At 43.4% G+C, this 114,418-nt stretch overlaps 2 protein-coding genes and 1 long non-coding RNA gene across 5 annotated transcripts; 2 read left to right on the top strand and 1 right to left on the bottom strand.

Moving 5' to 3' along the window:
• Positions 1-11,767: 11,767 nt before the first annotated feature.
• Positions 11,768-43,543, bottom strand: LOC112256696 (intraflagellar transport protein 43 homolog A). Of its 3 annotated transcripts, none has more exons than XM_024430125.2 (9): positions 43,429-43,543; positions 43,025-43,129; positions 29,193-29,263; positions 25,082-25,120; positions 24,194-24,240; positions 13,752-13,824; positions 12,692-12,767; positions 12,443-12,585; positions 11,768-12,047 (listed from the first exon to the last, which is right to left on the bottom strand). In XM_024430125.2, the coding sequence occupies exons 1-8, from the start codon at positions 43,471-43,473 to the stop codon at positions 12,487-12,489; spliced, it is 555 nt and encodes a 184-aa protein (XP_024285893.1). In that variant the 5' UTR covers positions 43,474-43,543; the 3' UTR covers positions 11,768-12,047; positions 12,443-12,486. The 3 variants fall into 3 exon arrangements, 2 of the variants coding, with proteins under 2 accessions (XP_024285893.1, XP_024285891.1); XM_024430123.2 differs by having other exon boundaries at positions 12,443-12,505; XR_002954459.2 differs by having other exon boundaries at positions 11,963-12,047; positions 12,443-12,767.
• On the top strand, positions 43,055-45,567 carry LOC112256697. The gene is made up of 4 exons (XR_002954460.2): positions 43,055-43,345; positions 43,492-43,566; positions 44,357-44,519; positions 45,021-45,567. It is a non-coding gene; the product is annotated as an uncharacterized LOC112256697 (long non-coding RNA).
• A 14,769-nt stretch (positions 45,568-60,336) lies between these two features.
• Positions 60,337-74,302, top strand: LOC112256698 (transforming growth factor beta-3 proprotein). Its single transcript, XM_024430126.2, has 7 exons — positions 60,337-61,148; positions 69,740-69,903; positions 71,173-71,302; positions 71,450-71,557; positions 72,304-72,475; positions 72,937-73,090; positions 73,209-74,302. Exons 1-7 carry the CDS (start codon positions 60,803-60,805, stop codon positions 73,365-73,367), a joined length of 1,233 nt encoding a protein of 410 aa, XP_024285894.1. The 5' UTR covers positions 60,337-60,802; the 3' UTR covers positions 73,368-74,302.
• Positions 74,303-114,418: the final 40,116 nt, after the last annotated feature.

The following is a 114,418-nucleotide window of genomic DNA, read 5'->3' as shown; positions in this document are numbered from 1 at the left end:
AAGCTAATGACCACTTGGCACATAGACAGCTATCCATCCCAATCTCAGGTCACACTAATCCAATTCATGCGACCTGCTTGGCATCAGAGAGACTCATCTGTCTTTACTGTTCATTAACAGACCTCCTCTTGGACTAAACGCATTCACATTCCTCCTCTGGATTTCCTGAAAGGGAACACTAGCATATAACCCCCGATCTAATCTGAAGAGTCAATAGAAGGGATGGATACACAGCATCAGAGATTCTATATAAAGCTAAAAAACCCATTCAGTTCACCAAAGGGATATGTTTTTGGGTAAAACTGAAACTCGTTTCTGGACTGTTACAGTACATGTTCCTTCAGACCAGTATAGGAAGATCTTCACTCAAACAAATCTAATCCCTCCGTGTGATGAGCAGCAGGAGCAGCAGCGGAGGGGTATGTCAGAGAGTCTGGAAGTGATAAGTACATCAGTTGAGGCTGTCGTGAGTAAAAGTGTGTGAAGCGATGTAATCATGGCAGTCACAGGGCTGAGGACCTAATCCTGGCCTAGCATCACAGCTATTGACCATGCTATGATAGGACGCTGTGGGTAAACAGACCTGTCTTGATAATCTCACACACATACAGACACACACGCGCACACACACGCACGCACGCACAAGCTAGTTCCATCATACATTACATCAATCCCTGAATCCAGAGCCGGATGACAGGGAATTCATGCTTTTGACAGGTAATCATGCTCACTTTCTCTCTATATCTCTCTCCAACTGTTTCTCTAGTCCTAGACACTGTCGCACATCCAACTGTCTCTTTGAATATGCTCCATTCAAATTGCATGAAAAAGCTCTTCTGTAGATTTCCCCCATATCCTATTCAAAAATATATCAGAGTACTTGTATTCACGTCAAATCCAATGCGTTTATTCCACACCATCTCAATGTTGTCACAAGCTGAGTGGCTACATGGGATCCCCCTCTCTTCTCTCCTCTCTCTCAGGCTGTGACAGGGACTTTATGTCTGGGGGTGGAATGATAATAATGTTTCTAATCTTGTTACATTGCACACAGAATTGTGTTCCATGTTAATGAACTGGCCCCCTCCCGGCCCTGCCGATCTGCTTACTTTCAATTTGTGTACTGTCATCTCCCCGCGACGCTGCTGAAATTGATGCACCCTCTTCCTTTTAATTAAATCAAACCCAGTCGGGGGCCGGGCAGGTGGGGGGCCTGCGCCCGTACATACGTCAAAAAGACCTGGCTGACTTCACGCCAAACCTGAGTGCTGGTAAAACTCTGGTTTGGGTTTGGTAATCCATTAGCTAGTGTGTACTTCACTGTTCTCTCTAAGTGTATGTTGCATGGCAGTGTCTTTGAGGCAGACAGGACATCCAGCACACTGTAGTTTACCATAGAGGTGTAACCCACTGATTCCATGAAAATGTATTCAAAACATAGACAGTTGACATCCCGTGCCCATGCTAACATGTAAAGATTTAACACAAAAATGACCTTTTTTGGTCTTTCCCAATCAGCCAAAATAAGTAATACGATGTCGGTAGGGTAATGAAAATCTAGACTTTAATCTTGAATTATGTAGGCTGCATCACAATACAATATAATAGTCATGGAATAATTAATGGCAGCTGAAACAATCCAGTTTCCCAATCTCAATTCACACATTTTGGAGTTCTATGGACACGGCTCCTAATCTACAAAATCTCTGCTAGAAAAATAGTCTCTCCAACCTGCCTTGTAGCTTGCACAGGTACAGTGGAATATTGGAGCCAGCCAGAGCATAAAAAGGCAAGCGTAAAATTCCCACAAATTATAGGGAGGATAATTGGATTCCGAGCTTTGTCCTGTATGGTGGGCTGTGGGCGGTGACACTCCTGAAGCTGTGACATTATCAATGTAACATAACCTGAAGGCTGCGGTGCTGTGGCGCAGGGCTGCCCGGTATGGCCCGTCCTCCAGGTTCCACATCACTGCCTGCTTGGCTATTCATCCTGTGGACCCTGCAAATGAAATTATGGGAGGAAGAGCAAAGGACATTCTTTGGGAATTAATCCTATTTATGCCTAAACCCACTTCAAAATGTTATAGTGAGGTACTCTTAAGATGTAAGGCGCATTTACAATTAGACAAGGCACTGGGAGGATGGGTCACACAGTATGGCTGTTTCTTGGTAAGTAGGGCAGATGTGAGAGATATAGCAGTGTCTGGAAATAATCAAACAGATGGCTAAACACTGAACAAATAAAGACATTCAACATACTGATTTCACACTCAAACAATCTGAAAGAAAAGATTCTCACCAGGTGTCCACTAGACCAGGGTTTCCTGTCCTGGGGTCCCCCATTGGTGCAGGTTTTGGTTTTTGCCCTGCACTACACAGCTGATTCAGATAATCAAAGGGGAGTTTAGGAAACCCTGCTGTCGGTAACCTTCATTCTGGACTGTATCTGCACCTGTTTGAACCTTTAGAAATGTATGTTTTGTCTTCTCCAAATCTAGGCTGACACCAAATTAAATTAAACATGTTTTTTCAAAGGATAGTCATCTCAAATATTTTGTCACTGTCATTTCCCACACACACACCTCAGTTCTGTCAGAGCAAAATATTGCCCTCTACAATTATAAAAATTTTGTTTTTGTATCTAGGCCTACCTTAAACTCCAATAATCTTCTTCCTTGATCAGAAAAGGTGTGAGAATTGTTGTCGGTATTTATGGAGGATTTTTAATTCAATGGATTAAATTCATTAGGTCTAGTCTGGAGTAGAGGCACTTTGATGTGAAGACATGCCAAAGTAATCAAAATGCCCCGCAACACATCAACAAGCACTGGCTCGACAACGTGCTACGTTTTAGCGTCTGAAATAGAACAGTTTTGAATTAAATAATGTAAGAAAAAATATATACATAGATTTTATTTGTTTGGCCTAGGCATTTGATTTGTTTAGCCCATAGGCCTATAATTGTATTTTTATATCAAGTTTTCAAGTATACATTTATTCAAACTTCTGTCATTCTAAGAATAACATTGTTGTTTTGGTGAAAATAAAAGAATCATTCTAAAAAAAGTTCCTCAGTCTCGATGGGCCTGTAGTTTGCAACCGTTTTTATAACGCATCAGTTTTACAGCGCATAGCAGTGGCCGTACACATTCCACCTGGCTGTCACTACGAAACAGCGCGTGCTGTATATAGGCAACATCAATGCATGGACTTTCTTGCATTCAAATGAAACACTGTCAAAAGCAGTAGAGCCTAAACGGTCACAATTGTTCCATTTGTTCAAATTATATACCTAATTGTATTTAGGCCAGCTGTGGAAATCTGACAAAATATTACATTTTGAATAAAGGCTACCGAACATAAGTAAATGTCTACTGTTTTGCCATTATTTTTGAATACATTTGGCCATGCAAAATATACAATTACAATAATATGACTATTACATTAGGGCCTAATAATTTAAATATGAATGAAGCATAAGAGCAATGTTAGGCTTATTGAGACTGCTGCAATTTTGAAATAAAGTTGCAGGATTACCTGTCATTTAACAAAGAAAACCCAAATCTAACCTGTAATTATGTGATCAGAATGTATTAAATCCTAATCAGCCAATTTACGTCAAAACACAATATACTGTTACAACAAAACGATTAAACTCAAGCCACAAATAGGCTACGGATTTTGACATGCCACTGCGTTATATGAAGTGAACCACACTGGAGTGATTCGACCCTCTCGGTATTGCAGAGAAACACTGCCCCCTGCTGATCAATACAAATACAATGACGATTCAAAAATGTCTTTAAAAAAATCGGAAAATTGCGCATTATTTTATTCAAACATAATTGCACACATTATTATATTTCCATACACAGCAGCTTTGAAGAAATTCAGTTCGAAAACACATAAATAGAGCCTATATACCCAGTATGATTTGCACTATAAATCTCATTGTTGTTTGGAACAATGATATGACTACAACATACATTTCTGCCTGTCCAAAAGAGTAAAACATTATTTGATGGAGCTTATATACTGACAAATTACTATTACCTGTCCCACAAACATGGAGGTGTATATTGTAAAATATAAGATGAGGTATAAGCCTATTGTCAGCAGTGAGAGGTTTAATATCAGGTATCCTTGTGTTTAGTTAATTTTATTCCAAAACATTTATATATTCTATATATTTAAATAAAAATTATGTTAGACTACAAAAGAGGACAACAACATAAACACAGATATACTATACACATGTTCCAGGGAGGGCAGTGGCCATAATGGTTCTATAGCCTAATTACCTGATAGGTACTTTACCCTTCTCATCAGGAGCAGCACAGACCCCAGCCAGAGCGAAGAGGCCACACCACAGTGCCTGTCTCTTCTCCCTGGTTTACATGCTATCTCCCCCACCCACCGCAAACACACACACAAGATGCACAGGAAAGAGGATACCGACACATACACACATGCAGATGTACACATGCACTTGTACAAACAAACAATAAAACACACACACACACACACACCAGAGGAGGCTGGTGGGAGGAGCTATAGGAGGACAGGCTCATTGCAAAGGCTGGAATGGAATCAATGGAATGGTATCAAACATATGGAAACCACACATTTAACTCCATTTATTCCATCCAGCCATTACAATGAACCTGTCCTCCTATAGCTCCTCCCACCAGCCTCCTCTGACACACACACACAGTCAGACCCACAACTACTGCTTCACCCTGCCATTATCCCCTCCTCTATCCCAAACACACCGTTTTAATTTCAAAGCTCTGATTAGCTGATGATTGCATGACAGCCGCCGAACAGGTTCCCTTTTCGCCTGGCTCCCAGACTGCAACTCAATCATGCCCAATTAGTGGGTCCCCAAACACTCTCTCTTATTAGAGGACTCATAATCGACTCATTGTGTCCTGATTTGGCAAATAAATCACTCTGGGGGCTTCTCTCTCTCTCTCTCCCGCTCTCATTCCCCCACCTCTCCCACTATGTCTTTCACTGTGCCCCCTCTTTACCTTGTCCAGGGGTACAGTGAACGTTTTCAAGCAAGCTTTTCAGTGGAGCTGACAGTTTGAGCTCCTCTGCTGGAATCCTTTTTTATTCCCCCAGAAGAATAAATAATCATTTAGCAGCGAAGGCAAGGCAGCCAGCATGCGGGTGTCCTTGTCCTACAAGGTTAAGAATCCATTCCGTCTGAGCAAGAAAGGAGTGAATTAAAATAAATGACGGCCAGATATTTATTGCGAGTTTGTAGATGAAACGAAGTCACTCCAGCGGACCAGCGGGGGCTGCCAATGGCTCTGCCTCACTGCATGACCTGCTTGCTCTTTTTGCGTGGGACAAGGGAATAACACTCAATGTCACATTACGCCTTTCCTGCTTTTATATATTTCTGTTTATTTATAAATATATATATATATATATATAAATGCATGTGTTACTGCGGACGTTAGGGGGTAGACATCAAACGAGATAGTAAGGCAAATTAAATGATCTAGTGCTGGATGCTAAACATATTTGTCATTTGATCGAAAGAGAAGATCGGGAGAGATGTAAGCTTGGTAGAAAGACAGCACTGGCGGCTGGCATAGACAACGAGATATAGAGCGAAGGGGACGGATGGGATAAAAGAGGACAACGTTTCCTTGGTATTGCCATGGAATGTGGAGACACCAAACTCAAAGCCACTGCTTTCGTCCAGTATCTGTAATTGATATGAATAGGATAAATGTTAATGTTCAGGAACAAGGAGACAGGTTGGTTGGGAGGGGGTGTGGCCCCTTGACACTGTCCCTTCATATCACATTCCAGAGACTCCCAGCAGACATCTGTATACAGCATGTTAGCCCCAGATCTCAGCACAAAGGTATAACAGACTAATTAATGAAGTGGACCGAGACGAAGTAGCTTCGTCATAGTAAAAATACCTCCTGTGCCGAGGATTAAAATAAGGTTTTCAGTGTTTCCACACAGTGATCATGTGCCATGTCCATAGATAGTTGTGTTCTGCACGTCGCTGAGCTTCACATGCTCTGTGGGGTGTACTGGGTTGAGCTCCAAGGGCTTGAGGAGCAGGCAGGAGGCCTATGAAGTGACAGACTTAGAGGGAACCCGTCGGACTCTGATGTAGTGGACTCAGAACCCCATCTTACAGAGTGGAGTCAGCTGTCTCCTACTGTGATTCTGAGCCTGGCTATTGGGCTCAAACGGCTTCTGCCAGTAGGGAGGATTTGAGCATGCTTAATGGGCTCTCAGAGGGGTGTGTGAAGTAACCTCTGTAATGTACGTACCTGCTCAGAGACAGACAGTACAGTAGTCCCCAACAGGGTGTAGCTGGGGGGCTGTGCATGTTCAGATGTCCCTCGCATACCGTAACATGATGATTGTGTGAGCGGCCTTTATGGTCACAAGCCTCATGCTCTCTACTGTGTCCATATCACACAGCAGAACACAATCTTTACTTTAACCACTTGACCCTTTGGCATGTGTCTCTCCCTTAACTCTGAAACAACTAATTTCCCCTTAACTCTCTCTCACACTTTACCTAGTAGTATATGTGGACTGAGGCTGTGTATTTGTGTGTGGTGGTCATTAGTCTCTGCCTTTAAGGTAAAAGGAACCGTCCTGGCCAGCTGGCGTGGTCTGGGGTGCAGCGTGGGGTGGTCTGCCACTGTGAGACTCCCACGGCAGAACCACTGAGGCTTGGTGCCCCCCGCCCACCGACGGACTGCTGTGACCACCATAGGCGCTCAGCAGATGGAGCCTCCTGCTCTCCTCTCTCTCCTCTCTTCCACAGGAAGGCAAGGAAATTTGGGCTAGGACTGGCCTAACTAACCTCCGTCACAGATGCCAGAAGAAGCCTGGGCCTCCAGTGGAGCCCTGCTGGGGAGATGCTGGGCTGCAGCAGGTGTGATCTCAGCCCCTCTCTCTCCCCCCTGTCAGCACCTCAGTGGTGGAGCCCACACTCTGCACTCTCTTCCTGCCCTCGCTCTTCCTCACTTAGACACCGTCTGTGCTGAGGTAACAGGACCACATCCTCCCCCTCACTAACCAAAGACATGTCCACTACAGTACATTTCACATCTCTTTAGATCCAGATATTCTGACAAACCAGGCTTTATCATTCACTAACACGATGAACGGGGTCGAACTGGGATCAGAAATTGGGCTCTGGCATTTCTAACACCCTGGCAAATTTCTTCCCCGAGGCCCCCACAACGGTCAAATGTTTTTGCAAAAAAAATCATTTTATCATTATCACTTCTGCCAAAAAACAACAACAAGTTAAACAGGTCCACTTGGCAAAAAAATGGACCACCCTTTTGGCATTTGCCAGATATGTCAGATGGCCAGTCCGCCCCAACGATGAAAGATGAGAGGTTACTGACAGGCTGTGGACTGAATTGGATTTAACACATGAAGCATGAGGTATGGCAAATGATATGAAGTACCAAGATCAAAGTACAATAACCAAAGTAGATGTTTTTGCCCCTTTGAGGGCAAACTGTCTGCCTGTTGACTCAAGTGTTTTCCACTGCTGGTGATGATAAGCTCTCGTTCTGACCTCGCCACCGCCATGGGGCCCAGCCCACACTACCACTCTCCCTTCCATCAGCCCCTTCTTTATCGCCAGCAGCTACAAGACAAACAGGTTCTGCTCCAGGTCACACACTGCTGCAGCCAGTGTTCTCTGTGATGGAGAGGGTTTACATGGGGGTGCCGTCGCACCACGCGGCTGAGTCCCCCACCTTGACCTGTCCCTGTCTACAAGGCCTCGGTGAACGCTGTCCCCTGCCCCCCCCCGTCCCCCAGCCTCTCTGACCGCCACTGAGTTATTATCATAATTTCCCAGAGAGGAATTGCGGGGCCTCCACAATGAGAGTGTCGCCCGTGTTTTACAGAATGTTTTGTGTTTTATTGCCTTTAAGTCACTCGTAGGCCAGTATAGAGGCCCCACAATGATAAGAAAACCACTCATGTGAAAAATGAAGGGCCTCATGTCCTGGACTGAGAGGAGAAGAGAGGAAATAATCAAATCCATGGCAAATGTGGACCCTGAATGTAATTCATGTTCACACCTCCCCTCCAACCCACACCAATTCCCCAAAATTGTAGAAGAACAAGGAAATAAGCTTAATTAATTCAGCCAATCTCTGCGTTACAAAAAGAGCAGCGGCTTTATTCTCGTTTGGTATGTACTTGAAATAAAAAACTCCTATAAAACACCACCCGCCCCTCTCATTCCCCCTCCCGACTCCCAAGCCCTTGACAACCTGACACCTGTAAAATGCCCAGGGGCATTCCAAGCTGCCACCGTCCCAGTCATTTCATGTCCAAGCCCACCTGGGGTAAACAAAAAAGGACCAAGAGCGATAGAATATTAACAAAAGAGGGGGAAAAAAATCACTGTCGAAACTGAAAACACCAAACTCACACAACTTTGGACTCTTAAATATAAAGCCTTTGTCTCTAATGTGGTCAGGAGAGCCCCTCCCCCACAGGCCCCTGTGGCTCCGCAGGATAAAGGTGCAGCATATCTCATGGAAAATAAAACATCTGTTTAATCTATTACTTTCAAACACAAATCCCCTTTTGATCAAAGAATGATATTGATCTGCCTGCCTCTGTCTATGGCAGGGATTTCTCTTTCAAACTTGAAATATCATCCAGTCTTTGTGACAAGTTAATACAGGGGCTAAACAGCTCTCTTTTTTCAAGTCATTTTCAAAGTGCACTGAAACAATTTGAATATGGTTGCATTTGCATTTATTTCAACCATATAAAATACAAATTCAGCTTGCCCATGTAAACAGAACGTATTTAGTGTGGTGGACATTTGCCCTAGAGTTAAAACACTGCTAATGTTTCATCCTACATAGAGAAGCCTCCAAAGCTTAATAATGAACAAACTCAGGGTCTGATGATTTATTTACTGCATCTCTGGAATAATGAAACCAACATCAGAGAAGCTGGACATCCAGGCTTGGTTCATGGCACCTGACTCAGCTTGTAAAGCCCTGATCAGGCCAGTGACTGACTGAAGACCTGTGACAGGCCAGGCGCCTGGCCCCTGGTGGAACGAGCAGGTCAGGTCTTAATATCCCGTGAGCTTTGGCGTGTCTGTCCTCACCCGTCACTCTGTGTGTGACGGGCCCTGGCTGAAGGCCCCGGCTATCTTCACATCTCCCCATTTTCTTAACACTTTAATTACACATCAACATATTGCTTTTGGGCCATATGGAAGGCAGATATTGAGACCAGATAAGATGTATAAACTTCTGTCAACACCACAGCATATTAGGGGGAGTTGGAAGCATAGTACCTCTATTCCTTCTTCCAATTAGCGCCCTGTATCAAAATACATTAAGACAAGCCCATCAACCCCGAGCAGGAAAATACAGTTTTTAGAAGCAGTGGCCCAGTTGTATTAAAATTGTATTACTTCCCCTGTTTGTTTCTTTGCCACAAAATGAAAAGTCATTTCCACAAAGGGATTCAATAAAAACTCAGATAAAGGACCCAGTAAACTCGATGGCCTGAGAACTGGTCCTAGTCCGCTGGCTCAGATTGGACTCTCAAGGTTCTACAGTTGGACTACAAATATGAGAAAACATCCATAAAAAAAGAACCAATAATAATTCATATGAGAATAAATAAATGCCGGATGAGAACTTAACTTTTACGTAACTGATGTATATTTACATTTTATATGGGACCCTGACAAAGAGTTCAAACGAACAGTTATTTATTCCAATCAGCTGAATAAGGATATCATATTCCACATTAAATACGGTGTATTTTCTTTCTGCACTAATGAGGTCAGAAGATCCCACTACAAAATCATTCACCATTCCCAAGGATGACCTCAACCCAAATGAGACCTAATCCTCCTAAAATAGCTTCCTACGTTTTATCAGAGGCACACAAAGAAGTCTCTGCTCACCTCTGCGTGACACGGTGTTCTTCTGGAGCTAAATACATCTACACTGCGAGGAGCTCTAGGAGCAAGGGCCGTCTCTCTTCGTAGAAATAACGTATGTGTTACAGTTGGTTTGACGTGATTCAATTCAGTGCGCCCAGCTACCGAGAGGTCATTCTAAGCCTTGCTGCATCAGGATATAAGAGAGAGGAAGAGAGATGGAGAGAAAGAGAGAGGGAGGGGGAGCACGAGAGCGAGAAAGAGGAGAGTATGAGGGACAGAGAGAGGTCACTTTGAGGAGCTGGATGCAGGCACATGCCAAACAGCGTCTCCTCTCCCTCTCTAATCCCCACTATGATCCACTGGTGTTCCAGCCAATCGTCTGAGACAGGCCACAACCCGTGATCACTGGGCCCTAATCTGGGTCCTCCGCCCGTAAGCCGTCCACCTCAAACGCCAGCGGCCCGGCGCCAGCAGAGGACTGGCAGGCGCAGCCGTCTCCAGAGAGACAGCTAGAGGTTGTCTCTACATGGCTGGGCACTTCGCAGCTCCGCGGGGGTGGGAGGAAGGGGCAACGCGGCAGCTGCTCGGGGCATATGGGCAGAATTCATTAAGGCTGGCTAAATAAGCCAATTGTGGAGAGACTGTAAGTGTGTGTAAGTGATGGAGAGAGAGAGAGAGAGTGAGGGAAAAAGAGAGATGGAAGAGGGAGAAAGGCTGACCACTCGTTACAGTAATTCTGAACATCCCCTCCATCTGTAATACCCATGAAGACTGATTTGAGGCCTACGAAATGACTGGCTGAATGGTTATCTATGTGTGACTGGAGATAATTGAGCTGTGAGCTGCGTAGATTGTGTCCTCCAGGCCGTTGGCGTATCCCCAACTGTCACGAGACCTCTCTCTGCTTCAGGGAAAAATAAACCTAATCACAGTCTGTAAATGTTAAACCTGTTTTCCCAATAGTCTCAGTGTAGCTTCGGAGGCCTGCGTCTTTATTCACACACATGATCCAAAGACTAATCTAAGTGGAGACAAGGCATAAACACACACTGATACATACTAAACATTTGTGTGCAAACTATGACAGTGAGAGGATCTTAGGTATGAATGATTCCATCCTTACATATAAAAAAGTAAAGAGCAGAGGACATACTCCACCGAGGGCTTCTTCGCTACTAATAATCTGTATTATGTTGAATTGGACTCATGTTCAGGCCCATAGGCATATATAGTATTACAGCCTCTCCTAAGGCCCTGTGGTTTGGGTTTGATGCATGTTTGTTATGTAAGTTTGGAGAGAGCATGCATCTGGACACCTCCAGCCATCTCCAAATGAGAAAGATGTCTTCCTTATATAATGTATGCTAATCCCCCATTTGTCAATAGGAAGTGTGTTCAATGCATTTGAGATAATAGTGAAGAGGGGGCAGCTCTTGTCGAAGAGCTGGAAGATAAAGTCAATGGCACAGTCAATAACAATAAAGTTGTGGGCTTTAATGAAGAATGTTAATTTGACCACAATCAAGTGGATTTCAGCTTAGGTGATTGTCAACCTTGGACTTGTATCTGACTGAGGTTGTAGGGGGGTAGATAATGCAGGCGGGAGATGAGGGCATTTTGATCTGTATCAGACCATTTAGGCATTCAGCATTTTTAAACAAAAGTGATTTGTCTTCTAGCAGTCTTGGTAGATTCAAACAGATAGCATTGCAGTGAAATACCGCACAAGTGTCGTTAAACTTCTGTGTCTTAGAGAAGATAATTAATTTGCAACCTACTATAGAAATTACAGTAATTAATTTCACAATAAATATACCTACAAATGTGGCGTGTTTAAATTTATTAGAAAAAATAAATACATTGTGCACTGAATTTGGAATATGAACAACAAGCTACATATACTTGATGGTCCCTATGTTTGGACAGAGCATTGACATGCACCCACCCAGGTCCCAGAGGAGGCATCCTGGTCCACCCGATCGCATCCTGGGGAGGCTCGTCATCATAACACATCATAACTCCTCCTTCTCTCCTTGATCCCATTCCGTCAGCAGCTCTGAGGACACCTCCGTAAACAGACGATCCCAGTCCCAACCCACATCCTCCTGATAGATAGAGAGAGAGAGGAAAAGAGAGAGAGGAAAAGAGAGAGGAAAAGAGAGAGGAAAAGAGAGAGGAAAAGAGAGAGAGGAAAAGAGAGAGGAAAAGAGAGAGAGGAAAAGAGAGAGAGGAAAAGAGAGAAACAGAGAGGAAAAGCAGATGAAGAAAAAGAGGGAGAAAGAAGAAAGCGAGGAAAATAATAGAGGAGGAGAAGCAGAGCAAGACAGAGCGAACATCCCAGGGAAGGTGGGAGAAAGATAGTAGAGCGTGTTAATGCACACATCATAAATCTTGATTACCTAGGAGACTGGAAGGCAACCTCCCCTGGTGCTTCAGAAACAGCTGGACACCCCCCTCACATGGAACACAGCAGCTATATTTACAAAAAAAACTCACTCACCTCCCGCACCTCCTGCTCTGGAGCCAAAACCTTGGTGAGGAGCTTCAAGTCAATCTCCCCATCCTAGGGAGAGGCCTTATGAGAACACACTGAGCGTGCAGAAACATACTCCTCAGAGAGAGGGGATTGATATTGGATGCATCCTAAAAGGACCTCTTTAAAAGTCAGGCTGGGTAATCTATTACAAAGAAAAATAAATGAGCAGTTGAAACCTGGCTGTGTGTGTGGGGCCCATATGAGCTGTCTTACCAGGGTCTGGAAGGCAGAGTACTTCATGAGGTCATTGTCCAGATCTCTGTATGTCATTACCCGGTTCACCTGGATGCTGAGGAGAAGAACAAACACTAAGTAAACAAAAATTGTATAGTAGACGTGCTATACTAAATGTTGGCATGCTTTTCCTCATTAGAGGCTGTCTATTCAAATATAGCCACTATCTGCATCAGTAAGATATCACCAGACCAATCGACAAACTGTATCATAGTACAGTACAACTTGCAAGTATCACTCTGTGAGACAGATAGCTTCTCAGAAGTTTAGGGTAGTGCTTACAGGGCATGGAGAGTTCATAAAGGACAGAGAGATCAGGAGATAGGCGCCAAGTGGTAACCGCCTCAATTTGAAACCCAGCTGCTTATCTGTAGTTGGAATTAAGAGGAGGGCTCTGAAAGTGGCGAGGGCCTAGCAGTGCATGCCAGTCCTACTTACTGCACATTACACGCTACATTGCCCCCTCAATAAGTTCAATGTGGATATTATCTCGTACAGAGAGCGGGACCCAGCCTAATAACCCCCGCCGCTGTCATAGCCGCGCTACATAGTGGACACATGTCGGCGCATCTCTCACTGCCCTGTAAATCAAAGGGCCCCACTTGTAAGGGCCCCTCTAACAGCCGTGCATAAATCACACCTTAACTGTTATTTCTGCATAACGGCCCAATATGCCAAGACACCTTCATTACCATGATGAGAGGAGGCAAGGTAACAGTCAAGACACCATCTAAGACCAGTGTATTATTATCTTTAACTCTCATTGATGTTCAAATGTAGGCCAGGTACTGTACATGGCTCTGAGGGTGGGCTGGGTCTGTAACCATCCAGAGGTATCTGAACTCAGCTGTCAGGTCCTATCAGGTCACTTCAGAGACGTGAACAGTTAAGCAGCAAGTGAGGGTGAGGAGGCATGTCTGTATTCACAAGACTGACCAAATGGATATACTTCAACTCTGAAAACAGAGTGATGGGATGCCATCTAGGAGTTTGAGTAACTGGAGTCAACTAAAGGGGAGGCTGGTGTTGTTTACAGTACCTTGGAGGAGCAGCAACTTGCATGGTAAGGTCTTCCTCTTGTACTTCATCAAGGTCTGGAATAACTGGTATATCTAAAACACAATATACATACAGAACATATCAATATCTCATCAATGTCACCCTCTCCCTTATTTAGTCATTCAATCTGTACATCTAAAGTGTTAACTGAGAAACAATAGTGGTCAATCACATAAACTGGACATGGATTACAGAAACACTAATTTCAAAGATACAGTCTGCTTTGTGTTTAGTATGACAGTTTGTGTGTACGTGTGAGTGTCTCAGAGTAATTTGGCACCTGATTCATACCCTCCCTCTCTCTCCCTACATCCTCCGTAGAGCTGCCCTGTCACAATAGCCAGGCGGCCATGAATATTCAGGAGGCCAGGCAGCAGGTCTTCCTGCTGCGAGAGGGGCGCTGGCCAGGGGCTCCCCGGAAAGCACCCCCCGCTACCCCAGCATTTGGGCCCTGTCAGCGCCGCCCACCCCCAGGACCCGCGGTGGCCGGCAGGCCGACCTCCGTGACCACTCTGCCACTCGGACCGGGGCGGCATCCAGCCATGTGCAAGAGTATTTGCTGGCGGGCCCATCTGTGTGGGGTCGGAAGTCACGGTGCGGCCTGGCAGGGGCTGCGGTGCCAGGAGCCGCCAGCCCGCTGCTCAAACAGTGGGAACTCGCTTTAATTGGCAAAACGCAACAGGACAGAGGATGGCTCCGCTCCCAAGAAGGACAGGGCAAACTTTCACAGCACATTTCAGATGGACTTTTGTTAGAGTGGGCGAAGGTGTGTGTGTGTGTGTGTGTGTGTGAGGGGGGGCAGACAGACAGACAGACTGTGAGGAAATAGGATGAATATTGAAATGTTGAAGACACTTAAATGGACCTGTATAATTCATATGAAATTAATACATGCATTATACTATGTTAGAAACAAACATTACAAAATAATAAATATTACATCATATTTGAGGGAAGGTGGTCTTCCCCTACTTCCACAACTGAAAACGATAAATTCATACTTGTGCAAACTTGGCCATCAGAGTTGCCTGTCAACATCAAAGTCACAGAAATCTATCTAATCCTTGTCGCCATGTAACAACTCTAAATGAGCAACAAAAAAAACAGACAACTCATGTGCACTCAGAGGAGAGGTCTGATTTTCTGTTGTTTTGTCTCTTTTTTCAATACTGGTTTTGGTTGAAGGCAATTGAAAAGTGCAGCTACATTTCCTTCTGACTTCCTACAGACAGACAGTGTGCTAGGTGTCAGTGGAGAGGCAGGGAGAGAGCAGGGGAGCGGGAGGGAGGGAGGGAGGGAGCAGGAATGTCAGTAATCTCTGAACACAGCGCTGCACCCTGAGGGGAAAGTCAATAGTGGAGCTAGATAGAGGCCAGGAGATGGGAGGCACGATCTGATGGGAGGAAATATCTGTAGATCTGTCACTATACCTTCAAAATACTTCAAAATACATACTTTCTCGGAGGATTAGTCTACCATTCTCATATAACAGTTAAGCAAAAATTTCAGCAATGACAAAAGAAAAAGTTAAGGAAGTTATATGTTCCTAGAATGAGCTAAATGAGCAAAACGATTCATGTTATGAAGGATTCTTCAGTTGAAGGAAACAGAAAATAACCCCAGCAAATCCCAGCAACTTTATACAGATAACAAACATCATCATCAGTTGATAACTAATTCCGTTCTCTTTTTTTAATTAAATAAAATTTAAAATGCCACACTCGTTTAGCCGCTGACAAGATTCATCTGTGTTTCTGATATCCAAATAAACGCAAGCGCGGGTATTTCATATTCATGAGGCCCCGGTGACACTTTGTCCTCTCATTTACAAAGCACAGTGTTCAGCAGAATCCATCCCCTCCGGACCCCCAATCAAATTTAATGGTCTTAGCGCAATGACATCAAAAAGCCGCACTGTCCAGCTCTTTGCAAATAGCTTCCTGGGTTGTTCCCCCCCCCACTCTCTCAGCCAATAATGCACTATTAACACTATTCTACGAGACTTCAACGTGAAACAGCAAGGGTTAGGTTCTCTATATGAAAACTCTCGAAACACTTTACTTGACACCCAGTGTCATAACACGTTATAATGTCATAACAGCTGACATAACCTGTCAAAATATGGTCACAGTCATGACCCATATACAGTACCGGTCAAACATTTGGACACACCTACTCATTCCAGGGCTTTTCTCTACTTTTACTATATTGTAGAATAATAGTGACGACAACAAAATGAATGAAATAACACATATGGAATCATCTAGTAAACAAACAAAAAAAGTGTTAAACAAACCAAAATATATTTTATATTTGAGATTATTCAAAATAGCCACCCTTTGCGTTGATGACAGCTTTGCACACTCTTGACATTCTCTCAACCAGCTTCATGAGGTAGGAACCTGGAATGCATTTCAATTAACACGTGTGCCTTGTCAAAAGTTAATTTGTCGAATTTGAGTTAATGAGTTTGAGCCAACCAGTTGTGTCGTGACAAGGTAGGGGTGGTATAAAGAAGATGGCCCTTCTTGGTAAAAGACCAAGTCCATATTATGGCAAGAACAGCTCAAATAAGCAAAGAGAAATGACAGTCCATCATTACTTTAAGACATGAAGGTCAGTCAAGCGCAGTTGCAAAGACCATCAAACTGGCTCTCATGAGGACCGCCACTGGAAATGAAGACCCAGAGTTACCTCTGCTGCAGAGGATAAGTTCATTAGAGTTAACTGCACAGAGTTCAAGTAACAGACACATCACAACATCAACTGTTAAGAGGAGATTGCGTGAATCAGGCCTTCATGGTCAAATTGCTGCAAAGAAACCACCAATAAAGGACGCCAATAAGAAGAAGACTTGCTTGCGCCAAGAGACACAAGCAATGGACATTAGACCGGTGGAAATCTGTCCTTTGGTCTGATGAGTCCAAATTTCAGAGTTTGGGTTCCAACCGCCATGTCTTTGTGAGACGCAGAGTAGGTGAACGGATGTTGGGATTTATGTAGAATACAAGGCACACTTAACCAGCATGGCTACCACAACATTCTGCAACAATACACCATCCCATCTGGTTTGCGCTTAGTGGGACTATTATTTGCTTTTCAACAGGACAAGGACCCAAAACACACCTCCAGGTTGTGTAAGGGCTATTTGATCAAGGAGAGTGATGGAGTGTTGCATCAGATGACCTGGCCTCCACAATCACCCAACATCAACCCAATTGAGATGGTTTGGGATGAGTGGGACTGCAAAGTGAAGGAAAAGCAGCCAACAACTGCACAGTATACAGTTGAAGTCGGAAGTTTACATACACCTTAGCCAAATATATTTAAACTCAGTTTTTCACAATTCCTGACATTTAATCATAGTAAGAATTCCATCTTAGGACAGTTAGGATCACCACTTTTTATTTTAAGAATGTGAAATGTCAGAATAATAGTAGTGAGAATAATTTATTTCAGCTTTAATTTCTTTCATCACATCCCCAGTGGGTCAGAAGTTTACATACACTGAATTAGTATTTGGTAGCATTGCTTTTAAATTGTTTAACTTGGGTCAAAGGTTTCGGGTCGACTTCCACAAGCTTCCCACAATAAGTTGGTTGAATTTTGTCCCATTTCTCCTGACAGAGCTGGTGCAACTTAGTCAGGTTTGTAGGCCTCTTTGCTCGCACACGCTTTCTCAGTTATGCCCACACATTTTCTATGGGATTGAGGTCAGGGCTTTGTGATGGCAACTCCAATACCTTGACTTTGTTGTCCTTAAGCCATTTTGCCACAACTTTGGAATTATGCTTGGGGTCATTGTCCATTCGGAAGACCCATTTGCGACCAAGCTTTAACTTTCTGACTGATGTCTTGAGATGTTGCTTCAATATATCCACATCATTTTCCTCCTCATGATGCCATGTGCACCAGTCCCTCTTGCAGCAAAGCACCCCCACAACATGATGCTGCCATCCCTGTGCTTCACGATTGGGATGGTGTTCTTCGGCTTGCAAGCCTCCCCCTTTTTCCTCCAAACATAACGATGGTCATTATAGCCAAACAGTTCTATTTTTGTTTCATCAGACCAGAGGATATTTCTCCAAAAAGTATGATCTTTGTCCCCATGTGCAGTTGCAAACCGTAGTCTGGCTTTTTTTATGGCGGTTTTGCAGCAGTGGCTTCTTCCTTGCTTAGAGGCCTTTCAGGTTACTATCGATATAGGACTTATTTAATGTGGATATAGATACTTTTGTACCTGATTCCTCCAGCATCTTCACAAGGTCCTTTGCTGTTGTTCTGTGATTGATTTGCACTTTTCGCACCAAAGTACGTTCATCTCTAGGAGACAGAACGCGTCTCCTTCCTGAGCGGTATGACAGCTGCCTGGTCCCATGGTGTTTATACTTGCGTACTATTGTTTGTACAGTTGAACATGGTATCTTCAGGCATTTGGAAATTGCTCCCAAGGATGAACCAGACTTGTGGAGGTCTACAATTTTCTTTTTGAGGTCTTGGCTGATTTCTTTTGATTTTTGTCAAGTAAAGAGGCACTAAGAGTTTTAAGGTAGCCCTTGAAATACATCCACAGGTACACCTCCAATTGACTCAAATTATGTCAATTAGTCTATCAGAAGCTTCTAAAGCCATGACATCATTTTCTGGAATTTTTCAAGCTGTTTAAAGGCACAGTCAATTTAGTATATTTAAACTTCTGACCCACTGGAATTCTGATACAGTGAATTATAATTGAAATAATCTGTCTGTAAACAATTGTAGGAAAAATTACTTGTGTGTCATTCACAAAGTAATTGTCCTAACTGACTTGCCAAAACAATAGTTTGTTAACAATACATTTGTGGAGTGGTTGAAAAACGAGTTTTAATGACATCCGACTTCAACTGTATGTGGGAACTCGTTCAAGACTGTTGGAAAAGCATTCCAGGTGAAGCTGGTTGAGAGAATGCCAAGAGTGTGCAAAGCTGTCATCAAGGCAAAGGGAGGCTACTTTGAAGAATCTAAAATATATTTTGCTATGTTTAACATTTTGTTGGTTACTACATGATTCCATATGTGTTATTTCATAGTTTTGTTGTCTTCACTATTATGCCACAAAGTAGAAAATAGTAAAAATAAAGACAAATCCTTGAATGAGTAGGTGTGTCCAAACATTTGACTAGTACTGTATTTATACCTGTTGTGACAATATTGCATTATTTTATGGCTGGTAATGACACCTACATAAGAGTGTCAAAAACCACATTTTCTAATTAGTTTTTCCCTGCCAAGAAGTTTCCTTCCTTTCCTTTGTTGTTGTTGTATTTCATTATTTGTCATGTTTTTTTCTTCATATTTCAAATAACTTTTATGACACTGTCAAGAAGCATTATGACCATCATAATCATATACGCCAGATAGGCCTATCACGTACATGCTCTTATATCAGTCATCAGTCAAAAAGAGGGTGTCTTGTCCTGCGGAGTGCAATAGAGATTGCGTCATCTGTGGATCTGTTGGGGTAGTATGTGAATTGGAGTGGGTCAAGGGTGTCTGGGATAGCAACCAGTCAAGCATTATCTCTCTATCTTGTCCCTCCCCCTTCTCTGTTTCCCTATCTCTGACCCTCTCCCTCCCACCCTCCCATCAAACATATATATAAATAAAATGTACCATGTTCGATTATCATTGTAATTGCGCACATATATATACCATACTGTTGGCTATGGTGTAAAGGAATGTTTTGCCTTGTGTGGTAGGTTTTGACACTCTTATATAGGTGTCATAACCAGCCATAAAATAACTACAGTGGTAACTTGTGTGGGTTTTGACACTCTTATATAGGTGTCATAACCAGCCATAAAATAACTAGTGGTAACTTGTGTGGTATGTTTTGTGGGTTTTGACACTCTTATACAGGTGTCATAACCAGCCATAAAATAACTACAGTGGTAACTTGTGTGGTAGGTTTTGTGGGTTTTGACACTCTTATACAGGTGTCATAACCAGCCATAAAATAACTAGTGGTAACTTGTGTGGTATGTTTTGACACTCTTATATAGGTGTCATAACCAGCCATAAAATAACTACAGTGGCAACTTGTGTGGGTTTTGACACTCTTATACAGGTGTCATAACCAGCCATAAAATAACTACAGTGGTAACTTGTGTGGGTTTTGACACTCTTATACAGGTGTCATAACCAGCCATAAAATAACTACAGTGGTAACTTGTGTGGTAGGTTTTGTGGGTTTTGACACTCTTATACAGGTGTCATAACCAGCCATAAAATAACTACAGTGGTAACTTGTGTGGTAGGTTTTGTGGGTTTTGACACTCTTATATAGGTGTCATAACCAGCCATAAAAATAACTACAGTGGCAACATGTGTGGTAGGTTTTGTAGGTTTTGACACTCTTATATAGGTGTCATAACCAGCCATAAAATAACTACAGTGGTATCTTGTGTGGGTTTTGACACTTATGTGTAATTGTCATAAATCCAGCCATAACATAAACAATATATGCCAAACAGGTCTAAATATGTGTCAAGACAGTGTTATGACCATATTATAATAGGTTGTGACAAATTGTCAGCCGTTATGACAAATTATGACATGGTTAAGATCGTGTCATAATGTGTAATGACGCTGGGTGTCAAGTAAAGTGTTACCCAAACTCTATTACTAAGTGAAAAAAAAGTAAAACATTTTAAAATGAGCTTCAAATTCAACCTATTACTGGACGTCAAGAGAGTATAAATAGGAGCTGCAAACAAGCTGCCGTTTTTCTTTCTGAAGGAAAGGGCAACGCCATCAGAAAGAGACGTCTGTTCCCAGCACTGCTGGCACACATTACCTGATACATATCCTCCATTCCCCATTGCAGCCTGGACATCTATCAAGGTTGCTTTGTCTGGCGGCGACTGGGCCAAGCCTCTCCTTATTACACGGTCACAGCGAGTTTCCTCGCTGAAGCATGTAAATATCAAAAGGGGATCATTTGCTGTGAATGTAGACATACTCCCAGCAGGCACGCCGCAGTCAGCGACTTTGGGGACACCTCCACACATCACCAGGCAGGGCTGCTATAATCTAAGCAGGGAGGCTATGGGATGATTACCTAGGCACGGACTACATTTGAAAAGCTTATGGGACAAAAATTCAGCAGATCACTGACAGAGAGAGAGAGAGAGAGACGGAGACAGAAAAGAAACAGATTGAGAACAGATTAGTGTGTTTGTAATGGCAGTTCTTTGCCATGAGACTGGCAGGGGACTGTAAGCCAGCCAAGGGGGAGAGGGGGAAAGGGCTAGCCCTCTCTCTCTCTGCTTCTAGCCAGTGGACATAAGGGATAGGGTAGGGGACACAATCAAGATCGGAGGGGCTATCTCACTAACCCTCAGCACTGCAATTTCCACTGCCCCAGCCGCCGGCACTGTATTAAGATGTGGCCCTCCACTGAGGAAGTTTCTTTCCAGCTGCATTTGCTGGGTAAGAACGGTACCACAGGGGTCTCCACACAACTGACCCTTTCAGCTAGGGTGTGTGTAAGCATGAGTGTGTGTGTGTGTGTGAATGTGATTATGACAGTGTGTGTGTGTGTTCTTGTGAGCAACTTAAAAGCATCGTCAAAAACATTTATTACCATTTGTTATAATCTTAAAAAAAAAAAGAAACAGAAGAACAATGAAAAATTAAAAAGGCTTTGTAAAAACAAAGTGGCCATAAAACTAAAAGAAGATGTCAAATGTTTACATTATTTTGTAAATCTAATTCCAGTAATGAAGTTCATAACATCTAAACCTACAACATCCTACAACAATGTGCAAATACACTTTATTAGGATTCTAAGCACATACAGTGCATTCGGAAAGTATTCAGACCCCTTGACTTTATCCACATTTTGTTACGTTACAGCCTTAATCTAAAATGGATTAAATTCACATTTTTCCTCATCTACACACAATCCCACATAATGTCAAAAACACGTTTTTAGAAATGTTTGCAAATGTATTACAAATAAAAACAAAAATACCTTATTTACAGAAGTATTCAGACCCTTTGCTATGAGACTGGAAATTGAGCTCAAGTGCATCCTGCTTTCATTGATCATCCTTGAGGTGTTTCTACAACTTGATTGGAGTCCAACTGTGGTAAATTCAATTGATTAGACATGATTTTGAAAAGGCACACACCAGTCTATATAAGGTCCCACAGTTGATAGTGCATGTCAGAGCAAAAACCAAGCCATGCGGTCGAAAGAATTGTCCGTAGAGCTCCGAGACAGGATTGTTTTGAGGCACAGAAGGGTAACAAAACATTTCTGCAGCATTGAAGGTCCCCAACAACACAGTGACCTCCATCATTCTTAAATGGAAGAAGTTTGGAACCCCCGTGACTCTTCCTAGAGCTGGCCGCCCGGCCAAACTGAGCAATCGGGGGAGAAAGGCCATGGTCAGGGAGGTGACCAAGAACACGACGGTCACTCTGACAGAGCTCCAGAGTTATTCTGTGGAGATGGGAGAACCTTCCAGAAGGACAACCATCTCTGCACCACTCCACCAATCAGGCCTTTATGGCAGAGTGGCCAGACGGATGCTACTCCTCAGTAAAAGTCATGTCAGCCCGCTTGGAGTTTGCCAAAAGGCACTTAAAGACTCTGACCATGAAAAACAAGATTCTCTGGTTTGATGAAACCAAGATCGAACTCTTTGGCCTGAATGCCAAGCATCACGTCTGGAGGAAACCTGGCACCATCCCTAAGGTGAAGCATGGAGGTGGCAGCATCATACTGTGGGGATGTTTTTCAGCGGCAGGGACTTGGAGACTAGTCAGGATTGAGGGAAAGATGAACGGAGCAAATTACAGAGAGATCCTTGATGAAGCCCTGCTCCAGAGCCCTGAAGACCTCAGACTGGTGCAAAGGTTCACCTTCCAACAGGACAACGACCCTAAACACACAGCCAAGACAATGCAGGAGTGGCTTGGGAACAAGTCTCTGAATGTCCTTGAGTGGCCCAGCCAGAGCCCAGACTTGAACCCTATTGAACATCTCTGGAGAGACCTGAAAATAGACGTGCAGCTATGCTCCCCATCCAACCTGAAAGAGCTTGAGAGGATTTGCAGAGAATGGGAGAAACTCCCCAAATACAGGTGTGCCAAGCGTGTAGCGTCATACCCAAGAAGACTCGAGGCTGTAATTGCTGCCAAAGTTGCTTCAACAAAGTACTGAGTAAAGGGTCTGAATACTTATGTAAATGTGATGTTTTTTAAAAATACATCTGCAAAAACTTCTACAAACCTGCTTTTGCTTCATCATTATGGGGTATTGTGTGTAGATTGATGAGGGAAAAAAATATATAATCAATTTTAGAATAAAAGGCTGTAATGTAACAAAATGAGGAAAAAGTCAAGGGGTTAGAATACTTTCCGAATGCACTGTAAATCCACAGAAGAGGGCTATAATGGTGGGTAGGTGTTTCATTAAGTATGAGAGTAGTAACTACAGCCGCAGAAACAGTGCTTCTGTTCCTCATCAATATATCAGTTTAATACGTCAAAGAAAACCTCCTTATACAATGCCATCCAGCACGGCCATTGGCATGTATATAATATAACTTCTTAAATAATCAGGGGCTCACCACTCCTATCTTTGCTAAGGCAATTTCACCCTTATTTCCCCTGGTGCTTTGCTCCGAAAAATGGAACAATTATCCCAGGCCGTGCTTTGTTGAAATGTCTACTCTGAAATTGTTTGTGATGCGGAGAACCAGGCCCTGAGGTGACCAAGTCAGAGGCTAGCATTGAGTGTTCCCCGCTGGTTCAACGCTCTGACGCACCTGCCCCAACATGTAGATGTGTGTGTGTGTGTGTGTGTGAGAGAGAGAGAAGACGTGTGTGTGTGTGTGTGTGTGTGTGTGTGTGTGTGTGTGTGTGTGTGTGTGTGTGTGTGTGTGTGTGTGTGAGAGAGAGAGAGAAGATGTGTGTGTGTGTGTGTGTGTGTGTGTGTGTGTGTGTGTAACGCTCAAAGGGAAGAGACACTTAAATCCTGCTTCAGCCACTGAATAGGATAATTCATTTAGTGAATACTGTATTTGAGGTCTGTTATGGACTGTGTATAATGTGATTTTATGAGGGGATAACCAGTGATCAGCTACAGTTCTCTAAACGTATCAAATTAACATATTCACCTGTCACTTTCATCTAAACGATTGTGTTCTCTGGTAAGTTTTGGGTGTCTCACAGTAGGTGGTCAGAAGCAGATGTGCTACAGAGGATTCCTCACTAGCACCGAGAACAAATATGTTGGGACTGTTAAAGAAAGCGATAAGACGAGAGGCAGCTTATCTGCTCTATTTTGGATGAATGTGCTGTGGAGGGACTGGAGGACTCAGCTCTGCCCGCCAGAAGAGATGCGGGACTGGGATACAAGGGTGCTCTCACCTCCTTCATCATCCGAGCCCTGGGGGGTTTGTGGTCGAAGGCGTCGGCTGCAGAAACAGGAAGTGGGAGAGTATGAATTATTGAAGGCTTTCAGTGGTGAGGTCATCACAGGGAGCCAGACTTAGACTGGGCTGTTGTGCTTTGATGATGGGCCGGTTTCTGTGGGCTGAGTGAGGCTCTAGATCAACCTGATAGGAGGCTTGCTCTGCCTCTGTCTGTCTACTGCAGACTGACTGGGACTGTTTCTACAATACAGCAGCAGACACCGCCTAAAGGCTCCACAGACACAGCAGCATCAGTGGGACTGCCTGGCTGATTGTCTCTGTGAGCAGCCCAGGGCTTCAGTGAACTCAACAGTATCCCTCTAAGAATGAATCAAAAACACAACGGAGGCAGCAAATAAATGGAACTGAGATGGGCTGGTGGTGAAAAGAACATAGATCAAAGGACTATTTTGTAGCGCTGCCTGTGTTTCTTTCAAAGCCTGTGTCTCAACACTGCTATTCAAGCATGGGCCTCCAGCCGTGATGAGTAAAACACACCATGTCCTCTAGTCTCCTTCCATCTCACTACTGTCTATTCAAGGCCTAATATGCAAGTTGGCAACATGGAAGAACTAAAATAACAGGCTAACTTGGCTCCCAACAACAATAAAAGTGATGACAACTCAGTCACGCTGGATTTGAATCATGTTAAGTGATTGTTCTTGGAAGGCGAGGATTAGTTGCAACCAAGTACAGCAATTTCCAAATCAGAGCAACGGGCACAAACATTTAAATTGGTCCAATTTCGATTCCTGTATTTTTTTTTTTACCAAATAGTTATTTAATTTAATCAACAACTGAGGGAAATATTTCAGAGTGAAAAGACGAGACTAAGTGAACTTACTCTTCCACGTCCTCCACCATGGCAGGCCTTCTTCCAGACCTACGGAACAGTGAACATAATTGATAGATTATACAACAAAGGAACACAGACAAAATGCTTTTGTGCCACATAAATAAAACGACTAAAATCTATTCAATTTTAACAGACAAACCAATGACCAATTAGCTTATTGATTCTATTGATATTTGAAAGCTTAATCTTAAAACCACTAATTGTTTCTGATGTAGGCTAGTTGCTCGATTAGATTTGAGCCTCCTAAGGCTTAGGTGAGGGATGGGCAACTGGCAGCCCCCCTTTTGTAGGCCCGTGGATCAATTTCCCAAAAATGAAAATAGAAACAGAGTCAGAGTCTTAGCCTAGGCAGATACAGGCTCCAAAGGCACAACTTTCCTCCTCAACTCGTTTTAGTGGCAACATGTCGGAAAAAAACGAGGAAAATAAGTGTACTGTCTTAATAATAAAACTATTTTCGGATTTTCAGACAATTATGCCTTTGCAGCCTGAATGGAGGATGCTTTATATGTTTGAGCCGGTCCATGGGGGACATGAGTGTATTACCAGGAATGCAAATCAAATTTCACTTAGGGCTACTAAAAGGCTAGAGCTCTGACTGCATGTATAAGTATGGATGTGGGTACCCAGCCCCGCGAGCCACTGCGTCCCCTCATGATGAATTCAGATTTTTGTGTGTCCCCAACCCCCATCAAAGTTGCCCATCCCTGTCCTAGGTTGTACTCTCTGTTTTTCCTCTTCTCTGTTGTTCCTCCCCTGCTGGACCACGGGGCTATTTTCAGACACCTCTCCATTTACACAGCCCAGCTTGACTGCATGCCACGCCCTACACACACTGACAGAATCCCTGTCTTTTCACACATTCTCACCTCAACACACTATTCTTGGCATAACACTGTTTCACACCAGGGTTAGGGGAGATAATATTACACAAAACAGGGATGCTGTCGAATAAAGGTATCCTCACCACAAGCAGCATTAGAAAGGCAAGACTCAAAATCAAGACTTAAAATCGTAACATTTTAGACCAAGGCAGTCTGTGAATTTTTGGCTATGAAGACAACTTTTTACAAAGTTACTTTTACATAAGAGTGTTTGTGGATAATGTTTTGGAGGAGATACACGGTACCGGCAGGTTCTACTGGTAGAGGAGTGCCCCCTACTGGTTTTGAAAACAGACACTGTCATTTTCTCTGGACTGAAAACAGCTTTTTAAGGCAAGAGAATGTTGCCCTACAAATATATTTCTTATTATTCCTTACCAGTGTGTATCAATAACCTAAATAAAAAAATTGAAATTACATTATATATGTTTATAAATTGTACTTCATGAATAATCCATTCACTAATCTCTGGAGGCTCCCCGCTCTACAATAGATCAGCATATTCTCTGGGGTTGAAGCCACCACAGGGCCATAGGAGTGTTGAGGGCTCCTCCGTCGAGAAGCAGGAGACCAGTGGTGTAGATGGCAGACACTGGCCAGGGTCCAGACAGAGACAAAGCGGACATGCCCCCCGAGCCAACCCCCTGGCCTTAGGGCCTCGTCTGGAGGGGAGCGGAAGCAGACTCAGCAGAGCCTCACACATGGTCCTCATCCACCCTCTAGTCCACACAACAACCAGCTACCCTAGGGACACTTCACTGCTGTGGGACCTAATCTCTGCTGTATTATGTATGTTTATTTAGCCTTCATTTATAAAGGCTATACATTTATTTATACTTATAGCCTTTATTTATACAGCCTTTATTGATCTTGTTGTTGAGACAAATAAAATAAAGAAATACTTCAGTCTGACCCCACCTTAACCCACCCTGTCTATCCTTTTTTTTCATATTTTCATGCTATTCAAAGCGATAACAATAGCAACAGAAGCATCGTGATCAGCTATGGAGTCTGATGGTCAAAGAGAGATCAGAGAGGGAGCCCACCTTGCTGCCCTTGGACTGTGTCCTGGGCTGGTGACGCTTAAGACACATTACAGGCCCCTTGATTAAGACTCATGTAGACTGAAGCGATAGACATGGTAAAACTGTCTGGAAAAAGTTGTTAGGGATAAAATATATTGTGACAACCCGGCTTCAAAAGGTTCATCAATAAACTGACAGATCATTTAGTGTCAATTAGGAGTGATAGATCGACAAATCCTGGGATTTCTGGGCTGGGATTAGTGGGAGGAGGTGATTGAGCACAAGGGTTGACATTGAAGGGAAAAGTCCTTGCCGGTTCCAGGGGGGCCCATTACTTACTTTGTTTCAGAGAGGATCAATGCACGTGAGAAACCCTTAACACCTCCGGTATTCCAATCTCTCTGAACGCAGGAATCAAGACGAGTTACGCTAACGCAAGGACGAGACACTCTGACCTTCCCAGAGTGAGAAAGATATATTTAGTTTGCTGTTGTCTTTACTGGCTCTGCAAATAAATAATAACTATGCAAATAAACCCAATTAAACCAGCTTGTTCACTTCAATGTATAGATTCATGCATCTCCCCGGCTCTCCTCCCCACAGAGACTGGAGTAGAGTGGTGGATGGAGCCATCTGGAAGAGTGCAGAGCCAGTTCCACAGTTTGACTACAGTCACACTGACGGCACATAGGGAGAAGCACAGTAACGAGCGAGGGGTAGTGCCTTTTCAGTCCTATAGTTGGCCCCCCTTTTCAAATCATAAAAAAATGGACAGTTAAGAGGAATATGTTACTTAATTTAGAGACAAATAACTATGCATATTTTTCGGTCATAAAGTTCATTTATGAAAATCTAGCTAACATTAGCCAACTCCCTCTACATTTAGCTTGCTATATGGGCGTTTGACATTTGCATGAATTGTAATTTGTAGTTGTTTAATGTTTTAGGGACTTCTGAGCAAACCAGCAAACCAGTGCTGCCATCTGTGAAAACCAGCAGATGTACATAATCTACCTAGAAAGCATTTACTGCAAATTGAATGTACAATATTGTCAGGTTGCCTAGCTGTCAATCACTTGTCAATGTTTTTTTACTGTATTAAGTAACGTAACGTTAGTGTTAGAGATTGAAGATATTTGCCATAGCAGGTACATAGCAGTAGCTAACTCTTTTCTTCCTTTTTGTGTAGTGGAGGATAAAAAGACATGTATGATATGGATGTGAAGCCATCTGTGTATGGACCCTAAAACGTTTGGTATAAATATTAGTTCAGAACAGTGGTTTTAATTGTTCTAGAATGCTTCCACTGGTAATGACTAAGTGAAGCAAATGCAACTGTTACATGTCAAACTGTTATGGAATGGAAGTCCTGCTTCAGTACTCCTCCACATTGAACCACAGCCAGAAGATGGGTACATTACGGGCACATTGTTGTTCTGCTACTCTCAGATGGTGCGCATATGGTAAGTAGTAAGTACGCATTTGCTGCATCAGAAATATAAGGAGAGCTGTTACTGCCGCCAGTACGGGCATTGTGAAAAACACAAGGCTCGCCACCAATGAATTGCGTGGTATCCGTTGGCAGTTTCTGATGTGAGCGAGTGATGTACTGTTGTCCCATTCACTAGGCCTAATTTAGCTCTCCCTACCACTAGCTGCTCCGGTTGAGTGCCACTCTCCCACTGAGGAACACTTGAAAATGAGGGGGAGGGCTAAGGGAAGGCACTGGGATGGAGCCTAAATGTGTTGTTTTAGGGATTAATTATTTTGTTCAACACATTCCATGTGTCTGTAGTTGGAAATATTCATACATGTGCCTTTAAAAGCGAGCATGCATTGGTTAGACAGCCATTGTAAGAGGTGATAAAGTGGCCAACCCTGTGATGAAGTGGATAACTGACTAACAGTGCCCTCCTGTGGCTGATACATGAACCATGTCAATTGCCACCTCCCACTCAGCTGAAGAAGATTTGTGGGGTTCACTACTCAGATAGGCTCCCTTCTGAGAGCAAAGTAGAAAAAATATGCATTGATAAATAACCTATTCTCTGTTTCAGCATGAGAGATCATTAGTAACAAAAAAACATTGCTCCCAATCTCAAACGCATGCCAGAGACACATTCTGGAGACTGTGAGGTGGAGTTACCTAGTCTACAGGCTGGAGGTGAGTAGAGCGAAGGAGATACTCACTTGGCTGATCCAGATCCAGAAGTCTCCTCAGCCCAGCCGCCCTGCCTGCGGGCTGGTTTAGGAGGGGGTACCTGAGGTTAGAGAGATCCTTAATGACAGGCATAACAGACAACTTCTTTAAACTATTAGGCTAAATTCTACACTTCGGCTGAAAACATACAGAAGGAGGAAAAGGGGTCCAAAATAGTCTTTCACATGGTCCCTAAAATCCATGTGAAAATGATGCTTTCTGTCAAGCTTAATCAGAAAAATAGAGTAAAAGCCAAGTTCCAAAACTGAGCGGACCCTGATACAACTGCCCCTGGAACTGTATTCTGGAGCTGTAGGCTAGTACAACAGACCAAGTAACCCTTGGTATCCCATATCACTGGGGAGAGACTATTTTATCTAAGAGATCTTTTTAAATTATCAGAGGAACTATGTCATAAACCCGAAAAGTTCCAGAATGGGGTGAAAATGGCAGTATTATTGGTCAGCGTGAAATTCACACCACTCTAATTGAGTCTTTGCTAAACCCCGCCCCAGGATTTTGGACAACCAATGGATAGCAACTGTTTTTGAGTCCGACAACTCAGACAAGCTCATGTTTGAAACGCATGAAAGCCAGTGAGGGCAGTGGGAAAAAAACAAGTTTTCTTTAAAAAATGTTTTTGTTTAAATGACTAAATAATTGTGCACCTGGGGTACTTGCCACTGTGATTCCTGAAATACAGAGCCAGTTGGAGTATTTTTCAAATAACTAGCTAGCTCTCAGTCTCATTCTTTGACCGCCAAATGTTGCTAACGCTAGCTAGCCCCTTAATATAAAGTTCTCTCGAAATGTGCAGTACCGGTCAAATGTTTTCTTTATTTTTTTCTATATCGTAGAATAATAGTGAAGACATCAAAATTATGAAATAACACATATGGAATCATGTAGTAAGCAAAAAAAGTGTTAAATCAAAATATATTTTATATTTCAGATTCTTCAAAGTAGCCACCCTTTGCCCTGATGACAGCTTTGCTCACTCTTGGCATTATGTCAACCAGCTTCATGAGGTAGTCACCTGGAATGCATTTCAATTAACAGGTGTGCCTTGTTAAACGTTAATTTGTGCAATTTGTTTCCTTCTTAATGTGTTTGAGTCAATCAGTTGTGCTGTGCCAAGGTAGTGGTGGTATATAGAAGACAGCCCAATTTGGTAAAAGACCAAGTCCATATTATGGCAAGAACAGCTCAAATAAGCAAAGAGAAACAACAGTCCATCATTACTTTAAGACATGAAGGTCAGTCTATACGGAAAATTTCAAGAACTTTGAAAGTTTCTTCAAATGCTGTTGCAAAAACCATCAACTGCTATGATGAAACTAGTTCTCATGAGGACCGCTACAGGAAAGTAAGACCCAGAGTTACCTCTGCTGCAAAGGATAAGTTCATTAGAGTTAAGTGCAGCTCAGATTGCAGCCCAAATAAATGCTTCAGAGTTCAGAAGACCTGGCCTCCACAATCACCCGACGCCAACCTAATTGAGGTGGTTTGGGATGAGTTGGACTGGAGAGTGAAGGAAAAGCAGCCAACAAGTGCTCAGTATATGTGGGAACTCCTTCAAGACTGTTGGAAAAGCATTCCAGGTGAAACTGGTTGAGAAAATGACAAGAGTGTGCAAAGCTGTCATCAAGGAAAAGGGAGGCTACTTTGAAGAATCTAAAATATGAAATATATTTTCGATTTGTTTAACACTTTTTTTGGTTACTACATGATTCTGTGTGTGTTATTTCATAGTTTTGATGTCTTCACTATTATTCTGTAGAACGTAGAAAATATTACAAATAAAGAAAAACCCTTGAATGCGTTGGTGTCCAAACTTAGCTTAACTTAATCGGCTATATTAGGAATATAACTCATCTGCTGTCAACATCAGCAAACGATTGGCTCCAAAAGTGGTTTGTAGCTTTAACTGCATGCACAGTGCATTCAGAGCCATTAAGAGGTTAGCCACACTACAAACAATGACAGTCCACCACAACATACCCAAGATGTTCCTGATTAGCCAAGAGTAGTCTGTTATTAATTTAATTGTGTATTAAAAACACAGTTTGAGATCATTGTGAGCGGATTTCGCCAGTGGTTAGAAGGAGGAATTGGGCTTCCCGGAAAAATGTTGTCCAAGGTTGCAACAGTAACCAAGGGGGGTGAGGCTTAGAGAAGGGTCAATTGGAATAAATGGCAGTAGAGGCGTAATCCTGATTTTATATAGGAAAATAAAAGTAAGAAATTGTGTAATAGAAGTAGTCAACCTAAAATATTATCATACAATTCTAAATAGTTTATACAGGTTTTATACATGTTCTGTATAAATAGCATCTAAAATATATGTGAACAGGCCATAAATGTCTCAATTTTTGTTTTCTTGGAAAGCTGTGAGTGCTATTATATGATACAATATCAGTACTTGTTGCATCATCAACTGATTTCAGCCAGTGATTGACTGCATTGTTTTAATGGAATGTTGGCATATAGGCAGTACATTTTAAAACTTAATAATGGAACCATTCCTCTAAAACTGACTGGCTAGGTAGCTAACAAACATTCTTCAAAGTCATTATTTTACACAATATCTTATCACAGCACTGGCAAACCATGGTTTACCAACTCCCTGACCAAAATGGCTGACCTTTATACCATCATAAGAAGGTTCATTGCCATTCTAGTATTCTAATTATATATTTGATCAGTGTTCTGTCATTTGTTTTATGCACTATACCATGCTACAGATAGATGCATGTTTCTGGCAAAGATCACATGCCTTCTCACTAAGCCCACATACAAAATACTTAGGAATGGCATGCACAACATCTTGCCGTCTATATGCAAACCATTGTGATGCTTATTATGGTTTTAACTCCTGTCCAATAATAGAGCCTGAACATATGGAGCAGAGTGTGGGAACTGCCACACAGAGGACAGCCCGGGTGGACTGCTAGTCTGACCTAAAATAGCTTCACATGAAAAAAATGACCCTCTCCCTCTCATTCTTTGATTCTGAAAATAGTACTGAAAATAGTGAATTGAATTTGGATTGTGGTCCTGAGACCGGAGCCCGGGGAGCTGGGGACCAGCACTTGAATGAATGAATTCCTCAGAGCACACAAGGGTAGGCAGCAGACAAATGAATTTGTAAAAAAAGCACAACATTCTCATTACCAAAATGGGTCTGCAAAGGACATATTGGTCAGGAGGAATTTCTTACTTTCGACATGAAAGAGGAAAACATCTTTCATGGCTGGTTCCTTCAGCAAACCCATTTATATATGTGAATGTCAGTGTCTACAGAGGAAGGGGAGGCTGGCTGATGGTATTAAGCTGGGAGGTTGAGGCTGAACAAGTAATTTCATGCAAAAAGTAAAGAAAAATATTTCAACAAGAACAAGGGAGGATAAATGAATGACAAATGTGGCAACTTATTAACAGTATTAAATTACTCTGGGTAAATCCTGCTTTTACAGTCTGCTACCAAAAAGAACACTCAGAGCGCTCTATGAAATTAGGAATTAATGAGGATAAATACTGATGACAAAGACGATACAAAAGCAGTTGATCTTTGATCAAGATGAAGACCTATCTTTAGCTTATGATGACTTATTTGAACATGAAAAATAACTAAACTCAGCAACAAAAATATATATAATTTTGAAAGCACTTATGCCTGTAATCATTTTCTATGTGACTGTGCAAGATGATGGTCCAGGAGTAAGTGCAGATTAGTACACGGCGCTGAACAAACTTCAGACAACTCAAATCTATCCTCTCTCTTCATAACAGCCGTAAATATAGAACGGACAACAATGTACCAAAGCAAATAGCCTAGGCCAATTAAAAAATAACATATATGGTGAGTTTCCACTGAGGATTTACCCTGGTGTTTTACCAAAAATACTCTGTTTGCATCTATGCGGACCGGCCTCCGTGTCTCATTGGGCCATGGCTTCAGCGGACCTTCCCTGACTTGAGGCCAAACCTAGGCATCTGGGTACTTTTCAGCTAGTGTTAACATAACAAAAGCTAACTGTGAACTTTAACACCTTCTCACAAAGCAACTGTCGAATGATGCAGAGGTTGTTGATTCTGTACGCTCCAAGTCTTTACTGTCACACTCCTGATGGAAACACAATTACACTAGAGCAGGGTTCCCCAACTGGCAGACCTCGGGTGATTTTATTTGGCCACCCAAGTTTTCTGAGCAAAACATTTTTTGTTGTAAAAACAAAAGCAAATCCGCTCTTAGTGATTTTAATTTTGGAAATCTGTTCCAAAGTATTCCCACAGACCACACATAATAGAGATATATGTGACCGTATACAAATGTAAGCAAAGTTTGAAATGGTTATGTCTTAGTTAAATAATTATGATATCCGTCTTTCAATCTACAAATAATTTGTAATTATGTTTTGGCTGAATCTACTTGATGATCCCCTGGTGTGGGGGTAAGACTCAATTGAAAAATACCACTAGTCCCTATTCCTACAATTTCATATGTGATGGAACTGGGTAGCTGGGCTTTGCATAAAAAACAAGCAACTCAAGACCACCAGGTACGTAGGACAACTTTTAAGTCAAAGAAACTGCAGGATCAGGGATGGAGTCGCACTACCTCACTTTTTTCTATTTGAGAATACACAGAGATGGTAAAACTATTTCTGAAAAATTCATGCGGATAAATTCAAAATTATATTTAATTAACTACAAAATGTCACGCCCTGGTCTTAGTATTTTGTGTTTTCTATAATTATTTGGTCAGGCCAGGGTGTGACATGGGTTTATTTTGTGTTGTGTTTATGTATGGTTTTTTTTTCGTAGGTTTTGGGATTGTGGCTAGTAGGGGTGTCTAGCATAGTCTATGGCTGCCTGAGGCGGTTCTCAATCAGAGTCAGGTGATTCTCGTTGTCGCTGATTGGGAACCATATTTAGGTAGCCTGGGTTTCACTGTGTGTTTGTGGGTGATTGTTCCTGTCTCTGTGTTAGTTGTCACCAGACAGGCTGTATTAGGTTTTCACGTTCCGTTTCTTGTTTTTGTATGTTTCGTATTTATCATCATTAAAGATGTCTCGATTTAACCACGCTGCATTTTGGTTTGACTCTCCTTCGACGGAAGAAAGCCGTAACACAAAAATTCCATGAAAGACAATAGATTGACAAACCAAATATGATGAGGAAGTATAGGCTACGTGCACTGCGGCGGCCCGTCGGAGGCTTGACCACTTTCGCCAATCAGAATGTTTAAAAAATATATTAAAAAGGACAAACTCCAAGGACCCGTTATGCATTGGAATCCAGAACGATATGTGACCACTTGGTTAAGGCGACTACATTATGCCGAGGACACCCAAACCAGAGTGGCCACTGCAAACCCAAAGAGCCTGACCCTCTCTGTAAATTGCTGTAGCCCTGCTTGGGATATTTAGCCTATATTGGCAATTCGTTGAGATGCAGGGCCCGTTCTAGCTTGGTATATCAGGGTGGTAAATTGGAAATGTGAATTGGGCCAAGTTGGAGGTGATAATGCATTTAGGTTGTCGTTTATTAAGATGCATGAATATACCACACCAGAAGCTTGATTTCATGGCCTGTTTTAAGGCAAAAGTCCTACTATTCTACATAGTGCTAATTTATACTTCTCGGAATTGATAGTTCACCTCTGTTTTCTTAAATTCTGTAATAGGATATACTGTAACCATGTGTTCATGCTAATCAAAGTTTACTTATGATACAGCGTGAAAGATACACAATACAATGAAATGTCTACTCGCAATAAAGCGCTCCTCGCAAACAGTACAAGGATATTAAGCTATATGTATTTGTATTTAGATTAGTCTATAGCCTACAAATAGCTATATCACGTAGTCGTAGGACTATTAGGCTATAGGCCTACTGCAAATTATTGTTGTTTGTTTCTGAACTGGCCAAATGGCAGAACTGTCCTTCAGCAACACAAGTTGGTTCAACTTCTTTAGCATCATTGCGTGATCCTGGCGCTGACCTTTCAGCACCACGAAGGACGCTCAATTCGCTTAAAATTACATCTCATCAAGATCTTGTGCCTACGCCTAATAGTCATACTCATCACTTATTATTATTACAAACATAATATTATAAACTGGGTGGTTCAAGTCCTGAATGCTGATTGGCTGACAGTTGTGGTATACAGTGCCTTGAAAAGTATTCACCCCCTTGGCCTTTTTCCTATTTAGTTTCAATACAATCTGTAATTTAAATTGATATTTATTTGGATTTCATGTAATGGACATACACAAAATAGTCCAAATTGGTGAAGTGAAATAAAATAAAAAAATACTTATTTCAAAAGATTTCAAAAAAATATAAAACTGAAAAGTGGTGCGAGCATATGTATTCACCCCCTTTGCTATGAAGCCCCTAAATAAGATCTGGTGCAACCAATTACCTTCAGAAGTCACATAATTAGTTAAATGAAGTCCAACCGTGTGCAATCTAAGTGTCACATGATCTGTCACATGATCTCAGTATATACACCTGTTCTGAAAGGCCCCAGAGTCTGCCACACCACTAAGCAAGTCATGAAGACCAAGGAGCTCTCCAAACAGGTCAGGGATAAAGTTATGGAGAAGTACAGATCTGGGTTGGGTTCTAAAAAAAATATCAGAAACTTTGAACATCCCACGGAGCACCATTAAATCCATTATAAAAAAATTGAAAGAATATGGCACCACAACAAAACTGCCAAGAGAGCCACCCACCAACACTCACGGACCAGGCAAGGAGGGCATTAATCAGAGAGGCAACAAAGAGACCAAAGATAACCCTGAAGGAGCTGCAAAGCTCCACAGCGGAGATTGGAGAATCTGTCCATAGGACCACTTTAAGCCGTACACTCGACAGAGCTGGGTTTTAGGGATGAGTGGTCAGAAAAAAAGCCATTGCTTAAAGAAAAAAAATAAGCAAACATGTTTGGTGCTCGCCACAAGGCATGTGGGAAACTCCCCAAACATATGGAAGAAGGTACTCTGGTCAGATGAGACTAAAAGTGAGCTTTTTGGCCATGAAGGAAAATGCTATGTCTGGCGCAAACCCAACACCTCTCATCACCCCGAGAACATCATCCCCACAGTGAAGCATGGTGGTGGCAGCATCAAGCTGTGGAGATGTTTCTATCGCAGCCAGAAACCTGCTCCTTTTGCTCTCTGTTCCAAACGTAATAGACGACCAGTTCTGATAGCCTTTAGCTGTACCCTTATCCTACTCCTCCTCTGTTCCTCTGGTGATGTAGAGGTTTTTTATTTTACCTTTAGGCAAGTCAGTTAACTTCTTCGATATAGGGGGCGCTCTTTTAATTTTTGGATAAAAAAACATTCCCGTTTTAAACAAGATATTTTGTCATGAAAAGATGCTCGACTATGCATATAATTGACAGCTTTGGAAAGAAAACACTCCGACGTTTCCAAAACTGCAAAGATATTATCTGTGAGTGCCACAAAACTGATGCTACAGGCGAAACCAAGATGAAATTTCAAACAGGAAATGCCCCAGATTTTGAAGGCGCTGTGTTCCAATGTCTCCTTATATGGCTGTGAATGCGCCAGGAATGAGCTTACACTTTCTGTCGTTTCCCCAAGGTGTCTGCAGCATTGTGACGTATTTGTAGGCATATCATTGGAAGATTGACCATAAGAGACTACATTTACCAGGTGCTCGCTTGGTGTCCTCCGTCGAAATTATGGCGTAATCTCCAGCTGCGTGTATTTTTCCATTTGCTTCCGAGGAGAAACCAAACTGCCACGAATGATTTATCATCAAATAGATATGTGAAAAACACCTTGAGGATTGATTCTAAACAACGTTTGCCATGTTTCTGTCGATATTATGGAGATAATTTGGAAAAAAAGTTCGCTGTTGTAATGACTGAATTTTCGGGGGTTTTTCTTAGCCAAACGTGATGAACAAAACGGAGCGATTTCTCCTACACAAATAATATTTTTGGAAAAACTGAACATTTGCTATCTAACTGAGAGTCTCCTCATTGAAAACATCCGAAGGTAAATTAAAGGTAAATTATTTTATTTGAATGCTTTTCTTGTTTTTGTGAAAATGTTGCCTGCTGAATGCTAGGCTTAATGCTATGCTAGCTATCAATACTCTTACACAAATGCTTGTGTAGCTATGGTTGAAAAGCATATTTTGAAGATCTGAGATGACAGTGTTGTTAACAAAAGGCTAAGCTTGTGAGTGAATATATTTCTTTCATTTCATTTGCGATTTTCATGAATAGTTAACGTTGCGTTATGGTAATGAGCTTGAGGCTATGATTACGCTCCCGGATACGGGATTGCTCGACGCAAGAAGTTAAGAACAAATTCCTATTTTCAATGACGGCCTAGGAACAGTGGGTTAACTGCCTGTTCAGGGGCAGAACGACAGATTTGTACCTTGTCAGCTCGGGGGGTTTTAACTTGAAACCTTCCGGTTACTAGTCCAACGCTCTAACCACTAGGCTACCCTGCCGACCCATATAATCCAGGCCCGCAGTGCCTAGCTCCACTCCTACAGTGCCTAGCTCTCATTTGTTGACTTCTGTAACCGTAAAAGCCTTGGTTTCATGCATGTTAACATTAGAAGCCTCCTCCCTAAGTTTGTTTTAGTCACTGCTTTAGCACACTCTGCCAACCCGGATGTCCTTGCCGTGTCTGTATTCTGGCTTAGGAAGACCACCAAAAACCCTGAAATTTCCATCCCTAACTATAACATTTTCCGACAAGATAGAACTGCCAAAGGGGGCGGTGTTGCAATCTACTGCAGAGATAGCCTACAGAGTTCTGTCTTACTATCCAGGTCTGTACACAAACAATTTGAGCTTCTACTTTTAAAAATCCACCTTTCCAGAAACAAGTCTCTCACCGTTTCCGCTTGCTACAGACCACCCTCTGCCCCCAGCTGTGCCCTGGACACCATATGTGAATTGATTGCCCCCCCATCTATCTTCAGAGCTCGTGCTGCAAGGTGACCTAAACTGGGACATGCTTAACATCCCGGCCATCCTACAATCTAAGCTTGATGCCCTTAATCTCACACAAATTATCAATGAACCCACCAGGTACAACCCCAAATCCGTAAACACGGGCACCCTCATAGATATCATCCTAACCAACTTGCCCTCTAAATACACCTCTGCTGTTTTCAACCAAGATCTCAGCGATCACTGCCTCATTGCCTGCATCCGTAACGGGTCTGCGGTCAAACGACCACACCTCATCACTGTCAAATGCTCCCTAAAACACTTCAGCGAGCAGGCCTTTCTAATTGACCTGGCCCAGGTATCCTGGAAGGATATTGATATCATCCCGTCAGTAGAGGATACCTGGTTATTCTTTAAAAGTGCCTTCCTCACCATCTTCAATAAGCATGCCCCATTCAAAAAAATGTAGGACAAGGAACAGATATAGCCCTTGGTTCTCTCCAGACCTGACTGCCCTTGACCAGCACAAGAACATCCTGTGGCGTTCTGCATTAGCATCGAATAGCCCCTGTGATATGCAACTTTTCAGGGGAGTTGGGAACCAATATACACAGGCAGTTGGGAATGCTAAGGCTAGCTTTTTCAAGCAGAAATGTGCATCCTGTAGCACAAACTCAACTGAGGCTAGGAAACACTGTCACCACCGATAAATCCACTATAATTGAGAATTTCAAGAAGCATTTTTCTACGGCTGGCCATGCTTTCCACCTGGCTACCCCTACCCCAGTCAACAGCCCTGCACCCCCCACAGCAACTCACCCAAGACTCCCCCATTTCTCCTTCACCCAAATCCAGATAGCTGGTGTTCTGAAAGAGCGGCAAAATCTTGACCCCTACAAATCAGCCGTGCTAGACAATCTGGATTCTCTCTTACTAAAATTATCTGCCGAAAATGTTGCAACCCCTATTACTAGCCTGTTCAACCTATTTTTCGTATCGTCTGAGATTACCAAAGATTGGAAAGCTGCCGCAGTCATCCCCCTCTTCAAAAGGTGCAGACACTCTAGACCCAAACTGCTATAGACCTATATGCATCCTACCCTGCCTTTCTATGGTCTTCGAAAGCCAAGTTAACAAACAGAATCTCACCATACCTTCCCCGCTATGCAATCTGGTTTCAGAGCTGGTCACGGGTGCACATCAGCCACACTCAAGGTCCTAAACGATATCATAACCGCCATCGATAAGAGACATTACTGTGCAGCCGTATTGATCGACCTGGCCAAGGCTTTCTACTCTGTCAATCACCACATTCTTATCGGCAGACTCAACAGCCTTGGTTTCTCAAATGATTGCCTCGCCTGCTTTACCAACTACTTCTCTGATAGAGTTCCGTGTGTCAAATCGGAGGGCCTGTTGTCCGGACCTCTGGCAGGCAGTCTCTATGGGGGTGCCACAGGGTTAAATTCTCAGGTCGACTCTCTTCTCTGTATCCATCAATGATGTCGCTCTTGCTGCTGGTGATTCTCTGATTCACCTCTACGCAGATAACACCATTCTGTATACCTCTGGCCCTTCTTTGGACACTGTGTTAACTTCTTATGGTATATGGGACGGTTGTGTCCCTCTTGGGCAAAAAACAGGGAAAATGCAGCGCAGCAAATTTTAAAAAATGACATAAAAATCAAACTTTCATTAAATCACACAAGTAAGATACTCAATTAAAGCTACACTCCAGCCAACATGTCAGATTTTAAAAACGGCTTTTCTGCGAAAGCATAAGAAGCTATTATCTGATGATAGCACAATAGTAAACAGAGGGTAGCATATTTCAACCCTGCAGGCGCTACACAAAACATAGAAATAAAATATAAAACATGCATTACCTTTCAGGAGCTTCTTTCGTTGGCACTCCAATATGTCCCATAAACATCACAACTGGTCCTTTTGTTCGATTAATTCCGTCCATATATATCCAAATGTCCATTTATTTGACGCGTTTGATCCAGAAAAATCACTCATGCTGCCAAACACACCCTCGTAAAACTGACTATCCTACCGATCCTCAACTTCGGAAATGTCATTTACAAAATAGCCTCCAACACTTTACTCTACAAATTGGATGCAGTCTATCACAGTGCCATCCGTTTTGTCCCCAAAGCCCCATATACTACCCACCACTGCGAGCTGTGCGCTCTCGTTGGCTGGCCCTCACTTCATACTCGTCGCCAAACCCACTGGCTCCAGGTCATCTACAAGTCTCTGCTAGGTAAAGCCCAGCCGTAACTCAGCTGACTGGTCACCATAGCAGCACGCTCTCCAGCAGGTATAGCTCACTGGTCACCCCCAAAGCCAATTCCTCCTTTGGCCGCCTTTCCTTCAAGTTCTCTGCTGCCAATGACTGTAACGTGCTGCAAAAGTCACTGAAGCTGGAGACTCATATTTCCCTCATTAGCTTTAAGCACCATCTGTCAGAGCAGCTCATAGATCACTGCACCTGTACATAGCCCATCTGTAAATAGCCCATCCAACTACCTCATCCCCATACTGTATTTATTTATTTATCTTGCTCCTTTGCACCCCAGTATCTCTACTTGCACATTCATCTTTTGCACATCTACCATTCCAGTGTTTAATTGCTATATTGTAATTACTTCGCCACCATGGCCTATTTATTGCCTTACCTCCCTTATCCTACCTAATTTGCACACACTGTATATAGATTTTTCCTACTGTATTATTGACTCTGTTGTTTATTCTATATGTAACTCTGTGTTGTTGTATGTGTCGAACTGCTTTGCTTTATCTTGGCCTGGTCGCAGTTGTAAATGAGAACTTGTTCTCAACTAGCCTACCTGGTTAAATAAAGGAGAAAAAAAAATGTTTTTCATCGGCAGGAACTGGGAAACTGGTCATAATTGAAGGAATGATGGATGGCGTTAAATACAGGGAAATTCTTGAGGGAAACCTGTTTCAGTCTTCCAGAGATTTGAGACTTGGACGGAGGTTCACCTTCCAGCAGGACAATGATCCTAAGAATACTGCTAAAGCAACACTCGAGTGGTTTAAGGGGAACATTTAAATGTCTTGGAATGGCCTAGTCAAAGCCCAGATCTCAATCTAATTGAGAATCTGTGGTATGACTTAAAGATTGCTGTACACCAGCAGAACCCATCCAACTTGAAGTAGCTGGAGCAGTTTTTCCTTGAAGAATGGGCAAAAATCCCAGTGGCTAGATGTGCCAAGCTTATAAAGACAGAGAGACTTGCAGCTGTAATTGACCCCCAAGAGACTTGCAGCTGTAATTGCTGCAAAAGGTGGCTCTACAAAGTATTGACTTTGGGGGATGAATAGTTATGCACGCTCAATTTCTTGTTTGTTTCACTATAAAAAATATTTTGCACCTTCAAAGTGGTAGTCAGGTTGTGTAAATCAAAAGATACAAACACCCCAAAAATTCATTTTAATTCCAGGTTGTAAGGCAACAAAATATGACAAATTCCAAGGGGGGTGAATACTTTCACAAGCCACTGTATCGGACATACTACGGGTATGACAAAACATTTATTTTTACTGCTCTAATTATGTTGGTAACCAGTTTATAATAGCAATAAGGCACCTCTTGGGTTTGTGGTATATGGCCAATATACCACGGCTAAGGGCTGTGTCTCCACATTGCACCGTGCCTAAGAACGAACCTTAGCCGTGGTATATTGAACATATACCACACCTCCTCAGGCCTTATTGCTTAATGATCACTTCTCACAATGGTGCTTGTTTAGTAGATCAAAGCTCATTCAATGTTTTGCAAGATTACATAACGATTCATTAGCGTTTTACATTACAGAACCGAATATAATACCATAGCATAGTAGGCCTACAACGTTACTGTTACACTAAAAACATTGTTAGCTGAAGATGAATGGTCCCAAAAAAGATAATGCGCCAAAACTCAACAGAGTGTGCCACTTAGCAGGATATATGCTTTGATTGAAACGAAATACAAGAAAGGCTAATAGCTTGTTAACACCATGTGCTCTAATACGCTCATGAAACCGTAATTCAAGAAGACCTAAATGCACATTCCCATGAAACTGGGAATATGAAGAATTATCATTCATGATTGACAGTGATGATGGCCTATTTTGAAACGAGGTAGCTTATGCCTAATTTGGTGTTTGAGAGTATTAACTTTTTTTTTAGACAATACTGTATGTGTGAACATATGCAGATGTTGCAATTGGAGGATCCATTTTATAGATATTCTATAATGATAGGCTATTCAATTGGTTACATCTGTCGGTACAAACTGAGGAAATGATGACATCACTTACTTTTTTTGCGCTCCCTCGTCTAAAAATAATAATGGCACTATACCACTGTGCAGGATCCACTTCAAACTCATTTTACATAAAAGTAGCAGTATCCAAAGGAACAACTGTACTCTAATATGCCTACATCTATAAAGCAGAATAGAGCAGTACATCCCTTGAACACAACATGAAGTAACTTAATACCACAGTGTGAGGTACCCAGTGACAGCTGAGTTAGTATGTAGAATGCCTACATTCAAATCATATGTAATGTGTATGGATTCAATCTATGAGGGTACAGTATATGTTCTTGTGGTATAAAGTTACTCTGTAGGGTTATAAAATGAATACTGCCAAGCCATATCATTACTTAAGTGCCCTCATACAATACCTCTTTCTCTTCCTTGGTTCATGCATAAGAAATGATTCACATGTATTTAGGTGTGGTGTATGCAGTGACGTTAATGGCCATGACAAGTAATATATGATATTTGGTTTTAGGTAAATAAAACATTACAAGCAACACTGATAGTCAATCATAAATCATAGCTACCTCTCCCATCGACGTAGAAGAAGAGGATTTTCTGACGTGTCGAGACTCCTCCACTGAAGATGTTTGCTCTGCAGCCTGGCGAGCCCGTCGACCTAACTTTGCAACCTGAGTGAATATCATAATTAGAGTCACTAAAAGTTAACATAAAATGACATGAACACGGTCGTAACTCTGAAGCATTAGTTGAATATTAACTTTATCACACAATTGCTGTAAAGCGGTGTTTAGTTAGCTGGATGGCATTGCTAACGCGTTAGCTAGCTAAGTAGCTGCCTGGAAAAGGCTGCCTCGACAAGAGAGAAACCATAATTCAAGTTCAAGGTTTGCAATGACATTCTAAACATTACTAACGTTAGTTATTATGTAAAGACTCTGTGTACAAGTTGAAATCGTAAATCACTTACATTCTTTACAACTCCACTGTCTCCGAGTTGAAGATTATCGTCCATTTCTCCGTGCGTTTACAGATGGAGCTACTTCCTGGGGACCAGGAGCGTCACACCGCAACCATCTCCATGGTGACACCAATAAGGGGGAGTGGCGTAAGTAGTCCATGCTCGAGTGGCAGGGAGCGTGACGTTAGAGGCAAGCCAAAATTACATGATGGATCTACATCCAAAACTTTCAAAAACTCTGGTCTGGTAGATGCTGAGGCTACCCATCATTGGGTAGAAGTGGCCAATAGACAGAGACACATCAGACAAAATGTCATTATAACCCTACCTACAGACGCTTCATTAGCATAACAGTGATAGGGGGTATTTCTACTCCTGTGTAACTTCAGATTACCTATAGTATAACTTTTATTTTACTTTTGAGGACATTTTGTGTAGCCTACATCTAGGCTGGAAACATATTGTTTAATATATATAAAAGTAGTTAATTGCCTCTGCCATGGAGCCCAGTTTCATAATATTACCTTAACTCCCTGCTACTTGCCAAAGTTTTTTAGGGACTTTTTCACACCTATTAGTTTTATTGAGCACCGTGGCAACAACTCTTATTCTGAAAGTTCTATTTCCAGCCCATTGTTCTGCATCACAATCCCAGTTTTGCAGTTGCTTCACAAATCCCCTAGCAACTGCACTAGATGCCAGTGGTGGAAAAAAGTACATAATTGTCATACACGAGTAAAAGTAAAGACACCTTAATAGAAAATTACTCAAGTAACAGTGAAAGTGAAGGTTACTGAAACACCAAGATCCTACACTGCCCTTTGTGGTGGAGATGGCCACTTCAGAATTGGGCATAGGGGCCGTCATGTCCCTATGTCAGGGTAACCCACAGAAATTGTATCCATGTGCATACTACTAAAAAAACGGTCTCCTGCAGAGAGGAACTTTGATGTCATCGATTGGGAGCTCTTGGTGGTGGTTTGCATTAGAGGGGTGGAGACACTGGCTGGAAGGCACCAAGGACCCATTTCTCATCCTCACGACCATCGGAACCTGAAGTACATACGGACAGCAAGGCGGCTGAACCCGCGCCAAGAAAGGTGAGCCCATTTCTTCACTAGATTCGACTTCACCTTGTCATATCGCCCAGGTTCAAGGTACATCAAAGCCGATGCCCTGTCCAGTCTCTACAATTCGGGAGAAGTTCCTGTCCTGAGTGCACCAATTATACCGCCCTCCCGAGTGGTTGCCCCCATGCTTTGGGACATAGATGTGGACATTCACTAGGCTGTGGGGATAAGGAATGGGCTGTTTACCTGGGCGCAAACATCTCTCGTCGCTGGACACCCAGGTATCACCCGCACATCGCTCGATATGTCAACACCTGCTCCGTATATGGCCAAACTAAATCTTCCTGGCACGCTCCAGCAGGGAAACTCCTTCCCCTTCCCGTGCCTCAGCGGCTTGGGTCTCATCTGTCCATTGATTTCGTCACTGATCTACCCTCTTCTGATGGTTTCACTACTATCATGGTTGTTGTGGACAGATTCTCTAAATCCTGATGTTTTATCCCTTTCTCTGGTCTCCCTACCGCTCTGCAGGTCGCTGAGGCACTGTTCCAGCAGGTCTTCCGTCACTATGGCCTTCCGGTCCCCTGGCTGGTGCCGTCCCCTGCGACACCCCTGGATATCAATGGGAGCCCTGCCTATGTCGTCAGGTCCCTCCTGGACTCCCAACGTTGTGAGGGTTGGCTCCAGAACCTGGTGGACTGGGAGGGGTATGGTCCAGAGGAGAGTTGATCCCAACATCGTCCTGGATTTCCACCTCCTCCGTCCGGACCGGCCCACTCATCACCCTCGTGGCCTTCCCCCTGGCCAGTGTCGTCCTTCGGCTAGAACCGTGCGTCAGGCGGGGGATACTGTCACACCTACTCCTACTTTCCCGCTCCAACACTCAACGTTGCCAGTCTACTAACCTTCGGTCCTGGCAACCCACATTATGCACACCTGCTCCCCATTGTTACGCACACCTGGACTTCAATTATCATCCTGATTTCTCTCCCTTTATTTAGGCCTCAGTAGCCTTCAGGCAGTATTGGTTATGATATTCTTCATGTTTTTTATTATTAAACTCACCTTCTGCACCTGCTTCCTGACTCCCTGCGTATTGAACCATTTTCCTGTCCTGCTAGCCATTCAAAATGTAACTAGTACTTTTGGGTGTCAGGGAAAATGTATGGAGTAAAAAGTACATTCTTTTCTTTAGGAATGTGGTGAAGTAAAAGTTGTCAAAAATATAAATATAAAATATAAATACTTAGGTACAGATACCCCCAAAAATGACTTAAGTAGTACTTTAAAGTACTTTGTACACTGCTAGGCCCCACACTGCTAGGCCCCACTGCTAGCCCCCATGTTGGAAGACCAGAGTCAGTAGGTAGTATGCCTCCAATCGTCCACATTGCTGGCTGCTTTCTGCTACCATTGGAAACTTCGGGAAGAATTTTTTTTTCTTCTAAGGACCAATAAAACAGAGGCAGTGGGAGAACCTATTCAAGAAAGTAAATATTTTTATTTATTTTGTATTATTAGCTACCTTGCTACAAAAACTCAGTGTGCACTGTGCAGGCTAACTCAAATGAGCTGCCAACATAATGTTCGCTACTGTAGTTAGCCAACTTTACACCCTTCCAAAAATGTACCATGGTACTACTATGGTATTTTCATTCATAGCATGGTACTACTATGGTACTTTCACTTATACCATGGCATAGTCTGAATCATGGAAGTGTACCATGGTTTTAGCCTTGAACTATGATGGTACTACCATGGTTCTGCCATTGTACCTAAATATTACCACGGTATGGTATCATTTATACCATTGTCACGATCGTCATAATGATTGGACCAAGGCGCAGCGTGCGTAGAGTTCCACATATTTTAATTAATAGAAATTCACCAAACAAAACAAACAAGCACAAATGAAACGTGAAGCTACTGGTGTGCACACAGACAAATACGTAAATTAATCAATATATTACCAACCAACGTCTTGACCTTGGGGGGTTGATTTACTTAATGCATTATACTGCAATTGTACTATGGTAAAGCACACTTAATAAAGATGCTACCATATGATAATTTGTTGTACAATTTATCATAATTGTGCATTACTATGGTAGAATGTATAATACAGGTTAAAATAATGGTTTTTCCATGATCCACATCTACACCATTGTATAAAAACAATTTTTTAAAGTATTTAGTCAGCCACCAATTGTGCAAGTTCTCCCACTTAAAAAGATGAGAGAGGCCTGTAATTTTCATCATAGGTACACTTCAACTATGACAGACAAAATGAGAAAGAAAATCCAGAAAATCACATTGTAGGATTTTTAATGAATTTATTTGCAAATTTATGGTGGAAAATAAGTATTTGGTCAATAACAAAAATTTATCTTAATACTTTGTTATATACCCTACAATGTGATTTTCCGGATTTTTTTCCTCATTTTTTCTGTCATAGTTGAAGTGTACCTATGATGAAAATTACAGGCCTCGCTCATCTTTTTAAGTGGGAGAACTTGCACAATTGGTGGCTGACTAAATACTTTTTTGCCCCACTGTATAAACAGATTTGTTTAATTTCATAAGCTCTATGTTTTACTACAGCCTTCGCTGTTGGGTCTATGTTGGTTAAATTATTATGTACTGTAACTTTAGGATTCTGTTCATGTGAAGGGTGTGTACCTGTTTAAACCAATCAAGTTGGACTATGAGTGGTGGGCAGTGGGCTTTGTGGAGTTTTTTCTGTTGTTGCTAGGGAGAGAAAAAAAGGGGACAGATGCTCTTGTGAGGTGGGAAAACTTTATGTGTACTAAAAATAGTTTTTTCCCGAATTCGTTTTAACTGTACCCTACTTTACGTACCTTAACAAAATAAGATTTATAGTTTAGTTGTAACGCCTGTCGTCGGAAGGAGTGGACCAAAGCGGCAGCGTGAAAAGTGTTCATGATTTATTTTATTATCAAAAAACACTCAAACAAAGTAACAAAACGAAAGCGAACAGTTCTGTCAGGTAACAGAGACTAAACAGAAAATAACACCCCACAAAATCCAAACGGAAAATGACAACTTATATGTGATCCCCAATCAGAGACAACGATACTAGGCAACACTTGGCAAAATCAACAAAGAAATAGACAACATAGAATGCCCACCCCAAATCACACCCTGACCTAACCAAATAGAGAAAATAAAACGTCTCTCTAAGGTCAGGGTGTGACATTCGTATTTTAGCGATCGGGTAGTCTCAATTCGCTTGCTGCATGGCTGGATTGACAAGGTTCCAGTGGCTTCAGGAGCTAATGTAGCTTGGGTTCATCGGATCGGGAGCTGGCGAGGACAGTTTGGTCTGAGGGAATGTGAGGGCTTTGTTGACACTCAACATCGTTTTTCAGATGCATGCAGGGCACTTTCTGCGAATTTGATTATAAATAGGCAACGGCCTTGGAACTGTTGCTTTCAAGGGGTTTCTACGAAACCATGAGTAACTGTGTGGAGTAACTGTTATTCAATCATTGCATTCACACTGCTCGCGCGGGTCAACGAGCGTCTGCATAGCCAGGGGCTAAAATAGAACTTGAACATCTCCTCATTCATTTTTAGGAGCATATACCCATGTGGGGGATTGAAAGATGAACTGAGGTCCACATTCCAGTCCAGTTGGTGGTGGTAATGCACCTTCAAGTTGGTTGCCAATCGCCATATAAATTCCAAAGAAGAAGAAGAAACAGCCTGAAGGAGGAGAAACAAACTCTGTTTACCCTTTTATCTGTGGATTAATTGTCGGAGTAGAGGACCTTGTTCATTTCAGGTAAAATAACAACCCAATGTTTACATCCCAGGACAAATTAGCTAGCAACAGCAAGCTAGCTAACTAAATTGCCATAAATGTTTAATGTTTTTCGATCTGTCCCCAAATTAATATAGTATATACATGCGTGTTCTGATCATGTTTGGTGTGGGTGGACAAAATCAACATGCGCGCATGTTAGCATAATTTTTTTTGAGCTCCAACGATGCCAATTAACATGTTCAGTTTAGCCTAAATCTAAACCCGGGTGCTATCTTAAAATTGTATCGTGTGTATTGGAGATTGTTTGCAAGTTTATCATCTCTGTTTATTTCCTAGCAAGTTAAGTTATACTATGTACTGACTATGTACTCACAATACTTACTGTATTGATTTACAGTGCCTTCGGGAAGTATTCAGACCCTTTGACACTTAAATATTTGCAACTTTGTTACACAACACAATGCCACAGATGTCTCAAGTTTTGAGGGAGCGTGCAATTGTCATGCAGATGGCAGGAATGTCCACCAGTGCTGTTGCCAGAGAATTGAATGTTCTTTCTCTACCATAAACCGCCTACAATATTGTTTTAGAGAATTTGTCAATAGGTCCAAACGGCCTCACAATAGCAGACCATGTGGTGGTGATTGGCTGGGCCTGGCCTCCCAGCGGGTGTGTCTGGGAGCCACTGACTTCACACATCATTGTTACTTGGATATAGTTTACTTTATTTAATAAAGATGTTTGTCATTTCTTTATCTCTGCGTTGTCTCCCTCTTTGTTACGCGATATGAGCTGGTTCGTAACACAAGTCATGTGAAATTCATAGATTAGAGCCTAATGAATTTATTTCAATTGACCTGATTTCCTTATATAAACTGTACTGAGTTACAATCTTTGAAATTGTTTCATGTTGCATTTATATTTTTGTTCAGTATACATTTTAAATGCAAATGCAAAATGCTAGATAGTTAAAGCTGTGTGCAGTAGCTAGATTCAACACAGCTACATGTAGCTACATATGTAGCTTAAATAATTACATGTAGCTACTAGGGCATTCTCACTTTGTCTTTCCTTGATTATCTCCTCACCTGTATTGTATTGGAGGGGAAAATACAAGATCTCTCCCTTCTGACCTTCTTCTCCAATGGGTTTTTAGAAGGATACGAGGAGAGGAATCGAGGAAGGATGAATTGAGAAAGTGACTAGCACTCCCCTGTCAACTAGTTCACGTGTGCTACACACTCACCCCTCTGCTACACTAACTGACCTCCTTCTCCTCATCAACCTCGGCACACTCACCCTTTGGCTACACTCACTGACCTCCTCCTTATCACCCTCAGCACACTCACCCCTCTGTTACACTCACTGACCTCCTTCTCATTAACCTCAACACACTCACCCCTCTGCTACACTAACTGACTGTCACGCCCTGGTCTAAGTATTTTGTGTTTTTCTTCATGTATTGGGTCAGGCCAGGGTGTGGCATGGGGTTTTTGTATTGTGGTGTGTTTTGTCTTGGGGTTTTGGTGTGTATGTATTGGGATTGTAGCTAGTGGGGTTATCTAGCAAAGTCTATGGCTGTCTGGAGTGGTTCTCAATCAGAGGCAGGTGTTTATCGTTGTCTCTGATTGGGAACCATATTTAAATAGCCATATTCTTTGAACATTGTAAACACTGGAGTGGGTGATTGTCCTTGGCTAGAGTGTGGACGTTGTTCCTATCTCTTTGTTTATTTACACAAGTATAGGCTGTTTTGGGTTTCAACATTCAGGTTCTTTGTTTTGTTTTGTAGTGTTTTGTGTTTATTCAGTGTTTTGACGTTGTTCATTAAACATGGATCGCAATCTACACGCTGCAGTTTGGTCCGACTCTCCTTCACACCTAGAAAACCGTAACAGAATCACCCACCACCAACGGACCAAGCAGCGTGTCAACATGCAGGAGCAGCCCAAAGAGGAGATGCGCTATAAATGGATTTCTGGACATGGGAGGAAATCAGTTTAAATGGAGGTTTCAAGGACCCTGGGCTCAGCCTGGAGAATATCGCCGCCCCAAAGAAGAACTGGAGGCGTTCGAAAACGGAGCCCATTTTCGCCGGTATGAGGAGGCAGCACGGCGACTCGGAAGGAAGCCTGAGAGTCAGCCCCAAAAATTTCTTGGGGGGCTCAGGGAGAGTGTGGCAGAGTCAGGAGTCAGACCTGAGCCAGCTCTCCCTGTTTATCGTGAGCCAAGGAGGAGACCAGAACCAGAGCCGGTGTTGGAGGTGAGCCCAAACAGAGACTGAAGGGGGTTAATGGGGAAATTGGAGGAGAGAGAAATGAAGGTTGCTGTGTTGGTGCTTTTTGCATGGAATTCGCCCGACGGAACGTGTCGGATTTGATGGCACCTGGGTTAGCGCTCCATACTCCCAAGTCCTGAGGTGCGTGTTAGTCGGCTGGAAACAGTTGGTGCCAGCCTCACGTACCAGGCCTCCTGTGCACATCCCTAAATGGAGCCTTGCACGTCCTGTGCCAGCACTGCTCTCAAGATCTCCAGTACGCCTTCACGGTCTAGCCCATCCTGTGCCACCCCCACACTCCAGCCTTCCGGTAGCAGCTCCCCGCACCAGGCTTCCTGTGCGTGTTCTCGGTTCAGTACCACCAGTACCAGCACCACGCATCAGGCCTACAGTGCGCCTCGCCTCTCCAGCGCTGCCGGAGCCTTCCTCCTCCTGCCAGCCTGCATGGAGCAGCCAGAGCTGTCAGTCTGCATGGAGCAGCCAGAGCTGTCAGTCTGCAAGGAGCTGCCAGTTTGCACGGAGCTGCCAGTCTGCACAGAGCTGCCAGTCTGTAAGGAGCTGTCAGTCTGCACGGAGCTGCCAGTCTGCACGGAGCTGCCAGTCTGTAAGGAGCTGCCAGTCTGCACGGAGCTGCCAGTCTGCACGGAGCTGCCAGTCTGCACGGAGCTGCCAGTCTGTAAGGAGCTGCCAGTCTGCACGGAGCCGCCAGAGCTGTCAGCCTACATGGAGCAGCCAGAGCCGCCAGTCAGCGTGGAGCAGCCAGATCTTTCAGTCTGCCAGGATCCGCCAGTCAGCCAGACTCTTCCAGATCCGCCAGTCGGCCAGAGTCTTCCAGATCCGCCAGTCGGCCAGACTCTTCCAGATCCGCCAGTCGGCCAGACTCTTCCAGATCCGCCAGTCGGCCAGACTCTTCCAGATCCGCCAGTCGGCCAGACTCTTCCAGATCCGCCAGTCGGCCAGACTCTTCCAGATCCGCCAGTCGGCCAGACTCTTCCAGATCCGCCAGTCGGCCGGGATCTGCCAGATCCGCCAGTCGGCCGGGATCTGCCAGAACCGCCAGTCGGCCGGGATCTGCCAGAACCGCCAGTCGGCCGGGATCTGCCAGAACCGCCAGTCGGCCGGGATCTGCCAGAACCGCCAGTCGGCTATAGATCTGCCAGAACCGCCAGTCGGCCGGGATCTGCCAGAACCGCCAGTCGGCCGGGATCTGCCAGAACCGCCAGTCGGCCGGGATCTGCCAGAACCGCCAGTCGGCCGGGATCTGCCAGAACCGCCAGTCGGCCGGGATCTGCCAGAACCGCCAGTCGGCCGGGATCTGCCAGAACCGCCAGTCGGCCGGGATCTGCCAGAACCGCCAGTCGGCCGGGATCTGCCAGAACCGCCAGTCGGCCGGGATCTGCCGGTCGGCCAGGGTCGGCCAGGGTCGGCCAGGGTCGGCCGGGCCGGCTAATCCGCTCTTCCACCCCATCCCGGGGCTTATTATTTGTATTAAACACTACTCATTTAACTATTCAATTATCTCTCGTTTATGAGGAATGCCGGCCGGGGTCTATCCGCTTCTTTCGGCCGGGGCCGGCCGGGATCTTGATTATTTTATGCCGGGTCGGCCGGGATCCGCCGGTCGGCCGGGGTCGGCCAGGATCCGCCAGTCGGCCAGGATCCGCCAGATCCGCCAGTCGGCCAGGATCCGCCAGATCCGCCAGTCGGCCAGGATCTGCTGAAACCACCAGCCAGCCAGGATCTGGTAGATCTACCTACCTGCCCGAGCTTCCCCTCACTCCCGAGCTTCCCCTCACTCCCGAGCTTCCCCTCAGTCCCGAGCTGTCCTTCAGTCCCGATCTGCTCCTCAGTCCAGTGGATTTCTGGGTGAGGACTACTAGGCCATGGTCGGCGGCGAGGGTGGACTATCCAGGGACGCGAGGAGAGGGGACTAAGACATTGACTGAGTGGGTTCCACGTCCCGCGCCGGAGCCGCCACCATGGACAGACGCCCACCCGGACCCTCCCTATTGTTTTGAGGTGCGTTCGGGAGTCCGCACCATAGGGGGGTTCTGTCACGCCCTGGTCTAAGTATTTTGTGTTTTTCTTCATGTATTGGGTCAGGCCAGGGTGTGGCATGGGGTTTTTGTATTGTGGTGTGTTTTGTCTTGGGGTTTTGGTGTGTATGTATTGGGATTGTAGCTAGTGGGGTTATCTAGCAAAGTCTATGGCTGTCTGGAGTGGTTCTCAATCAGAGGCAGGTGTTTATCGTTGTCTCTGATTGGGAACCATATTTAGGCAGCCATATTCTTTGAGTTTGTCGTGGGTGATTGTCCTTAGTGTCGTTGTTCCTATCTCTTTGTTTATTTACACAAGTATAGGCTGTTTCGGTTTTCGTTACGTTCTTTGTTTTGTAGTGTTTTGTGTTTATTCATGTTTCACGTTGTTCATTAAACATGGATCGCAATCTACACGCTGCAGTTTGGTCCGACTCTCCTTCACACCTAGAAAACCGTAACACTGACCTCCTTCTCCTCATCAACCTCAACACACTCACCCTTCAGCTACACTTACTGACCTCCTCCTTATCACCCTCAGCACACTCACCCCTCTGTTACACTCACTGACCTCCTCCTTATCACCCTCAGCACACTCACCCCTCTGTTATACTCACTGACCTCCTTCTCATTAACCTCAACACACTCACCCCTCTGCTACACTCACTGACCTCCTTCTCCACATCAACCTCAACACACTCACCCTTCAGCTACACTTACTGACCTCCTCCTTATCACCCTCAGCACACTCACCCCTCTGTTACACTCACTGACCTCCTCCTTATCACCCTCAGCACACTCACCCCTCTGTTATACTCACTGACCTCCTTCTCATTAACCTCAACACACTCACCCCTCTGCTACACTCACTGACCTCCTTCTCCACATCAACCTCAACACACTCACCCTTCAGCTACACTTACTGACCTCCTTCTCCTCATCAATCTCAGCAGCCAGCAGAGCAGACTTTGTGAACTGAGTCAATCTAATTGAATTCTGCTACATTGACTCAGATCAGAGTTGGTGGCATAGGAGGAGGTGAAAGGGGTGTGACTGTAGCAGAGGTGAACTGCAGATAAATTCTGGTAGCCACTGTGATGTGATGTCATCCACCCTGAGACTTGAAGTAGTGTCTCCTCCAGTCTATCATGAACCAATCTATATTTTAATGCTGTAAGCATCTTGGCTGCTGGATGATGCCCTCTAATTTTGCACTGATTTGCTTCATTTTGCTACACTTATTGTCTTCCTTCTCTAGTGGTTGGTATGCTAGCTACAAGTGTATCTGATTAGGATTTCTGGCCCAGTCAGCCATGCAAGGATGGAATTCATACATTACATAGCTACTTTGCAGCCCATGTAAAAGTTAACCTTCATTGTGGTCACTCTCCAGGGATTTTTTTTCTTGCCTCCACTATTGGTTACAGTGGATGTGAGATTATTTATGGCATGCATGCACAATGCAGACATGATGGGACTATTATTGGCCTTGTGGGCATGTCCAATGTACTTGTACATCTGGCTTGTCATTTCCTTACGAAAACAGGATTTGCAAATCCTCACACATTGTTTACATTTTGCTGATATGTTTTCTCCATTTAAAATGATACTGTATAAATAGTAAAAGCACTCACACATCTGAGAACGTGTGTGTTAATCATTTGCTAATAACTTGAAAGAAAATACAAGGCTAACCATGTTGAAGGACAATTAACAAGGCCGACCATGTTGAAGGATACCAGATGTTACTTCTATAGCTTATCAAATCAAATCAAATCAAATTTTATTTGTCACATACACATGGTTAGCAGATGTTAATGCGAGTGTAGCGAAATGCTTGTGCTTCTAGTTCCGACAATGCAGTAATAACCAACAAGTAATCTAACTAACAATTCCAAAACTACTGTCTTATACACAGTGTAAGGGGATAAAGAATATGTACATAAGGATATATGAATGAGTGATGGTACAGAGCAGCATAGGCAAGATACAGTAGCTGATATCGAGTACAGTATATACATATGAGATGAGTATGTAAACAAAGTGGCATAGTTAAAGTGGCTAGTGATACATGTATTACATAAGGATGCAGTCGATGATATAGAGTACAGTATATACGTATGCATATGAGATGAATAATGTAGGGTATGTAAACATTATATAAGGTAGCATTGTTTAAAGTGGCTAGTGATATATTTACATCATTTCCCATCAATTCCCATTATTAAAGTGGCTGGAGTTGAGTCAGTGTCAGTGTCAGTGTCAGTGTGTTGGCAGCAGCCACTCAATGTTAGTGGTGGCTGTTTAACAGTCTGATGGCCTTGAGATAGAAGCTGTTTTTTCAGTCTCTCGGTCCCAGCTTTGATGCACCTGTACTGACCTCGCCTTCTGGATGATAGCGGGGTGAACAGGCAGTGGCTCGTGTGGTTGATGTCCTTGATGATCTTTATGGCCTTCCTGTAACATCGGGTGGTGTAGGTGTCCTGGAGGGCAGGTAGTTTGCCCCCGGTGATGCGTTGTGCAGACCTCACTACCCTCTGGAGAGCCTTACGGTTGAGGGCGGAGCAGTTGCCGTACCAGGCGGTGATACAGCCCGCCAGGATGCTCTCGATTGTGCATCTGTAGAAGTTTGTGAGTGCTTTTGGTGACAAGCCGAATTTCTTCAGCCTCCTGAGGTTGAAGAGGCGCTGCTGCGCCTTCTTCACGATGCTGTCTGTGTGAGTGGACCAATTCAGTTTGTCTGTGATGTGTATGCCGAGGAACTTAAAACTTGCTACCCTCTCCACTACTGTTCCATCGATGTGGATAGGGGGTGTTCCCTCTGCTGTTTCCTGAAGTCCACAATCATCTCCTTAGTTTTGTTGACGTTGAGTGTGAGGTTATTTTCCTGACACCACACTCCGAGGGCCCTCACCTCCTCCCTGTAGGCCGTCTCGTCGTTGTTGGTAATCAAGCCTACCACTGTTGTGTCGTCCGCAAACTTGATGATTGAGTTGGAGGCGTGCGTGGCCACGCAGTCGTGGGTGAACAGGGAGTACAGGAGAGGGCTCAGAACGCACCCTTGTGGGGCCCCAGTGTTGAGGATCAGCGGGGAGGAGATGTTGTTGCCTACCCTCACCACCTGGGGGCGGCCCGTCAGGAAGTCCAGTACCCAGTTGCACAGGGCGGGGTCGAGACCCAGGGTCTCGAGCTTGATGACGAGCTTGGAGGGTACTATGGTGTTGAATGCCGAGCTGTAGTCGATGAACAGCATTCTCACATAGGTATTCCTCTTGTCCAGATGGGTTAGGGCAGTGTGCAGTGTGGTTGAGATTGCATCGTCTGTGGACCTATTTGGGCGGTAAGCAAATTGGAGTGGGTCTAGGGTGTCAGGTAGGGTGGAGGTGATATGGTCCTTGACTAGTCTCTCAAAGCACTTCATGATGACGGATGTGAGTGCTACGGGGCGGTAGTCGTTTAGCTCAGTTACCTTAGCTTTCTTGGGAACAGGAACAGTGGTGGCCCTCTTGAAGCATGTGGGAACAGCAGACTGGTATAGGTATTGATTGAATATGTCCGTAAACACACCGGCCAGCTGGTCTGCGCATGCTCTGAGGGCGCGGCTGGGGATGCCGTCTGGGCCTGCAGCCTTGCGAGGGTTAACACGTTTAAATATCTTACTCACCTCGGCTGCAGTGAAGGAGAGACCGCATGTTTTCATTGCAGGCCGTGTCAGTGGCACTGTATTGTCCTCAAAGCGGGCAAAAAAGTTATTTAGTCTGCCTGGGAGCAAGACATCCTGGTCCGTGACTGGGCTGGATTTCTTCCTGTAGTCCGTGATTGACTGTAGACATGCCCTGCCACATGCCTCTTGTGTCTGAGCCGTTGAATTGAGATTCTACTTTGTCTCTGTACTGACGCTTAGCTTGTTTAGTAGCCTTGCGGAGGGAATAGCTGCACTGTTTGTATTCAGTCATCTTACCAGACACCTTGCCCTGATTAAAAGCAGTGGTTCGCGCTTTCAGTTTCACACGAATGCTGCCATCAATCCACGGTTTCTGGTTAGGGAATGTTTTAATCGTTGCTATGAGAACGACATCTTCAACGCACGTTGTAATGAACTCGCACACCGAATCAGCGTATTCGTCAATGTTGTTATCTGACGCAATACGAAACATCTCCCAGTCCACGTGATGGAAGCAGTCTTGGAGTGTGGAGTCAGCTTGGTCGGACCAGCGTTGGACAGACCTCAGCGTGGGAGCCTCTTGTTTTAGTTTCTGTCTGTAGGCAGGGATCAACAAAATGGAGTCGTGGTCAGCTTTTCCGAAAGGGGGCGGGGCAGGGCCTTATATGCGTCGCGGAAGTTAGAGTAACAATGATCCAAGGTCTTTCCACCCCTGGTTGCGCAATCGATATGCTGATAAAATTTAGGGAGTCTTGTTTTCAGATTAGCCTTGTTAAAATCCCCAGCTACAATGAATGCAGCCTCCGGATAAATCGTTTCCAGTTTGCAGAGAGTTAAATAAAGTTCGTTCAGAGCCATCGATGTGTCTGCTTGGGGGGGATATATACGGCTGTGATTATAATCGAAGAGAATTCTCTTGGTAGATAATGCGGTCTACATTTGATTGTGAGGAGTTCTAAATCAGGTGAACAGAAGGATTTGAGTTCCTGTATGTTTCTTTCATCACACCATGTCACGTTAGTCATAAGGCATACGCCCCCGCCCCTCTTCTTACCAGAAAGATGTTTGTTTCTGTCGGCACGATGCGTGGAGAAACCCGTTGGCTGCACACTCTGTACACTTCTCTGATTCAGAGGGGTTGGGTAAAATGCGGAAGACACATTTCAGTTGAATACATTCAGTTGGAGAACCGACTAGGTTAACCATTTCCCTTTCCCTTTACATGCCGTCAGAAAATGTATTTGTGCAAGCCCAACCCTTGTAATGAAGGTAGGCCTTAAAACCTCTACAGGACCCGCGGGACGGTTGAGCTAATGTAGGCTGATGTGATTAGCATGAGGTTGTAGGTAACAAGAATTTTTCCCAGGACATAGACATATCTAATATTGGCAGAAAGCTTAAATTCTTGTTAATCTAACTGTGCTGTCCAATTTACAGTATCTATTACAGTGAAAGAATACCATGCTATTGTGTGAGGAGAGTGTACAGTTATGAACTTGAAAATGTAGTAATAAACCAATTAGGCACATTTGGGCAGTCTTGATACAAAATGTTGAACAGAAATGCAATGGTTCATTGGATCAATCTAAAACTTTGCACATACACTGCTGCCATCTAGTGGCCAAAATAGAAATTGCACCTGGGCTGGAATATTACATTATGGCCGTTCTCCTTCATTTCAAAGATGATGATACAAAGAAAGAAAAAAAGAAAAAACATGTTTTTTTTTCTTTGAATGATCTTTTACCAGATCTAATGTGTTATATTCTCCTACATTAATTTAACATTTTCACAAACTTCAAAGTGTTTCCTTTCAAATGGTATCAAGAATCTGCATATCCTTGCTTCAGGCTCTGAGCTGCAGGCAGTTAGATTTGGGTATGTCATTTTAGGCAAAAGTTTGAAAAAAATGGGGCGGATCCTTAGGATGACATGCTCAGGAGAGAGACATTATTAGCACATATCACTATCAAGAGGGTGTGCAGAAAGGAATATTTTAGGGTTCATTTGATTTAATTAAAAAAAAAACATGTTGCTTGAAATAAAGTTGATATTTGTTTGCTTCACGTAATGTATCATCCTGGTGTCATTCATATACAGTTCAACATTATCACCACAAGGTGTCAGCGCTAGCATTTGTTTTACTACAAACCGCTAGCTTGGTCTCGTAACGTGAGGTCAATAAGACATGCCTAGCACAAGCTAGCGGTCCATGAAAACAACAGTATATTTCTTAATTGAAACTAGCTAAGTGGGCAATATACCTGGGTAAAATATAGTTGCGTTTTGGAGGAAGCAGACGAAGAGCTAGGAGACAGATTATAGTGAAGGGGAGAGAGTTCGATAGCGGGGTAATTAGTGCTGCTAGCCAACTTTGATGTAAACAATGCGGCCGTTAAACATTGGACTCGAATGCTAGCTACGTTGGCTGTCGTTTGAGAAATGTATCTAACTGGCTATCAATGTAAACTAATCTTTTTCTACCTCACATTACGCTAGCTCGACTGTGGTTATTTGATGTGCTAGCCAAATGTAACACCACCAGAGCAAACGGGAAATAAACGTCTGATTATGTTCTGGTAGCAACAAGTCAATGTGTGTGTGTGTATTATTTTGAACCTGGTTGTGTGTGCCTATAGAACGTGTTATTGTTTTGACAGTTGAACAGGTTTATAAACACCAGCTAAGGTTACCTAGCAACAATAAAATGGTGCAATGAACGCTATGTAGCTAGCTAGCGCCAAAATGAAATGTAACGTAATGTAGATAGTCAGACAATTAGCCCAGAAACAATATGGAAACATGCTATGTAGACTTACGTTGTCTTTTTTATCGTCATAATTTGAGCCAATTATCAGTCAGGAAAGGAGCCCGTATTAACTTTGTTATTCTTAGCCTTATATGCCCTGTAGTCTGGCATCGCTTTAACAGTTTTGGTATAGCTCATATGAGTTTATGGCATCTGAACCGCAGTTTATTTTTGTTAGTCAATGGATAGTTGGGTGTATGCCAGCAATTGGAGGTTCAGTATTGTTTACTAGATTATTTCCAGTGAATGTTGATTTAAGCCCCGTGGAGTTCCATATATAGAGATACTGATATGGAATCTCTCCCTGCCACCATACCAGTGACTTCATACCACTATATATGTTCATGTCATTCATGACCTAAAAAAAATCATGTTACGTCTCAATACATTTTAGTGGTAGAGATTTCTGCAATGTAAAATATCCTATCATGCAGTCCCAAGGGAAGCATGCTGGGTATCGTTTTACACCAAAAGCGACATTGCTGACATTGGATTGTATTAATAATTCGACAAACAACTTTAGCAAAGTTGAAGGACATGGATATTATGTCTCAGAACCAATAACTCAAACTTTTATTGACCCTTTATTTATACAGAGAATCCCATTTGAGACCAGGATATCTTTTTCAATCGTGCCCTGTGTTATAACAAACAACAATCGCATTAACATCTGCTAATCATGTGTATGTGACAAATAAAATTTGATTTGATTTGATTTGATTTGAAACCGCAAACAGATATTACATAAAATAACAAAAAGTTTAAATTATATAAGCCAACAGAGAAACATGATTCGATTTTCAATCACAAACAAATACTGTCAGCATACAGGCTAATACAGGTTTATTATAAAGGTATGACAGAAGTACGCCCATGATATCACTAAATGATCTGAAAATCAAGTAATATGCAGTGGTTTGGTTTTCCACTAATGTTTTCCACATTAGCGTCACATATCCACTAGGGGGCATACTCTCACTTCTTGAAAATGTACACTGCTCTTGTGTGAACCCAAACTATTTTGTGACCTGACATGTCAGCGTATGCTATTATTTGTATGAATTGGATAAATACTACAAAGTTCAATCAAAAAAACAAAACAAGTTGTTTATTTATCTGTAAAACGTGGCACATGGCCTCCAGATAGACAGATATAATCATAGTGTGAAATGCGTACTTCTGCAATGATGATCTGCAGTCCCTCCTTCCCAAACGTCACAACTACGGTTTACTATAAAGTATCAGTGAAGGGACTGCGCGCACATTGAGTACGAAACTCTGGTTGTGCAAAACGGGCAGGAGCGCGAGGGAGACCGGCACTGACTTAACACCAGCAACAGTTGATGAAAAATAAAAAGCAATGGGGAAAGTGAATTTTGTCATGATGAACTAATGAAGAGAGAAAACGGAACACGTCAAGGTTGTGACAGAACATATGAAGAACAAAGACAACAGGTTGAATGAAAAGGGGTCTCAGATAAGATACAATTTCAAGAATGATCTGGACTATTCTTGGAATGCACAGCCGGTTAGCACCCAGATGACACTAGCCCTATCTTGACAAGATGGGATTCCTCGGGGGAAAGACCTCGTTGACCACTTGAATGCAAAGAGATAGAGGGTAACATTTCTCCTGGAATTTAGTCCAAATTATTTGGTGTATTTTTCTCTTTCCACTTTACCATATGTTTAAAAACATATTTCATCATATTATTAGCTAAGCGAGGGCAGATAGAAATATGCATTTGGGCAAAGCACTTCTGTTTTTCCTCCTGTTGAACTGTGTGACAATGACTTTGTCACTATCCACTTGCACCACTGTGGACATAGACCACATAAAGAAAAAGAGAGTAGAGGCAATCCGAGGACAGATTCTTAGTAAACTTCGAATGACCAGCCCGCCGCAAACAGTGGGTCCGAATCAGGTACCGTTTCAGGTGCTGGCGCTCTATAACAGTACGAAGGAGCTGATCGAGGAGTTGGGGAGAGACAGACAGCAAAGTTGTGGACAGGATAACACGGAGACTGAATATTACGCCAAAGAGATTTACAAGTTCAATATGATTAATGGACCACCAGAAAACAGTAAGTAATGTTCATGTATCTATTTACGCGTTTTACTCATGAAGGCCATTTTTCTATCATGATCATACCAAACAGCTGATCGTGTTGCCACCGTGGCTTCTATTATGTTAGGTAACCTACTGATCAAAAGCCTGATTATTAAATGTAAATAGCCCATTGCTCCATGGTGAAAGGCTATGCAGTCCAGGTCTGATGATGCGTCATTTCTTAAACCTGAATGCCACAGCTGGTGAGCAGCGCATGCATGTAATATCAATTGATAGTGGTTTGCCATGAAAATGAGTAAAAATAATCGAGGAGCATAATTCTCCAATAAAGACACAAGACAGCAACTTTATGATTTCCCGAAGAAGCCAATTTAGCCAAATTTGTTTTACTCCGCTTTAAAATATAATTCTTCTGACGCCCCTCCAGAGTACAGAGATGTCTGTGTGTAATGCAATTTGTCTGTGTTTTATTTATATAATTTGTCATTGTCTCCCTTCAACTGGCCATATGTTAATTCCAGCGGAATTAAATTATAAAAGCATCCGTAGATCTGCAGCATATGCGAAATACTGCAAACACGTAGAGGAAATGTTAACAAATTCTACTAAAGAACGCAAGAACACCTTCGCTTGGCGTGCGTTCCATCCGCCTGAAATGAATTGGCGAACACAACTTAAACGCACACTCGCGTCTCTGAGCAGTGGAAAGACCGCGGGCATTGGAGAGGGCAAAGCAAACAGTCTAATTGGCGTAAGCGCCATTCCTCCCTCATTCCTCACTCAAAAGCCATGGGAACTCCCAATAGCGCACACGACCGTCTGAGATGCCATTGGAACAATTTTTTTCTAGGACTCCATCGATTTGAGCATCCCTCCAACCACTGTTCCAATTACCCTTTCTTTCCCAAGTCCAAATATGCATTTATCCAAAACCTTTTTTATCAATTGTTTGATTATGTATTGTGTACACTACAGCAAAAAAAGAGAAGATATTGGTTCTATTGAAAAGTTAAAACCCAGCTAATTCAGCTGCAAATTGGCTTGTGCACTAGAGCATAATTGCTAATCCTAGTTGGCATTACCTGTATAAACCACCCACAACTGATTTTTCCAGTCTAATCAGAGTGAGACGTTTATTGGAAGCTTGCCTCTCTATTGCAGTGAGTTTTCTCAGGGAGGGAATTGTTTACTAAGTGGAAGACTTGGAAGCAGGCCTATTCACTGTTCAGGGGCTGAATCATTGCATCATGTTACTACTTTAAGATCAACATGGCAGGTGTTTCATGCTATTCAAAGACCGAGCTGTGCTTCCTCTGGCAACAGCTCAGTCCCGTGTCAAATCTGTTTCCTGGGTCCCATTTGTGCATCTGACTCTCAAAATAATAACTACTACAACCACCTTGGTTTAGCGGGGTAGGGACAGGTGCTCTTGTCAGTGTTCCAAACAAGACATTATTTGTCTTTTTATCTAAACAAGCAAACACCTTCAGATCAAATTCATAGAAAGCAATTCACCGTGTTAGTCAGATTTGATGAAATATAACAGAATAGATGACCTGGAATGACATTCACTCTCACGGGATGGATTGTCAAAAAAAAATAACTGAAAGCCACACCTCCAATAAGCCATGACTTAGAGGTGTATGTCACAGTGCTTCTATGTCTATATACACCATACCACTGCCTATTTAATTTGTTCATTTAGCAAACAAGACAGCTCATAATCCCGTGACTTTATCACAGTCAACACACCTTTATTTAGTCTTCAATTAGCTTTAAAAATGCAACATTTTCTCTCAGCCTCAGGGCAAAATGTGTAGAATAGCATGGAATGAGCTATACAACGACACATTGTCCTCTCTGCCCCATAGCAAAATGTGTATAATTGTAGGAAATTTGATTTTAAAAAGCAACATTTTCTCTCGGCCTCATTACAAAATGTGTAGAGAATAGCATGAGATTAGCTATAAAGCTGCACATTTTTCTCTGTGCCCCATGGCAAAACGTGTACAAAGTTGGCTGGTTTTTGGTGCCCACCCAAATTTATGCAGTCCCACCCACCAACTAATTTTTGGCTACGCCACTGCCTTAGTCAGAGTCCGCAAAACAAACAGAGGTCTGATGTGTGAGCTATGGGCTGCACCAGTCATGGTCAGGAGCCCTGGTCACATCACCCTGTCAGTCACGATCAAAGTAAATAAACAGGGCCTATAGGCTACAGTTGTCACTCATTGTCTATGGGACTAGACTCATTCTTTTTCATACACTTACGTAAAAGTACAATGCACTTTCTTTGTCCCTGTTTTTTGTTTGTTTAATTGTTTTACTTGTTAATGTCCAGATACACCCTCCAGAGTAGACTGTAAGGGAGGGAGAGTGTTTATCCTCTCATTAACAAGGCCTGCAGTTTGGACAAATAACCACTTTTCTCTTCCCTCCACTTTCCATTATGTCATTTTCATAAGAAGTATCAGTGAGTGTAATGTCTGTCACCAAAAATCGAATGTTATTGGTCTCGTACACATATTTTTCAGACGCTATAGTTGGTGTAGCGAAATGCTTATGTTCCTAGCTCCAGCAGTGCAGTTAAACCTAACAAAACAATACACAAATATATGCAAAGTCACTTCACCCCCACCCACATGTACAAATTACCTCAACTAACCTGTACCCCCGCACACTGACTCGGTACTGGTACCACCTGTATATAGCCTCGTTATTGTGTTACTTTTTATTATTACTTTTTGTTTTGGTCTTGGTAAATATTTTCTTAACTCTTCTTGAACTGCAAAGTTGGTTAAGGGCTTGTACGTAAGCATTTAACAGTAAAGTCTACACTTGTTGTATTCGGCGCATGTGACAAAAAGTTTGATTTGATTTGAAATCCCCAAAATAAAAAGGGATTTAACAAATATTAGAACGCACAACCACGGTAATACAGTATGGCAATTTTTAAATCCGTTTCCATAATCTAATGGGTTATACATACACTCTCTTTGGAAAGTGGGAATGTCTTGGATTATTGTCAGTGGTGCTTTTTCACTCTTTTTATTATTCAGTTACAGGGCTGTGTAAGATGAAGCAGAGACTTTTCCTCCCAGACTCATATGCTTTAATAGCTAGAATAATTTGCCAAAATACTCATTGTACCACTAGTTAGGTATCTCTGAATATAAACAGTGTATATAAACAGTAAAGCTGTGGATATGACAAGTGCAGATGGGAGCCATTTGGCAAACACTGGTAGAGGAGCCAAACTAATGACACAAGGGCCAAGCATCTCCATAACCCACAACAGGTTTAGGGATTGAACTCCAGTTGTACTCACTCCTCCACATATATTAGTACTCATTCACTGTCTTTATGTTTGCTGTAACATAGTAAGACTGTCCAAAGGCAACCATTGAACCATCTAAGAAAACCACCTGTTGGCTCTCATAGCTGAAAATTAGGCAGAGACAGGTTTCTTTAAAAGAAAAGCTTGTAGTGAGTGGTCAGTCTGGCATATGGCAATCATTGATTCATCGTCGGGAGGATAGAAGGATGTGGACCGGAGCTGAGGACAGCAGTGCTTCTGATATACGGAATAGTAGAAAAGTGATGTCATCCCAGGCAAACAGACAGAGTTCTCTGGTCCATTCCGAAAGACGCCGCCCCCTCCCCCCCAGCCATTTTTCCCTCTTCATCCTTGATCAAGTGGAAAAAAAAGCTGTCTTACTTCAGCAGAGAACTCCATCACATTATCTCATCTAACGCAGTCAGCCACAGGCTCCATGTGTAGAGACTTACTCAGGACAGGAGGGCCTGGTCCACACTAAAGCATTGCGTTTAACAATTTTGTAGTCTTAACATTCTGTATACTCCCCTTGTCCTAAGGGTAAAAATGACTCACCTTCACTAAAGCAGCTTAATTGAATTTTAAACCCCAAATATATTTTTTCATGAAGAAACAACCACACACATCAAAATTTGTTTTCCCTCTTCACAACACAGAAAGATGGGGCGGCAGGTAGCCTAGTGGTTAGAGCATTGGACTAGTAACCGAAAGGTTGCAAGATCAAATCTCTGAGCTGACAAGGTGAAAATCTGTCTTTCTGCCCCTGAACAAGGCACTTAACCCGTCATTGAAAATAAGAATTTGTTCTTAACTGACTTGCCTAGTTAAATACAGGTTAAAAATACTGCATTTAATCAGTGGACAACACTCATTTTTATTACATCACACCTGTCATAATTGTTTTCTTTACTAGAGGTTTATTATTATTGCTAAAGGTACTGCATAGGTGTGAAAAAAAAAGAAGAAGCAAGAGATAGCACTCGTATAGCCTAAGAAAGTAGCAGAAATGTGCAGAAAGTAGTTTTGAATGCATTTTATTGAAGGGAAACAATCTTGAACTTTTTTGGCAACAATGATATTATTATATACTGTACAATGAGGAATTCAACAACAACAACATACTAGTCTTCTCCCATTTTTTAAAACCACTGCCCCACCCACAAGGTGTATAAGCAACAACAATAATAATAAAATAATAGATACAAAAACGTGAAGAACTTAAATCAGTCAACTCTAATTAGCACATGTAGGACAGTATGCAAGTGTGTGTGCATGGATTTTGCAGATTTATTTCTCACATGTGCAGCACAAAGTATTTGTTTTACAGTCCTTCTTTGGGGGGAAGAATTGGCATCTCCTCCTCTTGCCTGCCCCAGCTGCAGCCTCAGGTGGATCAGGACAAGATTCAGCCCCCTGAACAGTTTTCACAAGCACTGCAGAGGCTGCTGTGCGGGGGAGGTGCTCCCTTTGAATGTGTGGGGTTACAAGTGCCTTTCCCAGCTGTTCCAGGAACAACACCCTCTTGTTCCGCTTATCAGGCATCCAGGTAGGGTCGATCTTGTTCCATATCACGAAGGCATTGTATAAGGACACATCAATGATGTTATGGAACATGACCAGGGACCAGTGGGCAGTCATCCTCCTGCAGCTGTAAGTCCCAATCACCTTGTCCAGGTTGTCCACGTCTCCTTTTTTTGTGGTTGTAGTCCAGGATGATGGCTGGCTTCCTGTCCTCACGATCACTGATCTCAGCCGTTTTGTGCAGTGTGCTCAGGAGAACCACATTCTTGTTCCTCTTTGGGAGGTAAGAAACTAGAGTGGTAGTGGGGTGAAGGCAAACGTTTGATGAGAAGGCCTCTCTACCCCTTGTTGCGAGGAGTGCAGGGGGGAGCTCATGCTTGTTCTTTCTAACTATGCCAACCATGGTGATCTTCCTCTTCAGGAGCTGCTGGCTAAGTTCAATCAGTAGCACACAATCTCAATTACTCATATTGTGTGTGTGTTGTGTAAATGATTTTAACTGCCGGGTCACAAATGACCCTAAGACAATCTTTGTACCCTGGTGGTGTACAGCTTTCATGGAAATATGAACAAAGGCGATGTTTCACTTTTTCAAATGTTGGGGTCACTCTAGGAAAAGTCATCACATTTCAAGTTGAAAAAATAGAATTGAAGGGGTTTTCTCTGCTGTTAAACATAGTAGCTGGTCATTTTTGACCCTTAAGACAACACAAGGGTCAAATGATAGTACCACACACAGGTGATCAAATCTTTGACATAACAGTATGTTTCTATGAGCATGATCAGTACTTCAGTTGCAAGAATTTAGAATTTACTGCTCAAGTTATTACATTTAGTCATCTGGAGTTAGCTGTATTCTTTTATTGACAGATTAGAAAGCATGATTGGTTACTTATTATTTTAAGATGGAAACGTTAGTTGATAAACATGAATATTTATGGCCTTCTGGATAAGCCTTAAGATTAGTTTGATAGGCCATTTAAATACATTATAATACCAGTTTTTGCAGCGCCGTTGACATTTTTCACTGGTAAACAAGGTCCAGACTCCTCAGCAGCTGACCAGCACCTGCTTTCTATGCTTCCCATTTCCTTTGTTTACCTTCACATAGCTTTGGAGAGACTGACATCATGGCACTGGGAATAGGCTGATTGCTGGGAGCTTCTATGTGATGTCACCTGCCAGGGTAGGGAGGAGCTAGTGTGGTGGGGCATCCCAGACACAGGAAGCAGAGGGTTTGAGGATGGAGGAGGGCGCAGGGGGAGCAGTGTCTGTCTGGGGTGGAAGCTTTATGAGAAGCTTTAGAGCAGAGATATTTGAAGTCTGTCCCTAGGCCTTCCTATGTGGAGGGTTTCACTACTGTTGCAGCCCTTACCTAATACTCTTCTATTGACCATGTTATTGACCTAGAACCCTCAAACTCAACTCTGGGCCTCTAAGCCAGTTCCACTGCATTTCTTCATTGTTCCCCCCAATCAGGGACCGATTTAAACCTGGGACACCAGGTGTGTGCAATTCATTATCAGGTAGAACAGAAAAACAGCAGGCTCCGGACTTTGTAGGGTAAGAGTTGAGTACCCCTGACCTAGAACATAAATATATCTGGTCAACTGCTGAACATTTTGACTACATCACACTTCTGTCAAAGTGTTAGTGGATGGTTTCCAACTGGTCCTCAGAAGTCAGCTTTCTCAGCTCCACAGTCCAGACTCTATGAAAGTCATTGACGACATACTGCCAAAGAAAAGAGAGAGGTTACAAAAAGCAGGACCTCCGTTTCAGTCCCCTGGGAAAAGTGAGAGAGGTGTTTGTACCACTTCATGTTAAGTGCCATGAAAACCATGTATTTACATAGTAGTTACATAAGCAGGTGGTTAGTGTAATTACAGTGTAGATATACAATTCTAAATAGTACTTTGTGTGTAGTATGTAACTGTGATACCTGTTTGTGGTTTGTCATTACACAACAACAACAAAAAAGTTACTATTTTCACAATGAATCTCGAAAGAACAGTGAACCACCTTGAGAAATGGGGAGGGCTACAATGTAATAAAAGTTTGTCGCATTGACAAATAATCTATTTTGAGGGCCCAGAGAAGCTCTTTGGGACATGTTTTGGTTATTCCAGATAAAGTTCAGGTCCAGATTCTGCTGATATCAGCATCCTCACGCTGCTGGCCTTAGAACCAGATCTGATAATAGAGAGGAGAGAGACTGTCAATGATCCTGCTGTGTATTTCACTCTAATTATACTAGCTATCCCCTGCACTCACAGCCATGGAACAAATTACCTTCAGACCCTTGGCAAAAATAAGCCTTAATGCGAAATCCACCTAAAACCATTGCAATGGGAAAAATGAGGTCATCCAAAAGGAAACTAAAGACTTGATTAGAATTTCAAATCTCCTCTCAAAGTGGGGCTTTCCACCTTCTGTGGGGGAGGCAGAGGGACACAGGAGACGAGAGAGAAAGGGTGTGTGGGACAGGCCAAGGGAGTACGGAGCCCTTATAGATTGTGAGGAAGCACAGGACAGATATTTGGCTAGGGGTGAAGAGTCAAGACTGAAAAGGTCACTTGAAAAAAGTGTGTGTGGGGGGGGGGAACAGTCAATGGAAATATCGGATAATGGCAAAGCCGCAGTGAAATAGGATTACGGGTCATAGAAAGTTTAGGTAGACGTGTAAGCTCACAATCCATTATACACAAACATCCTTCTCCATTGTTATAAACAGATCTAGATGTCAACCAAAGGTGCAGTGTCCTTGTTAACCACCACAGCGAATCACAGGGTCTCTATTAAAGCTCAGGCTTGGGGTAATAAATTAGCGATGGCTTGGCTGTAAATTAGTGTTTCCACTTAGCTTGTAAAACGCTTGCCGTGTTCTTGTTTTGCTCAACACTGCATGCGCTCGGCCTGTTAAAATAATAAACAATTCAATGGTATCCTTGACTGGCAGTGCAACAGGAAGTATTTCAGAAGAGGGCCATCGAGAAGTGTTCTGTGGCTGTTACTGTAACTACTGTACTGTACTACTGAAGCGGAGTTCACTGTCTGCCTTACACAACCACACCACAGGTTGACAGGACTTGTTCCCCTTCCAATTCATTACTCAATTGATGGCTAAGAAAACCTTAAGGCGCTACTCTGTTATACACTCAGCCCCCCTGACAAACAGTCACCGAAGGACTGTCTTTACCCCTTACAAACAACACATTGATAGAACTTGCGTTCTGTATCTACATGCATGTGATTGCACATGTGCACTGAGCTGGTTGGTTGTTCCAGGGAATGCTTGGCTTCTGTCCTAGCTTTCTGAGCACCTGTTGAGCTCTGGATCGGGAGGGGGGAGGAGCACCCTGCCATCTTAGACCAGCCTATTCAGTTCCACCAACACATGGGACATTTGGTTTTCATTTCATGACTTCAACTTGTTGCTAACTCGCACTGCATGAAGTATAACCAGATGGCCCAAGGCTTAGTTTTATTCACTGGCAATAGTTGAAGAATGGTTAACTGTATTTTTTCTGTTGTGAACAACATTTGTTTATAGTATCAAACACTACGAAATTCAGACGATAGATAAAAGATTGACCAATCATTTTATTTCAAAACAGATTTTAGGCTGTGTACAGAGTGACGACTTTAGTCACAGTCCTGCTGTGTGTAAGCAGGGAGGATTGCATAATTATAGTGTTTTAAGGTGGCTCACCTTGTCTGTGACTAAAGTGTGTTATGCTCTGCAGATGACCTTCCCTACTGCCCCAAGGGCATCACCTCCAAGGTGTTCCGCTTCAATGTCTCGGCCATGGAGAAGAACTCCACCAACCTCTTCAGAGCCGAGTTCCGAGCCCTTCGTGTCCCCAACTCTAGCGCCAAGAGGAACGAGCAGAGGATTGAGCTCTACCAGGTGTGTGAATGTACTATTTCATTCCCACTGTGCTCAAGCATGCAGGGGGGTCGTGATCCAATTCTCCCATATGGCTCAATGCACATGGGACAGTGTTGGTCTACATGTAGTGTTGGTCTACACCTATTTATACAGGTCCCCTAATTCCCCTCTCATCTTTTTAAGTGATGATCATTATTCCATGTGCCTCAAGTCAAATGGATTCTACATAAGTCCATTTGTAAAACTTTAAGAGTGTGCTACAGCAGACTCAGAGAAACTCAAGATTACCGTTTTGATATCGCTCCTTTCACAGCTGTCAATCTCCAAGCTTTTGTCCAACCACCCTTTCTTCAAGTTCCGTTCGATGTTTTCAACAGGGGATTCAGACATCTGCACCTGGATTTGTGTGTTTAAATGATGTGTGTTTGTCCAGGGATTGTGGGGTGTATGTGGGGTGGCAGGGATGGGTCTTCGCTCAGTTCTCTCATTAATCTCCAGTGAGAGACTTGGAGCCATGATCAGCTGCCAACATTTCCTGCCAGGGAGACAAGCGTCTCCGGCCCGCATACTGCCTGAGGCGAGCTCTGCTCTAGCCAGGGTCGAGCTCAGCTCAGATTGACTGGGGGAGTAAACGGAGCGGCGCCCCCACACATAGCTGGGAGCTGATTGGCAGAGGCTGGCACTGGCTGCACTCTCTCGCTGGGTCTCCTGTTCCCACAAGAAGCCAGATTAGATGCTGACAATGTTCAGGAACCTGGTTATCCAGCCTGCTGTGGGACTAGGCGCTGAGCCCCCAACTTCACTGGCCTCTCTCTCCCTGTTCACAGAAACCTTAGGTGCTGTTTAAAGTGTGGCTCTCTACATCCTATGCCTCAGTCCCGCAATTTGAGACGTAGAGTAAAGTACACTTTCATGCTGGTATACAGCACATACTCAGAGACGCTCAGATCTGAATCAATGGCGACTCTAGCACCATATGCAGTGCCTCATCCTGACTAGACCAGTGTAAGGAAACCCAGAATGTTGAGAGCCCAATTGTTTGAAGTGCAGATGGGAGGGACAGCCAGGTTCTCATTGGCAGTAGGGCTACACACAGGCATTAACTTGCAAAATGGGGATATCAACACAGGGAGTCACTTTTTCCATGAGGAAGACGTTTGGCCCAGGGCATCCTGGAGCGTCTGGCTCAGGCAGAGCTGGCTGGGTTGCAGTCTGGTGTGTGTGTGTGTGTGTGGGAGAGAGAGTGAGCATATGCAGCTGGGTCACTTTCTTACCTCTGGCTGGCAGATCCTGCGGCCAGACGACCACATAGCCAAGCAGCGCTACATCGGGGGCAAGAACGCCCTGACCAAAGGAATGCCAGAGTGGGTCTCCTTCGATGTCACAGACACAGTCAGGGAATGGCTCATGTACCGAGGTGAGTGGACTAAAGCCCCAATGTTCCCTGTCTCATACCGTATGTTGCATATCAAAGCATGAGCAAAGGGTATTTGGAAACTCAAGTTCATTTGGACAAAGAAAAATGGCCTCAAAGTTAAATACCACTTCCTCTTCTTCCCCTCAGAGACCAACCTGGGCTTGGAGATCAGTGTGCACTGCCCCTGCCACACCTTCAACCCCAATGGTGACATCATCGAAAATGTCAACGAGGTGCTAGATGTGAAGTTCAAAGGTCAGATGACACGAGGTGCCTCATTTTGTATGAGAATCGTTTTTGGCTTTTCCACTGCTCTTCACAGCCCCTCTTTCTTTCCGTACGAGCTCTGATTAAGAAAAAGACCCTCTGAAGTCTTATCCAGTGAACATGGGCCTCAATGGTTGATAGTTATTTGGCATTTTTTTATGAGAGAAAGAGAGAGAGAGAAAATATCATGGGAATACAATTGGTCTGGTATCTCACTTAGAATTGGGGGCCCCTGGTCCTGGGAACGCTGCCCTGACTGGCTAGGCCACAAGGAATGTGCTTCCACGGCGCTCAGATGCTTGGCCCCGAATTAAGAAGGGCGTCCGTATCCACCGGCAGCGTCTCTCCTGAGTTCTCTACTGCTTTTGCTATCAGGGGAAGATTGGATGAGCAGACACTAACCCAGGGGGAGGACAGAGGGACCAGCTCTGACTGGTGGAGGAGGAGGAGGAGGAGGAGGAGGAGGAGTGGGGGATGTCTCAAGTCCAGCCTCTCACCAGTGAAGACAATGCTTTTAAAACTTTACAGAAAGTACTACGACTAAAATTTTAATTTGGTATAACTTACTCAGACACACTTATGCACAATTTTCTAATGGACTAGGACTGCACTTCAGCTTGAATTAACCAAATTGTCCAATTTGAATATGGAATGGTCTTGTTCTATGTACCATTTCATCCACTGATGACACTTCCCTCTGAGACATCTGACATCCCTGGATCATCCTCCTGTAGGTGTGGAGGGTGACTACGATGAGAGTCGCTGGGACCTGGGTAGCAGACTGAAGAAGCAGAAGGAGCAGCTCTTCCCTCACCTCATCCTCATGATGCTGCCCCCTCACAGGCTAGACGCCCAGTCCTCATCCCGCAGACGCAAGAGAGCCCTGGACACCAACTACTGCTTCTCGTAAGTAACCACCTCACTCTAGTAATTCAATCACGATTTTAGAGTGCATGTCATATATTTAGATGAAAATTTGCTGCAGGATGAGTAGACACATTTGTGTCCAATAGATGAATAGCCCCTAATTACTCCTGTAAGCAATATAGTAGGTCAAGGTGGATCTCAAATGGCAATATGTCTTCTCTCATTTCTAATTTACTTGGCAGAGGAGCATTGCGCATACGAATAAGCTGGTTAATTTGCTGTCAGTCTCTGGAAAGGCAGAGGCATTACAAGTCGAGATCTGTCCCTGTGTTAAAGTGTACGACAGTGAAATAAGGACACACCTTCCAGTGGTATTTCTGGGCTTCTCAGACTGCATGCATGTAGTGAAATATACTCAACTTGGAAATAGAGTGTTTCTCCTTCAGGTAATGTGTATAATTTCTTCATAATTATCACTCTCTCTCCCCTGCCTGCTGTAGTAACTATGAAGAGAACTGCTGTGTGCGACCCCTCTACATTGACTTCCGCCAGCATCTGGGCTGGAGGTGGATCCACGAGCCGAAGGGATACTATGCCAACTTCTGCTCCGGGCCCTGCCCTTACCTACGGAGCGCAGACACCACACACAGCTCGGTGAGACACGACACCACTAATGTACACCACTAATGAGACACGACTTGTACACCACTAATGACTCATTACCCTGTGTTACAAATATTATTATCACACAAACACCTCTATTCCCCTGTAGATGCTGAGTCTGTACAACACCCTGAACCCTGAGGCGTCTGCCTCTCCCTGCTGTGTGCCTCAGGACCTGGAGCCCCTCACCATCCTCTACTACGTGGGCCGCACCCCCAAGGTGGAGCAGCTCTCCAACATGATCGTCAAGTCCTGCAAGTGCAGCTAAGGGCCCCAGCCCAGCACACTGGGATCTGACAGGGCCTGCACGGCACTGAGGGAGTGGAGGGTGGCGTGCCGTCTGTCCCACCACCAAGAGTACCTCTGTCCACCCTCAACACTCTCCACCCTCCTCATTCCTCAGCCGAGCACACGCAGAGGGCCTGCAGAGAGAGACGCAGTCCACCACTCTACCCACAATCCCCAGGCTGTGTGTCCAAATGACTTTCAAATACCACTCCAGACCCAGCAATCTCAACGTCAACATAACTTTTTATGGGCCTTTTACAATGGCTTTTTTCTTTTCAACGTCAAGTGTTTTCCTCATTCTTTTGTCAATATTTCAGCCTTCTGAACTGCCCGTACCTTTGTGCCATATGACCACGGGCATTCAAAGCCAACCTCTGAACAGCGGAAAAGAACAGACGAAAGCTGTTCGAGCCTTGACCACTGCCTACTCAAGGACACACCGTAGTTGCAGTCAAAAAGAGAGACCCACTGAGAACCTGGATTTACAGTGCAAATGACTACATCAAAGGGGCTAAAGCAAAAGCTCTGTCAGGCTTTTGAACCATCCTTTTTAATGGAGGCATAACACAAGGCCTTGACGCACAGAACAGACTGTCTATGCTGGAAACTAGCGTGGTGCGCACCACAGCTCCCTTACATTGTTCGTCTAGGGCAGATGCTGATGGACTCAAGTTACCGGTATCTTAGGAAAAATACAACATGCTGGAAAACAACTTTTATTCAACCACGTATCTTCATGGTTATGTTTACCTCTAATATGCAACAGAATCATGTTTTTAGGGATTTTTTCCCCCGCAAATGGAGCAGACTTTTCTGTTGTACAAGACGATAAATGTCACTAAGTGAACGTGTAAATGTTTTTATTGCTATTACTCTTAAACACTTTTTTAAAATAAAAAAATAGTCTTGGAAGAACAGATGTTATTAAATGTTTGTATCTGAAAGTAATCATAATTTGTGGATATCAGTGTAAATTCAGCATTTAGGCTCAGCTCAACAATACAGCTATTCATATTGAGGTCCTAGTCCTGAAGCGTAAAAAATGTTTACTTTCATAGGTGCTAGAAACTGAAGAGATTGACAACTTTCTTTTTTTTTAAAGATACACTGCAACCATTTAGAGTACATATAGACACTGGCATGAACAACATATTGCAACCGATATTAATGGACTTGCTTTGAAATGGTCACTATTGGTCACCACAATGTTTGGTCCTTACAGTACAACAGTTGGGGAGACACAGGCAAAAGGCTATTAGTAAGTATTACCTTGCAATACATGCACAACCCACCGTTTCTACTCTAGATAAGAGCATGCTGTCATAGGTTTTGTACTTGTCAATCAACACCAATCACATTTCTGAATCTAAATTAACATTCTCCATCTGTGTAATGGACAGTACTTCTGCCAAACGTCAAACCCTGAGTACGTTCACTACAAAAATATGCTCTGAGCATAGGGGCCATGAGACAGACATTCAATAGCTTTTTACCTCTCAGGTTGTAAAGGTGCCAACGCACTTTAAATGTTCAACATCGTCATTGCGTTACAGCAACACACTATAAAGGTAAAGCCAATTACAGTGCAGAGTTCTAACATTATACCTACAGTACCGTTCCAAAAATTTGGGGTCACTTAGAAATGTCCTTATTTTTGTCCATTAAAATAACATAAATTATGTTAACACAGCTGAAAACTGTAGTGCTGATTAAATAAGCAATAAAACTGGCCTTCTTTAGACTAGTTGAATATCTGGTGCATCAGCATTTATGGGTTCGATTACAGGCTCAAAACGGCCAGAAACAAACAACTTTCTTCTGAAATTCGTCTGTCTATTCTTGTTCTGAGAAATGAAGGCTATACCATGCGAGAAATTGACAAGAAACTGAAGATCTCGTACAACGCTGTGTACTACTCCCTTCACAGAACAGCGCAAACTGGCTCTAACCAGAATAGAAAGAAGTGGGAGGCCCCGGTGCACAACTGAGCAAGAGGACAAGTACATTAGTGTGTCTAGTTTCAGAAACAGACGCCTCACAAGTCCTCAACTGGCAGCTTCATTAAATAGTACCCGCAAAACACCAGTCTCAACGTCAACAGTGACGAGGCGACTCCGGGATGCTGGCCTTCGAGGCAGAGTTCCTCTGTCCAGTGTCTGTGTTCTTTTGCCCATCTTAATCTTTTTTATTTTTATTGGCCAGTCTGAGATATGTTTTTTTCTTTGCAACTCTGCCTAGAAAGCCAGCATCCCGGAGTCGCCTCTTCATTGTTGACATTGACTGGTGTTTTGCGGGTACTATTTAATGAAGCTGCCACTTTACGCCATTGGAACACAGGAGTGATGGTTGCTGATAAGGTGCCTCTGTACACCTATGTAGATATTCCATTACAAATCAGCCTATCCAGCTACGATGGTCATTTACAACATTAACAATGTCTACACTGTATTTCTGATCAATTTTATGTTATTCTAATGGACAAAAAAAAAAGTGACCCCAAACTTTTGAACGGTAGTGTATATTACTACTGTCAGCCCTATCGCACAAAGAATGGCAAAATAGGTGCACATCACTACAGTTCATAGTGGAAAATGCCTTGTATATACTGTTCCTGGAGAGCTACCCTCCTGTCGGTTTTAGATCCAACCCCAGTTGGAACTAACCTGGTACAACTTTTCAACCAGTTAAATATTAGAATCAGGTGTGCCAGGACGGAATCTCTCAATGAACATGGTTGGAGCCATGCTGTAGAGTATAGACAAACCATGGAGTGAAAATGTGAGAACTGTAAAGGCAACAATAAAACTCATTCAAACAAATGTCCTGCTAGCCAATGTAACAAGTCTTCGTGAAGAGAGGAATCCCTTCAGTATACATGATTGGAAACTGTTTGTGGTACTCTCAGATAAATTCATTAATGAGTGAATGGGGGGTGGTTGGTTCCCAAACAACTTCAAAACTGCCTTACCTGACAGGAGTTCCTTTCCTTGCTCATTTCTCAATAATACAAGAGATCATTGAGACAATCTCTAAAATGCTGATCAATTGCAGGCGATATCTATTGCCATCCTAAACTTGCCTACATGGCAAACCTGTTTTTAACGGAGAATGAGGGGAGTGGTGGAGCACTTCTCCTTGGCTGTACAGTAACTGCTATGAAGTATAAAGAGTATACTCTGAGATCCAGTATTAGTGCCCATGGGGGTTCTGGTGGGAACCAGCTGCTGCTGTGTGTTTGTCTTTCTATAGCATAGACAAAAAGACAGACGGACAGCAAGGGAAGAATGAGGGAGGACAACTGCTGCGATAGGGGTTATGGAGTAGAGGCCGGGTGGTGGGGAGATACAGAAGGGCACTGGAAAGTATTGGGCTGTGCAACGGATCCCGACCTGCGACAGACAGGGATTCCTGACAGGAGAGGCTATCTTTCATGTTTGCGGCTCCTTCACAAAGTGTAGTAACAGGCCCTGATGTGATGTCAGACATACCGTCATGCTGTCACAGTGGTGGTATTGGTCTGTTGTTTCCTACCCAGCATGCACCTGTGGTCATATGCAGATACACCTCTGTCGGCAAAGTGGAGTGGCGTCACTCCCATCCTCTCTCTGTCACTTGAGCTTGGTCCTCTGGCCCTGAAACAGTTGTACACAGAAAGACCTGCAGAGGAAAGAAGATAACTGACATGAACACAATAACTCCATTGGGGTTAACATCTAATGTTGCCATTTAAAGGCCCGCTCTTCATTGTGCAGTAGTTAGAAACTATTCTACCGTGGGAGCAGGTCAGGGCAAAAGCTGTGGAAGAATGTACTCCATAGTGATGACTGGTGTATCTTACACTTCAAAAAGGAGCATTTGGAGCCAATTTCAAAGACAAATAGTGTGAGGAGTTGAGCCAAACTTGAAAGTTCTATATGGGATTTTATGGTTGCAACAGTATGCTAGATGTTTAAATTGTTATAGGGAGAAGAATGAGTCTGAGAACTATTAGAAATATAATAGTCTGAGGTATTGGATATAGAAATATTTGCTAAACATTATAAAGTTTCAAAGGAATGTGCAAAACCAATGGAGAGAGAGGAATCAGCTGGCACACTGTCCTGGTAGGGCTGTGTTACTTTTCATGGCCAACGCAAGTGGACCGGCCCAGGCAGCCACTGAACATCAGCCCCTGTCCTGCTGTCCCCTCACCCCTTGCCCTCTTGCATATCACCTGGCCTAGAGCCAGGCATCCAGTATAAAAGGAATTCCAAGTACAGTTGGAGCTGCTATGTTTGTGCTCCCAAACAGTATTCCCTTTCATTCCCTCTCAGCAGACTGTTTATTTTGGTGCTCTTTTACACTGTGGGGCCTGACGGAGCTGGAAAGCGAAAACATCTCCCCAACTTCCAATCCGATGACATGACCGCTGGAAGTGACTTATTCTAGCTCAGCAAAAGAAAGAGAGAAAGGCCAATATTCCCCTTCCATTTCCCCCTGATAGTAGCCTAATGCAGAACAAAACCTAATGAAACACAAAGCCACAAAACAGATACTAGATTACTGTTAGAAACCAGGACCTGATAATTTTCTGAATTGAACATGACAACTGGGTAAAAAATATGCCAAGTGAGGAAACTAGTTGAAAAACAAGAATTTGAGTGATGTGTCTTTACTTGGTTGCAGGGTTGGAAATTAACACCGCCACACGCCAAATGCGGGTAGATTTTCTCATTGACGAGTAAGAATGTATATTAAAAACAAAAAAAATACGTTTTAAATTAGAATAGGCATTGGTCTGAAACTGAAAAAGAAAGAAAATTCACATGAGTACCACAATGACTATTCCACCTATGCTCTACCAAGATTTTCCAGCATGCAGCTTTGACCTACAGTAGCTGTGTCGGAATTGTACCTCAAACTACACTAATGTTCAAAAGTTTGGGGTCACTTAATGAAATGAGTTGCAAAATGAATAGGAAATATAGTCAAGACAAGGTTATAAAAGCAAATAGGAAACAGCTCACCCAGAGGTGGCGCTCCTAGTGGCCGGAGACTTTAATGCAGGGAAACTTAAATCAGTTCAACCTAATTTCTATGTTAAATGTGCAAAGGAAAAAAATCTAGATCACCTGTACTCCACACACAGAGACACATACAAAGCTCTCCCTCGCCCTCCATTTGGTAAATCTGACCACAATTCTATCCTCCTGATTCCTGCTTACAAGCAAAAATTAAAGCAGGAAGCACCAGTGACTCGGCCTATAAAAAAGTGGTCAGATGAAACAGATGCGAAACTACAGGACTGTTTTGCTAGCACAGACTGGAACATGTTCCAGAATTCTTCCGATGGCATTGAGGAGTACACCACATCGGCCACTGGCTTAATCAATAAGTGCGTCAAGGGCGTCGTCCCTATAGTGACTGTACGTACATACCCCAACCAGAAGCCATGGATTACAGGCAACATTCACACTAAGCTGGGTTGGCGCCCCCCCCCCCTTGGGTTGTGCCGTGGCGGAGATCTTTGTGGGCTATACTTAGCCTTGTCTCAGGATGGTAAGTTGGTGGTTGAAGATATCCCTCTAGTGGTGTGGGGGCTGTGCTTTGGCAAAGTGGGTGGGGTTATATCCTTCCTGTTTGGCCCTGTCCGGTGGTGTCCTCTGATGGGTCCATAGTGTCTCCTGACCCCTCCTGTCTCAGCCTCCAGTATTTATGCCGCAGTAGTTTATGTGTCGGGGGACTAGGGTCAGTTTGTTATATCTGGAGTACTTCTCCTGTCCTATTCGGTGTCCTGTGTGAATTTAAGTGTGCTCTCTCTAATTCTCTCTTTCTCTCTTTCTTTCTTTCTCTCTCTCGGAGGACCTGAGCCCTAGGACCATGCCTCAGGACTACCTGACATGATGACTCCTTGCTGTCCCCAGTCCACCTGGCCGTGCTGCTGCTCCAGTTTCAACTGTTCTGCCTTATTATTATTGGACCATGCTGGTCATTTATGAACATTTGAACATCTTGGCCATGTTCTGTTATAATCTCCACCCGGCACAGCCAGAAGAGAACTGGCCACCCCACATAGCCTGGTTCCTCTCTAGGTTTCTTCCTAGGTTTTGGCCTTTCTAGGGAGTTTTTCCTAGCCACTGTGCTTCTACACCTGCATTGCTTGCTGTTTGGGGTTTTAGGCTGGGTTTCTGTACAGCACTTTGAGATATCAGCTGATGTACGAAGGGCTATAATAAATACATTTGATTTGATTTGATAAAGGGTAGAGCTGCCGCTTTCAAGGTGTCGGACTCTAACCCGGAAGCTTATAAGAAATCCTGCTATGCCCTACGATGAACCATCAAACAGGCAAAGCTTCAATACAGGGCTATGATCGAATCGTACTACACCGGCTCCGATGCTCGTCTTATGTGAACAGGGCTTTCAAACTATTACAAACTACAAAGGGAAGCACATCCGTGAGCATCCAAGTGACACAAGCGTACCAGATGAGCTAAATCACTTCTATGCTCGCTTTGAGGCAAGCAACACTGAGGCATGCATGAGAGCATCAGCTGCTCCGGACGACTGTGTGATCACGCTCTACGTAGCCGATGTGAGTAAGACCTTTAAACAGGTCAACATTCACAAGACTGCGGTGCCAGACGGATTTCCAGGACGTGTGCTGATCAAATGGCAGGTATCTTCACTGACATTTTCAATGTCCCTGATTGACTCTGTAATACCAACATGTTTCAAGCAGACCACCATAGTCCCTGTACCCAAGAACACTAAGGCAACCTGCCTAAATGACCACAGACCCATAGCACTCACGTCCGTAGCCATGAAGTGCTTTGAAAGGCTGGTAATGGCTCACATCAACACCATTATCCCAGAAACCCATACCACCCAAACAGATCGACAGATGATGCAATCTCTATTGCACTCCACACTGCCCTTTCCCACCTGGACAAAAGGAACACCTACGTGAGAATGCTATTCATTGACTACAGCTCAGCGTGCAATACCATAGTACCCTAAAAGCTCATCACTAAGCTAAGGATCCTGGGACTAAACACCTCCCTCTGCAACTGGATCCTAGACTTCCTGACGGGTCGCACCCAGGTGGTGAGGGTAGGTAGCAACACATCTTCCACGCTGATCCTCAACACTGGAACCCCTCACGGGTGCGTGCTCAGTCCCCTCCTGTACTCCCTGTTCACCCACGACTGCTTGGCCAGGCATGACTCCAACACCATCATTAAGTTTGCAGACTACACAACAGCGGTAGGCCTGATCACCGACAATGATGAGACCGCCTATAGGGAGGAGGTCAGAGACCTGGCCGGGTGGTACCAGAATAACAACCTATCTCTCAAAGTAACCAAGACTAAGGAGATGATTGTGGACTACAGGAAAAGGAGGACCGAGGACGCCCCCATTCTCATCGAGCTAGAGTAGAGCAGGTTGAGAGCTTCAAGATCCTTGGTGTCCACATCACCAACACTTGTTCTCAACTAGCTTACCTGATTTAATGAAGGTGAAAAAAATAGAATGGTCCAAACACACCAAGACAGTTGTGAAGAGGGCACGACAAAGCCTATTCCCCCTCAGGAAACTAAAATGATTTGGCATGAGTCCTCAGATCCTCAAAAGTTTCTACAGCTGCAACATTGAGAGCATCCTGACTGGTTGCATCACTGCATGGTAAGGCAACTGCTTGGCCTCCGAGCAAGGCACTACAGAGGGAAGTGCGTACGGCCCAGTGCATCACTGGGGCTAAGCTTCCTGCCATCCAGGACCTCTACACCAGGCGGGGTCAGAAGGAGGCCCTAAAAATGGTCAAAGACCCCAGACACCCCAGTCATAGACTGTTCTCTCTACTACCGCATGGCAAGCCGTACCGGAGCGCCAAGTCTAGGTCCAAAAAGCTTCTCAACAGTTTTTACCCTCAAGCCATAAGACTCCTGAACAGATAATCAAATGGCTACCTGGACTATTTGCATTGTGTGACCCCCCCCCCAACACCTCTTTTATGCTGCTGCTACTACTCTCTATTTATCATATATGCCAAGTCACTTTACCTATACATTCATGTACCTACTACCTCAATCAGCCCGACTAAGTGGTGCCTGTATATAGCCTCGCTACTGTTATTTTTCACTGTATTTTTTACTGTTTTTATTTCTTCACTTATCTATTGTTCACCTAATACCTTTTTTTAACTTAAAAATGTAACTGTTGGCTAGAGCCTGTAAGTAAGCATTTCACTGTAAAGTGTTGTATTCGGCGCATGTGACAAATACATTTGATTTGAAATAATGATTTTTAATTTAAATAATAATTGTGTCCTTCAAACTTTGCTTTCATCAAAGAATCCTCAATTTGCAGCAATTACAGCCTTGCAGACGTTTAGCATTCTCGTTGTCAATTTGTTGAGGTAATCTGAAGAGATTTGACCCCATGCTTCCTGAAGCACCTCTCACAAGTTGGATTGGCTTGATGGGCACTTCCTACGGTCAAGCTACTCCCACAACAGCTCAATAGGGTTAAGATCCGGTGACTGTGCTGGCCACTCCTTTTTAGACAGAATACCAGCTGACTGATTCTTCCCTAAATAGTTCTTGCATAGTTTGGAGCTGTGCTTTGGGTCATTGTCCTGTTGTAGGAGGAAATTGGCTTCAACTAAGCGCCGTCCACAGGGTATGGCATGGCGTTGCCAAATGGAGTGATAGCCTTCCTTCTTCAAGATTCTTTTAACCCTGTACAAATATCCAATTTTATCATCTCCAAAGCCCCCCCAGACCATCACATTGCCTCCACCATGTTTAACAGATGGCACTCCTCCAGCATCTTTTCATTTTTCTGCATCTCACAAATGTTCTTCTTGTGATCCGAACACATCAAGAGATTAGATTTGTCTGTTCGTAACACTTTTTTCCAATCTTCCTTTGTCCAGTGTCTGTGTTCTTTTGCCCATCTTAATCTTTTATTTTTATTGGCCAGTCTGAGATATGGCTTTTTCTTTGCAACTCTGCCTAGAAGGCCACCATCCCAGAGTCGCCTCATCACTGTTGACGTTGAGACTGGTGTTTTGTGGGTACTATTTAATGAAGCTGCCAGTTGAGGACATGTGAGGCGGCTGTTTCTCAAACTAGACACTAATGTACTTGTCCTCTTGCTCAGTTGTGCACTGGGGCCTCCCACTTCTCTTTCTATTCTGGTTAGGGCCAGTTTGCACTGTTCTGTGAAGGGAGTAGTACACAGAGTTGTACGAGATCTTCCGTTTCTTGGCAATTTATTTCATGGAATAGCCTTCATTTCTCAGAACAAAAATAGACTGACGAGTTTCAGAAGAAAGTTGTTTGTTTCTGGCCATTTTAGCCTGTAATCTAACCCACAAATGCTGCTGCTCCAGATACTCAACTAGTTTAAAGAAGGCCAGTTGTATTGCTTCTTTAATCAGAAAAACGGTTTTCAGCTGTGCTAACAATTGTAAAAGGGTTTTCTAATGATCAATTAGCCTTTTAAATGATAAACTTGGATTAGCGAACACAACGTGGCATTGGAACGGACACAGGAGTGATGGTTGCTGATAATGGGCCTCTGTACGCCTATGTAGATATTCCATAAAAAATCTGCCGTTTCCAGCTCCAATAGTCATTTACAACATTAACAATGTCTACACTGTATTTCTGATCAATTTTATGTTATTTTAATGGACAAAAAAAAAAAAAAATCAAAAACAAGGACACTTCTAAGTGACCGCAAATGGTAGTGTGTTTAGGCAGGTTGCTAAGATTCAAACCTTCTCAAACAGCCTGATTCAAACTCTTAGAGGAGGTGCTTCCACAATAATGTGATTTGTAACGTATACAAGTATTGGATTCTTCACACACCACAGTAAGACATTTTCCCATTACACTACCTTTTCATGCATTTTTTTATTTAATGAAAGCAAGCGTTGCTTTTATACTTACAAGACCATCAGGCTTGAATGAGCTGTTTTGTGTTGTAGTAATGCGGTACATGCCTGTATGTCATTGAATACGTGTCATTGAAAACAAGTAATCATAACATCCTTTTCTGGTCAGTAGGTGACCAACATAACAACAGGGGTTGGTGTGTTGGACACAGTAGCTCAGATAGACAGAACCTGTCTGAATTCCGATTTTCTGTGACTGTTAGCTTACCTGTGCAATACTGACATAAGCTCAAAGCCACTTGTGTTTCAATCATGGTCCCTGTTTTATCAATTGCTGTGCTGAACAATGGACAGTTCATTACCACTGTCAAAATAATGTGTAGCTTTAAGTTATGTTTGCAATACAGACGGTGACAAAATAATAATACACATTTACATAGGCCTGCATCTAAAAATACATAAAGCCAAATAATATATGTATATATGCTGAACAAAAATATAAACACAAGATGTAAAGTGTTGGTCCCTTGTTTCATGAGCGGAAAATAAAATCCCATACATTTTCCATATGCACAACAAACTTATTTCTCTCAAATTTGGTGTACAAATTTGTTTACTTCCCTGTTAGTGAGCCTTTCTCCTTTCCCAAAAATAATCCATCCACCTGACATGTGTGGCATATCAAGAAGCTGATTAAACAGCATGATCATTACACAGGTGCATCTTGTGCTGGGGACAATAAAAGGCCACTCTAAAATGTGCAGTTTTGTCACACAACAAAACGCCACAGATGTCTCAAGTTTTGAGGGAGTGTGCAATTGGCCTGCTGACTGCAGGAATGTTCACCAGAGCTGTTGCCATGGAATTGAATGTTAATTTCTCCACCATAAACTGCGTCCAACATAATTTTGCAGTACGTCCAACCAGCCTAACAATCGCAGACCACATGTAACCACCCCAGCCCAGGACCTCCACTTCCGGCTTCTCCACCTGCTGGAATGTCTGAGGCCAGCCACCCAGACAGCTGATAAAACTGAGGAGTACTTTGGTTTGTAATAAAGCCCTTTTGTGGGGAAAAACTCATTCTGATTGGCTGGGTCAGGCTCCCCAGTGGGTGGGCCTGGCTCCAAAGTGGGTGGGACTATGCCCTTCCAGGCTGAACCCCTTCCCAGTCATATGAAATCCATAGATGGATTAGGGCCTAATACATTTATTTCAATTGACTGATTCCCTTATATTAACTGTAACTCAGTAAAATCGTTAAAATTGATGCCTTTTGGGTTTATATTTTTGTTCAGATAGATACGGTATATATACAGTGCCAGTCAAAAGTTTGGACACACCTAATCATTCAAGGGTTTTTCTTTACTTTTTAATATTTTATACATTGTAGAATAATAGTGAAGACATCAAAATAAGAAATAACACATATGGAATCAGGTAGTAACAAAAAAAGTGTTAAATAAATCCAAATGACTGTGCCTTCGTGAGACGCAGAGTAGGTGAACGGATGGTCTCCGTATGTGTGGTTCCCACCGTGAAGCATGGAGAAGGAGGTGTGATGGTGCTTTGCTGGTGACACTGTCTGTGATGTATTTAGAATTCAAGGCACACTTAATCAGTGAAAGAAAAGCAGCAAACAAGTGCTCAGCATATGTGGGAACTCCTTCAAGACTGTTGGAAAAGCATTCTAGGTGAAGCTGGTTGAGAGAATGCCAAGAGTCTGTAAAGCTGTCATCAAGGCAAAGGGTGGCAACTTCGAAGAATCTCAAATATATAATATATTTTGATTTGTTTAACACTTTTTTGGTTACTACATGATTCCATATGTGTTATTTTATAGTTTTGATGTCTTCACTATTATTCTACAATGTAGATAATAGTAAAAATAAATAAAAACCCTGGAATGACTAGGCGTGTCCAAACTTTTGACTGGTACTGTACCTGCCATGGTGGCTGGTGGACCAACAAGTAAATTTCCGACCCTGCTTGGTTCACTTAGAATTGTCTTTAAGTGCAAAGTGCCAGCAAAGCAAAACTAACAAAAAAACCTGGCTAGCTAAGCAAAAAAAGAAGAAGCTATTGCTCTTGACATGATCGGTTTCTCAGTAAAATGACAAGTGCAGCATTCATTTCCTTCTCAAACAGAATGCAATAAATCTCCCTTCGGCTGCCTTCTGTGGCGCACCACCCACTTCAGGAGAGATAGATCTTACACATTTGGGGCCAATTAGTCTAAATATTTTCATAAGCTTTGATAGGTCCTCATTTGTGGAGGATGCACAAGAGAGCGGTGGTTGAGAGAGAGAAGAGAAAGTGAGGAAGAGAGAGAAAGAGAGTGAGTGTGTGATTAATATTGGCTGACAGCTGACCAGAGAGAATGCTGTCTGTTTGGACCCAGTCTAACTCCCTGTCAGAGTGGATCAGAGGAGGCCAGTCATCTCACTACAAACGGACACTGGGCAGGCAGTGTTCCTAAGCTCCACTAAAGCTATGTCCACTCGAAAAAACAAAGGGCTGAAATCCAGCAATACCTCGGGACTGCTCCATTCTCAGTGCATGGCTAAACCTGGTCCAGGGCTGGCTTGTTAAGCGGTTTGGTACTGACGTTTTTTTGTCCTTTCTCTCCCTAGCTAACTGCTTTCACGTTGTACGTGAGGAGCCAAGCTTCTCCCCCACCCCGGTGCCGTAAATGAGGAAAAAAGGCATTCAAGAAATTCAGGAGCTGCTCCCCACGGATCCAGTTATCGATGAGTTTCTAAGATGTTTGTTAACCTACGCCAACGTTCATACTTTGGAGAAAAAGAGAGAAAGAAATGTTCTGGTTTACAGAGGCACACATTTTTGGGTTGGTGCATAGATGCTGTCTTTTTCCAGCTCCGTTTGGACAGATGCAGGCTGATCTGGGTTTCTCTGGGTCGGCTCAAGTGTGACGCTCACATGATGAATGGTGTGATACGCTAATGCTAACGTATAGAAGGACTATGGAAAAAGGCCCTGATCAGACAAACAGATGTGCATCCGGAAAAACTGTTTAATATCACCATTACTGCAATAAAGTCAGAGTTCCACCAGCCCCTTTCTCAGGCTCCAGGATGGAAAGAGTTGAGCAACTGCAGGATGAGAAGGCGGTACACACACAACTTACTGGAATTATGGCAATCAAATGCAAGGTCTGTTGACTGCAATTGAAAATGAATATAGCTTTTCAAAAGAATAATATGCCATTCAGCAGGCAGTTTATCCAAAGCGACTTAGTCATGTGTGCATACATTTTACATATCTAAGCAATAAGGCCCGAGGAGGTGTGGTATACGGCCAATATACCACGGGTAAGGACTGTTCTTAGGCACGCTGCTAAATGGAGTGCCTGGATACAGGCCTTAGCCTTGGTATATTGGCCATGTAACACAAACCTTTGAGGTTCCTTATTGCTATATAAATTGGCTACCAATTTAATTAGACCAGTAAATAGTAATTTTTTGTCATACCCGTGGTATACAGTCTGATATGGCTGTCAGCCAAATCAGCATTCAGGGCTCGAACCACCTGGTTTAGAATATGAATATATAGCAGCAATAAAATATCAGGAGAAAATGTTGAGCAACGAATACCACAATGAATACCGCAATGAGCCCACAATGAGACCACAATGAGTACAACAATGAATACCACAATGAATACCGCAATGAGATCACAATGAGTACAACAATGAATACCACAATGAATACCACAATGCACCTACCGTAACTAAGGTGTTTTCCTATGGAAGGCATGCTCAGTCTTGTGTGTGATTTCTGGGGCACAACTGGCCAAGGATTTAGGTGGCTGGGCAGCGATTAGGATGGGAAGCATGGCGAACAGCTGGGAATGCCCAAACGATGTCTATTTCCCACCATTACAAAAGAAAGATGGCCATCACACTAAAGCTCCTTTCTACGCCAGCATTCATGTGACCTCTACAGTTAGCGATACATGGAGCCTATCTGATCAAACAGCAGATTATCAGACTAGTAGAAACCTAATTCAATATTTACAGATGGTCAGAGACGCCGCCTGTAAATCTTTTGAAACACACCCGTCAGGCCTGGAATTGTGTACACTGGGAAGAGCCTTGCAATAGCTATAATCTAGTGTGAAGCAGTCAGGCCAAACAGGATAAAAACATCCCAATTGTGTTTCTCAGTCCTCGATGAAGGAATGACGTTTTCCTCAATGCTAACGCTCCAACAGAACACATAGTTTAACTAGCAGAAAGAAGAGGAAGGGAAACGCTACCAAGGTACACAATAGTACATTTTGGTAGACAGAAGGTGCTCTTTGGTAAAAGGGGTGAATTGGTCATCAAAAAGAAAGGAGGACCAAGGCTGCAGCCGAAACGCATCGGATTTGTAAAACTTTGTTTCTTTTGAACATGCCATACAAATAAAGGCATTTTAATGAATTATATGAAGAGTGCCTTGGTCCTCCTTTCTTTTTGAGAACACATAGCTTGTAGGGTTAGCCAATACGGTTGTGGTGTCAGCTGTGCCATTTGTGTAATTACCTGTGTTTTTAAAAATAGAACAGTTATGAAGACAGGAGATGATTGTGGACTACATGAAAAAGAGGACCGAGCACCACCCCATTCTCATTGATGGGGCTGTGGTGGGAGTAGGTTGAGAGCTTCAACTTCCTTGGTGTCCACATCACCAACAAACTAACATGGTCCAAGCACACCAAGACAGTTGTGAAGAGGGCACAACAAAACCTATTCCCCCTCAGGAGACTGAAAAGATTTGGCATGGGTCCTCAGATCTTCAAAAGGTTCTACTGCTGCACCATCGAGAGCATCCAAACGGGTTGTATCACTGCCTGGTATGGCAACTGCTCGGCCTCCGACCGCTAAGGCACTACAGAGGGAAGTGCGTATGACCCAGTAGATCACTGGGGCCAAGCTTCCTGCCATCCATGACCTCTATACCAGGTGGTGTCAGAGGAAGGCCCTAAAAATGGTCAAAGACCCCAGCCACCTTAGTCATAGACTGTTCTCTCTGCTACCACACGGCAAGTGGTACTGGAGCGCTAAGTCTAGTTCCAAAAGGCTTCTAAACAGCTTCTACCCCCAAGTCATATGACTTCTGAACATCTAATGAAATGGCTACCCAGACTATTTGCTCTGCTCCCCCTTTCTTTTACGCTGCTGCTACTCTCTGTTATTATCTATGCATAGTCAATTGAATAACTCTACCTACATGTACATATTACCTCGACTAACCGGTGCCCTCGCACACTGACTGTACATTTACTTTTTATTTTTTTACTTTAAAGTATTTTTCTTGAAACTGCATTGTTGGTTAAGGGCTTGTAAAAACACATTTCACTGTAAGGTGAAACCTGTTGTATTTGGCACATGTGACAATTACATTTGATTTGATTTGAGGTCCCATTGTGGCTGATACTGTATGTTTCATGAAACCAGGGACCAATGGAACTTCTATCCAGCAAGTACTACCAATCTGTACATGGCACTGCATCTCACAACACTGGCTCTCACAGAAGCAGACTACACAGGGAGAATGTGTGTACAGCTTCTCAGACTAAATCAATATGGGTGGAAGAATGGTGTAAAGCAGGGGCTAACAAGCCTGTAACTCTATACATTAAATCTGTTAAGCATTTTTGGGGGAACAATAAATAACCTTAGCTGGTATTAACCTCTCACCCCATAACATTGGCTTGCCAAAGCAGCATTAACAAGGTAATGAGGGCACACACTGCTTCCTTGTAGAGGCTGCACAGTTGTTCCTTCATACCATTACGCAACCACAAATAAGACTGGCCCATTTAAAGTGTGGCATAACTATACAGGAAGCAACCCTTTAATATTTGGAGAAAGCTTGACCTTCTTCACATATCACTTTCTTTGTCAACAGTCTCACTTCGCCATCATAAAGTGTACATCGGCCAGCGCCACAGTACGGAAGGGCTCAAATGCTGAACATGTATCTCATCATGGAGTATGCACCCACAGTTGGAAGTTCAATAAATAACTGTAATGCCTTGTAAGATGCTTGGTCCTTGAGAGTGGCTTGAGAGGATTTCTCCAGATAGACAATGAATTACAGGAACATGGTTGCCTGTGGTTGTGTTTCTTTGTATATGGAGAAAGTGAGTGTTTCTTTTTGTTATCTGTACGTTTTACTGGAGAGGGGGGGGGGGATTAGTGTTCATTTACAAACAGAGTTTTGGCAGCATGATGTGTTTATAGTGTCAAGTCTTTCCTACAGCTGACTCTAATAGGCAGTGAAAGCAGCAACCAGTCCGACATTAATGGTGCTGCTGTGATTGGCACCCTATTAAGAATGCCATACGACAGCCTGGGCTTCCGTAGCTACAGCGGCAAAACTCGCCAACCCTTAAACAAAATAACAAACACACATTTATTTGTGTCACAAATCGTGCCTTTCAAATTTGGAACTGAAGTCATACCCAGTCTGAGACCATACTGTACAGTCTAAGTTGGTAACCATGACAAGCCAATAGACACTTGAAGGTCCTCCCCTACTATATGTCACAGCTAGCAATTTGGTTAGTATATGGGTGAAGTTTGGAATTTGATTGCCATTGTCCAAAGCCATAGAGACAAGCGTTGATGCTTTGGTGTCCTCTTAGGACATCTCACAGAGGCAGTCATTGTTGCGAAATTAGTGTGTGGTCCCATTCGCGTTCTTTTGGTCTTCTCTCTCTCATCAGTTAACATTTAATGAGACAGAAACAAGTGCTGACAAGTCTGTCAAATCAGTGGCTGAACTGAGTTGGCATTTCCTCATGATGTTCTGCTCTGACTGGCTGGCAGCTTGGTGGTGGGTCCAGTGAATGGGCTGTTCTCTTCTCACATCTCAGCCCTCGGACAGAGAGAGGAGACGGTTTGGCTGCTCCAACATATAAATCCCCTCCCCTCTTTATTTCACTCCCAAACACAACTGATAATCTTTATCCTTGTTAGTCACCATTGTCAAACAAATCTAAAACTGCATGAAATTCAGATCCTAGATTCAATAACAAAGACTAACTCTCTGAGTTCATCAATTGATGTATCGTCTTGGGGGAAAGCAGGCAGGGGCAACGTTTTGAGATAAGTATCTTAATGTAATGTGTTTAATGTAGTTGGCTTTTGGAAGGGTGTTTTGAATATGAAATAACCTTGAACATTTCTAATACTTACAGTATTACAGAGATTCATTATGAGTTGGACAAGCTAAGGCTAAAGTGGAACAGGTTTCAGATGATTTTCAACCAAGGTATTGAGTTGCCCCTGAAATGAGTTTAAAATGAAAGGAAACAAATTATTATACATTTTCTGCGAACAATCATCTCATCTCTTTCAGACAGAGGTTAGCTTTCTATCTGTCATTCTTTCTTCCCACTCTTCTTTCTTTCGTTGTTTCCACCAGTGCATTTTTGGTCTTGAAGCATTCGTTTTTCCCACACTCTCCCCTGTCACACAGGCCGACCACAAAAATGCAGGACAGTGGAGAGTGTGAGGGGGCTCTGGAATTCTGCATGCAGAGGGTAAACACAGAAACTTCCAGGAAAAGACACACAGAGGAGCAAACAGTGCACCTACCCTGCCCTAACCTATCATCCCTTTGCCCTTAACTCTTCACTGCCCTCCCTCCCCTCTGACCGTGCCGTTTGTCCAGGAGAGCTCTCCTCACACATCAGCAGCATAACACAGCCACATCCCTCTGGCCTCTCCTGCTCCCTGGCCTCAACCAGCACATCCCTCTGGCCTCTCTTGCTCCCTGGCTGGCATCAATCAGCACATCCCTCTGGCCTCAGCCGCCACATCCCTCTGGCCTCTCTTGCTCCCTGGCTGGCCTAAGCCGCCACATCCCTTTGGCCTCTAATGCTCCCTGGCTGGCCTCAGCCGCCACATCCCTTTGGCCTCTAATGCTCCCTGGCTGGCCTCAGCCGCCACATCCCTCTGGCCTCTCTTGCTCCCTGGCTGGCCTCAGCCGCCACATCCCTCTGGCCTCTCTTGCTCCCTGGCTGGCCTCAGCCGCCACATCCCTTTGGCCTCTCCTGATCCCTGGCTGGCCTCAGCCGCCACATCCCTTTGGCCTCTCTTGCTCCCTGGCTGGCCTCAGCCGCCACATCCCTTTGGCCTCTCTTGCTCCCTGGCTGGCCTCAGCCGCCACATCCCTTTGGCCTCTCTTGCTCCCTGGCTGGCCTCAGCCGCCACATCCCTTTGGCCTCTCTTGCTCCCTGGCTGGCCTCAGCCGCCACATCCCTTTGGCCTCTCTTGCTCCCTAGCTGGCCTCAGCCGCCACATCCCTTTGGCCTCAGCCGCCACATCCCTTTGGTCTCTCCTGATCCCTGGCTGGCCTCAGCTGCCACATCCCTTTGGCCTCTCCTGCTCCCTGGCTGGCCTCAGCCACCACATCCCTTTGTCCTCTCCTGCTCCCTGGCTGGCCTCCGCCGCCTCATCAAAGCTGCCTCTGAGACGGCCACTCAGGCTTTGTGTCATTACCTAAATCCTTGTAACCCTGATAAAAAGAAATGAACACGGAACCTCTGATACAGACAGAAAGACAAGTGGCAGGCACACGTGCCAGTCTCACACAGTAGGAGCAGACACATAGAGCAATGGCTTTACCATACAGTTCTATAAATATGCATACTTAGCAAAAAAAGACAACAACATCTAATGTCCAGGTCCTTATAAATCTCACTGATGCTAATACCAGAGTAGCACACAGCAGGACCGGGGGGGGGGCTCTGCAGAGTGACAGAGTTAGGACCACTGCGCCTCACAGGGGCTGGAGCCCTGTCCTCACACTGGGAGAGAGGAGCCCTCCACCAAGGCCATGTGCTTTAAACAAGCAGCCCTATCGCCGAGGTCTGCCATCGTTGTGTAATTTGGCCAGATGTTGGGTAATAAAGTCATACTGCAGCGTGGGAAACAGATGGCAGTTTCAGGCTCCGCTCCGTTTTCCCGATCCCTAACTTTTCTTTCTTTCTCTATTTTTCCTCCTCTCTTCTTCTGTTAATCTCCAAACAAAACAGGGTTTAAATGGCGCTCATAAATAGGGCCCTGCAGTTGAACCGCAATGTGTTTACTGAGCAGGCACAAATCAGGCCTGTGATGAGGTTGTTTACTGAACGGGCAGATACAGCCTGAAGCCAAGGGACTGGGACCGTACGCTTCACGCTTCAAGTAGTCTAACTCTCATTACCCTCACCACCACCTCCTCTTAAACTCTCTACTGCTGCTGGACCCTGGCTCAACCCTCCAGCACAGCTATAGTCCTCTAGACCCACTAGCCATCACACATACTGCATATTCATGGTCCAGTCAATGTGGTAATAATGAACTCTTTAGTGATAGAGTATTGAACAGCAGCATCCCAGTGCTGTGCTGTTGTGTGGTGTAGCGTGGTGTGAAGGCAGTTCTAGCTCCAGGTCTTACTTGTTGAGGCTCTGGTTGGCTGGGACCGAGGGGCCGTCACATGATAGGGTAGCATCATGGCCTGAGCAGCCAACATGGTCTAGGGAGCAAAAAAAAAACACTTTTAGCTTCAGATTCAGTGTCCAGTAAGTTATAAGGACATGACTAGGAATAGAATAGGGCATATTATGTACACTATATCTACAAAAGTTGCTGACAGGTGTATAAAATCAAGCTCACAGCCATGCAATCTCAACAGACAAACATTGAAGTAGAATGGCCCATACTAAAGAGCTCAGTGACATTCAACATGGCACCGTCATAGGATGCCACCTTCCCAACAAGTCAGTTTGTCACATTTCTGCCCTGCTAGAGCTACCCCAGTCAACTGTAAGTGCTGTTATTGTGAAGTGGAAACATCTAGAAACAACAACGACTCAGCCGTGAAGTGGTATGCCACACATGCTCACAGAATGGGATCGCCGACTTCTGAAGCCCGTAGAACGTAAAAATCATCTGTCCTCGGTTACAACCCTCACTACCGAGTTCCAACCTGCCTCTGGAAGCAACGTCAGCACAAGAACTGTTCGTCAGGAGCTTCATGAAATGGGTTTCCATTGGCCAAGTAGCCACACACAAGCCTAAGATTACCATGCACAATGCCAAGCGTCGGCTGGAGTGGTGTAAAGCTTGTCGCCTTTGGACTCTGGAGCAGTGGAAACGCGTTCTTTGGAGTGATGAATCACTTCAGAGCTGTTGCGGTAACCATATTACTGCCACACCGGCGGTCACGAGTCATGAAGGCAGTCAAATTCCACGTGATAGTTAGGTGTCATGACTCTCCTGTGAGGATCCAAAGATCAGGTTTACAATGAATCTGACTTCCACCAGACCCCTCTCACCTGCAGAGGGGAGGAGTGATTGATGTGGGGGTTTTATGACACCTCACGCCCGGTCGTAAATTGTTTGCAGCAGAGGACTCTTTTTTTGGTCTTCAGTAGGGGTGATTGGAATCTCTTTGTTACAGAGACGTTTTGCCGCCCAAAAACTCTAATGTCCAAAAGTGAACACGGGGACAATATTTTTAACATCCAAATGTGGGGAATGATGAGAGATGGAATATGGGAAATGAATGTCTATTTTTTGATGTCATTAAAAATGGTATAAAAATTACATTACAAAATATTTTAACTTGAAGAGTTCACACTGTATGTTAGGTTTTCATCCTTTACGTTGTGTAGGAAATAACAGGGCTGAAGAAAATATGTTTGTTAAGACAGGAATGTGATTTTAGTTTTCTAATGAGATCATAGTTTTGATGATACTTTGCACAGTAAGTAGCCATGCCCGAGGGAGCTCAGAGAGCGTGTCAGCATGACAGAAATGCCCCCTTTTTACAAGATTTTATAAAGGATGAGTTGAGAATTAACATATCAGACCAGAAGGACTCAAGCTGCAGCTTAGGTCTCCATTGGTTACAACCCTGAAAATCAACACGAGGTGAAGACGACAAAGTAGCCTCTCTAACAAACAAGCTGTTCTAAGAACGGTGTCTAAGAAAGTACATTTAAGTAAGACCATCCTGTTACTCTCTTCAAAACATTGTTGACGACACTGCTTTCATCACCCCATTGGGGATCATCGACCTGGCTGATTAGCTGTCTTCAGAGGACCATTCTTCCCTAACGGGTGAAAGTAAACACCCTCCTGTTATTCTGCTAAAGACTACACGACAAGGCATTAAAGCCACGGACAACTAAGAAGAAGGACATTGTGACCTCTTGTGGACAATCAGAGCCTTACACTTAGAGTTTGGGAGAAGGCCCAATGGTAACCTTTTCACGAAGGCCTGGGTCCAACAGAGATACACGACAAAGGAAGACATTCAAACACGTAAATACATTCATTAGTTCTTTAGCCCAAACAGGCGGCGGTTCGGGGCAAAGTATTATGATTACTGTGAGCATAGTCCAAGTGCGTAAGTTTGTATCTCTTTCTTTCTCCCTTTGTTCCTCTCTACTCCTCCCTCTTTTGATAAACAAGCAGTCATGCAGTTGTTAGTTTGCTAGGGACCGGTTTCCATCGTATTAAGTTTCTAATCAATAACCTATACCGTGTGTGTATCCTGTGTTATCGTTTAGTTAGTTAGTAAATAAACAACTAAATCAATTTGTGTGGTTCGGAATGATCAGTAAAGCTGGGGTTTGAGCAAATGCAAGGAGTATGCGACGTTCAGAATTATGAGACTGATATGAGGTAATGATTAATAAATTACTTATCGATATTTGTCTTATATATCTTCTAGAGTTTAATTCGGGAGATGGTAACTCGTTAAACAACTTCTTCCGTGGTGCCCCAAATCCATATGTGTTGATTGTTGCATGATTAATTGAATCGAGTAACAACTAAACATAGTTAGTTGATTCGATATTTAACAGTCATCTGATTAATGAAAGTCAAGTCACAGGCTCTGTGCTGCTGCTGGTCATTAGTAGCCTACCAAACTTGCTAACTGCCTGGTACTCAGCACTCTATTGTCCCTCTAATCACTCTGACATCAATGCAAATGTTTTCGAAAATCTAATTAAACACTTCATGACAGACTGAGTTCATGTAGCGCAACATTTCTATAGGCTATGCAATTGTGCGAGAAAATGGCCTTTACTACAAGGAGGATCCCATCAGCTTTCTATAGGCTAGACCTACTATATTTATTTCTCAACATTCCTAATATTAAGCCCATTGTTTATCTTTACAACAGGAGTATAGCCTACCTGGCTGGCATGAAAATGAACCACGGGAAAAGCGTCCTCCATTCACTATTTAAGTGCATAGATGACAGGTATTTTTTTCTTGCTGTTCCTGTTTCGAGATTGGACCATTATCATGCACCTTTCTAAATCAAAACAAATTTCACACATATATGATTTAGTATTGTCAAGTGTAGAGAGGAGTAGGCAGGAGGCTGTCGCATGTTTAGAACTACTGAATTTATTAAAGCACTATATACACTGTATATATAAAAGTGGGACGAAACCCAAAGTGCAAAATAATAAAGTACTCAGGAAATAGTAAGAGAGATTCCTCTCAGGAAAACAAGCAACATTTACAATGACCGACAAAGTCAAATGACAGAGGGAGTATATATACAGTAATAGAGTGGGGATTGGAACCAGGTGTGTGTAATGATGACAAGACACGTCCGGGGTTGATGAGTGTAGGGCGTTTGCCAGCAGCAGCTAGAAGGCCAGCGACACTGAACGCATGAGCTGGACAGGAGGGAGAGCCAAAGTGAAGTCTGGTGTGACAAGTATATGTAAAGACAAAATTAAATCAAGAATAGTCTGATTGGTGATAATATTAGCCTATCACCTGTGAATTATATATCACTTGTGAATGATGCCCAGCATAAGAATCTGCCTTTTATTTTGTGCGGCTTTTTCAAATCATAGTAGCACAACTCATGTAGCCTAGCCCTATATGTTTTGATACGGTTTGTATCACAACTAACCACATTAATCTGCTTTACAATGGGTTTAGAGCCTAACTGGCATACATAAGCAGCGTGTGAGTTTCAAGTTTGGGGAAGATAATTTTCACCACAAAAATGCACCTGTTTTCCTGCTAATGGAGCATTTGTGCTTATAGCCTACTACCATGTGTGCATTGCAGCGCTTATAATGTGAAGAAATAGCCTAATAGTTTTGCAAAATTTTAAGCAAAATGTTCTGATCTGTTGCATCAGCCACATTGCGTCAGACAGAAAAAAAATGGGGATGCTAGTGGTTGTATTAATTTGGGATCTATTGCATCCCACAACTGTCCCAGACTATGTTTGGAATATTTATTTCTCGCAAAGAATAGGTTGACTTTTGTACTATGGGGGATAGTAGATTGATATAGGCTAGTACTTTTGCTGTTCGTTAGGCCTACTCATCTTGTTGGCTGATGAAAAGTGAATGTGGACAGTTCTTCCAATATCTTCAATATGCACCTCGGAATTGGATAAGGACACACACAGATGGGTCCCCGATGTGTGTCTTCACTTGTAGCCTGTGAGAAAGACCCGATCACGTGATGGACAGCCATGTGAGTGAGAGTTATTTTGGAGCGTGCAGCACTCAGGCATAAGGGCACACCGCAGCACTCGGGCCACTGACTGCAAAAGGCATGGATTACAGCCACAAAGGGGATACCGCATTGGAATTCGAGGCATTATCAAGTGCTTGTCAAATTGTGAATGAGGGACTGATGTAGTGTGTACAGGCTGCACAAAAAAAAAACAAAGCAGAACTCATGCCTTTCAAGCAACTTTTTCAAATTATCATTAGAGTCGCATCATGCAGCCTTACAATGTATTACAAATCTAAACATATAGCCTAACGTTTGTATAACAAATAAAGTTACATTAATTAACAACTCTAAATTAAGCATATAGGAATACCTAAACACAGAATAGCTGCATGTGCGCTTGATAAAATATTTATATTTTATTCAGCTTTGTTCAATTGTATTCTTCATACTATAGAATAAGGCCATGGAATTCTAAGCAAATCCTGTCTGCTAAATTAACTAGTGTAGCCCACAGCCATTTGGCATAGCCAGATCAGGACAACTCAGAGTATGCTCAGCTGTTCTTCTGAAATATACTACATTTTCTTCATGTTATGCTTCTTTAGACCTGTCTAAAATAAATAATGGATTTATTGTGAAGGTGTGGACTATAATACATGGATTTATTAGACTTTTTAACTAGCGGTCAATTACCATGAGAACGACAGTTATTTGCTTGATAATCGCCGGCTGACAAAATTTTACGACCGCCACAGCCCTAATCACGCTTCACCATCTGCCAGTCCGATGGATGAATCTGGGTTTGGCGGATGCCAGGAAAATGCTACCTGCCCGAATGCATAGTGCCAACTGTAAAAATTTAGTGGAGGAGGAATAATGGTCTGGGGCTGTTTTTCATGATTTGGGCTTGGCCCCTTAGTTCCCGTGGAGGTCAATATTAACGCTACAGCATACATTGACATTCTAGACAATTCTGTGCTCCCAAGTTTGTGGCAACAGTTTGGAGTAGGCCCTTTCCTGTTTCAGCATGACAATGCCCATGTGCACAAAGCGAGGTCCATACAGAAGTGGTTTGTCAAGATCGGTGTGGAAGAACTTGACTGGCCTGCACAGAGCCCTGACCTCAACCTCATCGAACACTTTTGGGATAAATTGGAACGCCGACTGAGAGCTAAGCCTAATCGCCCAAGATCAGTGCCTGACCTCATTAATGCTCCTGTGGCTGAATGGAAGCAAGTCCCCGCAGCAATTTTTCACCTTCTAGTGGAAAGCCTTCCCAGAAGAGTGGAGGCTGTTATAGCAGTAAAGGGGGACCAACTCTATGTTAATGCCCATGATTTTGGAATAAGACGTTCGACAAGCAGGTGTCAACATACTTTAGGTGATTAGGTACACTACATGACCTATCAGGGATGGGAAAACCTATCAAAATTGTAAATGTTCTCAGTACAACAATAAAAGGATCAGACTTTGATTTAAGTACAAAAAAGTTCTTCCTTCCAGGTCACATAAGGTAAATTATCACAGATCTAAATAACCACTACATCAATTAGCTTTGAAAAAAGTGACATCCTTTATCAAAACACGCTCTACATATTTTGAAGTTGGACGCAGTGCAACACATAGTTGTTTAGACAAGACTTCTCTTTAATGACTTCTAGAGACCAGGTAAACAACATGTTCCTCCTGACAATATTTAAGAGGTATCTTTGCTTGTGTTGCTGGGGAATGCTTCACGGACATTCCTTCCACATCTCATGTCTATGCTATTTCCTCTGCCACTTTATATATCTATCTAACAACCTAATGGTTTTCCAGCTTCCCAGCATAGGATTTCAAAGGGCCGGCAGCTTGACAGGGAATATTTTGATGTAATTTCTGTGTTGATAAATGAGAAGCTGAATTTCCAGGTTGGAAGATCTGCGGCTGTGCAGCAGTTGAGCAGGGCCAGGGAGGGCACCTTTCTTTGGCTGCCAGGTGGCCCCAGGCCAAGCCTGTGGAGGAGCCGCGCAGTCTGCACCCAGTAACTGGAACACGGAGTAGATCACCGGAACAGCACATGCGCACACGCACACACACAGCTCCCCTGGACACACACACGTTTTTGTGTTCAGTTAAGCCAAATACTTAAATCAATTCTCCCGTAAGGCCACAAGGCAGCGGAGGTGAGTGCATGGATGTAGAGAGTATTTGTTTCAATAAGACCAAAACCCTTGATGCTTTTTCACATCATTACAGAGCAGGGTCAAGGCATTGACTTATTTTCTGACCAATTGAGGGACACAGGAGGGTTTACTGGGCAATTCAACTCTGAGTCCAAGACGTGAATGAGCTTTAAGGCCATGGAACACATGGAAAAGCTACAGGATTGCAGGGCATCTGTTAGTATAGACTCCTATTCAGGCCAAGCTGGCAAGAGTGACTGAGGATCAGAGCGGGTGAATCAGGGAGAGGAGATTAAAAGGAGGGTTCCCTGATTGGGTAGTGACTCATGGCGCACAGTAACCCCTCCCATGAGCTCAGTAAAGGGCTCATGGGAGGGGTTACTCGAGGTCAGAACAACAGGTTGGGTCTCTCTATCTCTCAATACTGCGCCCTTCATGGCATATGATTACACACAGCAAACCATTTCCTGCAATTTAGCATCACAATCAGGGTTAGAGGTGGGCCATGCTCTTCCCCAGTCCCTACCTGGTAATGGTGGATGGATGGATGCTGTGTGGCTGGCTATGGGTTGGTGTGACTTGGTGAACTGGTAAACTGTGCTCAATCAGAGAGCTGGTAATTGGAGTGTATGGAAAGGGAATGGACAAGGGCTGGGGGGGGATCACTTTCACAGAGAGCCTTGTGTAACACAGACAGTCTAGGCCAAGAAAAATATCACCTCAATTTCATTAATTAGACCCAACCTGGACCCCAAAATGATTTGAGAGCAACTGCATTAAAACATTTTTTAAATGATGCGCGCATCCAATCATCCCACCCCGAAAGCCGACGTCTTTCCCCAGCCTCCACGCCGCCACAGAACGACTACAACAAATGCTGCAAGAAGAATAAACACACATTTCCTGTTTGCTTTGACAGGATCCACTTTCAAAGCAAACATACAGAAAAACCAAGAACCTATCTGTTTTCTCAGTGTCAAAATAACTGTCAAGTAACCCAAAGCTCTCAGTTTAATCTCCTTCAGCAAATGGCAGAAATCACATCTGTCATGACGACTAGTCAAGCATGACTAATAGGTTTTGTAACTATGAAGGTTTCGAATAGTTAAATGTCAGGGTTGAAATGCAAACCAAAATGAATGTAGAATCTGATATGAACTGTGAATGATGGTATTAGACTTCTTATTCGCTGTCGAATCAGTGGCGGGGCCTCACCAGAGCCCTTGTGGACAGCCAGCCTTGATTACTCACCTTCCAATATAAGCACAGCCAGCAGTAGACTCAGCAGAACAAATAGTTCTCTTGGTGTGAAAATTCATGTTTGCTTTCAAGGAACGAGCTCCCTGTGAGGATGTTCCCACTGGACACCATTTTGTTCGGCGTTTGGAGGAGAAATTCCCAGAATAGCTTTGCAAACGCTAACTTCAAGGCTTTTTTCCACGAGTGATAGGGGACCTTTTTACAGAACTTTTGGACAGTATCCTCATTGCTTAACAAAAACAAGTAGTTGATATTGCCCAGACAAAAAGAGATGAGGGTTTTCCTGATTTATAATCCAATAGTAATCAAATGCCCAGCTAAGTGTTTACATCTATGCTTTATTTGAGTAAGAGTATAACATCAAGGGAGGAAAAGGGATAAATTGCAACTTCTAATGTTTCTCTGAACCCCAATCAGAGAAAATCACAAAAAGTCCCAAATGGTTTTGGCACAAAACTGAACACAGGTTCCAATTGTGTGCAGCTTTCAGCCCAGTCAGAGAAGGAGAGTTTCTAATGCATTCTCACCACACTGTATATAGTCTAGCAGCGTTTATAATCGGGGTCTACCTGAACATGAGGTTTTCCATGCTCAGCCTGTGGTTTACAGAAGGGCAAGGTCTCATTTTATTGGGCTGAATAGTCCCAAGGTAACCAGAACTACACTGTTGTCTCTCATAGCTTAAGCCACAAATAGCAGTAATCTTTCTCTCTAAACTCCACAACCTGAGTTACCCTATCATCCAGTCCGTGATTTTGTGGTCTGCAGCTCACTGACCTGGTGGAGGGTGTGGCTCTGGCCCAACAGTTGGAGGGACTGGAACTTCTGCTGCTGCAGGATGGCAAACTGGAGCTGGTATCTGCCTGGAGTGGGATACTGCTGGGGGCTGACACCTCTCAACCAGGTTGTAGGGTCTCTTGGTTTCCCCCTCCCAAAGACCCCCCTCATCTCACAACTGCCTGAGGCAATGGGAGCAGAGGATATTAGATCAAAGATAGTTCCAAAGTTTATGTGTACTGAATGCTTGACAAATTAAGAGTGCTTTTTCTGATGAAAAAAGTCAGGCTCAGACAGCAGCGGAACAGAAAAACCACTGCTGTGGGTTAGTCAAGTGAGTACTTAGGCCTTCTACCATCTTCTCATTGTCAGTCCCTTGACCATGCAACCAAGACTGAAATGTGGTATAAGCTCCTTAACTGGCCTATTTCTCTCCACATATTGAGTAGTAAGATGGCAAACGAGAGGTAAAGGGGACAGGACAGCGTGCGGCACCCCAGCCACTGCACCCAGATGTCTTCCTGTCAAAACTGACCAATCACAGAAGCAAAGCAGAGAGTAGACCCGTGGCCAACATGGTGCTCATTGAAAACATTGAAACCCCCATTGAAACTCCCGCCTCAGGACTCTCAACGCATCACGTTCCATCCGCATCACAAAGCCACAACCTGGAAAGCCAACCTTTGAACGGCTCCACGCGTTTCTAACTGGATTACCGCTCATTAGTACTAAGCCTTTTGTATTTTTGGCAATGGGGGAGTCAGGGCTCGCCTCCCAAGTTCACGGCAGAGTCTGTGACAATGAAAAGCAACCCTTCAGCCAAAAAAATGATGCCCTAAAGAACAAGGAGCTAAGAGAAAAACATGCAAAGGAAGAAAGAGAGAGATTGAGGAAGAGAAAGAAATAGAAGCCCCAGGGTCTCATTTCACACAAAAAAGTGAAGAGTTCCTGGAAATTACTCCCATTAGATGCAATAACATTCGAATACAGTAAGAGTTAAAGAAAATATTATCAGTCTTGAAATATCACAATTCGACAAGACATTTTTAGAACAGAACTGAGATAATAATCTAAAATTAGAATTAAACGAATCTTGAATAACAACATGCACTGCAGGAAAATAATCCAGTGTCGCTCACAAAGGCTACATGAAAAATATTCCTTTCGGGCGTAACCAAACAAAGACACAAGGGATCTGAAAGCCATGTGAATGAGCTATCCACCCATGCATTTCTCATTTCACATAATGACATGTATATTGCAAAGCGAACTGGTGCAATCCAGAGCCATTTAAACTTGTTTCCCCCTCTGCTGCTATCAGAGGTCTGTCTGTGAACCCTTTAAGACCACATATTGTAGATGACCACAAGACAAAAACAAAATGCTGAAGGATGGTTTTATCTCCATTCATTATTATTTAAGTATTTTTCCCCAAAACTATTCCAAGTACTGTATGCTTCCATTAGTCTTTATCAGTATCGCTCCACTTGAGCTACATGGGAGGCCAAATCACACATCCCCAGAGTCTCACATCAGGAACCTCAGTTCCTGGCTATTCAATTCCAGCACAATAAATAACAAATAGGGAAGGGAAAAAACAGCCACATCTGAGTTTCCCATCACTGGTACAGTACAGTACAGTACAGTACACTACATGTGTGAGGCTTTAGCAGCCTGGGGCCTTCCCTGCCTGTAACATGTGGGTGTCAGTAAGATCCCTGCTGCGCTCACCGTACTGTAATTTGCTGATATGACTTACAATAACACAGCAGTGTGAGCTGAGCACATGTGCTGCATCAATCTAACTCAGCACTGAATGTGGGAAAAAGGCCGTTCTGAAATGACATCATGCTGCTGCAGCCCACCATACCTCTAAGACCTGGTCTGGTCTAGCTGGCCAACATGGACATCATCAGGCTCAGTGGTATTTCCAGAACTTATTTATTTTCTATTCTCTGTCCTTCCCCTAGTGGGGTATGATAGCTATGAAACACAGAGTACTAAAGCCTATAGTGTTGAGAAGCACAGAGCTTGTGGATGGGTTCAGAGTGGTAGTGTGCATCAGCCCATCTCTGATGTGTGTGACTGACATTGAGGTTTAGATGGAGGGAGAGAGGGGTTTAGTCCATGCTGCCTGCTGAGAGGGGCAGGGCTATTACCAGGGTGTCTATGTCGACTCATTAACATGGCCGCCTTATCCCAGGGTGGATTTTCACTCTCCCCTACTTCAGGGGATGCCTCACTCCCAGCACTACATCTGGGTCCAATTGAGGTTTTTATTAAAATGAGGAAGACATCAAACCATTTTTGCGTTGCATTTTTTTTACCAAGTTCATTTTTAAGTTTCTCTTCAGTTTTCTGGTGAGCAGAATTGGCTCTGCAAATGGACAGTCACACAATGTACTGGAATGAAATTCCCCTACACCGTTCGACCAAGTAAAACAACAATCTGACAAAATATTGAGCAAAACCAAAAATACCAGTATGTGTGTTGCGGTGACCAGGGTCTGACATGTCCTTGAGTACTGCAGAACCAGAGATGGTGGCCCTGTGGATATCAAGGAGGAGATGGAGTTAAGAGTGTACACTCTTTGAAAAAAAAGATGCTATCTAGAACCTAAAATGTGTCTTTGGCTGTCCCCATAGAAGAACCCTTTTTGGTTCTAGGTAGAACCCTTTCTGGTTTAAGGTAGAACCATTTTGGGTTCCATGTAGAACCCTCTGTGGAAACAGTTCTTCATGGAACCCAAAAGGTTCTGCCTGGAACCAAAAAGGGTTATTCTATGGGGACAGCCAAAGAACCCTTTTGGAACCCTTTTTTTCTAAGAGTGTAGAGGTTGGGTGCCAAGGGAGAGAGAGACACACATTAGTGTTCTCCTCACTGAGCGGAGTAGAATGCACCAACCATGACGTATTCCAAACCAAAATACACAATAATCATGGTGCTCCATCACAATTTTAAACCACAACTATTACCAATCCAGAGAAGTACCCAATAACTTACTGGAAATGAATTCTTACCTGAGCCAAGAGTCTGATCCAGGATTGGGTAAAATGACCAGAACACATCAGAGGCTGTAGACAATCTGTCCGTCTTTCCTGCATATGCTGGTCGTAAACGAGCAAAAGAGAGCTAACAAGACACCATGCACCTATTGGACATTCAACCTGATGTTGGAGATTTTCAGGTCAATATAATGCCTGGGAGAAATCAAACATAATTTTACATCAACTATGTGGTCGGAAATATTCAAACACCGGGAAGTCAAGCGTTTCTCCTGACAGCAGAGTTGTGAGTGGTGCGGTGGGTAATACATAGTAGAGGGATAATGGTGTTTATGAATGTGAGTGTAGCCAGCAGCCCCCTGCCCCAGGCTGTCAGCAGACTGGAGTGGAGAAGAGTGGAGAAGCAGCGTCTCTCTCTCTCTCTCTCTCTGTTTCTCAGAGTGCTGAGGCAGCATACCTGGCAGATCCTGGCAACGTGTCGGCACAACAAAGGCCCCAGCTACTCTTTGAAACCCATCATGCTTCACCCCTGTGGTTGCTGCTTAAAGAGCCAGTGTGCTTAACGGCTTCAGTATGTTTGGCACAGACCACTGGCCCCAGTTGTAGGGGGCTCAGGAAATCCTATGTTAAAGAAACAGCACTCAGTCAAAATCAAGGTAATTTATCCTAATATCTCACCAACAATGTTAGACTGCAGTCTAAGATCCCTGCACCAAATTTACTGTTGCGGGTAAAGGGGGAAAAAATATGGTTTTGTGTTGGTGCTCAGTGGGTACCAAATGGAAAGTTACAGAGAGAAAGTGATGGCATGTTCTTATCAGAGAACGTTTTTACCCGAGCTGTCCAGTGACGAGGTGAAGAATCTCATCAAAATCTCGTATGAAATATTGACCGCAGAGCTCATAAATGGCAACTTACTGTAGTGCACTCAAGAACAGTCTTTTATATGTTTTTTATGAGAGGATTTCCAGTTAAAAAGTAGAATAGTCCTCACATGAACTGGGACGAAAATAGAGTCAAAATGTGTAAAAGGTAGACAAAATGAGAAAGTAGATCAGAAAAAAAGGACTGACAACAGAAAGAAGGATAATCCATGAAGGTCAATTGATAATTAGGCAACATTTAAAATGTGAAATGTGTTGTGTCTTTGGCTATTCCGGATTTAGTGATATGACATGCTATTCTATAAAATTATTTCTCGGTAATTAATATTACCTGATTGAGCTAATCATGTAAATGTAATTAACTAGAGAGTCGGGCACCACAAAATAATATTTATAGAGCTGTTATCTTCCGAATAAACTCTTAAAGACCTAGTAATATTTTACATCAATAGCAGTCAATATGAATCGTTATCTTAATTCAGTCTCATCTGAAAGTTGTAAATTCTTGGTTATCTGCACGAACCCTGGCTAACAAGTTGAATCAGCAATACAAAATTGGGTTTAATTATTAATTTACTAAATACCTAACTAATCACACAGAATTACACATACACATATTTAAATCATAACTTGATTACAAATGACGTCATAAAGGAAAATGTCCCTAGCGGGCGGAACAGATATGACAGCTTGTTACACAAAAGAAAAGGGGCTGAGTTTGAGTGAAAGAGCGGGGAGACTGAGGAACAAAGGGTGAAGCTGTGCTATCGTAAATACAGTATCTTATGCATTCTAAATGACCGCCCATTTGGAAAAGGAAAAGGCAATAAATATTTACTCTGAGCTGCGCTTCTGTAGGTTGGTGGTAGATGGAAGGCTGTGTTGTCCAACCGAGTTCTTTGTCCTTTGAAGAATGTCTGCTGGTAAATTGAATATGTTGTAGTAACGTCATTGTGTGGTAGACGGGATACTCTGTCTGTTCCTTCCTAACCCTCGTTTGCAGCGGCTGTTGCTAACTCAACGGCTAGGAGGTATCACTTCTGTAGTGAATAAGAGTTCAAAGTTCATACCATTCGCAACCAAAGCTCACGCTGATGTTGGCTTCATTCTGTAGTTATTATCTGAACCATTCTGACATCGGACCGTCGTCCTCACGTCCTCGGAACAGGAGGTTATGTTGTCGTCAAGGGCTTATATAGGAAGGGAGAGGAGGGCGTGTTTGAAAAGTTTTATAGCCCATGTCTCTTCACAGGGGCGGGCCACTGATTGAGCAGAGCCCTATCTTATGAAAACCCAAATCTCACATTTTAGAAGCTAAAATCACATTCCATCCCATCACAAATAATTTCATATTCAAACATTTAAAATGAACAACAATTCCATGTGAATCCGATAACTCTGATGTGTAGACTTTCCACTGTAGAGTTTATGTCATCTTATCATTGATGAGAATGTCTCAGATGACAACCGAACTGACATTATATTCATTAAGTACCACCGCATATGTTCAATTGGTCGGGTTACCAGATTATAGTTCATTTCCCCCCACCTTCTGATGTTCCCAGAATCTCTATGTTAACCAAGGGTTTTGCAAATGTAACATCAGTAGGGTAGAGAGAGGAAAAAGGGGGAAAGAGGTATTTATGACTTAAACCTACCCCCAGGCCAATGTCATGACAAATGTAAAAGTGAACTTCTCTCTCTCTGAGATAAATTCTAGTAAACCCATCTTCCTTCGTTTGTGGAAATAAAAACATTTTAAAAAGGGAAAGGGCCAGACATTCCAGGAATTCCCTGACAGTTCCATACATAAGGAAGGGCTGGACTGGAAAAACAGAAATCAGGGCCAAACTGTCTGAGACATTGTCACTCACATATCACTGTAAAAATAGAGAGCAACCATGTATGCTTAACCCTTGCTCAGCCTCCTTTTCCAGAAGCAGCATCCAGCAGGTAGAACCGCCCCGGATCTCACGTGACAGAGACTGGCACACATATTCACGAGTCCATGTGCTCACTTTTCTTCTCTCCATCTCTCCCTCTCCTTTTCTTCTCAGTCTCCCTCTCTGCAGTCTGCACTCCCCCAATGTGAGGGGAGAGCATGGTTACGGAGGAGGGCTGGAGCAGACGGGCTCTGTGGCTGACTTATTGTTGACTCTGACCCCCTCTTATTCAATGCAATGTATTAGGCTGCCAGGATGCTTCACACACACCAGGCAGCTAGCTATCCGTCAACTCCTCTGCTAGCCCCTTAAAAGCTCAATTAAAACTGCTAACTAAATGTTTATTTTCATGCACAGGCCTAATTAAAATACCCCACTAAGCCCAGAAGTGTTGGAAGTTGAAAATACTTTCCCAAAGACTATGAGTCTTCAATATAAAATGTTCTTCAGAGACCATTAAACCTGCCTTAAGGTTTTATTGACTGTGACCAAATAGTCTGCCACAAACTAAAACACCTATAAAATTGTCCAAAGTCGATTATACAGAAAATCCTCAAAATGTTAATTTTCACCTACATGAATGAGGCTCTCAGAATAGTCACACTAAAAACCTCTCAAGGGGTTGAGCACAGCTCTTGTGAACCTCTCACTGGCAAGCACTATCAGGGAGACCAAGAGAAAGGCACTCGCATTAGGAATAGCCTAGAACTTTGAAAAGCACACCCAAGACACACACTTGGAGAGCCCTCTCCAAAATGACTGATGTGATCCAAGATGCTTCTGTAAAAACAGATGGCACATGGGGGTAAAACAGACCAATACAGTGCATTCTATTGATGGCAGTGATGCATTAAATCAAAATTAGTGTTCAAGTCACTGATCAGAGATGTTCCAAGAAATGGAGGGGTTGCAACCATCCATCACAATAAAGGCTTAAGCCTGTCGAGAGAAAGAGAGCACAATGTCCCAGCAGTTTGGAATATAAGTTACCTTTGACCATCAGACCGACATAAAAGAGTGAATATCTAGTCTAGTAAAAAAACAAAGAAAATGTTATGAAGAATTGCATGTATCTTTAAATCTCATATGCGTAGCGGCATACAGTTGAGCCAACACGTTTTTAGGATTTCCACACATGGGGTAATTTTTTTAGCAGGGTCTGGGGTGTAAAAAAAAGTGTGTTTTATAAATGCATTTCGTGCAATTCTACGTCATTTACACAATAGAATACATTAGTTTTTTCATACCACACAAAAGGCTAAATGCAGGCAACTCTCTGTTCAGGTAAGATGTAATTTTGGATCTTTATTTAAAAAGACATTTGTATTTATAATAATTTGTTTTAACATTCTTGTATATCATTGTTGTTATTGTAGGCTTATTTATTCATCTAAACCAGTTCTTTAAATATGCAAAACTTGTTTTGTAGAGACAGTTTCGTTGGCTAAATTAAGTTCGATCTGTTTTTAAAAATGTCTGCTGTCCCTATTTCGCTGAAGATATGTTCTAAAGTAGGCCTTATGTAAATTAAATAGGCCTTTTGAAAATAAATATTATTAGCCTATTGCTGTCATTTGTTGGGTACGATATGCACTAGCCCTTCTTTGTAATTGCTGCAATTGAAAACTCTAGTCATTGGCGACTCCATTACCCGCAGTATTAGACTTAAAACTAATCATCCAGCGATCATACACTGTTTACCAGGGGGCAGGGCTACCGATGTTAAGGCTAATCTGAAGATGGTGCTGGCTAAAGCTAAAATTGGCGAGTGTAGAGAGTATAGGGATATTGTTATCCACGTCGGCACCAACGATGTTAGGAGGAAACAGTATGAAGTCACAGAGCGTAACATAGCTTCAGCGTGTAAATCAGCTAGAAAGATGTGTTTGCATCGAGTAATTGTCTCTGGCACCCTCCCAGTTAGGGGGAGTGATGAGCTCTACAGCAGAGTCTCACAACTCAGTCGCTGGTTTAAAACAATTTTCTGCCCCTCCCAAAAGATAGGATTTGTAGATAATTGGCCCTCTTTCTGGGACTCACACACAAACAGGACCAAGCCTGGCCTGTTGAGGAGTGACGGACTCCATCCTAGCTGGAGGGGTGTTCTCATCTTATCTACGAACATAGACAGGGCTCTAAGCCCCCTAGCTCCACAATGAGATAGGGTGCAGGCCAGCCTGCCAGCTTAAGTGGAGTCTGCCACTAGCACAGTCAGTGTAGTCAGCTCAGCTATCCCCAATGAGACCGTGTCTGTGCCTCGATCTAGATTGGGCAAAACTAAACATGGAGGTGTTCGCCTTAACAATCTCACTGAAATAAAGACCTCCTCCATTCCTGTCATTATTGAAAGAGATTGTGTTATCTCACATCTCAAAATAGGGCTACTTAATGTTAGATCCCTCACTTCCAAGGCAGTTATAGTCAATGAACTAATCACGGATCATAATCTTGATGTGATTGACCTGACTGAAACATGGCTTAAGCCTGATGAATTTACTGTGTTAAATGAGGCCTCTCCTCCTGGTTACACTAGTGACCATACCCCCTGCCATCCCGCAAAGGTGGAGGTGTTGCTAACATTTACGATAGCAAATTTAAATTGACCAACAAAAAAAAACGACGTTTTGTCTTTTGAGCTTCTAGTCATGAAATCTATGCAGCCTACTCAATCACTTTTTAAAGCTACTGTTTACAGGCTTCAGGGGTCATATACAGCGGTCCTCACGGAGTTCCCTGAATTCCTATCAGACTTTGTAGTCATGGCAGATAATATTCAAATTTTTGGTGACTTGAATATTCCCATGGAAAAGTCCACAGACCCACTCCAAAAGGCTTTCGGAGCCATCATCGACTCAGTGGGTTTTGTCCAACATGTCTCCGGACCTACTCACTGCCACAATCATACTCTGGAACTAGTTTTGTCCCGTGGAATAAATGTTGTGGATCTTAATGTTTTTCCTCATAATCCTGGACTATCGGACCACCATTTTATTACGTTTGCAATTGCAACAAATAATCTGTTCAGACCCCAACCAAGGATCATCAAAATCCGTGCTATAAATTCTCAGACAACCCAAAGATTCCTAGATGGCCTTCCAGACTCCCTCCACTTACCCAAGGACGTCAGAGTCCAAAAATCAGTTAACCACCTAACTGAGGAACGCACGTTAACCTGGCATAAATCCCTAGATGCAGTCGCACCCCTAAAAACAAAAAAAAACATTTGTCATAAGAAACTAGCTCCCTGGTATACAGCAAATACCCAAGCTCTGAAGCAAGCTTCCAGAAAATTGGAACGAAAATGGCACTACACCAAACAGGAAGTCTTCCAACTAGCTTGGAAGACTTCCCGTGCAGTATCGAAGAGCCCTCACTGCTGCTCGATCATATTTTTCCAACTTAATTGAAGAAAATAAGAACAATGCAAAATACATTTTTTATACTGTCGCAAAGCTAACTAAAAAGCAGCATTCCCCAAGAGAGGATGGCTTTCATTTCAGCAGTGAAAAATTCATTAACTTCTTTGAGGAAAACATCATGATCATGAGAAATCAAATTACGGACTCCTCTTTAAATCTGCGTATTCCTCCAAAGCTCAGTTGTCTTGAGTCTGCACAACTCTGCCAGGACTTAGGATCAAGGGAGACACTCAAGTTTTTTAATACTATATCTTTTGACACATTGATGAAAATAATCATGGCCTCTAAACCGTCAAGCTGCATACTGGACCCTATTCCAACTAAACTACTGAAAGTGCGGCTTCCTATGCTTGGCCCTCCTATGTTGAACATAATAAACGGCTCTCTATCCAGCGGATGTGTACCAAACTCACTAAAAGTGGCAGTTATAAAGCCTCTCTTGAAAAAGCCAAACCTTGACACAGAAAATATTAAAACTAATCGTCTATATCAAATCTCCCATTCCTCTCAACTTTTTGAAAAAGCTGTTGCGCAGCAACTCACTGACTTCCTGAAGACAAACAACGTATACGAAACGCTTCAGTCTGGTTTTAGACCCCATCATAGCACTGAGACTGCCCTTGTGAAGGTGGTAAATGACCTTTTAATGGCGTCAGACATGCTCCTAGACCTTAGTGCTGCTTTTGATACCATCAAACACCACATTCTTTTGGAGAGATTGGAAACCCAAATTGGTCTACACGGACAAGTTCTGGCCTGGTTTAGATCTTATCTGTCGGAAAGATATCAGTTTGTCTCTGTGGATAGTTTGTCCTCTGACAAATCAATTTCAGTGTTCCTCAAGGCTCTGTTTTAGGACCACTATTGTTTTCACTATATATTTTACCTCTTGGTGATGTCATTCGGAAACATGATGTTAACTTTCACTGCTATGTGAACGACACACAGCTAGCTGTACATTGATGAAACATGGTGGCCACGCACGCCTCCAACTCAATCATCAAGTTTGCGGACGACACAACAGTGGTAGGCTTGATTACCAACAACGACGAGATGGCCTACAGGGAGGAGGTGAGGGCCCTCGGAGTGTGGTGTCAGGAAAATAACCTCACACTCAACGTCAACAAAACTAAGGAGATGATTGTGGACTTCAGGAAATAGCAGAGGGAACACCCCTCTATCCACATCGATGGAACAGTAGTGGAGAGGGTAGTAAGTTTTAAGTTCCTCGGCGTACACATCACAGACAAACTGAATTGGTCCACCCACACAGACAGCATCGTGAAGAAGGCGCAGCAGCGCCTCTTCAACCTCAGGAGGCTGAAGAAATTCGGCTTGTCACCAAAAGCACTCACAAACTTCTACAGATGCACAATCGAGAGCATCCTGTCGGGCTGTATCACCGCCTGTTACGGCAACTGCTCCGCCCACAACCGTAAGGCTCTCTAGAGGGTAGTGAGCTCTGCACAACGCATCACCGGGGGCAAACTACCTGCCCTCCAGGACACCTACACCACCCGATGTCACAGGAAGGCCATAAAGATCATCAAGGACAACAACCACCCGAGCCACTGCCTGTTCACCCCGCTATCATCCAGAAGGCGAGGTCAGTACAGGTGCATCAAAGCTGGGACCGAGAGACTGAAAAACAGCTTCTATCTCAAGGCCATCAGACTGTTAAACAGCCACCACTAACATTGAGTGGCTGCTGCCAACACACTGACTCAACTCCTAATATAATGTTTACATACCCTACATTATCCATCTCATATGTATACGTACATACTGTACTCTATATCATCTACTGCATCTTTATGTAATACATGTATCACTAGCCACTTTAACTATGCCACTTTGTTTACATACTCATCTCATATGTATATACTGTCCAACGCTGGTCTGACCAAGCTGACTCCACACTCCAAGACTGCTTCCATCACGTGGACTGGGAGATGTTTCGTATTGCGTCAGACAACAACATTGACGAATACGCTGATTCGGTGTGCGAGTTCATTAGAACGTGCGTTGAAGATGTCGTTCCCATAGCAACGATTAAAACATTCCCTAACCAGAAACCTTGGATTGATGGCAGCATTCGTGTGAAACTGAAGGCACGAACCACTGCTTTTAATCAGGGCAAGGTGTCTGGTAACATGGCTGAATACAAACAGTGCAGCTATTCCCTCCGCAAGGCTATCAAACAAGCTAAGCGCCAGTACAGAGACAAAGTAGAATCTCAATTCAACGGCTCAGACACAAGAGGCATGTGGCAGGGTCTACAGTCAATCACGGACTACAGGAAGAAACCCAGCCCAGTCACGGACCAGGATGTCTTGCTCCCAGGCAGACTAAATAACTTTTTGCCCGCTTTGAGGACAATACAGTGCCACTGACACGGCCTGCAACGAAAACATGCGGTCTCTCCTTCACTGCAGCCGAAGTGAGTAAGACATTTAAACGTGTTAACCCTCGCAAGGCTGCAGGCCCAGACGGCATCCCCAGCCGCGCCCTCAGAGCATGCGCAGACCAGCTGGCCGGTGTGTTTACGGACATATTCAATCAATCCCTATACCAGTCTGCTGTTCCCACATGCTTCAAGAGGGCCACCATTGTTCCTGTTCACAAGAAAGCTAAGGTAACTGAGCTAAACGACTACCGCCCCGTAGCACTCACATCCGTCATCATGAAGTGCTTTGAGAGACTAGTCAAGGACCATATCACCTCCACCCTACCTGACACCCTAGACCCACTCCAATTTGCTTACCGCCCAAATAGGTCCACAGGCGATGCAATCTCAACCACACTGCACACTGCCCTAACCCATCTGGACAAGAGGAAAACCTATGTGAGAATGCTGTTCATCGACTACAGCTCGGCATTCAACACCATAGTACCCTCCAAGCTCGTCATCAAGCTCGAGACCCTGGGTCTCGACCCCGCCCTGTGCAACTGGGTTCTGGACTTCCTGACGGGCCGCCCCCAGGTGGTGAGGGTACGCAACAACATCTCCTCCCCGCTGATCCTCAACACTGGGGCCCCACAAGGGTGCGTTCTGAGCCCTCTCCTGTACTCCCTGTTCACCCACGACTGCGTGGCCACGCACGCCTCCAACTCAATCATCAAGTTTGCGGACGACACAACAGTGGTAGGCTTGATTACCAACAACGACGAGACGGCCTACAGGGAGGAGGTGAGGGCCCTCGGAGTGTGGTGTCAGGAAAATAACCTCACACTCAACGTCAACAAAATTAAGGAGATGATTGTGGACTTCAGGAAACAGCAGAGGGAACACCCCCCCATCCACATCGATGGAACAGTAGTGGAGAGGGTAGCAAGTTTTAAGTTCCTCGGCATACACATCACAGACAAACTGAATTGGTCCACTCATTTCGCTACACTCGCATTAACATCTGCTAACCATGTGTATGTGACAAATAAAATTTGATTTGATTTGATTTGATTTTACTGCACTCAATACCATCTACTGTATCTTGCCTATGCCGCTCTGTACCATCACTCATTCCTTTATCTTTATGTACATATTCTTTATCCCCTTACACTTGTGTCTATAAGATAGTAGTTTTGGAAATGTTAGCTAGATTACTTGTTGGTTATTACTGCATTGTCGGAACTAGAAGCACAAGCATTTCGCTACACTCGCATTAACATCTGCTAACCATGTGTATGTGACAAATAAAATTTGATTTGATTTGATTTGAAGCCCCAAAATTGCCCTCCCTGGAAGACTGTGTTTCAGACATAAGGAAGTGGATGGCGGAAAATGTTCTACTTTTAAACTCGGACAAAACAGAGATGCTTGTTCTAGGTCCCAAAAAACAAAGATCTTCTGTTGAATCTGACAATTAATCTTGATGGTCGTACAGTTGTGTCAAATAAAACTGTGAAGGACCTTGGCGTTACTCTGGACCCTGATTTCTCTTTTGACAAACATATCAAGCCTTTTAAGGACAGCTTTTTCCCCGTCTACATAACATACCAAAAATCTGAAACTTTCTGTCCAAAAATTATGCAGAAAAATTAATCCATGCTTTTGTCACTTCTAGGTTAGACTACTGCAATGCTCTACTTTCCAGCTACCTGGATAAAGCACTAAATAAACTTCAGTTAGTGCTAAACACGGCTGCTAGAATCTTGACTAGCACCAACATTTTTATCATATTACTCTA

The sequence above is a fragment of the Oncorhynchus tshawytscha genome, linkage group LG08 (genome assembly GCF_018296145.1).
Source record: "Oncorhynchus tshawytscha isolate Ot180627B linkage group LG08, Otsh_v2.0, whole genome shotgun sequence".
Classification (NCBI taxonomy): Eukaryota; Metazoa; Chordata; class Actinopteri; order Salmoniformes; family Salmonidae; genus Oncorhynchus; species Oncorhynchus tshawytscha.
This window is presented reverse-complemented; position numbering and strand designations above follow the sequence as displayed.

What these genes read in the sequence shown, in the direction of transcription:
- LOC112256696 (XM_024430123.2), bottom strand. Translation starts at nt 43,473, where the DNA reads ATGGACGATAATCTTCAACTCGGAGACAGTGGAGTTGTAAAGAAT. An exon ending in ACAGTGGAGTTGTAAAGAAT is followed by an intron (nt 43,130 to 43,428) that starts GTAAGTGATTTA and finishes ATATTCACTCAG; the next exon opens with GTTGCAAAGTTAGGTCGACG. An exon ending in ATGGTGGAGGACGTGGAAGA is followed by an intron (nt 24,241 to 25,081) that starts GTAAGTTCACTT and finishes CTGTTTCTGCAG; the next exon opens with CCGACGCCTTCGACCACAAA.
- LOC112256698 (XM_024430126.2), top strand. Translation starts at nt 60,803, where the DNA reads ATGCATTTGGGCAAAGCACTTCTGTTTTTCCTCCTGTTGAACTGTGTG. An exon ending in AGAGGATTGAGCTCTACCAG is followed by an intron (nt 69,904 to 71,172) that starts GTGTGTGAATGT and finishes TCTGGCTGGCAG; the next exon opens with ATCCTGCGGCCAGACGACCA. An exon ending in GACACCAACTACTGCTTCTC is followed by an intron (nt 72,476 to 72,936) that starts GTAAGTAACCAC and finishes TGCCTGCTGTAG; the next exon opens with TAACTATGAAGAGAACTGCT.